This window comes from Labeo rohita, chromosome 3 (genome assembly GCF_022985175.1).
Source record: "Labeo rohita strain BAU-BD-2019 chromosome 3, IGBB_LRoh.1.0, whole genome shotgun sequence".
NCBI lineage: Eukaryota > Metazoa > Chordata > Actinopteri > Cypriniformes > Cyprinidae > Labeo > Labeo rohita.
Genome location: NC_066871.1, coordinates 30,837,233 through 30,975,856, shown reverse-complemented (window position 1 = coordinate 30,975,856; position 138,624 = coordinate 30,837,233). Strand labels below are relative to the sequence as shown.

Here is a 138,624-nt window from a genome sequence, read left to right as displayed (position 1 = left end):
ATGCTGTCCCATGGTTCCAGGGGTTTTCTACTGGAAGAATTTGTGTTTTTGTGTAATTGTTGGTTGGATTATGTTTTTCTTTATGTAAAAATCTCAAATAAAAGCACTTTGTATATCATCAGATCGGTTCTGGAAACTCACATCAGCCCACATCTAGTGTAGGCAGTCTGAATCAAAGTATCTCATTTAATGGAATACATTTGCATTCTGTGTATTATCTTTTACAACCACATTCTTTCCTTTTTGGTCACTGAGGTCATATGAATATATTTCCATACTTCTGTCTGTGGCTCAGTTTCACACTTCTGCAAGATTCTTTGTTTGAAGTGCTTGTAAATGTGCATGCTCATTAATGTGTGTACATGTGGTGTTATTTATAAAAACAGAATGCATTGTGAGCTGCAGATGTGTTATAGAGAAGTGTCAACGCTTTCGCTGTAAGCACTGAACGCTAAATGTTAAAATTACATTGGGAACCACACGCTGGTTCATTTCCTCTCAGCATTTAACCTCTGCGCAGCCAGTAATTTAGTAGACCCCGGGATTCACCAGAGATTCATCTCTGTCTTTAATGGGGCAATTTCCCAAAGCTCTCCACCCTTTCCATCCTTCTCACCCCTCTTTTGTTCTCCTCCCTTTTCTCGGCCTCTTGCGCTCTCCTCCTTTTTCTTGGCCTTGCGTCTGTTCTGTTGGTTTTGGGGGTTGGAGAGTGAGGCCTGTCATTACATGATCTCTAATGGTCTCGAGGAAACCAATCCCTGCTGCGTCCTATATATTTGAAATGACTCTGAAACATATGGGGGCCTGGATAGGGGACAGGAAGCTCTTTTGAAAATATGTTAAGAAATATCGCTTTGACGTCCGTGTCTCTTTTTATCACAGGAAACTTTTACTTACCAATAAGATTTATTCCATTACTCCAGAAAAACAATCACATGCTTTCCTGTACTTGCTTTGTTTATTTCCAAAACCACAATCTAAAGGAGATCTTGACATGGCTTTACAAGAGTGACTGTTTCTGCTGTGCTGTTGCTGTGCTCTTTTCAAAATCTGTGGAATTATTAATGTTCTACAGCTATTTTATTTCAACACGTTATGGAAAACGTATCTTCAACATTGCTGTGTTTAACCTGTTATTAAGCTCTACCAGTTTTTAGTGAACAAGAAATAACGACATGAAAGTAGTCCATGCGTCCTTCTTCTGAAGTCTCATGACAGCCTTTTTTCAAGAAACAACAATGCATTTTGCTACCTGGTCTCATGATAAAAACGTACCTGTGGGAACTTTTTCACAAGATGTAAAATGCGTACCAACAAGTACATATCACTGCAGTTTCCAACAGAAGTGAACACTAGAGAAGGTAAAACTGCGAGCACTTGTAAAAGTTTTCATACACAATTATGATTACAGCTCCATATGTTTCACTTTCCGAACTTAACTTAAGCTTTTTCGGTAGCTCTGCCAGCACAGAATTGGATTTAGGATGAGGAATCCTTTGGTACGAATCTCAAAAACATGACTTACGATGAAGGAGCTGAAAGATGAGAGGTTGAAAAGCAAGCTAAACGGCATGCTTGCGATTGCGTTTTTACATCACATTCGCTTTTGTTGATACTATCGGGTAGGTTTAGGTGTAGTGCAAATGGTACGTTATTTTAAAACATCACCGAGCTATAGTTGCTGTAGAGACAGTTGCAACAAACATCTAAAGTCAGAACTGCGGTGACGTGTACAAAACCAACATCACATAAAACACACCATATGTACGTTCATTTGTTCTAGCTAAAAAAACTGAACACTCTTTAAGCGCCACTCAGTAGATATTTCACATTGAATATGTCACTGTTTAGCAATGATTGGCCAAATACCTCAAACGTGTGACGGAAATGTTACGCCCCTTACCATGTTGTGATGCCGTGTCCCAGTTAGGGTGACCACCTGGCAATAGGGCTGTTGCGGGACATAGTTGTGATTTTGCGGGACAATGCGGGACACGTATGAGACTGATACATTTTCTACTGTTATGCTATGTAAAAACTGATTACATCCGTTGTCATATGCGCTGATCTGTGTTTCTGAGCGCGCACAGGCAAACGAGAGAAAGCGCGTCTTTTTTATGAGAGTGAAGAGAACCCACCTGCGAGAGAAGAGATTTGTGCTTGCGCATTTTGATGCATTACAATAATGAGTCAGTGGTTCTAGATCACTTGATGAGGTCCGCAAATCCTTTGTGCAGAAACTATGCCGCAAAAAGAATAAATAAAAAGCTTTCTTAAAAAGGCAAAATAACGCAAGGATCGTTTTCTTAATATGATCATTAAAAACCAACAGACTGACGAAAATGCGGGACATTTTCTCAATATTGCGACGTGCAGGACAAGGGGTGAAAATGCTGTGCGGTACAACGCAAAGCGGGACAGGTGGTCACCCTAGTCCCAGTGCTACGAGACAAAAATAATAAACCCATTATAAATGAGGCATTTGTTGCATCCAATGAGAACATAATTACAAATTATAATGACTCATGCATTGCGTCTTATTGCGTCATGCCACGTAAACTTAAAACCATTAGTAGCAAATTCTTTAAATATGAAATATACTTACAGTCTGTGAGTCAGAAGTGCCAGACTGTCCTTTCAAAATTGGAATTGACCCACTTTATAGAAACAGGCTTTGCGCACACCCGGCATTGTAGGCTTCTCTCCCAGGTTCAGGAAACAATTCTTCGTAAAATGCGCTGCACACTCGAATATTTGCATTGTACTGTTCTGGAACACTGCTGTAAATATAACTTAACCACTGATTACTATTTGTGTATTCATTTGGAAGGCCAAACAAAGTAGTTTCACTTTCGCAACAAAACACACAGCGACTCCACAATGTGACGGCAGTGACAACAATGCAACAGCGAGAATAAAAGTTACGTCTTCTTTGTTTGCGTATACATTTGGCCTTTGTTATGCAAATCTTCACACACATTGACGTAGATATTAACTTTTATAAAGAATATCTCTTTGGGTTTCAGACTTTAATATTTGAAACTTTACAGATCTTATATATTCACAAACAGCTTGTAACACAAAGGAAAACATGAAATCGCATCATATGACCCCTTTAAAATAACTGTCTATAATCTCTGCATAAGAGATACTTGATGTTGTTTCCAAACAAAAATAAATATCGGGTGTCAACGAAAAATGAGTTAAAAATATCGGCATATTGGATAACTGCAAAATCCAGACTCTGCATGTTAAGCAGGTAAATTTTATTTTTATTCACATGTTTAATTATTTTGCTTGTTCAATTAATTGTCAAATCTAGCCATATTTAAATATATGCTGCAGTGTTGCCAAGTCCACAGTTTTCTTGTGTAATTGGGCTACTTTAACGCTGTTGCTGTGGGTTGCTTTTCATGTCTGTGGGTTGAAGTGACCCCAATAACGTAATATTTAGCCCCTGGAATGCTAATCTGAACCCCGCCAAAAAAAAAGTGTATTTCACCCCCCGGAACGTGATTTTTACTGGACGACTCCCCTTAAAATGGGCAACTGGGTGTGTTTTGTTGTAAAAAAAAAAAAACCCTGGCAACCCTGTTATGCTGTAGCAAAGAGGAATATTTATGATAAAACCTTAATACATTTTGGTTTGTTCATTAATTACTACATGGCTTCAGAAGAATTACTGTCACCGTTATGTTCAGTTAGTTTGCGTTCATAGACTTTTAGTTTGTAATTCATTTGTTTCTGGTTTCCCTTGTCTAGTTTTCCCGGCACTCCTATGTTGTCATGGTGGTTAATGTTATCAGCACAGGTGTTTGTCATTTTACCCTCATTTGTCTGGTATTTAAGTCGCAGTCTTTTTTGGTTCTCATTTGTCCGGTCACGTTTACATTTATGTGTTTCTACTGCCAGTTGTGGATTATTTTTAAACTTGTGTTGGAGCTTTGCTCTTCTGTTTCCTCATCAGTCTGTTACACAGGCCTGTGAAAGTTACTGTATATAGCACAGAACACTATTTTTATAATGTTTTTTTTTAACCTTGATAGCATCCATCCCCATTCACTTCCATTGTAAGGAAAACCTTTAACGACTTTCTTCAAAGCACTGAGAATTTCATTGTAAACTTCCTCATCCTTTTGTTACTCAGAAACAAAGCTGTAAATATCGAATACTCCTGAACTACTTCAGAAAGCCCTTTCAAATGCCTTCGCCTGCTTCCACAGATCTTGAGATACTCTTATCTAAATTGTGCTTACCATCAATTGACAAAGCAGGAATCTAGAATGCTTTGTGCTTAGAAACTATGAGTTTGCAGACTGATAAAATTCTTGTTTTGGATATAAGCTGTGAGACCGTGCTGCTGCAGGATACGGGGGTCACGTGGATCATTCTTGACTTGGGTTTACTTCCTTTGATCCGAAACGGAAGGCAGCTGTCGTACCTTTGATGAGTTATTACAGGTGTTTGAATTCAATCTGGTTTTCCGTGTCGTTAGTGGGTATTTTTAATAAAAATAATGTAATAAGTAAATAATGCCAAATGTTGGACAAGTAGTGAAAAATCCTAAAGTTACCAGTATCAGATACCAAGGGAAACAGCTTAACGATATTTATCCAGGAATATTGTCTGTTGACATAATAATGTAGGCCACATTATTATGCTGCAATATTCTCAAAGATCTTGTCTGGACAGCTCTCCTGTCAGCAGTCTTGGCACGGCTATCATTAATAATCTCAGGCATGTCACAACATAAAACTATATCCATAGTTGGGTTTTCTATATCTGAACACTCAGCCAAACCCTTCGTCTTCCACCGGATCTTATCTTGTCTTATAATCAAATACACATATCCTCACATTGTCGCTGAAGGAAAGTTGAAAACAAACCAACCATAGCCCTTTTTTATGTTCCCACACTTACTGATGAGCAAAAGATAGACGTTTGTGTTGGTATAATTGTTTTTGTATATCCGTCCTGGCTCCACCCTTACAGCAAAAATAAAACATGACCTAAATTAACTCGGCTGGATACCCCCCCCCATTTCTATAAAATGTAGTAATGTAGTTGAATATATATCTATTTAATGTGATAAATATATGGAAGTTCCATTTAAATTTGTGTGGAAACATCTGTATGATGCTCCAGGGTATAAAGATGTTTTTTCACATTGTTTTCTCTAGTTTTGTACACCCTGTGCTCTGAGTAATTCAGATTGTGCAGGGGTGTGGGTAAAAAAAGAAAGGTACTATTCTGCATTTTCCACAAATATACAATCACATCCAATCTATGGGAAGCAGCTGTGATTGTAGGCGAGTGGTGTTGAGGTCGTGAGGTCAGAGGTTGCAGGGTTAAGAGGTGTTTTGGGTGGGCGAAGTGCCAGTGCAGTGGAGCGTACAGTTTTACGTGGCGGATGCTTAAGTACATGTTGAGCATCAAGATTTGACACAGCTGCTTTGCTGGAAATGAGCAGCACTCGTCACAGACTTCGTCTGCCAGTTTGACATCACAGACCTTGTGCAACTTCAACCGCAGTTTGTATGTTAAAAACAGTTTGACTGACTGTTTAGAACAGAACAAGGCAAATTTGAGCACTGCATTTCACATTCAACTTAGTGATTGTAATTTGGGCTATGATCACAAGATGTACTGTAGTTTGTGTTGCTTAATTAGCAGTGGTGAAGAAGCAGCACACGCAACCTCTGGACATTATAATTAAACACAATAGAAACGGGCGCATGACGGTAAGGAAGTGTTGGTGTGAGAATCATGCACAAGAATGTCTCTCGTGAGACCTCTGACAGTCTTTCATAATAAAGAAGGTGCTGCCACCATCAGACCACTGGTCAAAGCCTCTGTATACAGACTAGTCTGGCTGATTAGTTAAACAATTTTGGCTGTTTTGAAGTTATCGGTATTGGCTGGTATGTTAATCTGCTTGTAAAACACTTGAGTTTTGAGTAAATACTCTGAAAAGTGTACATTTGATTTGAGAAATCATCTAATTTGTTATCATTATTACAACTATATGATCAGATATTGAAATGTCATGGACTACAACTACTACTATTAAAGGAATAGTTCACCCATAAATGAAAATTCTGTCATTAATTATTCACCCTCATGTCGTTCCAAACCCATAAGATCTTCGTTCATCTTCAGAACACAAATTAAGATATTTTTGATGAAATCCGAGAGCTTTCTGACCCTGCATAGACAGCAATGCAACTGACACGTTCAAGACCCAGAAAAATAGTAAGGACAATGTTAAAATAGTCCATGTGACATCAGTCGTTCAACCATGATGTTATGAAGCTACGAGAATACTTTTTGTGCGCAAAGAAAACAAAAATAACGACTTTATTCAACAATTTCTTCTCTTCCGTATCAGTCTTTGACATGCATTCACGAGAGTACCACGATGCATGAAAACTGACACGGAATAGAAGAAATTGTTGAATAAAGTCATTATTTTTGTGTTGCTGTCTATGCAGGGTCAGAAAGCTCTCGGATTTCATGCAAAAATATCTTAATTTGTGTTCTGAGTATAAGTTAATGTTTTAGGGTTTGAAACGACATAAGCGCAATTAATGACAGAATGTTCATTTTTGGATGAATTATCTCTTAAGGCCTGGTGCTTGATAAATGGTTTACACTTTTGCCAATATTTCTGTTCTCTCTGTTTTGGATGTGCAAGTCTCTTCTGCGTACCAAAGATGCAATTATTGGTTCAAAAATACAGTAAAAACAGCAATTTTGTGAAATGTTATTGTTATTTAAGAGAACTATTTTCTAATTTTTTTCTGTGATGGCAAAGCTGAATTTTCAATACTCCAGTCTTCAGTGTCACATGATTTTTCAGAAATCATTCTAACACAGTTTAAATCTGTCTAAACCGGACATGAGCGGTGTGTCAGACTATTAAACTTTTTATAAACCATGATTACTGGATGTGGCATGATGCAAGCAACAAATCTTCCATAGTAAACCTATGCTTCGTTCTAGGGCTAAAATCTCAATTTATTTATTTATTTATGTTATGTTAAACAAATCCCTTGTTAAATATCTTTGCCGAAAAGACCCATGAACTACAACTAGACATCTTGTACGAACTTGACAAAATATGTTTAGAAATAATACGGGGAAAATGCTTTTTAAAAAAATCTCAAAAGTCAAGGTCATTCAAATTCAAAATGACTGAAGGTATAACACCAGTAAACTATTAACTATAAATGTTCTGTAAAAACAATGAACAGCAGCTTTTAGCCTGTCATCATGATGCAAACATGAAATATTAGACATACTGTAGCAGTTCCTAACAGGTTTTTAGTCCGATTATGCTGCTTTTCCATTGTTTTTTTATGTTAACATGGACGTGTTTGACTGTTGCACATGCATCTTTTGCAGCATCTCATGCATAAACGGCTTTCTAAAAACGTGGCACTCAAATTAAAAGAAGTTCACTCCCATCTACTTGCATGTTTTTCCTGTTCCACTGCCCGCGTTGCATCTTTGTCAACACAAAAAGATATAAGCACATCACAGATGGACGGTTAATCATGTTGGCCGACATGCGGTTGGAACGCTTTTTCCTCTTTACTGTTATCAGTTGCATACTGTCAAACGGTCTAATTCTAACGTTCGTTAATATTTCTATTCAAAATCATGAAAATCACAAATCTTGGCGAAACATTAAATTCTAATTAATCTATAAAATTGGAAAAATTGCCCAGCACTACAGTTTGTTTTATTTATGACTTACTGACACAGGACAATATTCCATTTGCAAAAGTCATTTTGTCTCTTTTGCAGCGTGATGTAACGCGAGCGACAGCGGTCATGTCCGGTGATGACACAGAATTGGTGCACAAGCAACATTTCTTATTATCGATGTTGAAAAAGGTTGTGCTGCTTAATATTTTTGTGGAAACTGTAATACATTTTTTCAGAATTCTTTAATGAATAGAAAATTCAAAAGTGTAATAATTTAGATTAGATTCCATATGATTAGTTGTTTAACATTTTATCATAAAAGGAAATATGATAAAACTATGACTAATGATCTAAATTTGGAAAGATTTGCTTGATGTGCATTTACAGTAAGTACTAGTAAAATTCCATGACTAGTAAAACTGAAACTGATGCTGATAGTGGACACAGATTAGAGATGAATATGGTTGATAAAGTACCTCATGCTGTTGGTTCTATTCCATATTGTCTAAATTGTGGTGGTTGCCATGATGTAGGTTCTCAGTGATTTTAGCTTATTATTTTGCGGTTACTAGTGCATTCTGTGTGATCGATAAGTACTAAGTCAAAAGTTTTTGTGACCTTGTAACCAATGCTCAGCTCAAAATTTGCAATTTTTCAAAAGATCACAAACTCTAGATAAGATCTCAGTCCGTGTTAACATAAACTGAAACTGTGAAATTACCTTTTGTCTTTTGCTTTCTCTTTAGTGAGATATGTAAAAGTTTTTGCCCACCTCTGCAGTGTCATTTTTAATGCCTTGGATTGGCCCTTTGACCCCACAAGCACCGGTTTGGTCAAACAGCCACATTTTAAAGACACTGTTGCGGTCAGCTGTTGGCTTCTGGGATTGCTGTGAGCAGAGCTGAAGGGAAGCAGCAGGATTTAACCAAGTGTGGTCAGGAGGAATGTAGTCCAGCGCCTGGGGCCCCGCTCAGGAATGCTGACCACTAAGAAGGACACTTATAGAATAACTGTGGGAAAGAGAAGTGTCTTTAAAATCTGATTGTAACACCTTTTTATGTTTGAGAGGACAGGAAAGACATTTATAAAAAATGCTGTTGTTTTGAACTTTCTAGTCATCAAAAAATATTTGAGTATTTTTTGAGCAGCAGATCAGCACATTAGAATGATTTCTGAAGAATCATGTGACACTGAAGACTGGAGTAATGATGATGAAAATTCAGCTTTGCATCAGTAATAAATTACATTTTAAAATATATTACAATAGAAATCAGTTTAAAATGTATTTACGTTTGACTTCTACTTTTTTCCACTGTTACCTTCAGTTTTTGATTAGTTAAACCACCCTTTTCATTACCGATTCCAGTTCCATTGTGTAAAATGTGTGTGACACACTATATTAACAAATAAATGTAGGGCACGGCTTAACTGTATTCACCATAATTAACTGGAACAGTGAAAACTGGGAATGTTTTTGTAGAATGGTGCCAAACCTGAATGCAGGGTTGCCAGGTCTACGGAACAGGGCTACATTTACACTGTTGCCATTGGCTAATGTTTCATTTTATTTTATATTTCTGCGGGTTAAAATTTGACATATTGCATAAATTGTATTTGACTGAAATGCTTGTACTAAAATATTTTACCCATTTTACATCAACATGAATACTATCCACCTTTTTTTCATGTAAGAGTGGGCACAGCCATTTGTAAATTTTACGGGTCTGATTTCCAGTCCATGTCCAACTATTTTAAGCTGTACAAAACTGCTCATTTTGCTGCTTTTGTCTTACCATCAGTTTTGGGCATGTTACTTTAAAAAAGTATATAGTAACTGAGTTAGTAATGGAGTAGTCCACTTCAAGAACAATAATTTACAAATAATGTACTCACCCCCTTGTCATCCAAGATGTTTGAGTCTTGAGGTTGAGAAAAAAACAGTTCAGGCAGAGCAAGGCAAGATGAGCATTTGACATTAAAAAGTATATAAATGGTATTTTTTTTTTATGAAAATAACCAATCGTTATGCTAGATAAGACCCTTCTTCCTCGGCTGGGATTGTTTACAAACACATTTAGGATCGTTTAAAGCAGCATTTAAACTGCATTTTGAAAGTTCATACTCGGGGCACCATAGAAGTCCACTAAATGGAGAAGAATCCTATAATGTTTTCTTTAAAAAACATAATTTCTTTACAACTGAAGAAAGAAAGACATGAACTTCTCTGATCAAGACATGATCTTGAATGACAAGGGGTGAGTACATTATCTGTAAATCTTAAAATCGTCTCCTTTAGTATCTGAGTTACATCATTATAAAAGTAACTAATTACCAGGGAAAGTACCTACTGTGTTACTTAAAGGGGTCATCGGATGCCCATTTTCCACAAGTTGATATGATTCTTTAGGGTCTTAATGAAAAGTCTCTAATATACTTTGGTTAAAAATTCTCAATGGTAGTGTAAAACAACACCCTTTTTACCTTGCCAAAATCAGCTCGGCAAAAATCATCTTATTCTGGTCGAGGCTGCTTTAAATGCAAATGAGCTCTGCTCACCCCGCCCCTCTCTTCTCTCTGTGGAGTGACGAGCCTGTTTACTTTAGCCACGTTTAGGTGTGTTTAGCTGATAAACTACTTTTAGTTTCTGGAAAAAGACACGCTGAGAGAAATAAGCCAGCATTTACCACAGAAGAAGAACGGAACGCGGAAATTATAGTAACACCTAATTTTATTGTCAGTAATGGTAACGGCATTACCGGTGGAGGATTTTTTTCGATTTTTTCGATTTTTTTTTTTTTGGTTATTGAAAAAGTAATGCCGTTAGTGACAGCGTTTATTTATAACACACTGGTTTGTAGTGTAGTTTATTTATGAACACACTGGTTTGAAGTGCAAACAGTTTTACTGCTTAATGCACATTTTTATTTTTCTTGTTATTTCCATATAGCGGCTAATGAACCGAAATCTCACCCACAGGCTTACTTACGCATTAAAAAGAAAGGTGGATATAGTGATTTTCAAGTTGATAGTGTGTATAATACAGTGACAGTAAAATATGTCATTTTGTTATAGGAGTGGCATATTTTAAGCTTTGATATTTGGAATAGGGTCATTTAGCTAGTTTTTATTTTTACTTAGATCTGGCAACCCTGCCTGCACGTCAGTTTGCAGAAGAGTGCAACATAGCTATTTGATTACTTATTAATATACTTTTGTGTATTTTTAATTTCCGTAAATGACAAAGAGTGACTGGCAAATCTGCTCTATTTGTGTTTCATGCATGAGAGAATGTCATAAAGAAATGAAATGAGTGTAAGCAAATGATAAAATCCTCAGTCTGAACTGTTGCTTTCAATTCTTGTTATGCAGGTTCAGTAATTTTCTCAGATTTCTGAAACCAACAAGTCCAAACATAAATAACTCAAGTTCACAGAGCTCAAATAATGTGTGTCTACTATGATTTCAGTAACTAGACCACCATCACTGCGCACTACAGCACACTTTACCACCGGCCAACCCTGGAGCAACGGCTCGGCCGTATTTAAAATATTTTTGCAGCTCCTTGAACGAAATGGCCCTGAACCTCAGATTTTCAACACAATAGAAGTGTGTGTTTGTGTTTCCGAGGCCGTTTTTCATCTGTCATTTTTCTGGAAACACGATTCCTGCTCTACTGGCAGCCAAACAGGCCCAGGCTGCTGGTTTTGCAGCGGTTGCTTTTTGCCAAGTCCCGGGAAGCCCGTGGAAGGATGTGTGGGTGGATGGAGAGAGAAGAAAGAAAGAAAGAAAAAGTAATAGAGAAAAAGAGAAAGAGAAAAAAGGAGAGCGGGGCTGCCAAGGAAAGCTTCAAAACTCACTGGTCAACATCAGTCATTATTTTCAAGACTTTGATGTAATTCCTCCCCGTTTTCAGGCTTTAGGACAGGCGCCCATATCCACATGAATCAGGCTTGGCCTCGTAAAATAATCCTCAAATCATTTGTCATCCCAATCCCAATGATTGTTTTCAAAGACGGAATGATAAGCACCAGCAGCAATAGCAAAGAGCTACTGGCTGCCATCTACAAGTTAAACTAACATCAGTTATATGTTATATCAGCTTCAAAAAAATTTTTTAGATTTTGTGTTTGCTACGGTTCAGCTAGGGTGTTCTGAGTGATTCCAAGGGTGATCAAGTAACTGATCTTGCACACTTTCAAAGTGAAATATCCAGTAAGTGGAGCTGAAAGGATGTTCGGTTTAATCCAAAACAGATGAATGTGATACCGGCGATGTCTTACTACAAAGGTTGTTAGACATATCACAGCAGTTTGGAAATAAAATGTCTGGTGAGCGTTTGAAAGTAATGCACAATCTACAGTAAACTAAACCCTACCATAAACCTAACCAATAGTGATAACAAAAGCAAACATGAGATAAACACACATTTCCTGAAGCAGTTCCTTTTATAGGGACTTGTGTTTCACTGAAAATGTACTTGAGCATTTCGCATCAGAAGTGCAATAGCAGGTGCACTGAGCAAGTTTACTTCAGAAACGCCATATATATGGAGCAGTTTATGTGGTAAACTACACTTCAAAAAGTATCAGTTTACAAGTCATGCACTGTGGTAAAACTTTTTTGAGGTTACAACGTAGCATTGTGCAAGGAAGCATGTAAAAATAGTTGTTATGAATCGATTATCTGTCCTTTTAATCATAATTTGTGTGACAAGGAATAAAAGTCTGTGTTTTACTGTTACTAAGTGTTCATTTCAGCTGGAAACTGTAGTGAATTGTTTTTGGAGTGTGGCTCAGATTCCTCCTTTATGGATACCTGTTTTCACCACTGAATAAAGAAATAAAAAAGGTTATTGTGACTTTTAATCTCACAATTGTGACTTTTTTCAGAGAACTGCGTGATACAAACTTGCAATTCTGACCTTTTTTTCTCAGTTGCGAGTTATTAAGTCAGAACTGCAAGATATAAACTCGCAATTCTGACTTTTTTCCTCAGAATTGTGTGAAATAAATTTGCAATTGCGAGTTATAAAATCAGACTTGTGAGATACAAACTCACAGTTGCGAGAAATAAACTCAGAGATAAAAACATGCAGTTCTGACAGTTTTCTCACAATTTCGAGCTTGTATCTCGCATTTCTGACTTTTGTGAGAAACTTGCAATTGTGAGTCATAAAGTCCAGTTTTGAGGGGAAAAAAAGACTAATACATTCTCAGAATTGCGAGTTTATATTTCACAATTCTGACTAAAGTCAGAATTGCGAGATATAAACTGAGAAAAAAAGACAATTGCATGTTGTAACTCGCAATTGTCAGTTATAAAGTCAGAATTGTGAGTTTAAATCACACAATTCGGAGAAAAAAAGTCACAATTATGACTTTCGTTATATCTCACAAATCTGGCTTTATATATATCAGTCTTCTATATCAGTCCCCCCCGCCAAATCTGACTTTATAACTCGCAATTGTGAGTTTATGTTTCACAATTCTGACTTTATAACACATAATTGCGAGTTTATATCACACAATTGTCTTTTTTTTTTCAGAATTGCGAGTTTATATTTTGCAATTGCGAGAAAAAAACGATTTTATATCGCAAGTTTATATCTTTCGTGTTTTAACTCATAATTCTGAGAAAAAAGTCAGTATTTTGAGTTTATATCTTGCAATTCTGACTTCATTTCTCAGAATTGCCACACAATTTTGACTTCATAACTCAAAGTTGCGAATGGTATATCACACAATTGTGAGAAAAAAGTCAGAATTGTGAGTTTCTATCCTGCAATTCTGAGAAAAGAAGTCACAAAAGTGACTTTCCTTATATCTTATATTATATCTTATATATTCCTATATCTGAATTTCATTCTGATTTTTTCATAAATTCTGCATTTTTTTCTCATTGTGAGTTATAGGGTAAGAAGGTCCTCAGAACTGTGTGATATAAACACGATTGCAAGAAATAAACTTTTTTCCTTGCAATTGCGAGTTTGTATCTCATAGTTATTATTTTTTCCACACAATTCTGACTTCTGACTCAGAATTGTGAGATATAAACTCGCAATTGTGAGTTATAAAGTCAGATTTGGGGTGGGGGAGGATTTTTCTATAGCAAAAAGTCTGAACTGCGAGTTTGTATCATGCAGTTCTGAGGAAAAAAAGTCAGAATTGTGAGATAAAAGTCACATTTTTTGTATCCAGTGACAGAAATGGGCTTCCATACTCCTTCAACAGAAGTTCATGAGAACTTTTCTTGTTTTAATCATCTACTTACCACATAAATATTGTAACTATGATCACTTAGAAAAGCAATAGTCCAAGTCTGCTCATGAAGCTGCATGATTTGAAGTATCATTTATGCCCATGGCACTAATGATGCAAGATAAGTTGCTTAAAATCACTAATAAAAATTTTTGGAAAACTGTGTCATGCATATCAAAGAGTTTCCTTTGAGTTATTAATATAATTATTTCTATTTACTTATATTCACAGTTATTCTCCTGATTCAGAGATTATTCACATTTTACTTGGAAATCACTTACTTTGGGATTCACACTTGACATCTGCCATTTTTGCTGGTAAATAAAATGTCAAACAGTAAATTATTTTTTTCTAGTTTTTAAAATGGCAGTGTAAGAAATTGGAGTGACCGGTTGAATTTCAGTACAGCATAGCTAAAATGTACATAAAAATTTGTGAAAATGCATTTTTTTCCCCTTGTGTTGAAGAACATGATGATCAAAAATATGTTTTGTTAGTGAACATTTGTGCAAAAAGAAAAAAAGTTTCAAAATCATGTAAAAAACATTTGAAAAAATAGTTGCTAGGGTGTTCTAGATGGTTGCCAAACCCTTTAATAATATTTATATACTGTATTTTGGAATTGTTTTTACAATACACAAAGTACACAATATAAATGTGTGTGTGTGTGTGTGTGTGTGTGTATAGAGATAGAGATGTAAAAACAATTTCTTCCTTTGCTTCTTCCATTCCAATTCTTTTCTTTTGTTTTTTGTTTTTTGTTTTTTTTTGGCTACAGTAATCCTGCAACTTTGTTTTCAAAGATATTTGCATTTAAAATCCACCTGACTAAAACATGTGAGGGCATATGCTGCTGCTTCATGTGATAGTTTTATTTCAAAGGTTGTCAAAGGTTATTTTTTGGCTAAATAAAACATCACATTGTACTATCAAGTTGAGCACTGTTTAAGGGTCAAATTGGGTAAAACTGGCTCCTCGAGGACACTCATTTTCAAGTATAGAAACATTTACCTGTAAGAGCCTAAGGAATGTGGGAAGAATTGGAAAATATGAACCAGTGGCCAATTTCTCCAGAAGTAAATCATGAAGAGTGGGCATATGCCAAAACATCTCACTCCCAAGTATTCCCATTTATGTCGAAATGATTGCTGAGCAGTGACTTCTGATACTGATCTGTGTGGCTTGATCTGGCACTGAGGTAGAAAAAGAAAGTTTGTTTTGAAGTTTATAGTTAGGCTTAAATTGTCCACAGCAGCTTTACACTGTTCCAAACGGCAGATTTACGAGGGCAGGATATAACGCACAGTGTCCTCATTGTGTTTTGAACATGTACTGAGGCATTCTGTCTAGTTGAGGTTAGATGGGATTTTCTTCATGTTCAGCCCAGAACAACAAATGAAACCCATAACTGTCACACACTTGAGTTAAAACATGCAAATGCAAATACAACTTTCTTAAGGTTATTGCCTTGGTTTCATGATTGGTACAAGCCCCTAACATTAAGTAGATATTAAAGCTTAGCATGTTACTCGTCTCGCACTATCTACAGTACACCATCATCATAATATCATCTCAACCCCTAAGGAGCATATTACTGTCTTAATCAACTCACTCTCAAGCCATCCTAGGTTTATGTGACTTTCTTCTTTCAGATGAATATAATTGAAGTTGTATTAAAAAATGTCCTGGCTCTTCCAAACTTCCAGGCAGTGAATGACTGCTGAAATTTTGAAGCAAAATAAAGTGCATCCATCCATCATAACACGCATCAGTTCACTTCAGAAGGCCTTTATTAAGAGCCATGTAGAGTATTTTTATGATGGATAGATGTACTTTATTGGACTTCAAAATCTTCAAAAACACCCATTTACTGCCATTATAAAACTTGGAAGAGCCAGGACGATTTTTTAATATAACTCTGATTGTATTCGTCTGAAAGGAGAAAGTAATATACCTGAGACCTAAGATGCCTGAGGGTGTGTAATCATTGGGTAATTATCATTTTTGGGTCAACTATCCCTTTAAGGTACACAAGTTTTAAGCTAAAGGTATTATTATTGCACACTTTTGGGGAAGCTGCCCACAGGGCTACTGGCGCTGATATTATTGCACACTTTTATGGCAGTGTAGAGGCCAGAATACAGAACTTGGGGACATTTTGACCTTATATAAGGGCCATTCTACAGAATTGGTTCAAAGTCAAGAGTTGGAAACATGGTTTTCCATAAATCTTGTATGTATGCAAATTGTATAATATCCAAGGTACACATTTCTAGTAATTGTGCAGTTAATTCTCATATTGTATTTTCAGAAAGTTTTGAAATATTTGTCCTCTCCTCAAATTTGTTACAACAACAACAAAAAAGGGTTATATGGACCTACTAAGGTTTTGTTTACAACTACCTTGTAAATATATATATTTTTCTGTTTTAGGTAAATCAGTAACATTTATAATTTTGACAATATTTCAAGTGTAATTTATGACATTTGTTCCATTTTAAATCCAAACTTTATTTGTAAAAGGCATAAAGTTGATCATACTGATTTCAAAGTTAAGGATTCATTAGTCTGAATATACACTGAACCAAACACTATCATAACATCTTTGTTGATTATTCAATATACTTCATTTTTGACAAAACATCCCATGTTTCGGTAGTGACAGTAATGTTTTGGTAGCTACCTCATCACACTACAGAATTTTAACCTACATACTACAACATTACTAAAATATTAAAAAAAGTACAGAAATTTTGTTTATTTCCCCTAAATAAAGGACTATGTGTTTCCTTATGTCTCTGCTGAAACAATGACATTTTCCAGTCGTGACTGTTTCGGTAGTGACAATTTTAGATACTTTTGAAGCTAGCTCAAACATGCTAATCATCGCATAGTTACTAGCACAGCTCTGAACAGTTGTACACATATAAAAACTAAATGTTATGGAATAACACCAAAAAACAAACAATGTCACTACCAAAACTTCACAAAATGTTTCGGTAGTGACCATTTTAGATACTTTTGAAGCTAGCTCAAACATACTAATCAGCACATGCTTAGCTAGCACAGTTCTGAATAGTGGTGCACATATAAAAACTATGTTTTGTGGAATAACACCCAAAAAAGTCTGCTTAAGTGTGCAGAAAAAGGTGTTTGGTAGTGATGTTCAACCTCAAAATAACAAATGTTATATTATAGATGCTTTTGTTTAGAATTTATGATATAACTTGATAAAAACAATTACGTCCCTGGCACAAAGTACATTTTTAGGTTGTCTAACAAAACGGTATACAGTAAAGTTTGAGTTGTATAACATGATTTGTTTGCTATCTTGCATTCACCCTGTTGTTATGTTGTCAAAGCTGTCATGAAATTACAGGCTGGTGAAAATGCAACTATAATACTCCACATCTGCACAATTTCTCCTCCGCTTGAAGGCACGAATCGAGAGAAATACTACAATGAGACAAGTTGCTTTTTTTGCCACTGCGATGTTTTTGAGAAGCATCATGCACTGGAAATGAATAGTAGTGGGAACTCGGTTAGTGCTACACGATTGATTCAGCTTACGTGGGCGATGCGTGTTGCCACTTTCCCACATGCAGATATCAGCTGTGTCATTTCTAACCTGTTTTTAATCAGCATAGACCATGAGCTGCTGCCAAGAGGCGGGACACACGCTGTGGTTTGTGTGAATTCCCATGAATAGCTAGAGAGTCGCTTGGCAAGTTGATTAACAAAAGAGCTTTGCTTGTTATGACCTGTCTACAGGGTTCTTGGTAAAGATTAGGTAAGTTAAATTTATCATGCGTTACCTTTTGTGGTTTAAATGGCAACGTGCATTAAAAGTCGGTTCTGCTTTCTGAGGAAACTTGCCTCTTCAAGGTGCACAGCAGGAGGTTTGAGATGTTCGGCCTTTCTTTAGAGGCAAGTGTGCTTTTCAGCATGACAGGAAAAGTTAATCCTTTCACTCTTAATAACTGTCTCATGGTGAATGATTCATTGGTGCACATTATTCCAAAGAAAAACATGTTTTCCTTTCTAATCTTTTATCAAAATGTAACAACTTGCTCCACCTTGACATGTCTTTCCAATTTTGCTGACATCATCTGGGCCGTGCAAATGGTTGGACTGTGTTAACCAACAGCCAAACAATAAAACCAAGTCCTGACCTAGATTTTCTTCACGGTAATCGCTTGGAAATACGTTGCATTATGAAAGTAACTGGTTGTGTACAATGTTTTACATTGACTTGGTGTGAAAGAGAAAATCAAGATTGTTTCTGTTTTCTTGCATGATAAATGTTCCTGGTCTTACTGTGCAATTTATTTATATTTTAATATATATTTAAATTATATTTTCATAAGAAAGCTTACATTATAGTTGCAGGTTGCACTTTTTTTATAGTGGCATTTGTGTTTTTTATCTTTCTAGAAGTACTACATATACCTATTTTTTAGCCTGGGAAATGTATCATATTTTTTATAATATTTTTTCTATTAGATTTTAGTCTTTCCTCAAGAATAATTTACTTAAAAATGAAAATTTGCTTAAAATGTACACACCCTCAGGCCATCTGAGATGTAGATTTATTTATTTATTTATTTTTAATCAGGTCAGATTTGGAGAAACTTAGCATTTTTCATCAACTGATGCTCTGCAGTGAATGGGTGCCGTCAGAATGAGAGTCCAAACAGCTGATAGAAACATCACAATCATCCACAAGTAATCCACAACATTCCAGTCCATCAATTAACATTTTGTGAAATGAAAAACTGTGCATTTAAAAATCCATCACGGCATTTTAACTTTAAACCGAAATATGAGCTCATAATCCATATTAATTAGGGCTGTCAAACGACTAATCACGATTAATCGCATACAAAATAAAAGTCTGAGTTTGCCTACTATATGTGTGTGTACTGTGTGTAATTATTATGTATATATAAATACAAACACATTCGGGTACATATTTAAGAAATATTTACAAGTATATGTATTAGAATTTTTATATAATTTATATTATATGTAAATACACATATTTTTACATAACATATTTCTCTTAAATATATACATTAATTTGTGTGTATTTATATATACGTAATAATTACACACAGTACACGCACATATATCAGGCAAACTCGAACTTTTATTTTGTATGCGATTAATCATGATTAATCGTTTGACAGCCCTAATATTAATGATTCCTTCATGGAAGAAGTCCATCAAAATCCACCAACATATTTGTTTGTTTCCTGATTGCCTCCTGTTTCAGATGAGAAACAGGTCTTGTTCACTGGAGCAAGTGTTTTTATGGATTTTTGACCCATATTTTATCTGGAAGCAACAGTTTGAAGACAAAAAACAACATCTTAAAGATGGGTTTATTACAAACACTCAGCTTTTCATTTCTCAAGATGTTAAATGATAGACTGGAGTGGTGTGGATTACTTGTGGATTATTGTGATGTTTAATCACTTTCATTCTGACGGCACCCATTCACTGTAGATCCATTAGTGTTAGCAAGTCACGCTAAATGACTTCAAATCTGTTTCAAAGAAGAAATAAACTCATCTACATCTTGGATGGCCTGAGAGTGAGTACATTTTCATTTCAATTTTAATTTTAGGGTTAACTTTAAAACTTTTTTTGTAAAATAATTTTTGTAAATAATTCTGGTTGCAACAAAGTTGCATGATTTGAGGTATGAATCATGTTTGTGGCAATTTACTTGCCAAAGTTTAGTACTTACGGTTAGAGGTTTGTTCGAACACTAACCCTGTATGAGCAATAGTAACACTTGCCTTAACCAAAAGTAAATGTAAAGGTCATTTGGTTTTTTTTCAAGCCCTTATTACTTTGTTCCCAGGCAGTGCTTGAGAACAACTTTGCTGACTCATAAAGAAAGTTGAAAAGTAAACTTCAATTAATCACACAGAAGCCAGACAAATTTACTTTCTCACACTGCACAAGTGCCCAAAGGCCTCAAGACAATTTAATGGAGTCAAATCAGCAAAGATCATTTCAAGAGTTTGTCACCTTTCTGCTTTCCTGGCATCAGAATGATTAGTCTAATAATGTGTGATTCACCAATCTGCACAGATTCAATGATGCAATCGAAAACAGAGCTCACGTGCACGACGCACAATTGGTGATTCAGAGCGACGACCTGTAGAGAACTGCTGAGTGGATCTTCTCGCACGATAGCAGTTGTGGGAACGTTACGGAAGCACAGGTGAGCGGGGGTCAGCAGCAGTTGTTTTTGCCGTATGGAAACTATGCTGAGCTAAGGAGAGAAACAACCTGACTCCGGTATCGGATACTGACCTCTGAACATCCACCCTGCCCTGGGGGTCGTGACCTTTGGCACACGCTGACAGCAGCTGACACTTGTTCATGTCTGACTGTTCCACAATGACAAGGCAATGATTGTTACACAAAAATAAAAAGCAAACTAATATTTGAAAATGCATGTTGGGCACTTTAAGTTGTTTTTAAATATTCAATGACATCAATACTTTATTATGCAGATTTGTAGAATACTCGATTCTGATTGGTCAACTGCTGGATTCCGCAGACAAATATGTTTGTTACAATGCTAAACTGACTAACTGACCTGGCAGTGATTTCCTAAATATTTATGCTAGTTTTATGTCTCTTATTGTGCAATTGTTCATTATATGTGACCCTGGTCAGTTTTTTGAAATTGAGATTTATACATCATCTCAAAGCTGAATAAATAAGCTTTCCATTTATGTATGGTTTGTTAGGACAAATTATATTAGGACAATAAAAATAACTGTTTGTGACCCTGGACCACAAAACCAGTCTTAAGTAGCATGGGTGTATTTGTAGCAATATCCAAAAAATACATTGTATGGGTCAAAATGACCCCAAAATGATTTTTCATTTATGCCAAAAATCATTAGGATATTATGTTAGGATCATTAGGATCATGTTCCATGAAGATATTTTGTAAATTTCCTACTGTAAATATATCAAAACTTAATTATTGTTTGGTAATATGCATTGCTAAGAACTTCATTTGGACATCTTTAAAGGTGATTTTCCTCAATATTTCGATTTTTTTGCACCATCAGATTCCAGATTTTTAAATAGTTGTATCTCGGCCAAATATTATCCTATCCTAACAAACCATACATCAGTGGAAAGCATATTTATGTAAATCTCAATTTCAAAAAAATGACCCTTATGACTGGTTTTGTGTTCCACTGTCACATTTGAAAATCTCAAATTTAAAAATATTCAAAATATTGAGAAAATCACCTTTAAAGTTGTCCAAATGAAGTTCTTAGCAATGCATATCACTAATCAAAAATTATTTTTGATATATTTATGATAGTAAATTTACAAAATGTCTTCATGGAACATGATCTTTAATTAATATCCTAATGATTTTTAGCATAAAAGAAAAATCGATCATTTTGACCCATACGATGTATTTTTACTACAAATATACCTGTGCTACGGGTCACTTATTATGTTTTATTATTTTACTAAACATCGCATGAACAGCCAGATGTGATAAAATAATTATCTTTAGGATCATACGGGACCCCTCCATCTGGGACCTGATAACCCTGTCTGGGTTTATTTTAATAAAATGTGGTTCGTTGCCATATCTTTGTTATTCATCGACATTTAAGAAAAATCTGAGTGCGTGTACAGTAAACCTTACCCACAAAAAAAGCAGATAACTGCTTTCATGACATTAAAATCTTATATTCCCTCACAGCCCTGATGTTTTAATTCTGCTCCACCAACAATGTTTTGAAAGTTTTAGCAGATTGCGATTTTATTTCCATGATCCCAGATTCCACATGAAAGAGACAGCAACTCGAGCCCTGCCGCCAGAGTTTGTTTACTGAAATGATAGATGTGATTCCACTGGATTTAGATTAAAGATATATGCAAAAATACACTATAAGAAAACAAAAATTCAGGTTTTGGTCATTTTTCTGCCAATGTATTTTATGGGAATTTCCTTTAAGCCTATAATGCAAGGCAATATGATGCAAAATTCAAAATACCAGTTAAAAATAAATATGGAAAAATTGTATTATGGGCCTTGTTTATTTTTTTTATTTTTATTTTTTATTTTTTGTTTTGTTTTCCTTTTTGAGGATACGGGTTTACAGTAAAATAGCTTAGCTAAACACAAGAAGTATTGTCCACACAAGTCTTATTGAAAGGTTTTTATGATTACCCCAGTAAAAAAGAAATATATTTAAAATGCTTTTTTTATACTAAGTATAGTTCAAGTCTATGATACTTACTGACATATCGCTTAAGACTTACTGATATAAAATTGTCATTAAACTTAATTTGGAGTACCACTTGTGCACAATGCACATTTCTTAATTTTAAGCTTACAATGTGTTTTAATGTCACTGTTGATGAGGATTGTGTGATCTTTAAATAGTATTGGTCTTTAAATGCAAAATATGTGTACCTAAAGTATACTTGCCATAGTTCCACTTTAGTATAATCAAACATACTTCAACACTGCATTAAGTACAAAATTAGTTGTTCCAATGTAGCAGACTTTAAATACACAAATTTAATATGCTAAAAGTACACTTGCAGGGTATTTTTATTAAGTACATAATATGTAAATTTATTTGTAGTATACGTAGCATGACATACATGTTTTTTAAATACATTTTGGTATATTTTTAAACTAATAACTATTTTTCATTAGGGTAGTAATGTTTATTTATTAGGAAAAGAAATTTGATTATTCATTTTTGATATTAAAATATTTAGGCAATAATTTCTTTCTTTAATTGAAGGGCCAATCCTTGAGTTTAGTTTCACAGAAAGCTACTCTAACCACCAACCCATCCATCCGTCTATCCATACATCCATCTGTCCATCGATGGCGGTAACACTACCCTCTAATCATCACTGCCCTGGACCTTTCTTTCTCATCCAGGATCACAATTACACTTTGTCACCAAAATCCACCACTGTGTCTCAATGCTCTCTATTCTGAACACTACTCTAGTCTTTTGCAATGACACCACACCACATTTTACTACTCTATACCCCATTTCAGAAATCGGAAATCTGTGAAATTAATAAAATAAAATGATTAAAAAAAAATGTTTTTGGTAGTGTTGGCTGCATTCCTTAAGCATTCATAACATATTTTAAGCATGCACGTATAAATGCATAAATATAAAGAAGGTAATAAAATCAGATTGGTGCTAAGCTTGATATAAAATGAAAATAACAAAAAATAAATAACAGTATAAGCTTAACTAGTGGTACTAGTAGTAAATAAGTAAATAATTACATCACTTCCACCTGAATTGATTATCAACATTTACAGTTTTTTTCAACTGTTTACATACAAAATCTTTGCTTGTCACACAATTTCTGAAACCTGACACTCGAACACCAGAACCACACACCATCTGCAAAACCATACACTAATTCTCGGCCATTGTCTCAGTTTTCAATTCCATAAAACACTTTTTTGCAAAACACAACATACTCTATGTAACACACAAAAATCTAACAGGAATTAATATTATGGCAAAGGTGTTTGAAAATGTTTGCTTTTGAGATGTGTTTGTGATATTTTGAATGCAGTGCTTTATTTTGCAATAGATGTGAGGCATTTTGCACGTGCAATTCTTGGATTTGTACGTAATGTTTTGAAAAAAAGAGGCAAAGTTTTGAAAATTTGTGTAAGCAGTTGAAAAAAAAAGGTATTACAATGTTAAGTAGACTACCACTTTTCACAGGCATTTTGTTTAAAAAAAAAAAAAAGACACTTTCTTAGTTTTCTTAGAATTAGTTCACTTCCAGAATAAAAATGTCCTGATAATATACTCACCCCCATGTCATCCAAGATGTTCATGTCTTTCTTTCTTTAGTCATAAAGAGTTTAAGGGTTTTAGGGGGAAACATTCCAGGATTTTTCTCCATATAGTGGACTTCAATGGGGATCAGCGGGTTGAAGGTCCAAATTGCAGTTTCAATGCAGCTTCAAAGGGCTCTACACGATCCCAGCCGAGGAATAAGAGTCTAATCTAGCTAAAACTATCAGCCATTTTCTATAAAAAAGAAAAGAATATATAGCTGCATTGAAACTGCAATTTGGACCTTCACCCCTATGGCTCCCATTGAAGTCCTAGGGAGAAAAATCCTGAAATGTTTTCCTCAAAAACCTTTTCAACTAAAAAAAGAAAGACGTAAACATTTTGGATGACATGGGGGAACAAACGAATCATTTACAGGTTATTTTGCAGGCCTTATTTTGTACCATTAAGTGCTTAGTGTATGTGTTAAATACAAGCATCTCCCAGGAGTGTCACAACAAATTCCCAGTGGTTTTGTGTGTGTGTGTATATTTGTGTGAAGAATGCAGGCAGGATAAGGACATACGTCATTATGACTGATGTGTGATTAAGCGTTCTTTTCTGCCCAGGAGCACTTAGTGAGCAACAATAGGAGAGTTCAGACCGCAGCCGACAGTGGATGAAAAGAGGGCAGGACTGAAAACCAGTGTGAGTGTGTGTGGGCTGTTAACAGTTGTCAGGTAAATGTGGAAAGCCTGAAGCAGCAAATCAAGAAGTGCACATAGAGAAGGAATATGTCACCTGTCACACTTTGGGTGTGAGCGCAATAAGGCACAGCTGTGGGAGTTGTGTCATCCCTTCAAGATATGAAAGTGCACAGGTCTATAACAGTGTTTTCTCAATACTGCTACTTTTGCCCCCCAGCGTTGCACATTTTTGATGTCTTCTTCATCTGACACACCTGGCTCAACTCATTATTCAGTAGCAAAAACAGTAGCAAAAACATGAAGCGCAAGAATCTCCAGGAGCAGAATTTACAAATGCTAGTCGTTTTGTCTAAAGATTGATTGCAGGGGAACTGCTGCTCTAAAACTATTTAAGACTGAGGTCAAGCTTTGGCTCACTAGTAATAGTAGAACCCAGTTTGCCTCTGCTGGTAGATGCTGAAAGTGCACCGTCTGGACCCAAAAAAATCTTTTTTCATTTGATTTTTTTTTTTTTTTTTTTTTTTTTTTTTCAGAAATAGATATATTAGCAAGTGTCCTCTCCTCACCAAGACTGCAATTATTTGATGATAAATTCAGTAAAAACAGTAATATTCTGAAATATGATTACAATTTAAAATAACAGATTTCTATTGTAATATATATTAAAATGTAATTTAATGCAACGCAGCATCATTACTCCAGTCTTCAGTGTCACATGATCCTTTGGAATTCAGTCTAATATGCTGATTTATTATCAGTGTTGGAAACAGCTGTTAATATTTTCTGGAACCTGAGACTTTTGTTTCAGGATTGCTTAATGAATTTATTCTATGACTTATATTTACAAATTTAATTGCCCATATCTTAATTGACATATATAATAGCAGCACTATGAGTTCAAATCTAATGAGTGAATGGTTTAAATGAAAAGCAGAGACGTACATCTAATTAATGGAAATACTAAATAATAATATAATTAATTTCAATAAGTATTCCGTTTATAAATAAAACAATGTCACTTGAGGCCTTCTGTGCCAATTCTGGTGGGGCATCTTACCCCAAAAGTCTAATTTGATCTTTTACTTCAAAATAACAATATATTTTTTACTCCACAAATCTAAAATTATGAATTAATCATTAACAAATAGACACAAAAAACACAATAAAATACCATAGGTCACTATTAAACTGACTAAATCTCCCAAATGTTGATATTCAAATGAAATGACAAAATTACAAATAGCATAGCCATTTATCAACAGTGTTGAGATTTTGTGCTGTCTATGGTTAAGAGAAAAACTTAAGGTGGGGGGCATCTTTACCAGTCCTACCCTTTATATGTTTATAATGCATTATGTTACCAAATAATGTAGTTGCCTTTTATGTTGCAGCTTGAACAGTGAATGAAGACGCGCAAAGCTGGTCATGTAGTGCCATCATCCGGTAGTCAAAGGTTTTAACAGTGGTGTTGTACTGACATCTACTGGTCATTGTATTGATCTACAAGAAAGTCGATACATTTTCCGCTAAAATGCCATTTTTAAAAAACAAATAATGAATTCTAATGAATAAATACGTAAAGTTAAAGTTTTTAAAATTATTAAAATAATCCAGAAAACGAGACAAAAATGGAACATGGATAGAAGAAGGCCATACAGGTGACATCAGATATCCACATCATTAGATTTGAATGCAGATTTTAATAATATGGGTTAGTGTAACAATGTAAGGTATTTATTAAAATACGGGTTAATGAAATCCAAAAAAATAACCCAGATAGCACACGTACGTCTGCAAGATGTCTGTTGAGGATTGCGTGAAAGCATCTGCTTTGTACAAACATCTAACAGATGTCCGTAAGATGTCAGTTTTACATACATTCTAAATCATAAACATCTTAAAGACATCTAATAAATGTCTATTTGACATCTAAAAGGAAACTTCCTATAGACTTATTGCAGATGAGCAAACACTTTAATAAATATGTCTTGCAGACGTCAAATAGACGTCCCCGTGATGTACGTGTGCTATCAGGGAAACAGCTTTTAATGGAGACTAACAGTTATTCTTACATTCTTACATTCATTATATACTGTACTTAAAGTTTAGTTTAAAATCAAGACAAATTTTAAGATTAAAAAGAAAATGGCTTGATGACATTTGTTATTATATGGCATTATGTGATTTCACACCCATGTCTTTTTTCTACATAAGCACTACATGAAAAAGCTGAACAGGTTTGTCTGCTGTCAGTTGAACAGAATGAGACATGACATGACATGAATGACAACAAATAGGCCTAAGCAGTGGCTACAGGCCTGCACCTGTAATGTGGCATTTCTCTCTTCTTCTTTAATAACTATAAAGAATGTTTATCTTGATAAAATAAAGACCCAAGTTATAAACGTTGATATATAGGCTAGGTTGTAATATAGCCAGCTGTTTACTGACGCCGATTATAGATACAGGCCTATATGAAATATTTAGTATTTTAAAGTCTTCTTCCACAGCAGGAAACTTTTTGTCACAAGGTGACGCTGTATATTTAGTCTGGGGAGTTTCCTTCAATGCTGCAGACCAGCGTGCTCAAAAATCGGCACTTGAAGCCTATTCAGCTTGTTTCTACAGTCGACTCATTTATTCATTCCATCTGCTTAAAACAAGCATCTCTTTGAGGGCAAGAATGAGCTGCACGGCCTCAAGATAGTAAGTTGTTTTGAACACAAGATTAAAACATTAGACCATAATTCTTGCTAATACAATGAATTCATTTGTAATTAGAAATATACCTTAAAGTTTAAATGAATCTGCCAAACACAAGTAAATAAAAAGGTAGGCCTAAGACGCCATATTTGTTTTTTTCCCCCGCAAATAAAACAGACATTGCATTCTCCATATTTTCGTCAGTTGACATACAACAAAATCTCTCTCCACATCCAGCTACTGTACATTTAATAAACTTAAAATACACAAAGTCACTCACAGCCTCGTTTTCATTCGCAATATGGCACAAACCCTGAATCCAATACTGCGGCGACAACTGAACAAATTATAGGCTAGGCTACATTTATATTTTAATGGGATCCAGTTATCACACTTTTTACTCTAATGATCATTTCTTATATTATGGTGTTTTTGAATGTCACTTTTTTTCAGATACTGTAATTAAACCGCATTGTGTAGGCTAATATAACCTATACATTTATAACATGGTGACAGCACATGGATTAAAAAATACACAAAAAATGTTCTGAGAGTGTAGCTTTATTTCGTTTACATTTTATAATACTGTAACATTTTTGTTACGCTTATTCTCATTTAAGTTGATGAGATAAGTTTATGAGAGCAGCATATTAAATCACTGCTTGAAAAAAACACATTTGTGTACGTAATGTTTGGATTTGGCTTTATATAAATTCGATATAGCCCTGTGACAACAAGCCAAGGTCTGTCCTAATAACCGCATAGTAGAAATATAAAACCAACTTTCAATCGTATAAATATTCTAATGTAGACCATGTTTTACATAGCAAGTCTTAGCATTTGTAACCTATTGTCGTCTCCATTTGTAGAGTATGTTGTCTGTAGGAACACATCATCCATGAATACCACATTAAAGCACATTATCTGTGGAACTGCTGCGTCGGGTTTGTATTATTACCCCTTTTTCGCTTCCAAACCCATCCTTCATTCATTTCTCTCGCTGGGCCTGTTTCCAATCTGAGGACATGCGTGATAGATTTGTGAAATCATGCCCACCCACGTCATCTCTACGCTCGGTGGGCTCCGGTATCAATAAGATTATATGGGCAGGAAATGTAGAAATCCTCAACAAAGAGCTGCATCATTAAAACAAACACCCCACGGCCTTCAGCAGCCAAATGCGAGCGAAAATGGTTCGCTTTCATCTGAACGACCCGACAGTTTTATACGATATACCTAATTTTTACCACGCCATTAAAGAAAACTACTTTAAGCGCAACGGGAAATGCAAGATATTAGGATAGAGGAAACATATGTGCGAAGATTAAATACTGCACCTTATGATAAATATTAGAAATCTGTTTCTTATTTTAGAGTTGCTTCAAAGCTGAACGACATTCAGGCTATTTCATATTCTGAAAAAAAAAAAATAAAAAAAAATCCGCTGTCATTTTACTTATCTATTTTAGCTTTGGTCTCTGATATTTTTACACGTTATTTTCTATATTTATTGATATATTTAATACTTTTGGGTCCCACTTTATATTAGGTGGCCTTAACTACTATGTACTTAAAAAAAATACTTAATGTTGTCATATTGTATTGCAAAACACTTTTGCTGCTATTGAGTTGGGATATGGGTAAGGTTAGGGAGAGGTTTGGTGGTATGGGTAGGTTTAAAGGTGGGTTAAGGTGTAAGGGATGAGTCAACAGTGTAATTATAAATGTGATTACAGAAATTAATTGTAGATGTAATTACATGCAGGTATTTTAAAATGTAAGTACAATATAAATACATGTATGTACACAATAAGTGCATTATTTCAAATGATTCATTTCAATGTAAGTACTTAGTAGTTAAGGCCACTTAATATGAAGTGGGACCATATAAAACAATGTGAATACAAATAATAAAAAAAATATTAAATATTTAATTGATAAAAATATTGTCAAAGAATATGCCACTATGTGCAATATACTGTCAATTGATTTGCTAATTTTGCTGCATGGCTAAAAAAAATACACGTTAAAGATCAGCTATCTCAGGAACGCACATCTCGCATGTTATGTCACGTTATGCATTTCGTACCTTGTGCCATTGTGGCAAATTCAGCAATTTTCAATAAACTTTTTTAACTTTTTCGATTTACATGTAAAATTATGTGAATAGAGAATATAGTATAGTACATACTGTACTATTATGTGAATAGAGAAACAAGAATAGGCTAATCTATAATCTTTTGGTGTTGGTGGGTTATTTGCAGTAGTTCATTTCTAGTTATTATATGCTCAGACGAGAGAAGGGCAGTGACATGCTTATGTTGATTTTTATTAGCCCACGCTAATTTATCTTTTTAATACTTTCGGTTAAACAAAGAATACGTGATATTCGATGTCAAACAGTTAAAGGAGCAGGTAGTGAAGTTTGTCTAATTAATTCCCAAAGTTGAGCGATGTAATACTCTTGTGACTTGAGTGATATGAAATCCATCATGGTTCCGTCAGAGGACTGTCTGCGGGTAGAACCTGGTCGAGTTGCCCTGTTTTCATTGGAGTGGAGCTTCTTCCTGAGAACTTCGTCATGACATCATCGTCATCCGATTCCCGAACAGCTGCAGGAATCCAGTTGCGTTGGAGTGGACGATGGACATTGCTGCATACGCAGCTCTGCAGACCTCCTGCGCTCGAATGGTGAGGATTCCTGTGTGGCCAAATTAAATCGCGTGGTTTTATCGCGTTTGTGTCTGTATAATCCATCTTCCAGGGTGTTCTGAGGAACCAGGAACAGCCCTTTTTCAAGTGAAGGAGAATTTAAGACTCTTGCGCGTTGCCATCTGCTTGTTTAGAACCCGTTTCGCATCTCCAACTTGTGGATTATGACCCTGGACACTGATTTAATGGATGACCTCGTTGTCGACGTGGTTGGAGAAGGTGGCAAGGAGTCTGGAGACGAACATCTTTCGACCTCGGCTCTTTCTGCATCCGACCAGGTACATAACAAGGGGGATAAGGAGCACGTCCCATCCTCCATATGTCCCTCAAGTTCGAGCAAAAGCACTTCGGTGAAACCGCCCTATTCCTACATCGCTTTGATCACCATGGCCATCCTCCAGAGCCCAAAGAAGCGTCTCACGCTCAGCGAGATATGCGACTTCATCAGCCACCGGTTCGCGTACTACCGAGAGAAGTTCCCAGCCTGGCAGAACTCCATTCGACACAATCTCTCCCTAAACGACTGCTTTGTGAAAATGCCACGCGAGCCCGGTAATCCCGGGAAAGGGAATTACTGGACTCTGGATCCAAATTCATCGGATATGTTCGAGAACGGAAGTTTCCTGAGGAGGAGGAAACGATTTAAACGGCAGCACTTCAAATTTGGCGTGTTCAAAGATCATGCGATGCAGCCGAGTGGCTTTCCGAACCTCGGCTACGGCGCGTACGGGCTCAGTGCATCCTGCGCTCATTTACCGGGTCTGGATATCTACCCGTTTGGCTTCCATCAACCCATCGGTGTGCCACCTGTTGGGAGCATTTTACCGGCTCTATCCACGCTTTTTTCGAGAAACTCTGTCACAGCGAAGTCTTTCCCACAGTCCCAAACAGTGGCCATCGAGCCTGTCACCCCTGGCCTCGCCTGCGCAATGGCCCCGACCTCTCCATACGCGTCCTCAGCACTGTTCAATCCGGTGGGCTTCCCTCGGGTTCTCAATTTTCAGTACGAGTACCAGAAGCTGCAAGATGTGCACAGCCACGTGGATTTGTCCACTAAACACAGACACCTGGCTAGCGTCAATGACTAGCAGCGCGTATTTGGACACGAAACTATTTTTTCTCAGGAATTATTTCATTTATCCCGAGGTATAAAAGTGTGTAGAGCATCGCGTCGAATGTTTGCGAACATTTTAACGAACTTTTGACTTTAGTTTCTGTCAGGAATTCATCCAGTGAAGTGTTTCTGTTACATGCTGAAATTGTTTATTGATGCATGTTGTTTCATTGGAATGATTAAATATCGAACGAATCGACTATTTAAATGACGAATTTCCTTTTCGCGTTTTGACGGAAATAAAATTGACATTTTTAAATGGACAAGAAATGTCGTGATTTGTTCATGATTTGGCATGGACAGTGTTTCTTACTTAATACAACCAGAAAACGATTAGATTAGATATTTGTTGTAAAACAAATTATGTTTTATTTCAAAATTTCTTTTTAAATGTGCTGTAAATACAGAGCCGTTTTGCACTTATTTTTCAGACGTGGCTCTCTCATTTCTCCACAAGGATAAAGAATTAAATAAACAACCACCCAAAAAAAGGTAAGATCAGGTAAGATATCGATTGATAACATTTTGAAGAACATTAAATTTTATTATTCATCATCAGATTTTCAACAATGTGAATTATTCTCATTATCATGAATGAAAAATTAGGAATTTTGATCATTTTGACACGAGTGCATAAATAGAAACACAACGTGTGTGTATATGCAGGTCAGAAATAAACCAGGACTTAAAAAGTTACAATATTGCCCCATTTAAAACGCGAGGGCAAAAATGTGTTTTCCTCTGTTAAGTCATTTATCTGTTATCTAACATTTGATTAAAAATCTAGATAATAATCTAGGCCTATAGTTTTGGGTTTGTATTGATTATGGAAAGGGTTTTCAATGCTATCTTGTGCATTTTATGTGATTTTATAATAGCCATAATCATGCTTATTAATATTCAGACTTTAACTGGTTCAGTTGAAGTATTAGACATAAATGATTGGCATGTGTTTCATATGGTTAAAATAATGCTCCGAAATGGCCCTAAAAATCATTTACAGGAGAACATTTATATTGTCCCTTAACGTTTTGACATTTCTGATACTGCATAGATCTAAATGGCTGTTTATTTTTGTCTCCATCATAAATAAGCTAAAAAATTAGAAGTATATCACGTGTCCACTCGTATCGGTTTATTTATTTAAGTTATAAGCGGAAATAATCAACTGGATCAGTCTCAAATGCGCTTTACAAATATACAGTATCTCGCCTGAGCATGACCAGATTTCCATCTGAGCGCACACTGTAAATAATCACCTCCAAACGCTCAGCAGAGTCTTGACAGCTGACTCCGACTCAGGTGTATATTCACACTTTTATTAGTCTGACAATCATTTAACCCGGTCATTTCCGTCGTCGATTTAAAAGCTCGACACATCATGCATACAGCCATCACCACATGACCGCAAGTCTTTCCTTTCCCTCTTTTGACTGCTTTGATATGATCTCAGGGCTCGGTTTTTGCTTAAAACAGGGTTTGTATGAGTTCAAAATTAAATAAAAATTTAATTTTCAGCAAATTCATAAAATGATTCAACAAGAATTTATAAGTATCCTGGGAAACAACAGGCCACAGATTGGGGATGAAGAATAAAGACACCTTGTTGAAGTACAGATTTTATGTGTACCGTGCAGTGTGCTATTTTTATACATTTTATGTCATAAATGCATATGATTGCTGTTTCAGAAACACACAAGCAACCAGTGGAACTTCAAATTAAAAGCAATAAAGATAATGCAGAGGGCAGAGTGTCTTTGATGAGAATTGTAAAATAAGAGTTATACTCAATGATTTTATATATTTATCTAAATATATTATCTTTTTTTTTTAAATTGTGCGCCACAGATCTACCACAGCAAGTCAGTACGTCATATATCTCGAGTATTAATTGGTTTATGTTTTATAATACGTTTAATAGTGTCACTTTAACTACTACTAGCCTATTGCTACTTTTATTTTTATTATTACCAGACCGTTTAGAAAATGGCATCTAATGAGTAAAAGAATTCTACTTTTCCACAATGGTCTATTTATGAATTGCATTTTTATGTTTAAAATATTTTTTTTAGTAAGAAAAATCGATCCTTAATATTTTATCGCTGGCAAACAGTACAGCAAACCCATGCTTTGCAATTAAAAACATTTTAAATACAACATACAGATATAATAGGCTACGGTAGCTAAGTAATAGCAAAACCACGAGAGAGTCAAACGTCGCACGCATGGCTCGTTTAGCATCCCTCTGTGTTTATAAAATGAAAGTCATGCAAGCAAAGGAGCTCTTGATCTGGAGTGCCAGCCTGACATGACCGGAGGAATTCATCTCAGCTGGATCGTGAAATCACGTGCCTTATTCCTGCTTTCTCTTTGATGACCTTCCCAGTCCCACTATAACCATAATGCCATATAACGCTTATGAATAAAACGATTACAAAGATTAGTTTCATTATAGTCCAATCAGATATAAAGCAGCATTTTTAGTTTTATGTAAATAAAACGTCATAAATATGCTTTCGTATATCAGACTGAGGGAAATGGTTAATTTGTCTGACTTCCTTGAATTTCACCGTAATGCAATTGGCTGCTTTTGAAATCTTGTTTATTTGGATTTGACCTGTGCTTTCATGTTTGACGTTTTCCAGTCTTTCTTTAATTCATATGACTGAACAATGAGCCTGGAAATTATATGCCCAAATAGACTGTACTGGATTCATGTGTGAGAAAAGAAAAATAAAACAAGCGCAGAAGAGCCAGAACCAAAGTTAAGGCCAACCTGAGATAACTAAATTCCCCGCTGCACCTGACAAAATAAAGGAAACAAAAGGAGTGTGTCTTTGTGAGTGTGCGAGCACAAGAAAACTCACTAGTGTAAATGTGAACAGCTGTCTTTTGCTCGCCCACAGACTCTTTCATGCAGTAGATGGAAAGATTCCTGTTGTTGGCTTTGAATAACTGCCTCTATTTAGCCGCGTCCCAACAGAGATATCGAGACAAATATTTATTTCTGCAGTGACCATCACAGCGTATCTCTGACCCAGCTCCCACATCTTGCTTAATGACTATCGTCTTTCCCAGCTGCCACAGTTTGTGATCCTCAAAAACAATCTGCGAGATTATTTGCTCCAGTCAAATGACCGTCTAAGACCCATAAATTAAAACAAAATAAGTCATTTCACGTACGGAGACAGAAATCATAATAAGTCCTACATTTGTGGTCTGAAATTGAATACGTCATCTGTGAAAACTCCACTTCACGCTCCATCAGTGTCACATTAAGCATGTTAATAATATTGTGATTGTGATGAATTGCTCTTTATTTGACACCCTCCAGCAGCGCTGCCAGCGCTTTATTAGCAAAGACGTATTATAATTCATATTTTACCCTACGATACGGTTTGCTTTTACAAGGGAGTGAACGAGCAGGTTCGCTTTAAAGGTCTGCTTGTACCTGACCTGAGAGGCGCTTTCTGCTGTCTCCTCATGCCAAGTTAAACAGGATGGTTAAAATCATTCCTCAAAGCCTGTACCAGCTCGTGCAGGTCTCCTGCTCTCGCCTCCAGCCACGCAAAACAAAGACGCAGAGCTGCAGAGGTGCTCTGTGGGATATCCCACTCCTTCCAAGCAGCTTCCTGAAAAGGAAAATTCGGTTCCCTCATAATATTCCTGTGCGCTTGAGGTGTATTTAGTTGGGTTTAAGCCGTGAAGGTAATAAAGTAATTCAAGAGTGAAACAAAGGCATTCAATTAACGACCATTTCTAAACCTTTTTTTTTTAATGTAAAAATTAAAAAAAAGTAATGTACTACACTACCCATAATCCCACAACGAGTTTCCATAGTTACAACGTAACAGATATATATCAAAATGCACATACAAATAAACAAAACCTGTCAAAATAAACAAAATATAAAGTACATACAGAAGTCCCATCATTCTGTCAGAAGCAGTTGGTGGGGGTGTAACAATATACCGCATCGTGCTATGCAGCAATACAAAAATGCGACACTATGTGGATGTGGACAATTAATTGCAATATAGAGAATAATTCACACAGAAAATAAAATTGTGTCATCATTTACCCACCCCCCGTGTTGTTTCAAACCTATCCACCTTTGTCTTCAACGCCGGAAGTAAGCCTATGAGTAAGAATTCCGGGAACGAACAACGTGCAGTAAAGTGTAAAACTGTTTGCACTACAAACCAGTGTGTTCATAATTAAGATAATACATTAAAATAACATGATAAGACACACCAATTTGCAATTATAAGTCACAAACGAGTTATTCTGTAAAGCTAAATGCGCATGAGACCGGAAGCCACACCCATAAAGTTTACAAATGGCCGAGCCCGCTCTTACTGGAAAAATAAGGTGGATATAACTTTTGTTTATCTTCTGAGCACAAATTAGATTTTTTTTAATTTAAATAAACCGAGGAACACACACACATAGAGCATAGCGAATTCTGATGCGTCAATCACACACATTTGAGCGTCCGTGTTTACCATATTTGATTCTCTCTATGTATGTGCATTAATCAATATTTATTTGAAATAATTACATTTGTTCACTTGGATTAAACCGCTCAGTTACTTTTGTTATGATGTTTTATATACTTTTTAAAGCATGGACTTTCAATGGAGGGACTTAAATATCTCTATCTTCATTTATCTTTAATTTTAAAAATGAATAAAATTGTGTCTATAACGAAATGAGGGTCTGTAAATGATGGCAGAACTGTCATTTTGGGTGAACTATCCTTATTAATCTTGCAGTAGAGTTAAAGGTCATTTACACAGATGCAGGCCAGTTTGATAAAAAAGAAAGAGATGTGATTTAAAAGTAACAGAGGCCAGAAAAGCAGTACAATAAATGAAACGCTGTACTTCTATCCCTCACATCCCTCATTTTCATTCCTGTCTATAGCTGCACATTTAAACTACTACACAATGGAGGAATGAATGAATAAATAAATAACCCATTCTTTATTGAAGAATTATTGGGGTAGAAAAAAACCTATACTGAAAAAAATAAATGGGAAAACATCTCTGACAGCTGATAAAGTGGATAGACATAGTCTCTTATTAGAAACAAGTTGTATTTCAGACCAGATCTGATTGAAGAATCAGTCTGAAAATGTTGTCACAATGAAAGCTTTTTTTCTAAAACTAGATCTCGAATTTTACAAAGTCACTGCTTCTGTACAGTACGCACTTCAAACTCTCTTCATTATCTGATTTGAAATTTGTGTGTAGCACAGATGCTGGTGTTTGACTAAAACAACAACAACGATTATTCTGACTGAACCATCACATTTGTAATAAACTTTTGAATTTTGGCACTTTAACAGCTCGAAGCGACACCCTGGCATTGTAAGTGACATATCCGAGACCCTGGCCATAATGAAATCTGATCACAAGTAGTCACAGAAGACACATCTGAGACGCATGTAAACACCCAGTGTAAACAGCAATCTGTCTCAGCTGTCCACTTGTGATCGGATCACTAGTGACGGTTGTTAACACCAAGTGTAAACAGTCTTTTTTTAATCCGACACTCCAACATAATTGCCCTTTAAAGGGACAATAAATATCTACTAATGTGACTGTGACAGAGTGATGCACGTCCTTAACGAAAGGGGAGATGTTGTATGATGTCAGCACTTGATGTAGCCATTGATGTCACGTAAATGATCAGTTCCGCTCACACACACTTTTGCGAGCACCACACACACATTTGCTTTTCCTGGCAAACGTGTGCCGCTCTGCCTCTCCATTTGCACTGAATTGAGTTATAAATCACCCCACACCTCCACCCTTTGCCTTTCGTCAGTGGGCTCGAGTCCTTTTTCCAGAACCAAGGGGCCTCTGCTCGCTATTTTGCCCAGCTATTTATTTGAGGGGTGACCAAGTAGTGCACATACATTTTGCGTGCACGTATGCCAGTGTTTTTCAGTATGTATGTGGGAAATGTGTGCATGCATGTGCCCCCTCCCCATTCCCAACCCAGCTGGCTTCTTTGCCAAAATCAATTTGCCAGTAGATGACAGTGAAATACTGCAGGAAAGCCACCCAGAAGGGGAATGAGCTAACACCTCAGCCATGCTCCTTCACCAGTGGGCAGAGCAGATGAATGAACGGCAATGGCAGAGATGGAGAGAGAAAAAAGGAAGTGCAAATGGCCCGTAGGGATAGAAAATGAGAAATTTAATTAGGACTGCTTAATGTGTCCGTGTTAAGAAGTGGTGCATGGTTGTCTGCTAACCTCTAAAGCACCCTGCTGCTTTCATGCACATGGAGCCCTGATGCTCTGCTTAGTGCATACTGTGTAAAGAAACCTGGTGTTTATAAACAGCACACTAACATAGTATACTTCTTTCTGCAGTATAGATTATGTATACTGTGCACAAGGCAACGTGCTTGACTTCATCCTTCATTGGCAATATTATGGCCCAGAAGTAAATGTTTTTAGTCACTTTCTAAATAGTAAAAATAAAAACTCCAAATGAGGGATTTCGCTGCAATGCCACAAAGAGCCTTTCAGTAAACAGTTTGAACCATTTTTAGTATGAAGAACGTTTTAAAATTCTAAAGAAGCTTTTTCCACCATACATTCTTAAACGTTTTTTACTGGCATTTATAGTTTTGTGAAGAACCTTTAACATCCACGGAATATTTACATTCCACAAAAGTTTCTTTTTAGTGGAAAAAATTCTTTAAGTCATTAAAATGTTCTTCACACTAAGAAAAATTCTGTAAGATTCTGAAGTCAGTAAGATTCTGTAGGAAACCCAAAGTAGTTCTGCTATGGCATCACTGTGAAAACACCCCTTAGGAACCTTTTTTTTAAAAAAGGTAAGTAAAGAGCATTTTGCAGAATGGAAAGGTTCCATAGATGTTTAAGGTTCTCCATGAAACCACAGATGTCAATAAGGTATTTTTATAATACAATAAGGTATTTTGAGTGTAGAGCAGTTTCTTTAAATAAAAAATGCAAAACCATCATGCAAGACACCACAGTGTGCAGTGGTGTTCTGAAATGAGGAGGCAAAGTCGTCAAAGTTTTTTTTTTTAATCAAATGTGACCCTCATATTCATATCATATTTGTAGCAATAGCCAACAATACATTGTATGGGTCAAAATTATGTTTTTTTTTAATGCCAAAAATCATTAAGATATTAAATAAAGATTATGTTCCATGAAGACATTTTGTAAATTTCCTACCGTAAATTTATCAAAACTTAAGTTTAATTAGTAATATGCATTGCTAAGAACTTCATTTGGTCAACTTTAAAGGGTTTTTTTTCTCAATATTTAGATTTTTTTGCACCCTCAGATTCCAGATTTTCAAATAGTTGTATCTTGGTTAAATATTGTCCTATCCTAACAAACCATACATCAATGGAAAGCTTATTCATCAGCTTTCAGATGATGTATAAATCTCAATTTCAGAAAACTGACCCTTATGACTGACTTTGTGGGCCAGGGTCACAAATGTAAATTCATGTCCCTTTCACATCAGAAAAAGAAAATTTGGTCACACTTTATTTTAAGGTTCAGTTCTCACTATTAATAAACCATTAACTATGATTTTTGCCTCAGTAAACTCCTAATTTTCTGCTTACTAATAGTAAGGTAGTTGGTAATTTTAGGTATTGGGTAGGATTAGAGATGTAGAATATGGTTGTGCAGAATAAATGCTTTATATGTAATAAACAGCCAATATGTTATTAATAGGCGTTCTAATAAGCAACTAGTTAATAGTAAGAATTGGTCCTTATACTAAAGTGTTACTGAAAATTCAAATTTGGTAGAAAATTCTGTTTTATATTTTTACTTTAACGATGTAATCAATATTCTATTTATTAAAACCACATATAAATGTAATCAATTTACTGTTTTAATTATTTTACATTTATTCCAAAACAATAACTATATATATAAATATAATGTGAACTATTCGGCAATTCTTTTTAACAGTTTTTTTGGATCATCAGTCATTAAAGCTCTGTAAATACTGGTCACAGACACAGAAATGTACTTTAAATTTCAACAAGCTGACTACTCACTAAAACTCCCACTGACCATGTTTTCGTACTATTTTAAGTCTTATTTTGACGTAACACTTTGTTATATCTAAGTGTGTGAGTTGTTTACTTAATTTTTTACATTAGTCTTCCCATTAACACCATTATATTGTTCATTCAGACTGATTTGTGAATGCGGAACACGCAAACACAAGAGGCGGGATTTATCGCATGAACCAATCACAGCCAATCATAACCAGTCATATCCAATCATATTTTGATGGAGGCATTGCCTCCTCTAATGTGACTTTCCCCCCATTCATTCTCAGTTACCCCCCACCAAACTCACGGCACACATTAGGGGGTCTGTTAAAACTCAATGGCCTCAGGGGAGGCAAGAGAGACATGGACTCCCGTTGTAACTCTACCTGCTGGTGTCATTGTTGGACAATGTTTCTTTAAAAGAACGAGTGATTTTTACACTTTTTAATGTTATATTTTGTAATATTGGTGGTGTTTTTTTCTCATCCAGTATTTGGAGGAGACACTGCCTCCCTTGCCTCTTCGGAGGAAACACCCCTGACTACTATAATGTGTTTCACTGAATGATGACGATTGTTTTCACTTCCTAATTAAAAAAAGCACTAAGCTACATTTCCATTCTGAACATTTTTGGTCACTAAACAATTCCCATAATTTCATTTTATGGGATTTATTTTATAGTTATAGGAATACAGAATGAGTAGATCTGTCCAAATTTTTAACTAACTATATATACTGCAGTAGTAGGGAGAGTAGTATTATATGCAAATGCTATATGCTATGCTATTTCGAACAAAGGCTCTCTCTTTGCATCTGTGGAGGAAGCCAATAACATTGCAGAACAAAACAAAACAGTATGATGTTTCGAGTGAAAAATGTTTTTCAACTAAAAACTGAACAAACGATATCAAATGGTGCTGCTTCCAACTGCACAATTAGCTGACTCCTTTGTGAATGAGCTAAAAGTCTGCTGTCATGTAATCAGGAAGGGAACAGGAAGTATAATTAACATATGGGTCAGAGGCTACAGAACCGGGTTAATGTGTGTTTCGGTCTCTGGTTACTGTTGGCGTGTTTTTTCAGTGGGCCCAAAGCCTGATTATGCTGACATGGTGATGGTCGGGGCTGCCTATGGTCAGGTGGTTTATTCTAGATCTCCTTCACCCTCTGTCGCTGGGTGTTGCTATGGGAACTGAATGAGGTCTGTGGACCACCAGCAGCGAGCTGCAGCAGGAGATTGGCTCTTAACCTCACCAATTCCTCAACCTTACGCTTTGGTTTGGTTTTCCGCTCTTCTACGTTAACGTCTGCAGCAGCGTAGAAGAACTTGGACCTGGACTTTTAAAAGGCATTGGAACGAGTTCTGGAAGGGAAAAATCATGAGCTGGCATACATAGTGGACACCTAGCCAAACCTCACACTTTGTATCAGATGAAAAAAGTATGCTTATTCCCTTCTGATCCTTAATCCAATAGACCAAGCTCAAAGAAAACTGGAGAGGATTTGGTGTAAAACATCTCGTCTCTTGTACAATTGCTCTCAAATCCCTCATTTTAAAAAATGCCTGTTTCCCATCAAGGCGTAGTATTAATACTCTCTCTAAGCGTGACCTCAATGAGTTGAAACATTACACCATGTTTTAGCGAATTGATTACTATGAGTATCAGCAAGTGCATGAAATGCCAAATGCAGCCCTGCCACCCAAACCGTCAGCCGGGTGAGCGTGCACTTCATTTCTGCGCTGCCTGCCTTGGTGGTCTCTGGTGTAAGCTATATTTTACCCTTGCCTTTCTTTTTCCCATTTTTTATAGCAAACAGAAAATTGTTCCTAATTCGCTGTTGCTAGAGGGGGGTAATTTGTGGCTTTTGGCAGAGTGTCACAAGCCCCAAATTTGAAAAAGCTGCTGTGGGGAAGCTGTTTTTTACAGCCGTGCAGGACACGTTTTGGCAGCGAGAGAGCCAATCACTTTTATACATCAAGGAAAAAACAGAATTAAGCAAAGGAAGCGCTGGAACTAAACAGAGGGCAACAAGACCGTATTGATCTCCGAGGAAGGAAGTAACCCTTGTCTAACATAGTTATCTCCTGTTTTGTATGCCTCTTTCGCACTGTTTGCAGCCCATGCATTTGATCTTCAGATGTTTCCATGAAGTTTCTTAGAGCCTATTAAGTGTAAATGAATGAATGTAAACTTTCGAACACGAAGCGTGCGGTAGCTCCAAACTAATTAGATTTTGAGCTCTGGGTCCTGTTGAAAACGCTGGGAAAATGCAGTGTCTCAATGAGCCTCAACCTGTTCTATAGTTCTTCATTTTAATGTGAACATACTTAAAGACCCCATGAAATCTAAATTGAAGTTTTTGGTTTTTTATTATGAATATGTTAGTCTTAAGGTTATCTGTAAGTTAGTGTGCTTCAAAACAATGACAAAATTTGCATTTAGAAGATATAAGCTTTTTTTGTCTCTAACTTTCACCAATGTGGACAGTGATTTTGATGACATCACCCTGAACTTCAGTATCTCATCAAGATTTCCATCCAATCAAATGCTCTCTAGAATCTGAAGCGTTCCGCCCCCTGCAAATAGATGCTGAAGCTATGGCTGAAATTGGTCACTTGTTCACAGAGTTAGTATTTTCTGTATGGTGAACGGCACATGGTGCACTATATAGGAGATAGGGAATGATTTAAGTGTAATTATGCGCAGATACAGTCTGCTCTGGTTCAGAGACACAATAGCATGGAGCGGATCATATGCGCGAGTCAGCGCAGATCACAAAAAGTATCGGACCAATTTGAATTTGCTTTAGTAAGAGTTTAATATTGAATCTAAAGGGGGAATCTATTACTGTACATTCTCACGGGGCGTCGGCGTCTACACTTGACAGAGGGCGTGGCTGAACTTGTATGAATTTCTTTGTTCTGTTAAACACAAAATATTTATAAAAAGGCTGGTAATCAAACAGTTGCTAGTTGCCATTTTTCCCCCATACTACATACTACATAAGAAAATGGGTACCAGAAACTGTTTGGTTACCAACATTCTTCAAAATATTTTCTTTTGCGTTCAACAGAAGAAACTCATACAGGTTTGGAACAACTTGAGGGTGAGTAAATTACAACAAAATTAAAATTTTGCAGTAAACTAGCCCTTTAAAGGCACAATATGTAAGTTTTTACCACTAGATGACACATATTCAAAACAAACAAAGAACCAAGTGGTTTGATGATTGAGTGTGGAATCATGGGAGCAGTTGTCTTCATCCCCACAGCCAATGCAATCCATCAGGACTTGGGCAGAAATCATGTTCATGGATGAGCTAATGTATTAAAGACTTACTAAGGTCACTGTAGTATGGAGCAGGGTGGGACTGAAAGTCATGGAAGCGAAACGAGGAAGCTGGAGCAATTGCTAATGAAGGACGAGCACGATCAAAAGCAGCGCAGCTTTTATTTTATGCCACAGTTGAGCACTTCTGCTCCTTCCGGTCATATTCCTGGTCAATGTGAGGTTAAACAGCGCTGTTTTATGACGCTAGATACATCTGAGAGAATTGAAAATTCTGTTATAATGCTACTCTCTGCGTTCATCACCAGTCTAATAAAATGCATATAACATATTAAGGTGTCTTTGGGGTTTCCATGTTTTCTACAAAATCAAGGGTGTATGTAGGGTGACCACCTGTCCCACTGTGCATTGTACTGCACAGCATTTTCACCCTGCATTGTCCCACAAAATCACATCTGTGTCCCGCAACAGCCCTATTGCCAGGTGGTCACCCTAGGTGTATGACGTCATTGGCAGGCAACGCAATGACACGTTCGTTACACTAGTTAAAATTGCTAATTTCTCTAGATTTAAACAGTCTTGGAAACATTTGGGATAATGTAAGTACACAAGTCAGCAAAATATATAACACTGTTCTAGTGGTTTTTGGATATTTTAATCAAAAAATCTACATGTTGTGCCTTTAAGACCCATTTACACCAAAAATGATAACTATTAGGACAACTATATTAATTCTATTGATAACTATATCCAAAGCAATGCACAAAACTGCACTACCTCTAGTTTCCAGTATGCCATTTTTAGTAAATCAAAAACCTAATCTACAGTGCAACCAGCATAATGTAATTCACGAACAAATGACTTTATTGTGCCAGTCTTTTGAATGAATCATTTAAAAAAAATGAGGACTGTAAATACACTGTAAATCACAATTAATACTTTACTGAATATTTTATTGAATGAACATCAAGTAATCATAATAATAACAGTTTTACACAATGAATGCAATTTAAAGCTTTTAAACTTTTGATATTTGGTTCTGATGATTATATCTGTTACATAAATATCAATTGCACTGCATAGTTTGGGTCCTGTTCTTCATTTTAATCATTTTTTATAAATATTTTCATTATGTACCAAGTTAAAGGATTCCTGATTTGCAGCAGTTGAAAAGAGAATTATTTCATGGGCAAAATCCATTGCACATTGTAAATGAAATCTATTCTAATTAAATTAAAATCATAATTGATGCCTAGCTCTAGTTTCCAGAGGCCCTAACTATTTCTTTATTATTCTTTCTGGTTGTTTCTAACTCAATCTCTTCTTTAAATCTCCTCTTTTCCATTTTGTCCCCCCTTGTCCGACTCTCTCCCCTATATTCACTTTCACTCTTCGGGGACTGCTGAAGCATTTCAGCGTCTCCAACTCCAGCATGGTTTTTCACTTTCACAACACTACGTCATTACCCTGGGTGTTTAAACACTTAAGGAAGGTTTAAAGAGCAGGGAGGGAAAAAAACAGAAAGTTGTACATTAACTCCGCATTACCCAAAGGAACTGTAAAACCTGCACCCTGAGCAAAATGTGAATAAATAAAACCTGCGCCTGTCAGAGATCTGGAACAGAAAAGTGGATGCGAACGAGGGGGAGAAAGCCACCATGTTGAAATTAGAAGCACTAAACTTGGAGGGTGTCTGCTGTAGACTGTAAGACCTTTAGACCAGTTGTTGTGTGCCAGTAACTAATGATGTCGGACGCATTGCCTGCCGAGCCAAAAGTAGCAAAGTGTTTGAGTCTTAATAACTCATTTTGTTGAATGACACAACACAGTTGCCGTTCGGAATGGGAACACCATCATCGAATACGACACTCCCTGTGCCTACACTTATTGGAGGTCTTACAGCTGCGAAGGGCTTATCCGAGAGTCGACGATAAGTCAAAATGAATCAAAACTCGAACGATACTTTGACGTCATCTGTAATCATGACACATTCTCTGAAATATCAGTTGATCCTTCACCACATTTAATTAAGTGGCTGAACTGCCAAAATAATAGCAACTGTTTGTTGCTCTCACACCCTCCAAACATCTGTTTCTGGTGGGAAACTCCATGGGAAAGTTATATCGCTTCAGAAACTCGTGGGCAAAAGCAGAAAGTTGGAAGAGCTGATACCTTATTTATCTTCTTTACACATAAACCAGTTTTGTTCTACATTGGGGGCCGTTTTAGGCGCACAATGAAGCTCTTTTGATGGATGGAAGCCCTGGAGGACACTGCAGGTGTTGCGTGGGATACATCTATCACACGCCAAATCAAGCCGGAGTTGTTCCTCCTGGATTGAGACGGATGGAAAACAGCATTCCACCGGTCTGCATGAAAGACAGCGAGAACGCTGGGGGCTGTACTTGACAGGCCTCCTTGTAACAAAGGTGAAAGTTTGACCTCCTTATCTGACTATTAGGTTTAACGGAGAGGTTGAGTGGAGGAGTGAAGACCAGGGCAAGGTAAACTATGCATTAAGTGTTCCATGTATCATGTATATGGGATGCCTTTACAAACTACACACTTTGCTGCATCTTCTATCAGTGAGTTGTTAGAGATAGCCTAACTGGGCAGTAGCTTAGTGTTTTACAACAATTTCAGATTTCTAGAAAACATACACCTGCTTTAATAAAGTTCCACCTATAACTACTATAGTTGCTCATATGAACTTTCAATGCGTACATAAGCTTTATGGTGAGATTTCCTGTTTATTAGCCGCTATAGGGTAACAAGAAGAATAATAACGTTCAGCAAAATTAGCTGTTTGGACGCGGATAAGACCACACCAGCTCTATCGGGAAAAATAAGGTGGCCAGGGTTTAGGTTTTAAGCAAACCAACATATGATGAAACCTTGTAATCATTCATACAAGATGGTAAAAATGTATGATATCACACAAATTGGCTTGTACAAAAAGAATGTTTTTACAATCTAAGTTCTACAGTTTCACTCATCATTATTTTCACAGTTCGCGAACTGCTTGATTGACAGGCGATCTGACCAATCACAACACTGAATCTGCCTTTCTGTCAGGCAAACAAATCAGACAGGAGAGTAGGTTAATTTTGGTGGACTTAAACTTGAAAAATTGCTTGTACACTCTTAAAAATAAAGGTGCTTTAAAAGGTTCTTTGTAGCGATGCCATGGAAAAGACATTTTTGGTTCCACAAAGAACCATTCAGTCAAAGGTTCTTTAAAGAACCATCTTTTTCTTACCTTTTTATAATCTGAAGAAACCATTCATGGTTTTTCGTGCTTTAAGTAAAGAAGAAAAGACATTCGATTCACGTGTTGATTGATCTAACAAGGCAATACAGTGATCTGTCACAACATTAAAAAAACACAAAATGGTATGTATTGTTTGAATGTCTTAAAAAAACATCAACATTTTAAAGCTGAGACCTTGTTTCATACTAGAATTAACCTGCTCTGTCTTGTCTGTCGGCGTTTTGTCAGTTCTCTCTTTGCTCTGTGATGAGATGACATTAATCTTCATTTAAAGCATGAAAAAAACATGAATGAACATCAGAACATATATCATTTCAATCACAGAGACGTCTGTACACACAGTTTTTCAAATTTAAGTCCACCAAAGTTAATACTCTCCCATGGTTGCCAGGTCTTCACAACAAAACCCACCCAACTGCTACTAAAACTAGCCCAAAACTAGCCCAATGGCGTTTTGAGGGGGTTAAATACACGTTTCTGGTAGGGTTCCTCAGGTAAAATTTGCATTCCAGGGGATAAATGTCACGTTTTGGGGTCACTTTAACCCACAGACATGAAAAACAACCCACGGCAACAGTGTTAAAGTAGCCTAATTCCGTGGGAAAACGTGCCTGCGATGCTCACTCCAGACTTGGCAACACTGTACTCTCCTGTCTGATTTGTTTGTCGGACAGAATGGTGGATTTGGTGTTATGATTGGTCAGATTGCATGTCAGTCAAGCTGTTTGTGAATGGCCAATTGTGGATTTTTTTGGTTTTAGCCCGCAAGCAACCACTCAGTTTATCTTGCAACTTTATTGCAACATCTGGAACAGCTGGAAAAAACTCATTTTGGGTACTTCGTAAAAAGTACAGTGGTTCACAAAGAGACTAAATAATTTCTAATATCTTAAAATGATGCATTTTAGGGTTAATCCAGGCAAAGAAAATAGGATGGAAGCCATCCACCTTATTTTTCCCGTAAGAGCGGGTATTTGTAAATTTTATGGGTTTGGCTTCCAGTCAGCTCATTTTGCTGCTAGGTATTGCAAATTGGTGTGTATTACCATATTATTTTAATGTATTGTCTTGATTGTGAACACTGGTTTACAGTGCAAACAGTTTTAACGTTTACTGCATGCTGTTATTCTTCTCGTTATTTCCTACAGCGGCTAATGAACCGGAAGTCTCACCCATAGGCTTACTTTCGCGTTGAAGAATAAGGCTGATACTTTCCACAAAAATATCACAGCTATTGTTTTTGTTACTATTGTGAAACAAACACTGTAAAAAAATATGCAATTTCCTTATTTTATATTTATTTATTTTATATAGTGGAAGCTAGCAGTATAATGAAGTATCTATCTATCTATCTATCAATCATTTACAATAGTAAAAAAGACACTTCCATGCTGAAACATTTTTCACATTTTTGTTTTTGAGAAAGTTTGCGTTACTGAATGTATTTCCCGGAGGCAGTTTTAATCTATCCTCACACGTGTCTGGCGTTTACAAATCACAGAAACCCTAAATCCTTCATGGCTCACCTTTTCTCTTTCTTTCAGTCCTTTCCTCCCTTTCAACCCCCCTTGGGGAGGTAAAACCCAGACCTGAACCACACTTCCCTCTTATTTAAGGGGGTCAGGGCGAGCTTATCGGTCTCCGGAGAGCTATAAAGCGGCCAGGCTCGTGTTTTCTCTGCGCGCCTCTAGATGAGTTGCGGCGCGTGAAAGGCTCGCGCTGCGGGCACGCGGAGGTCTCGCGCGGCAGTTAAGATGAAACAGTGGCTGTGGAAAGAAAATATAAAGACTTGTGCGGCCTTCGGAGCATTTGACTCCTGTGAACCTGTGAAGTTCCGGGAGGACATGCTCCGTAAATTTCCTTATTTTCGACATTTTCCCCGTTAGAGCTGCGGTTTACTCTGGTAAAGAACGTGAGCGCGCACACACGTAAATACGGGTATGACAGGTGTCGAGCCCGCGAAAATGGAGGGAAAACGTAAGATGAAGTGTGTTTCTTTCCTAGCGTCGCTTATAAACTTCGACCGAAAATGAGAAAAACCTCCTTTGGACACTTCATCAAAAGTGCAGTGGTTCGCAAAGGTAACATTAATACGTCGTAAAATAATGTATTTAGATTTAGTGATGGCAGAGGAAAATCCTAGAAAAGGTTTATTGCACAACAATACCACAGCTACTACAATGATTACAAATATTGTTTAAAAATCTATCTGTAATTTCATTATTTTTATTTATTGAATCTTTACTTTTTATATTATATACACTACCAGTCAAAAGTTTCTGAACAGAAAGATTTTTAATGTTTTTAAATATGTATCCCCAAGCCTGCATTTATTTGATCCAAAGTACAGCAAAAACACTAAAATTGTGAAATATTTTACTATTTAAAATAACTGCTTTCTATTTGAATATATTTCAAAACGTAATTTATTCCTGTGATCAAAGCTAAATTTTCAGCATCCTTCGTCACATGATCCTTCAGAAATCATTCTAATATGCTGATTGGCTGTTCAAGAAACAATTTTATTATTATTATCAATATTTAAAACAGTTGAGTAATTCAGGATTCTTTGATGAATAGAAAGATCTAAAGATCAGCATTTATCTGAAATAAAAAGCTTTTGTAACATTATACAGTATACCATTCAAAAGCTTGGAGTCAGTATAATTTTTTTAAATAGAAATTATATTATTATTATTATTATTATTATTATTATTATTATTATTTAACAAGGATGCAAAAGTAATGATAAAGACATTTATAATTTTACAAAAGACGGTTCTTCTGAACTTTCTATTCATCAATGTAGGATCATGTGACTGGAGTAATGTTGCTAAAAATACAGCTTTGAAATCACAGGAATAAATTACATTTTAAAATATATTCAAATCGAAAACAGTTATTTTAAATAGTAAAAATATTTCAGAATTTTACTGTTTTTGCTGTACTTTGGTTTAAATAAATGCAGGCGAGCAGAAGAGACTTATTTAAAAAATATAAAAAAATTTACAGTTCAGATACTTTTGACTGGTAGTGTAGATAGATAGATAGACATTAGACAAAATTATTTTCTTCAGTGGGTGCATGCAAACACAAACACATAACACATTCAACCTTATCAATGTACCACAGTAAATTGTTGTAACAATATATTATTATGCAATAGACACTTGGTGTAAAATACTGTTACCCTGGTAATTTTTTCAAAATATATTTGGATAAAGCCTATACATTCAGCAGGAGGAAAAAAGACAAAACGGCACAAGGTCCATGAGTAAGTGCCTGCAAAATCATTCCAAATAAAATAATGGTCTAGTCCATATAGCAGCAGATCTCCGGTGGTCTCGTGAGGTATAATAACGGTGGGTCTGCAAAAAACCCTTCCACGTCATTTAACGGCCATTTTAAATGGTTTTAAAATAAGGGCTGGGGTTACTTCTCAGGCAACATTTAAAATTAAATTTACCTTTTGGAAGTAGCTTAAAAACTCCTTACATTTATTCCACCTCATTATGCAATGATGCTGCCCAATAAAAAACATCTGGAAAATACCTAATTGACAAATAACAATGCCTTCGTGAGAAACAAAAAAATACACTGTGGTTTCATTATATGACTATATTTCACAAACGGACTCATTTAATGATCCATTTCAAGCAGCAGGAAAGGTGTTCAGGTAGAGGAACAAATATTTATCTAATATAGTCTTTTTCATACATTTTTGTTGTATTTATTATTTATGTATTCATCGATCCCAACGAAAGGCAATCAAGATATCGCCTGCTGAACCACAGACATGTAGTGCTCGTCGGTAGGGAGTGTAGACATTAGCTGTAAAGTGAGGAAATTTATGTGCTGAGGAATGGGAGGGTGGTCAGGGAAAAAGTGAACGAGGAGGGGGCTTGAAAGAGAGGTGTGGAAGGAGAGAAGGGGGTTTTAGATAGCACGGGTTGGGAGAAAGAGAATGTTTGGATAGAAGAGGGGAAAGTCACGCTAATTTATACTCGCCTAATTGGAACCAGGGCAGGCCCTGCACCTGAGATGCATTCCACAGAGCTGCAACACGGGAGAGCCTACATGTGTGTCTGAAAGCGCAGGATGGTGTGTATCTCCATGTGTTTGGTTAAGTCAGAGGTCAGGGGTTTTTTTTGCCAAAGGGCAAAAGGTCAGCATCAATGGTGTCTTTGTTATCTAGCATCTCACGGCGGTCGGAGCGTGTCGAGAATTGTTCCGTTGTGACGGTCGCACAAGCTACTCAGAGCCAGACCACCCTGGTTTCCGCACACACACGCACGCTCATAAAGTTTCTCCAATCAGTTTGGAAAATCTGGAGCGCACAGTCACTATTATGATCTAACGACCGGGCCTTTATAGTGGCAGATGGACATCATCATGCTAACATTCTCACTCAAACAGGGATGCTTAAGTCATAAAGCAGATTGCCAGATGTTACGCATATATCACTGTACCAGTCCAGCTGGTATGAAATGAAGTACCAACTTTGGTTTCGTCTGCCATCTCTGAAGCGTCTGATAGCAATTTTAACTATTGTACGGATAACAGTCTATACGGTGGTGATGATGTGGCTGACGTTAGACATCTGCCAAGGAGGCTTCGAGTTGTGCTTCGAGTCATTATTCAGTCTGGTCTCACACAGCAACCTATCAATAACGTGAGCTGTGAACGGATGGCCCGGCAGCGTGTACACGCTCATTGAGTACACACGTATAAATCCCCGGAGAATAAAAGCTAGATAAATAGATGTGTGGAAGAAAATCCCAAATTCCATTAAAAATAAAAACATGAGCCGGGTTGAAAGACAGCGGCTGCAGTCAGACATATGGAGAGCATATTGGTCACAATGCAACATCCCCTCCTTTTCAGCTTTTTTCACCTCTTTCTGGAAAGGGAAGAATTGTAACAGAGATTCAGATGTGGCGGAGAGTGTTTTGTTTCCCTCTCAGAAGGGCTGCATCACTCAGGAAGTTCAGGACAGGGGTTTTTTCATGCTCTTTTGAAGCTATCTTTTCCAGTTTCATTGGCCATGACAGACAGCTCGATAGTTTGCACACATTAATGACTTTGAGTCACTGGAGAGTGAAGGAGTGTCGTGCTCGGTTCATTAGTGGTTGCCGCACAGACGCAAACTCCACTGTTTTTTTTGTTTCGTGTCTATTCCGAGTGCCTGACTCAAAGTGCATCAAAGAGGCCGCAGCACGTCTGCTTTTCCCGCCTTTCATGACACGCACACACAAACATGCTGGTTTTGTCCTGTTTCAGCAAAATCACAGGGCATTGTGATAACAGATGAAATGAAAACAGACTATATCCTCAAGACTGCAAAGTCCAGATACATGAGGTGGAAAGGCCACCTCTGGATGCAAATCTAAAATATGTATGTATATATATATATATATATACATAAACAATGCAAAATAAATAAAATATTTTTTTGCAAAATAAATAATGCAGTTTTGTTTTATAAATAAATACATTTAGTAAAACCATTTTAAGAGACAACATGAAATAAGTTTAAAGTCAATAAGAAATGGTTTTTGCAACCCATTCCTAGCCTGTTAGAAACAGTAATGAGCTGATTCACTTTGTATTAATAAAATAATGCAAATTAACCAAAATGAACATTTTTTTGGCAAAAAAAAGTTGAATAATGCAATAAATAAATATATTTTTCTTAGCTCAAGTAAACAAATAATTATAACCATTTTAAGAGAACATGAAACCGGGTTAAAGTCAATAAGAATTTTTTTCAACCCATTTATAATTTTATTTTTTATTGATTTATTTATTAAAAAACATTAATATGCTGTTTTGCTTTATATTAATAAAATAATGCAATTTTTTAAGTTAAAAATAATAATTAAATAATATTTAAAAAAAATAGATATATATCTTTTAAAATCAAGTAAATAAATAATAGTAACCATTTTAAGAGACAACATGAAATTAAAGATTAAAGTCAATAAGAAATAAACATTTGTAGTCTGTTAGAAACAGCAATATGCTATTTTGCTTTGTATTAATAAAAAAAAAGAAAATAAGTCAATAGGAAACGTTTTTTTTCCAGCCCATTCAAAGTCTTAAAAACAGTAACATGTTGTTTTGCTTTGTATTAAATTTTTAAATAAATAAATGTTTTTTTTAAATCAAGTAAATAAATATATATAACCACTGTAAGAGAAGTCAATAAGAAATGGTTTTCGCAATCTATTTTTAGTCTGTTAGAAACAATAATATGCAGTTTCGCTTTGTAATAAAACAATGCGAAATAAATAAAATACGTATTTTTGCCAAAAAAAACCCATTAAATAATGCATTTTTGATAAATAAATACATTTTGTAAAATCAAGTAAATAAATAATATAACCATTTTAAGAGACAACATGAAATAGGATTAAAGTCAATAAGAAATAATTTTCACAATTCATTCATAGTCTGTTAGAAACAGTAATATGCTGTTTTGCTTTGTATTAATAAAATAATGCAAAATATATAAAATCAATTTTTTTGCAAAAAAAACCCTGTTTTTAAATTAAATAATGCATTTTTTAAATAAAAAAAAAAATACATTGTGTAAAATCAAGTAAATAAATAAATATAACCATTATAAGAGACAACATGAAATAGGATTAAAGTCAATAAGAAATCTTTTTAGCAAGCCATTTATGTTCTGTTAGAAACAGTAATATGCTGTTTCGTTTTGTATTAATAAAATAATGCAAAATAAATAACAATTAAAAATTAAATAATGCATTTTTTTATACATTTTGTAAAATCAAGTAAATAAATAAATATAACCATTTTAACAGACAACCAGAAATAGGATTAAAGTCAATACGAAATGGTTTTTGCAACCCATTCATAGTCTATTAGAAACAATAATATGCTGTTTCACTTTCTAATTTTAGAGACAAATGGAATATTCATCGAGAAAAAAAAATGTAGGCTGCAGCTTGATTTAATTTATCTGTTGTTGATTGGAATGAGGCAGATCTGAGTGAGAGTTTGCAGTCGACTGTAGGAATGAGACAGACATTGTGAAAAAAAAATGTAAATCATTCACAATAAAATGAATTTTCATCTCATTCCGATCGCTGGGTTAAAGCGTTCGTTCATAAATATGGCCCAGTATTGATGAAATTTCCCAGGGTATTATTTCCTCCCCCCATATACAAATTGCAGCCATTTCTGTTTTCTATTTTTCCCTCACTCCCAGTCTTCTGCCTAATGCATGCTTTCAAAAGGACCACAGTGAAAATCAGAGGTCTGGCCCTTAGGCCCAACACACTGCCTTTCATTTGAGATTTCAGATGAAGGACGTAATTTTCTCTCTTTCTGCCTCCCTCTCATCATTTTCTGTCCTCCTTTTATTGGGTGATGAGACACTTGGGGTTGGGGTTCTTATATGATTAGTCCGTGCAAAAATGAAAACTCATTTTTTTTCACTCACCCTCATGTCGTTCCAAACCCGTATGCTGTCGTTTCTTTCTGTGGAACACAAAAGAAGAAGGTTGAAGAATAATGTCTGTGACGCTCCAAAAACACACACAAAGAAAAAAATTTTTCAGTGAACGGTTGCTTTAAATGAGCCCAACACTGGATTCAAACTCAACTGCAGCGTTTCTCCCTGCCTTGACACCAGATGATCGCTGTTTCGCAGTCCTCTTTAGCCCAAGGTCCCACGCGTGCATGTTTTGCATTTAAAATAACACAACTTGATAGTACTTCTGAACACAAGTTCTAAAGTATCTAATAGCCAGAGCATCAAAGAAAATGTGTTTCACAGCCTTTATGTTTCTTGTCACTTCAAACCGCCTTTTTTTTAGGTTTATTCCTTTTGGTAAGTGTTGTACAACTAACATTAGCCTCTTGATCAAACATATTCATCAGAAAACAAAGTCAGCCCTGTATGATGTAATGGCTCCATTAGCATTTCATTCTCTTTGGTTGTCAGACTGACATTGGGTTATACGAATTACATGACGGTATCCCATCAGATCCGACTCTTCCATTACGCAAGTGTGCGGTCGGGCCAGGATTAAGGCCCTGATCCACTGTATTGGACAGGAGCAATCCTGGTCAGATCTGCATTGTATTAATTCATCCTTGAAGCAGTATCCAGATCTCTCGCTGTGTCTGGTAATGGGAGGAACAGTATGCTTGCTTTGGCTTGACCCTGAGCCGCGATCAGACCGCAGAGCGGTGTCCATTACAAAGAGCAACGATCTCTCTATGGTATGTTCAAACACATCCCACAGGCCTGTACTTCAAACGTCGGCCGTACCCGCTCACCAGCAGCAGCATGTCAGTTAGTGAGGCCCGCACAATTAATCAATTAAAGGCCTGCACGGAGCACGGCAAGGCCCCCGTCCCGCTGTGATTTGAGGGAATGATCATTAGTACTAACACTTTAGAATCACTTAAGGCTGCATTTAGATGAGGTATGTGTGGTAAAGCACTGATTTACAACAGTGCACACTCATTTGTTCGCAGTTTTAAATACATTTTCAGAAAGGCTCAAAAGTCTTGATCCAAGTTACTGAATCAGACTAACATAAATGCGTGCTGGCAGTGTGTGTACACATCCACCCTATAATGATAAAAATCCACGCGGTGGAATTTTTTTAATCCCTATAAATGATATTCACTTTTTCAAATCGGGACATTCTCAGTTTTTGGCTGCGTGATGTCATACCGACCAAGGCCGCTCCCATGATAGTTGACTGACATGGCTGTCTTACTTTAGACCCGCCCTGAGTGAGCTGTAAACTGTATGTTGCGAAGTCTGCGGTTTTTTTCCGTGGAGCTGCGCTACTTTAACACTGTTGCCGCTGGTTGTTTTTCATCTCTGCGGGTTGAAGTGACCCCAGTAACATGTTTAGCCTTTGGAATGCGAACTGTACCAGGGGAACCCCACCAAAAATCGTGTATTTCTTATTCCCCAGAATGCAATTTTTTACTGAAATGTGATTGGGCTAGTTTTGAGTAGCAATTGGGCGAGTTTTGTTGTGAAAACCTGGGAACCCTGGTGTAAAATGTCCATCACCAGAGCAGGGACGTAGACAAGAAAGCGACTGAGGTGTTGTGTTGTTGGATGTAATAATGAACTCAGTAGTCGTCATTTACTCCTGACAACTGAGCTGCCGAAGAAGCAGAGCATTACTTTCATTTTTGAAGAAAATGCCCCCCCGTCTACATAAATGCATCTATGTTCATGCGAATCATTCGTGATGCAGCTTCACCTACAGAAGAAGTGAGTATAAGGTTTTTTTTAATGCATCTTTGCAAATCGCCTTTCCTAATAATGTGCTAGTTAGCAAGTTTCGCGGCTTAATGCGGCTAAAATAAACAGGGTGGCTTGTCACCCCACAGAAGAGAGGGACGGGGTGAGCAGAGCTCATTAGCATTTAAAGAGGCATGCAACAAAACAGGCTGCTGTGAACAGAGCTGATTTTGAGAAGGTAAAAAGGTTGTTTTAGAGTACCATTGAGAAATTTTAACCAAAGCATGTTATAGACTTTTCATTAAGACCCTAAAGAATCATATCATCTTGTGGAAAATGGGCATCCAATTACTCCTTTAATAATTTCGAAACATTAAAATATTCTACAGAAATTATTACTGTTTTTGTTTAATGTATATGTAAAGATGGGTAGTAATTTATTACATGTAATCTAGATTATGTAATCAGATTCCAAAAATTAAGTACTTGTAATTAGATGAAATTACATTTTAAAATACTCGTAGTCATGAATAATGATTACATATTATTAATACAATAGCAATAAATAATTATTAATTTATTGATTCTTCCTAATTCCTACTGATGAAACTGATTTTTATTTGAATTATCACTCAGTAGGTTATTTAACCATGTATTTCTATGTCTTTGGAAGGCTTTTGCCTTTCAAACACATTAAAATGCACAAACTTATAAACTTTTTTGCCATCTGATCCTCTTTTACCTAATATATTTACTTGAAGTAGCCCTGAGATTTAAAAATAAATATTTTAATAATTAAGTATCACATTTGCATGTTCATTGGTTCTTTGATATTGGTTATTGACACATGACATGCGGGTAAACAAATTAAATATTTCTTTTTTTTTTTTTAAAGTAAATCTTTTATTTTGAGTAATTGTAACTTTTTTATGATTTAATTAATTATCAGCTTTTCATTAAACTCATAATCCCCTGCAGTTCCTTCACAAACACCAGTTTAACGTAATATAATGTTTAATGTACTTCATGTTGTTAATAACAATAAATGGAATAAATTTTCTTATTCTTTGTATTTTTATATTAATATGTTACAAGCTCATGCTATTTAAACCAGTGCAATAAACAAGTAATCTAAAAGTTATCTAAAAGTAGATCACATTACTAAAATGTGTAATGTAATGGATTTGGTTACTGTCTACAATTTTTTTCATGTAATTTGGAATCAGTAACGGATTACAATTTGTAAGTATATTATATTCATGTTTTTTTAAAGAAATTAATACTTGTAATTAGCAAGACATTGATAACGTTACAATAGATTTCTATCTCAGATAAGTTCTTTTGAACTTTCTAGTTATCAAGAACCCTGAAAAAAAAAAAAAAAAAAAAAAAAAAAAAAACATGAATCACATTTTCCAAAAATACTACGCAGCACAACTGTTTTACCAATAATAAATGTTTCTTGAGCAGCAAATCAGTATATTTATCTATATAAAGTTCAGCTTTGCATCACAGGAATAAACATTTTAAAACATATTTGAATACAAAACAGTTATTTTAAATTGAAATAATATTTCACAATAATAAAAATTTACTGCATTTTTGATCAAAATAAATGCATCTTCAGTAAGCATTAGACTTCTTTCAAAAAACATTAAAAAATCTTATTGATCCCAGACTTTTGAATGGTAGTTTAATTCATGTTAACAGTGCATATTCAGTGTTAATATGAGAATATCTACATACAATTGTATCGGCACAGTTCCTATAGATTGATTTTATTTCTGTTTATTGTACTTGTGTAGTAAAAAGAACATTTCAAGATTTCAAAACGACTTCAAATTACTTTTAGAGTGCAGCTGAATGTAGACACTGCAAAGAAAACCTTTAAAAGTAAAGTGCTTTTGAGAGCACATACCTCATAGGCTTCAGTTGTGTTCACAAATGTAATAAATAAACACCAGCATTTTATGCACTAAAACGTTGCCAGTGCCTCATAAACATTAACAGTTTGATTGTGTGCGTATAAAAAAATAAGCACTCGACGTGCTATTATGAAAGCAAACTTTTGTTGGTCCATTTTTATTTTGTAATTTGGCCGGGCCTATTATCAATGCTTTATAGGTTGCCTGAAAGCCACACACACTGTTACACACTCATTCTAAACAATCACAGCCACACACACACGCTCGCTCGCACTACAGGGAGGAACATGAAAATAGCACTAATAGGAAAAAGATGAGGGAACTCCATTCGGGTGGAGCGCTCCCTCTCTCCAGGGCTGGGCGCTGGACATTATGTGTTTCACGCTGTTTACGGTCAATCAGCAGTCGTGTGCTGTGGCTTATAGCAGCATGTAGTTCATCTCCAGCATCTCTTTGATTTACAGTATGCTATGTGGATCACTTTTTTAGGGCTTTAAGGCTGTTTTAATGAAAAATGTTCCAATCTAAAACCTGTTTTTCTACTGAATGTAACAAATTCTATACACATGCTAGCTTCTCCATATCCTAGTATCCTAGTTAATCCTAATTTTTAAATCTCTCAAACTAATTTTTGTTTATTAGACCTTTTGCATCATGTCTAATTTGTTAAAAGAATATGATTAAATTAATATGATTAATATTGTGTGGACAGCATATTATTGTATTATATTGTATTACGAATTTCATAAAAGTATGAACAGAATGCAGATTGTAAATTCTATAACACCCACTAGCATCACTATAAAAGATTTATGTTTTACATTCACTATAGTTTTTTTTTTTTTTTAATTTATTAGACTAATTTTGATTTTTTTTAATTTGACAACTATCATTGTCACTTCTATGTTAGGATATTATATGTGACCCTGGACCACAAAACGAATCATAAGGATCAATTTTTGTAGATTTACACATCATCTGAAAGCTGAATAAATAAGCTTTCCATTGATGCTTGATAGGTATGATAGTATCTGGCTGAGTTACAACTATTTAAAAATCTGGAATCTGAGGGTGCAAATAAAATAAAAAATAAAAAGTTGTCTAAATGAAGTTCTTAGCAATGAATAACTAATACAAAATAAAATTTAAAAAAATTTACAAAATATCTTTATGGAACATGATCTTTACTTAATATCCTAATGATTTTTGGTATAAAAGAAAAGCAAAGAGGACACTGACAATGCCTGAGAGACAAGACAGAGCAGGTTACTTTTGATATGAAATAGAGTTTCAGCTTTCAAATTTTGCTATTTTGTAAGAAATTCAAACAATAAATACCGTTTTGATGCTCTTTAATGTGTCGTGACAGATTGCAGTAGCACCTCAGTTCAAGGGGCTTGTAAACTGATCATCTCTTCCTCATTACTAATTATAGCACAAAATAAACATGAATGAACATCAGAAGGCTTTTTTGTTTCAACTGCGGAAAGACGTCAATACACACCTTTTTTCAAGTTCAAGTCCACTGAGGTTAATCTACTCTTCTGTCTTGTTTGTCTGTCAGACAAAATGGCATTATGTGAATTATATCAATTAAGTCCTTTTGTCAACAAAAATTGATATACATGATGGATATGCCATTATTTCAAATACAAATGTGCTTACCATGCAATTCAATTACAATTTTCAACCAACAGAATTCATCCACCTTATTCTTCAACGCGAAAGCAAGCCTATGGGTGAGACTTCCGGTTCATTAGCCGCTATAGAGGGTTTGCACTTACATGACGATTTGGTTAGTTACCCGGATGTGTGGCCATACTGGTGATACTCGAATGTAAACAACAGCATGGATTGCATGGTTAATGTACTACTGAATACGTTGTTCTGCTCATTTATGCTGTCTAAACCATGGACAAAACACGTAGAAGCTGCAAAATCATATAAGCAGGAAAGTGTGCAATTTTTTGACAAACTAAAGTTAATAGGTTGTAAAGATACGTACGAGCAGGATTAATTAAGACATTAGCCTAATATTTCACCTACCTCACCGGAAATAATACGAACAAAGATGAATGTTGTCAAGATTCTTGCCTGGAAATCCTGGTTCAGTTTGGCCAACCACAAATGCCAAATACACTCTTTTTTGCACTCTTTTCCTTGATTTGTTAGAACTTTTGGCAATGACAATAATCAACCATTTTCAGCAGCGATAATCAGCAGAATATGTTAGTTTCTTTCGGTTCAGTGGCATTGTTTACATTCAGTGCCACCAATATGGCTGACTGATGATGCATCGTGAAAACACTCAATGTTGAGTGACCGATTAGCAGCGCCATGATGGATTCAAACTTCCATTTAGGTACTCATGTGTTCCGGTCTTAAGTTAACATACTATGTTTTAAAATAATGTGTAGTCTTATCATTTTGTGGACAAAATCCTGCGAACTTACCCCCAATCGGGAGCTGTATGTATGTGTGCGAATCTGTTTTCAAAGCAGCAAACCTTGCGTTGCCTCATGTCATCTACTTACACATTAAACAATGACAGAAGTTACTGCAAAAAAAAAAAAAAAATGTCATTGCGAAACTGTAAAGTGATGAAACTATGTGCATGTGCTTTTTAAAACCATTTTCACAGGTTTAATGGAAAATACGATAATTTGACTAGAAACACCCTTATGAAAATTAACCATAGCTTTACTACAAATAAAACCAAAACAAAAAACAATGGTTACTATAATAAAACTATGGTAACCACAAATGAACTATGTTCTTGCTACACTAACCATAGTTTAACCATGGAATTTGTAATAAAACCATGGTTATACTAATGGTAATCAATGCGCCAAAAATCTATAGGTACTACACTTTTACTATAATAAAATCATGGTTAATTTTCGTTAGGGGACCAGAGACCAGTGTTGCCAAGTCTGTGGTTTTCCCACGGAATAGGGCTACTTTAACACTGTTGCCATGGGTTGTTTTTGATGTACGCGGGTTGAAGCAACCACAATACGGATTTACCAGGGGAACCCTAACAAAAAAAAAAACGTGTATTTTATCCCCGGGAACGCAATTTTTAATGGGGACCCCCCTCGAAATGCGATTGGGCTAATTTTGAATAGCAATTGGTGGGTTTTGTTGTGAAAACCTGGCAACCCTGCCAGATACTGGAAATGTAAAGCACCGTTCCAGTTGGGTGAGACTTCCGTGTTCAGGAAAAAAGGTGGATACGGAAATAGAAAGAAGAATAACAACGTGCAGTAAAACTGGTTGCTTTTAAACCAGTGTGTTCATAATTAAGATAATACATTTGAAATAATATGGTAAGACACGCCAATCTGCACTATCAAGCAGCAAAATTAGCTGTTTTGTACAGCTTAAAAAAACACAGCTATGTGAAAAATAAGGTGGATACTGTCCTGGTCTCAATTTAGAATTAATTTACACTTTCATGCCCTGGTGAAAAAACAGCATATGCTGGTAGGCATGTGTTGATGCTGGGATGCTGGTTTATGCTGGTCCTTTGCTGGTTTATGCTGGTCATGTTGCTGGTCAAGGACTAGCATAAACCAGCAAAGGACCAGCTTTTTAACCAGCATCCCAGCATCAAAACATGCCTAACCAGCACATGCTGTTTTTTTCACCAGTTATTGTGACAACGGCTTAAAGTAGCTTAGATTTCTACATGCAAAACAGTACTTCCTGAGTAAAACATCTTATTATATTCCGTTAATACTCTAAATAAGAAATAGTAAGAAAACCTACATTTGTAATCGATCCCGCAGCCCTTTGTATTTTAGCGGAGCATTCACGGCTTTTGAATTTTGAAATTGAAAGCGCGTGCGCGAGCTAACGGCTATAACGAACGCGCTGTGGGAAAAGTGTGTCACTCGGTTTCTTTCGCTCGGCCTTCGCTCTTTCTCAGGCCACAGGCCGCGATCATAAGAGAGCAATGTCGAGGCGTCTGCAGTTTGCTTCTGCTCCTCAGTGAGTGGACCACAAGGCCCTTATAACAACATCTCCGCTGAGGGGCGCGGTGGCATAACTCATCCTTACCGTATTAAAGATGGGCCACTTGTGACTCCGCGAGACTTTGGCCCGTGTAGCGCATACCGGCACAAATCATTACGGTGTCGGTTCTCAAGGGCATCGAGTCCTTTGAGAGCTAACCATATCATCATGAAATGAATGTTAGGTGTTTTTTTCTTTTTTATGTGAGGGAACAAACTCGGGATGTTATTTTCCCTCCATATTTCTAGAGTTTTTTTCTCATATTAATCCACAGTCCCCTCCTTTTCATTCTTTCCATTGCTTTCTTTTACACATTTCTCCCTCGTTTTCTCATCCCTCTCTCTCCCTGTCCTCTTCCAGACGCATGTCCAATAGGACAGAATAATATTTGGACAGGTGTTCCTTTTTAAACACGTTATCCACAAGTCCAAGTACGCAGGGGACCGCACTACATCATTCCTGCGTGGTTTCTTCAGGAAGATGGATCTGAGGTTAAAATATACAGTACTGGCTGAGTCATACAGAGAATCTATAGAGCACTACATCCGTAATCCCTGACAATAAAAATCTGTTTAGCACCAATTTTCCTTTATTTTTTAAACGTTCTTTTTTCCTGTTTCAAACAACTGCAGAAAGCCACATCTGGAAGACAGATGTACGTCCCACAGCAAGCTCTTTCTCTGTACTTCTCCCTCTCTCTCTCTGTGCTTAGAAACATGAGAGCAGGCTTGTGTCTCTCGCTCGCTTTCTCTCTCTCCCTGGGCGGACCACCCACATAAGGAAACGCCTTGCTGTACTGAAGGCAGAAATACAGGGATGGGTTTTTTTGATGGATGGGTTTAGCAGACTATCACTTATGTCAATGTCAAAACCATAAACCTGCTCTCGCAAAAGAGGCCGAAAGAGAGAGACGTCTTTGCATCTGTCTGTCTGATGTCTTTCTGCAGTGGCATAAAAGCGTTTTCACAATATTCTTGTCTGCTCGTGGCTCCTGAAGCTGTTAAAAGACTAAGCCAACGGGCTGATTGGGTTTCTTGTAGATCTTTGTTTTTTCAGAGACACATCCTCTCTGTTTAAACTGATAAATCCCATACAGAAATGCGATATGTGGCCGGCAATACATTTACAGTAAATGCATGGATATGTGATACGGTGGCCCCAAACAGTTTCGGGACACTGAAGCAGTACTTGTGTGTATGAAAATCTTTGTATTATAAAACAAAATATTTTTTTAAATTAAGGTAGCACAAGCACACTTTTCAAGATATATAACAAACTCTATATAATGTAGACAATATACATTATTTAGAAACTTTCTAAATTAAATACATTCACAACAAATGTGAATTACACATGTTACCTAAATCCACTAAAAATCACCACCACACTAGTTGCTTAAAGTCATTGAGCAAGAAAAATGTCTGAAATTGTACAAAAGTGTCCAAATATTTAGTGCCATTGTACATTATAAATAATTTCATGTCAAATGTTTATGCAACTTAATTTACTTAATAAATGTAATCAATATATTTAATATGCACATATATTACAATACAGGTAAAAAAAAATATATAAATATATATATTAAAATATGAATGTTTTTTTTTAATATTATGAAAATATTACTAAAATCCCAATTTAATTAACCACAAATAAATACTGTTTACTATTTACATATGTCTACATATATTTGACCCTGGACCACAAAAACAGTCTTAATTAGCGCGGGTATATTTGTAGCAATAGTCAACAACACATTATGTGGGTTAAAATTACTGATTTTTCTCTTGTGCCAAAAATCATTAGGATGTTAATTAAGAAGATGTTCCATTAGGATATTTGAAAAATTTCCTACTGTAAATATATCAAATGTTAATTTCTGATTAGTAATACGTATTGCTAAGAACTTCATTTGGACAACTTTGAAGGGGATTTTCTCAATATTTAGATTTTTTTGCACCTTCAGATTCCAGATTTTCAAATAGTTGTATCTCGGCCAAATATGGTAATATCCTAACAGACCGTACATCAATGGAAAGCTTATTTATTCAGCTTTCAGATATAAAAATTGACCCTTATGACCGGTTTTGTGGTCAAGGGTCACATATGGCCATATGTGCATGGGATTTTTCCTATGAAATTATTTTTTAACTCCAAACCAATGACTGAAACCAGCGATCGCAAATGAGTGTATAAATAAAACATGGAAATTAGTCACACCATCACTGATTGTTTTCATTATTCCGCTTTATTTTCATTCTCCAGAACAGCTGCAGAAACATTTGAACTGCAAACCAATTAAGTGGCAAAACTGCACATGAAAATTACTTACATGAGGAGCGTTATTAAATTTATGCTCATGCGATCAGTCTGAAAACATGTAGCATGCGTTTGTTCCATAGCAGCTGTTTAATGCAACAGTGATGTAATAAAAACAGTTATGCACGTAGAACCGGAGACGTTTATGGCCTGTAAACAAATCCTGAGTTTATAGTGCGCTTAATGTTCAATGCTTACTTCAAAGAAAGCGCTTCAGGCTTAGTAGTGACACTGTGATTTTCACTCGTGCATCTGTGAAATAAAGCTATTTGGTGACAGTGTTAAGACTGTGATCTTCACTCTATTGCTCTATGATGCATTTGAATAGATGCTAACTCAAAACACAATCATATAACATTTAGTGTGTAAGGCAAGAAAGCTTTAGTGCAAAACTAACGGTGCACACAGTAAGCCTGAGAAATGTATCTCAAAGACACATCTTAACACTTCCCTTCTGCTCACCATTAGAAATTGACTTTGTAATACTTGCTTTTGGTTTTAAGCTATAAAGATTCTTTAAGCACTTGAATTTTGGTAACACTTTATAATATTTTTCATGAATAACATTAAAAAACATCAATTATGCTTAACAGATCATTAGTTAATGAACATTCAAATTACTTCGTATACATATTAAACTTGGTGTGTGTGTGTGTGTGTGTGTGTGTGTGTGTGTGTGTGTGTATATATATATACAGAGCTGGGTAGTATCTGATTACATGTAATCTGGATTTCATAACCAGATTCCAAAAATGCTCATAAATGAGATTTTTATAGATGACCTGATTACATATTATTCACATAACTGCAGTGAATCATTCACACTTTACTGATTCTGGAAGAATTAATGTTTGTTCATATAATGCAGGGATTCTCAAACATTTTTGTCAGCCAAACCACTTTGACATGACAGAAGATCACTATTCAGTTCTGGAATGTAAATGGCTATATATGGAGTATATGGAATGTTTGACATGAAATTAGTACACTGTATATTTTCATAATGTCATTTTCAATTCTTTGTATTTGAAATTGAGGTTAACAGTATTGACACTTCAGTGTTTCTTAATGGCAAAACATCCAAAATGGTAAAAAGTCAAAAGTTTGTGAACAGTAATATTTTTAATGTTTTTCAAGTCTGCATTTATTTGATCCAAAGTACAGCAAAAACAGTAAAACTCTGAAATATTTTTACTATTTAAAATAACTGTTTATTATTTGAATACATCGTAAAATGTAATTTATTCCTGTGATCAAATCTAAATTTTCAGCATCATTACTCCAGTCTTCAGTGGCACTTGATCATTCTGATATGCTGATTTGCTGTTCAAGAAACATTTATTATTATAATGATCAATATTTAATATAGTTGTGTACATTTTAGATTATAGAAATTAATACTTTGCTTTAGCAAGGATGCTTTAAATTGATCAAAAGTGATGATAAAGACATTTATAATGTTACAAAAGATTTGTATTTCAGATAAATGCTTTCTATTCATCCAAATAACCTGAAACAATTCTATTTAGCTGTTTTCAACATAATAAATGTTTTCTGAGCAGCAAATCAGAATATTAGAATGATTTCCGAAGGATCATGTGACTGGAGTATTGATGCTAAAAATTCAGCTTTGAAATCACAGGAATAAATTACATTTTAAAATCTATTCAAATAGAAAAGAGTTATTTTAAATAGTAAAAATATTTCAAAATTGTACTGTTTTTCCTGTACTTTGGATCAAATAAATGCAGATTTGGTGAGCAGAAGAGAAAATCGTACTGTTCAAAAACTTTTGAATGGTAGTGTACCTGCAATGATGCTGATAAAGCCAATGGACAATAAATGAGGAAAGTAATATTTCAATAATTTACCACATTTGTATATATTTACAGTTCTCTGGTGTTGAGCAATGGTCACATCGACATGGTAAATGCGTAAACAGGAAAACAATTGATTTCTATTTTTAGTGTTTAAGTGTTTAAATATGTGATTTAATTCATTATTAAGTCACAAACCCACTGCAGTTCTTACGTTAAGATCAGTTTGGGAAACCCTGGTTTAATGTAATGTTTAATGTACTTCATGATGTTGACATCAAAAATTGGAATATATTTTTTTCTCTTTGCTTTTTTATATGAATATAGTACATTTAATGGTAAGATAGGTAAGAAGTAATCTAAAAAAAGTAGTCAGAATACATTACCTAAAATGAGTAACCTAAAATACAATAAAAAAAACATAAGGTAAAATTAATAAGAAATACTTTAGTATTCTGCACTATTTCTGGACCAGAAATGAAGCAAGCATGAACATGATCATCAGTTTTACACAAACTTAACACAAACTGTTAAGTCCTACTGTCACTAAAGCAAAAAGGGAACAAATCAAAACCTGCAACTCTAAAATTAATGTTAATTGTTCAATTCAACTCAAATTATTAAGTTAATACTATTTGTAATGGGAAAAAACTGTGTGTTCAATAGAAAACCATTTAATTTGCATTTGTAATGACGTTTGTAGCGGACTATATATTCATATTTGAATGTACAAGAACAACTGATCTGATTTTTGTTAATAATGAAAATTACAATAAACTGTTACCAAATTTTAGGTGCTCACTTGGTTTTTTGTTTCCGTCTACCCACCTCCGTCGCAACAGAGCCCACCGTTGCTCCCATGGCCCCTCCTAAGGGCCCCCCGACGAACAACCCCACAATCGACCCTAGTAAAGCACTGCCCCTCACCATATTCGGGAGCCACAGGAGCCACCCGACCACACTGTCCCACAACCAGCGTAGGATCGAGGTGTCAGGCGTGGAGACGCAGAGCTCCGCGATTCCCTCAACCACCAAATCATCCACACTTTTCTCCGCCTCGGCCCTTATTCCCTCCAAATCATCTTCTCCTTTCTCTTTTCTGCTTCTTAAGATCTCCTCCTCCTTTTCTTTCACTCTCCTCTCTGCCTCTTGCAACAAAGGGCAGGTGAAGAATTGTGTCCCGGCTTCTTTTACCATCTTCTCCACTTTTATGAACAGCTCCTCCACGTCGGATCCCGGCCGCAGTGGGTGATGTCGGTCCCTGCACTTCTGCACGAGCTCTAACAAGTCAGGGCGTTCGGTATTGAGGTACTCGTCCAGAGAAACATCCTCAGGCAGTCGATCCATGCGAGTGAAGAGCACCATTGTGTGTTTGCTAATAGATTCAGGGCCAAAAACCTTCTCAATGGTCTCCAAAATTTGGAGTTCAAGGTTGCTGGGCCGGTGGACAGGGACACAGAGCAGAAAAGCGTGGGGCCCCGGGGCCGATAAAGCCGCGCAGAGTGAAAACTGGCGGCGGACGTCCTCAGCGGGACGCTCGATGCACAGGCAGTCAGGTGTGTCAATGACAGCCACCTGCGCAGAGAAGAAGACAAAAGTTTTAGAAAAAGGCCCCTTCAATACACTATGAAACATAAGAGCACTATTGGGAAAAAAACGAAAAAGTCAAACAAAAAAGCCATGAAAGCCCTGTTAAAAAACTGGTCTTGAGCAGGAGCTAGTTGCTCAGGACCATCTTATAACCAGCTTAAACCCGCTACCATGCTTTAAAATATACAGTCAAACCAAAATGTTTTCAGACACCTTCAACATTTCTCACATTACCATAGTTTATTCGCTATAGTTTAGAAAATGGTGATAAAATATGATAAGAGCTCAGAGTTAAAATGTGTCAGAACAAATTAATCTTGACAATGTCAGATAACTTTGCTAGAAAGGTATGTAATGGATTACAATCAACCAAAAATTCAGTCAACTGTTAGTATGACAATATTTACACAACTATCAAAACTTTGTTGAAGGTCAAAGTGTCTGAATAATTTCTGGTCCCATATTTTCCTGGTAGTCCACTGTATGAAGATTTTTTGAGAGTTTACTTTATTTTGCTATCCTCACTTACATAAATGAACTATAGTGTCCTGCACCCATTAGTTTAAAAAAAAAAAAAAAAAAAAAAAAAAAAAAAAAAACTGGTGTCTGAATAATTTTCAGTTTGACTGTACCAAACCAGCAAATTCTGTTCTTTTTTTTTAACAGGGAGATCACATGTTATAGTGATTTTACCATGGTAAACGGGTGTTCAAGTACAAGATGTAATATGGTTTAGTTTAACTAAGTAACACAAGGCTACTTTCAACTGCACAAACATGTTTAATATTAATTTTTATATTTTTTAACAATAATTTAGTATTTTTAATATATTAAATATTTTATTTATAATATATTTATAATACATAGTAATTTATTTATACTATATAGTAAGACTTTGCCCCATTAGTTAACAATAATGCATTAGCTAACATTAACCAGCAATGGGCCATACATTTGTTACATTATGAATTCATCTTTATTAATGTAAGTTAATAAAATACAACTGTTTATTGTTAGTTTATGTCAGGAGAGGAATATCTAATAATATTAACAGATACAACTTTTGTTTTTAATAATGTAAATGTTGAAATTAACATTAACTGAGATTAATACATACATTAGAAGTATTTTTTTGTTAGTTCATGTTAACTAATGTAAATAATAACTATAATGAAAATGAACAACTATAATTTACACTAATTATAATATAATAATAATTTTACAATTATTACAATTTCATCTAATGTTATAAAATGTAACCATATTGTAAATATTATGCTCAAGTGCATATTTTTTTATTTTATTTTTTAAATGATGTTTCTCTTTTTGAATCGAAGGTTTAAGCTAGTTTTGTAGACAAATTAAATTAGGCTAACATATGAATTACTTAAAAAACTATAATTTTAATTACATTTAATTAAACCTCCCAGGTGGCTTCTGAGTTTTATGAACTACTGGTTTCATAATTGCACTTTCCTAAACTAACTAAACAAAAGGCAGATACGGTTTGTAAATTTGTACAGTAACAGTTAAGGTTTATGGCATAAATGCATAAATGTGAATACAACATGAACAATAAATGTGACACTTAGACATTGTTTTATGAAATGCTTTTGACATGCCTAGTCACATACTAGGAAATCACTTACAAGTTGCAATGCAACTTTATCAAAAACTATACAAAATACGTGCAGAACTGAATTATCAAGTAGTTGAGAGTGAGTTTTAAGTGAGACATGGACCCACCTGTCGTCCTGCCAGCGACACACGTCTCTTCTGACAGTCGGTGGCTGGTGTCTCAGTGCCTGCACAGTCGGACTCAGATGTCGGGCCGCCCAGGATGGCATTGACCGCACTGCTTTTCCCAGCACCCGCTGAGCCGAGCAGCACCAGTCTCAACTCTAGAACCACAGACAGGAACAGAGAAACAAAAACATTATTAAAGACAGACATGACTCACAAAGAAACTAGTTTTATTTGGCCTTTTTCCCCCAAACAATATTATAAAATATTTCAGTTGATTTATTTACTCTTGAACAAATAATGAAAAAAAAAAAAAAAAAAAAAAAAATGAAATGACAAAAAGTTGTGTTTTTGGTTTCAGGGTTAATTCAATCTCATCTTAAAATTAATATATTTCATTTCTTAAACTTTCATTATAATACTGGCATTTTATACAAATTTATATATATTCACATTTGAATTGGATTTAAAACACTTTAAAATCTAAGTATTTCATATTTGAGTAGTGTGCTTTAGTACATAGTGTACAAAATGCATAGTATAAATGTACTATTATCCAGTAATACCAGCCGATTCATTGTAACACATAAAATGTAGGAAACAATAGCTGTATCATTATAGAGAGTTCAAAATGTTTAACTTAACGCCTTTTAATGTTTAAAGACAAACTAGTTTTTGATCAATGTCAGTTAATAGTGTGACAAATCGATACAAATCTTGGTTTAGCAAAGCAAATAAAAAGCAAGAAATGTTTCATATTTTTCCTATTTAAGTAGAAAATCATGTTTCACAAGTACAACAGTTCACTATCTGAATGAAAACAATCTTTTTCTTTCCAGACAAATATTGGAGCTTGTAATTCCACATATGGGTTGGACTTCTTAAAAACCAGGATAAATAAACTGGTCCTGTAGCACGAGACCTGACTGGACAAAACGAAACATGCAATGAAAAGAATAAAATGTGCATAGCGATGCAAAAACATGTTTTTGAAAGTATATTTTTAGATCAAATATTAATTTGATAGACAACAGGTTACGAGGAATACTGAACATAAACAAGAAATGTCTGGAGTAGCCACTAAAATAAAAACAGATGAAAAGTGAATTGTGCAGGTACTTCATACATAAAGTTGAAATTGCATTTAATACTTAAAGGAGCAGGGTCTTTATGATGTATTACACTATGGATTATCAGGATATAATCATGTGAAAGCCAATTTGACTAGTTCTGCATCATATCATTTTAAAGCAATAGCGCCACCTAAAGCCTGAGCCCACATATAACGCCTTTCATGGTATGAAACATCAGAAATGAAACTTTAAACTACAATATTTCAATAAAACAGTTTAAGGTCAGATTGTGAAATGTTGCAGTCAGCAGGATGTGTGTTACGGTTACACATCCATTTCAACACAAATAAAGCTCAGTTACTACATTATATGTGGGTCGGCATACAAAAATGTGCTTTTTATTTTTAGCAACACTGTTTATACTCTAAAGTACCTTTCAACTTATAATGGGTGGGTTGACATGACATTTTAATGCCGATGCTTACAAAATGGTTTTGTTTTTTACTTAGGTGGGAGGACAGGAACATACTGTAAGATGCTACAGTTGAGGTCAAAAGTTTACACCCCCTTTCAGAATCATTAAAAACCTCATTATTTTACCAAAATAAGAGGGATCATACATTATGCATGTTATTGTTTATTTAGCACTGACCTGAATAAGATATTTCACATAATAAATGTTTACATATGAAGAGTTCAGATGCAAAACCAGCTAAAAGCCATCTCAGTCAAAAATGAGATAATGATACTGAGTGAATGCAACTGACACATATTATACGTCCATCAAATACTTTTACTTCAAACTCGCTAAATTCCAGCCTCAGCCCAATCAGATCTGCCAGTACTTACATAGAAACCTATACAAAGTAGCCAGAAAGAAATGCTCATTTTAAAGAAAAACGTCAGATGGATTTAGCTGGTTTTGCATCTGAACTCTTCATATGTAAACATCTATTATTTATTATAAAAAATAAATCCAGGGGGGGGAACCTGAAGGATTTTTCTGAATAACAGTGGGCAGTTTAACTGTTCAGGACAAACAAGGAACACATGAACTATCACTAAACAAAACAAAACAAAACAAAAAAACAAAACAAAACAAAAAACACAAAAAAAGCAGCTGTGGATCATTCAGGTAACAACATAGTATTAAAAATCAAGTGTATGTAAACTTTTGAACGGGTTCATTTTTATAAATTCAACTATTATTTTCTCTTGTGGACTACAAACGTCTTTTATGTGAAATATCTTATTGAGGTGAGTACTAAATAAACAATAACATGAAGTTTGCATGATCCCTCTTATTTTGGTAAAATAAATTTTTAATGATTCTGAAAAGGGGGTGAAAACTTTTGACCTTAACTGTATTAGCAACAGAAAACACTAAAAAAAATTGAAATGTTTGTCTCAGTTTCAAGCGTCTCAGAAGGAGATTCTTTAGTTTATTAGGAAAAATGTTGAGCCATTTAAAAAAGAAAGAAAAACAAGGACAAGCCTATGACTTACACCAACAATGTACCATTGTTTTGATGGTACATATAAGAAAAAAGCACAAAAGCTGTCACGAGTGCAATACGTTTTTTAAGGTACTTTTTTCCCTTAAAGGATGCGTATTAATACCACAGATATTGTATTAGAGGGTCTACTTAAAGACTTCATGTAATTCATGTACTATGGTATTTATATGCACTGGATAAAAATGTTTTGCAACCTAAAACATGTGCTTCATGTGGAAATTAATCTGCATTAATCTAAATATCTTATTACTTTTCTTACATTGTGGTACTCCAGGGTACTAGATGCCAAGATTCAAGATATATTACAATGGTACATTTGCAGAAACAAGCTATTACTATAGTAGATGTCCAAAAAGCGAGGTATTACCATGGTACCATGTCTACAAAAACTTGCTGGGTTGTTTTGGCTAAGTCAAATCAGATACAAACATTATTTCTGAAACTAAAGTAAACTTCCTTAAGTGCAAGTGACTTCAAACCTCTTTCCTTCAGATCTGTTTGCCCTCCTTCACTGCTTCCAGATATGTCTTTCTCTTCCTGGTGAATTTCATCTTGTGTCGTACTTCCCTCCATAGTCTGCAGCTTGAAAGGGAACAGAACATAATGTATTGGTCCCAATGTCTTAAAATAAGCACACTAATGAGCATCTAATGAGAAAATAATGGTGGGAATGGAGGACATCATTCCATTCACATGACTCAGCACAGAGGAACAGCCACACAAACACACATTTCACACACCTCAGCTGCAGTGAAGCACTTTCACTACCACATTTCAACTGACAGCTTAAAATCAATACTGTAGTGTTGATAGCTTCCTCTAGCAGTGCATTATACCAAAATAACTTAAGTCTGCTTTTGATTATGTGAAAGCTGATAAATAACACATGCTTGAGAGGCTTACCTTCAAGTGAGAGACTGATCTTTTGTGTACCGTGTGCTTATGAGCTGGCCAAGTCTGTGTTCCTCTGTACTTCCTGTTTCTCCTCCTGCTGTTCGGTCAAAACACTGCCGGCAGTGTGGCTCTGCCCGACCATGTGATGCTGTTGAGTTCCTCTCCTCCTCCTCCTTTTGTCTGTTTCTGAGTCACACCTCTTTTACAGAGACCTCTTAAAGGTGTGTCTGTTTTTATGAACTGGTGGATAAAGGCTAGTGTTACAGCATTTTTTTTTTTTTATCAGCTGTAACCACAAACAGGAAGTTTAGCACTCTTACTAGTTACCCAGTACTTTACATTTGCATGCTAAATGCAGTAGTTATCTTTCTAATTTTTTAGTCTCTGTTGTGACATCCTACTGGGTTTTTTAATCCTGTGGTGACACAAAATTCTTGGAAAAGCTGCAATACAGGAATTTCTGGCTTGGAAAGGCTTTAAATATGCACATATTAACCCCTAACACTACCCCTGTTTGTATCATAGTAATTTTCATTGTAACAAAATGCCATAGAAGTAAAAAAAAAATGCAAATCAATTAAAGAAAAAAAAAGTTTGAACTGATTGTTAAACTTAGACCATACTGTATTAATTTAAAAAAAAAATGATTTGGACTCCTTGGATGTCAAACATTAAAGGGATGGTTCACCCAAAAATTTAAAATCTGTCATTATTTACTTACCTGTTTGACTTTCTTTTTTCTGTGAAACATGAAAGAAGATATTTGGAGAAATGTTGGTAACCAAGCAGTTTTGGTTCCCACTGATTTCCATTGTATTTTTTATCCATTGATTGGAAGTCAATGGGAACCGAAACTGCTTGGCTACCAACAATTCTCAAAATATCTTCTTTCACGTTCCACATAAGGAAAAACATCATACAGGTCATTTAAAGTTTAATTTTTAGCATCATTACTCCAGTTTTCAGTGTCAGATGAACCTTCAGAAATCATTATAATATTCTGCTTTTGCTCAAAAAACATTTATTATTATGTTGAAATTTTTTTCAAGTTTCTTTGATGAATAGAAAGTTCAGAAGAACAGCATTCATCGAAAATAGAAATCTTTTGAAACATTATAAATGCCTTTATCATCATTTGATCAGTGTAAAGCATCCTTGCTAAATAAAAGTATTAATTTCTAAAATTTCTTTCCCAAAAAATAAAAAAATAAAAAATAAATATTGACTCCAAGTTTTTAAATGGTATAGTGTATAATGTTACAAAAGTTTTTTATTTCAGAAAAATGTTGATTTTTGGATCTTTTTATTTCAACTGTGTTAAATGTTGATGATAATAATAATAAATGTTTCTTGAACAGCAAATCAGCATATTATAATGATTTCTGAAGGATCATGTGACACTAAAGACTGGAGTAATGATGCTGAAAATTCAACTTTGATCACAGGAATAAACTATATTTTAAAATATATTAAATTGAAAACAGTTATTTTAAATAGTACAAATATTTAAAAAATGTTATGTTTTTTTTGTACTTTGAATTAAATAAATGCAGGCTTGGTGAGCAGAAGAGATTTCTTTAAAAACATTAAAAATCTTACTGTTCAAAAACTTTTGACTGGTAGTGTACATAAATATAGTTACTTTTGAAATTTAATATCTAATATGTTAAAATTCAGACGTGCATGTTCAAACATTTTTTGATGGGCCATGTGCACAAGGATAAAATTCATTATAACGACAAACCCACTTGGGATCTTTGAGATTTAATGAAAATAAGTCAATGCAAAATGCACATATCCAATGCAAATATATTTTTCTTTTTTCCTCCATCTTCTAAAACTACTAACAATCACTTGTTTTAAAATGATCACTTAAAAAGGTAAACTAACTTGTTGGTGCAGTAAGTAATTTTCTATGCATACTGATCCCTATCTGACTGGATACTCCAAGCAAAAGTTTTCAATTTTATGATTCCACTGAAAAAATATTGATAGGCATATTTGACAAATTTATTCGGCAATCAAAAGTACTATAAATGAGGGTTATGTGAGGGAGGGTCTTGTTGGGGTCTTCACGTCTGTGCACATCATTATAAAAATATTTGTGAAATTAACTATGAATTTCAGATATAAAAAGAAAAAAATACTTACTGCACCTTTAAAACGATTTTATACATGCTTGCCCTGTAAACGTGCTAAAACTTGAAAACTATAATATTATTACAACATTTGCATTACAAAAATACAATATGTAAGACATGATGACAGTGCAGTTAAACTGCTGTTGTTATAAATTAACTCAGTATTAAATAAAAAAAAAAAAAACATTTGGCCCTAAAATGACAATGCACATATTTGTATAAAACATAAATGTTTTGGACATTATGAAAGCATGTGAATTAGATCACTCTCACGTACACTCACAAACACAACTTACAACAGACATCGCAACTAAACACTGAAACTTTAAAAGTGTCCTCTAAAAAAGAATATCTTTTTTTACAACATTAAAAAAATGACTAACATTTTAAATACTGTTTTTAAAAACATGTCAGAGGCTAAGAATGTTCACCGATCAGAAAAAGTTAAAAAACAAACTCTGGTCCTTCGTTTGGTGCTTCTGGGAATGCGTCCAAATGTAACCCAGTCTCTTATAAGTGCCTTTTAAAAGATTCATAGTCCAGGCATTATATAAGCGATGTTGTCCAAAGTATTTGACTGCAAAAAAAGTAGGTGAGGAGTTGAAATCATACACTTTGTATTTGAAAAGCAAATAAGTTACTTTTGTAAATGTTTTGGATAAAAACAGTGAATGCGTGTCTCACCAGGATGTTGCGTGGACAGCCATTGAGCTGAGGAACCTGTGCCGTCAAGCAGGTTAATGGACCAAGAGCACATAAAATAGAGTCTAAAAGCACCGAAAGACTGCCAGACACCGCCACCATCCCCTACAGAATGAACAGAGACGTTCATGGAGATGATGTATATGCGGAAAAGCCTCTAAAAGGGACAGGTCTGCAACACAAACCTCCGTCTCCTGAAGTCGGTGTCCAATCAGAGACAGCGATTCACCTAGCAGCTGTAGATGAGCGGCCGCATCTATGGGATCCACATCAGGTACCCGTGCCGGAGACAACGACATACCCAAAGACGAGCGGCCCTGAGGGGCCAATCCTGCCCCTAAACTGACAGCTTTACTTGAGCCTGAGATACACAGATAAGCAGGGATATTGAAATTTGTAAGATTTTCTGTCATGGCAATGTTAATGCGTTTGGTCTTGGCAGAATAGATCTGCTACGCTACTTGCTACTGCCAATAAATCCACAAACATGCTGCTGTGAGTATATAGTAAAAACTGCTCCTGCACACAAAATATATGAAGTAACCCCCATATGTAACATACATTAAATCACCCTGTAGCAGATCTATACAGGTGGAGCTGGGGAAGTGGAGGGTTTCTGAAATGCTGAAAGTGCTACAGCAAGTATTGGCCAAATATTTTAATGTTGAGCAGTAAGCTCATTGGCTGCTGATGTGAAAAGAAACTAATCAGCTGCACCATATGAATGATATCAGATTGTGTTAGACCTTATCGGTCTGCACCATCTGGAGTTTCATGACAGAACTTTGTATAAACTGATCAGCTTTGGTCTGACCTTTACTTTTACTCTCTGAGGTTGTTAAAGTTTTCCGCTTGACCGTCATCGCTTCAGCTTTATTCTGCTTGTGCTGGAGATATTGAGCTTTCTGTCTCCAAACCTTCGATGTGAGAAAGAGGACAAAAAGAGGATATACATTACTGTCGTACAACTTGACTGAAATTATAAAACAATGCTCAAGCACTATTCCTTCAGTTAAAGTCTTCATTTTTCAAATCATTTGCTATGATTGTCTCTTTCAGTTTTGTTATCGTTCACTTAAACTCAACCTGAAACTTAAAAAAAAAACCTTTTTTTAAATAAAATAAATATTAGATGAATATTTTAAACTTGAAGAACTTGAAAATTTGAAAGGTTTAGTAAATAAGTTGGCGTGCTAGAATTACTAAAATTGAAATAAAAATAAATTAAAGCTGAACATAAATGACAAAATGGCAAAAGCACATAAAAATATGAAAAAACTTAAAACTTAAAAAAAAAAAAAAGAATCAAATAAATACTGAAAATATAAATTTTAAATATAAAAAGGTAATTCAGTTTATTAATAAATACTTTAGTAATAAGACCAGTAAAATAACACCAGCTACTTTATTAGCATGGTAACACTATAATAAGGTTCATTAGTTAACATTAGTTAACTACGTAAGTTAAGATGATCTAAGAATGAGCAATACTTCTACAGCATTTATTAAAGGAGAAGTTCACTTCCAGATTAAAAATTTACAAATAATTACTCACCCCACTGTCATCCAAGATGTGTCTTTTTTTCTTCAGTCATATGCTTTTTGAGTAAAATATTTCAGGATTTCTCTCAATATAATGGACTTCTATGGTGCCCCTGAATTTGAACTTCCAAAATGCAGTTTAAATGCAGCTTCAAAGGGCTCTAAACAATCCCAGCCAAGGAATAAGGGTCTTATCTAGCGAAACGATTGGTTATTTTCTAAAAAAAAAAAAAAAAAAAAAACGCTTGTCTAACTCTGCATGAACTCTGTGTATTCCGGTTCAATACAGTTAGGGTATGTCGAAAAACTCCCATCTCATTTTCTTCTCCAACTTGAAAATCATCCTACATCGCTGCAGAAGTACCGACCCAGTGTTTACAAAGTGAACATGCAAGAAGATCAAACATACTTCACGAAAAAAAGGTAAAACAGTGATGTAGGATGATTTTGAAGTTGGAGAACAAAATGAGATGGGAGTTTTCGACATACCCTAACTGTCACGAACCCACAGAGTTCATGATGAACATTTGAGGTTGAAAAGTATGTAAACTGTAATTGTTTTTAGAAAATAACCGATCGTTTCACTAGATAAGACCCTTATTCCTCATCTGGGATCATTTAGAGCCATTTGAAGCTGCATTTATACTACATTTTGGAAGTTCAAACTCGGGAGCACCATAGAAGTCCATTATATTGAGAGAAATCCTGAAATGTTTTACTCAAAAAACATAATTTCTCTATGACTGAAGAGAGAAAGACATGAACTTGGATGACAAGGAGTAAATTATCTGTAAATTTTTGTTCTGAAAGTACTAATGGATTATTAACATCAGGATTATTAACATCAGTTAATGCACTGTGAACTAACATAAACAGTGAACGACTGTATTTTCATTAACTAACATTAACAAAGGTTAATAAAAACTATAATAAATGTACTGGTCATTGTTTGCTCATGTTAGTTAATACATTAACAAATGACACCTTATTGTAAAGTGTTATCATTAGCATTAACTAACTTTAAATTACTATTATTAAAGAAATAGCTCACCCAAAAATGTAAATTCTGTTTTCATGTACTCAATAAATAATTATAAAACGGATAGTTCCAATCCTTGATTCTGATGATTCCAATCGCATTCTAAGCTGTTGTAAATAACTCTACAAACATACACATTTGTTTACGTTTGTGTGTTGCTCGGCAACCTCTTTGTTGCAACCACAACTGTTTCTGAGGAACTACATTATTTGGCGGAAGAATAATGTTTTTATTAATATCATTACACTTAATTTGCTCTGTTTTATTTTGTGAAACCTTACTACGTATATGGAATAACCACTTTATAAAAGCACTAAGCCCCGTAAAGCCATGGTTTACAGTAAATTTATAACAGCTACGGGGGTTGTGCCTAACCACGCCCCTTAGCTGTTATAAATTCACTGTAAATCACGGCTTCTTGGGGCTTATTGCTTTAATAAATAAATAATATGGAAGTCAATGTCTACCAGCAACTGTCTGGTTACCAACATTGCTCAAAATACCTTCTTTGAGTTCAACAGAAGAAAGAAGCTCATCCAGAATTGGAACAACATGAGGGTGAGTAAATGATACCAAAATTTTCATATCACTTTCAATGCATTTTTTAATTTGAAATCTATGAAGAATAGGTAAAAAGTGCTGACCAGTTTGTCTTTTTCAGGCAGCTGTTTCCACACCTCTGCGAGTTTCTTACTCAGCTCCCCGAAGACTGTGGAAAAAGAACAAAACTTCAACCAACCGTGAAACAGCACCGATCATTAACTGATGTGCACAGAACAACAGCACTCACCTAATCCAGGCTGTTCTGCATTGATATTGACCCTGTACTCTTTACAGAACACCTGATAGGCCGTCGTGTTCTTCTTCTTCGGCTGACGGGATGTACAGAACCATGAATTAATGATAAAATCAAACCTCATGGTGTTTTCACTGGTGCAGGGAAGTGATTTGATTTACCTTGTCCTTGTCATGTTTGTCTCTGTCCTTTTCCTCCTTCTTTTTCTTCTTCTCGCCCACCAGTTCAATGCTTTGATGGTGATGGGATGAGGTGGGTGGAGCCATAGCGTACATGCCACCAGAAGTGCTGTGATTGGATGAGCTGTGAGAGTGGGAGTGGCTTCTAGACTGATCACCTGATTAGCAGATAATGAACTTCATGTAACCTCATGTAACAACGACAAAATGACACTACTAACCAATCAGTATTAGGTTTAAATAGAGCAAAATATGTGTCACCTGTAACACTTTTCTTCCCTCCGCTTCCTCCTTTGCTGTGTTTCTTCTCCCTGGATCCTTTCTCTCGATCTCGATCTCGCTCTTTATCTTTTTTCTTTTTGCTCTTCTTGCTTTTTTTCTTCTTTTTAGAGAGATGTGTGTAGGAGTCGTCAATCACCAGCTCGCCGGCCTCTAGTTCTCCTCCTGAAGATGAGCTCTCTCCTCCCATGCCGCCGTAAGACCCACCGTAATGACCTGATGAACACAAACACACACATTTGTGACCCCGGACCACAAAACCAGTCATAAGGGTCAATTTTTTGAAATTGAGATTTACACACATTTGAAAGCTGAATAAATAAGCTTTAATGTATGGTTTGTTAGAACAATATTTGGCCAAGATGCTATTTGAAAATCTATTTGAGTGTAAGGAATCTGAAGGTGCGAAGAAATCAAAATCTGAGAAAATCGCCTTTAAGTTGTCCAAATCATGCTCTTAGCAATGCATATTGCTCATCAAAAAATTAAGTTTTGACATATTTACAGTAAGAAATGTACAAAAATATCTTCATGGAACATGATCTTTACTTAATATTCTCATGATTTTTTGGAATAAAAGAAAAATTGATCATTTTGACCCATACAATGTATTTTTGGCTACTGCTACAAAAATACATGTGCTAATTATAACTGGTTTTGTTGTCCAGGGTCACACTGAATGTTGCAATAACTTAATGTTAGACTTAGATGATGATTTCAGTATACAGTACACTTATGCAGAAAATCAACACAACTTTAGTGCAAGCAAAACCAGGACATTTGGGTTTTATTAGTTTCTTTTTCAGCGTTTAAACAAATGTATTAAATGTTTGTCATTATACAGACACTATAAGTAAAGATCGGTCAATATTGACTTTTTATGACTGAGATACAGATAATGTTTGAGTTAAATAAAAACAGATTTAAATAAGCATAGATTTTCTTTAAAAAAAACAAATAATTTTTTTATTTAGGTTTTTATGCAGACACAATTTTTAATATTATTTTATTTCTTGCTTTGTGGCACAAAAATAACTAGAAAATCATTACACTGCAAAAATAAGTTTTAGTCATAATTTATTACTTTATAAAAAGCATTACTTTTGTTGATATTGATGGCCTTATTTTCTGCTAATTTGTTGTTTTTCTAAATTGTTCTAAATTTTGCATAAAAATAATTTTTTATGTCTTTGAAAGAAGACTTATATGCTCGCCAAGGCTGCAATTATTTAATTAAAAATGCAATAAAAACAGTAATATTGTGAAATATTATTACAACTTCAAATAACTGTTTTCTATTTCAATATATTTTAAAATGTAATTTATTCCTGTGATGCAAAGCTGAATTTTCAGCATCATTACTCCAGTACTCAATGTTACATGATCCTTCTGAAACCATTTTAATGTACTGAATTGCTGCTAAAAATATATTTCTTATTATCATCAATGTTGAAAACAATTTTTTGTGGAAACGGATAATTTTTACATTTTTCAGGATTCTTTTATAAATGTAAGTTCAAAAGAACTTTCAAAAGAACAAAATGTATTGTCCTGTAAAATGTTACATCTTTTTGTATCAGCTGATCAATTTAATGTATCCTTGCTAAAAAAAATTAATTCTTAGAAAAATAGACTTTTGATTGGTACTGTAAAAATCTTTGTTTTGATTTGTTTCTCAATTTAAATATAAATTGCAATTATTTAATTATTATTATTAAATATAATTTGATTACACATGAATACAGTTTTTGAGTGCTTTCTTAAAAGATTCAGTTTTTTCAGTAGACCCAATATTAACAGATAGATTAAAGCAAAAAGCAAAATACAGGTCTATCTTTACTTTTTTTTATTAATCATAAAGAGCCTGATATATGTGACACTGGACCACGAAAGCAGTAACAAGGATCTTTTGTTTTTAATGAGATTTATATAGCTGAATAAATAAGCTTTCCATTGATGTCTGGTTTGTTACGATAGGACAATATTTGGCCGAAATACAAATATTTGAGAATCTGGAATCTGAGGGTGCAAAAAAATTTAAATATTGAGAAAATCGCCTTTAAAGTTGTCCAAATGAAGTTCTTAGCAATGCATATTACTAATCAAAAATTAAGTTTTGATATATTTACGGTAGGAAATTTACAAAATATCTTCATGGAACATTATCTTTACTTAATATCCTAATGATTTTTGGCATAAAAGAAAAACAAATCATTTTGATCCATACAATGTATTTTTGGCTATTGCTACAAATATACGTGTGCTACTTATGACTGGTTTTGTGGTTCAGGGTCACATACAGTTCTTACTCACCCACAACCTCCACCTCTTTCCCCACTACAGGCAGTGGCTCTCGGCTGTGCTGCTTTTTCTTTGGTGGCTTTGACATCATTTTATCTTTGTCTTTTTCCTTCTTTATCCCTCCTTTCTTCGAGCTGGAGGACGAATGGTGACCAACAACACCTGAAGATGAAGAAGAATGTACCGGGAAGGAGAATCCCTCATTCATCCCTACACTTTCATTCTTCTCTTTTGAAGAAAGGATGAGCTTCATCTTGAGGCCTTCAGCTTCACAGAGCGTCAACGGCTCTCCTTTTCCAGCTCCTCCGTGAAACAGCAGAGACTTCGAGGAAGAAGAATGCTTTTTAGATGAAGATGAGCTGGGGGGACGAGAGTGCGGGTAGGAGTGGGTGCTCTTGGAGCTGCTGTCACGTTTTCGGTCTTTGGAGGAGTGCGAGGAGGTGTGGGGAGGGTAGGAGGGTTTTTTGTGGAAGTGAGGGGCGGGGTCGGAGCCCGTGGCCAGCGGGGAGGTGATGGCCTCCAGGAGGCCCATGGCCGTGTCTGTGGAGTGGGACGGGTGAGAGGACGAGGAAGAGGACAGAGAGGGCGAGCGATCTGAAGACTTGCGCTTCTTCTTGTGGGGCGGCTGACTAGAGCTGTGATGGTCTGTGGGGAGAGTAGAAATTCAAATACATATATGATTCAGTGAAGGTGCTTTTTTTTTTTTAAAGGTATAGGTAGACAAACCTCCTCACCTCTGTGATAGTAGTCATCACTCAAGTGCTTCTTTTTTTTCTTGTGTGAATCTCCTCCTAATAGGAAAAGGTCAGAATCCTAAAAAGACAATAGTGTAGGTTAAAACAAAGCATGATATGCACCAGAAATATCATGTTAGTAAGGAAACAATCCACATATGGTTACTGATCTATTACTACAACTACTACAAAGAGTAGGGATGCTCTGATCAGGTTTTTTAAAGACTATACATGTACTAATAATTGTCATCTAAATCAGCATAATGAGTTCTGATTTAATCATATAAACAAGAACAAATGTACAGATGTACGTAAAAAAAAATCTGCAAAATGTTAATTATTTTACCAAAATAAGAGGGATCATATAAAATGCATGTTATTTTTATTTAGTACTGACCTGAATTAAGATATTTCACATAGAAGATGTTTACATATTGTCCACAAGAGAAAATAGTTGGATTAATACAAATGTCTCAGTTCAAAAATTTACATACACTTGATTCTTAATACTGTGTTGTTACCTGAATGATCCACAGCTGTTTTTTTTGTTTTGTTTTGTTTAGTGATAGTTGTTCATGAGTCCCTTGTTTGTCCTGAACAGTTAAACTGCCCACTGTCCTTCAGGTCCCACAAATTCTTTGGTTTCTCTGCATTTTTGTGTATTTGAACCCTTTCCAACAATGACTGTATGATTTTGAGGTCCATCTTTTCACACTGAGGACAACTGAGGGACTCATATGCAACTATTACAGAAGGTTCAAACACTCACTGATGCTCCAGAAGGAAAAACAATGCATTAAGAGCCGGGGGTGTAAACTTTTGAACAGAATGAAGATGTACATTTTTCTTATTTTCTTATGTTCTTATTTATCTTCAGAAGATACTTGCATGTTTACCAGTAGACAAAATAAGTTAAAGAGAGACTGAGAAGCACCATAAATTTTTCATCTTTCCTCAATACTTATTACAGTAGTGAAGACATGAAAGTAATGCTAAAGTCTTAAAGTAGGCTTTTTGTCTATTTATGTGACTCGCAAAAAAACGACTGACCGCAGCATCCCTAAATAAGAGTCAATGACAAGTGGCCTGAGAAAGGAAGACACAGATACAAATCCTTCTCAGACCAGAAGCCATATCTACCTAGGTAACATAACATCAAGTTGCGTGTTTTTAATGTCTTCAGAGTCTACAAACAGACTATGTTGTCATCACTCAGTATGTTATTTCTCACACAGTAGTTGAACATATATGTAAAAGCAATGGATGACAATACTTTTTGATATGATGCAACTTGATGTTAGATGTTACCGTAACTCCCTGCTGTTACCTTGTGGTGTTTCTTGGAGGTTTTGCGCACCTGCGCTGCGATTTCTTCTTCCTCTCTCAACAGATCTTTATACGAGCGCCTCTTCTCTCTTTGGCTGCGACCCGCAACAAGACCGACCTCTCCTTCCATCCCTGAGATGTCTGGAGGGGAAACCATGTTTCACAGTAGGTTTTGACTGGATATGTTTGAGTGTGAGATATTGCTTCTGTCTGACAATCATTACCCATCATTCCTTTCTTCTTTATCTCCTCAAAAGCCATGGTCCGTCCCGGTCCTTCAGGTGGGAATGGTCAGTCTTGTGATTCTAGTGCACAAGAACAAATTCAATTCACTATGTTCAGTCTAAAAACACTTAACACTTAAAACAAACCATCTACAATGACTTTCCCTGCTTAGATAACCGATTATTCGGTTTCCATTTAACTTCATCTTAATCTGCACTACTTGCAGAATAAATGTCAGACTGTAGAATTGTGCTGCATGAAATTTAATCGTTTAACATAATATATTGGGTGTGTTCTTCAGGTTTAGTGTAATACTTGCATTATTCTCTATCTCTGTTAGAAAAATCTGCAGTTTTTTAAGCAATGATAGGTGTACATATCACACAATATTTCACCCAAAAATAAAAATGTTTTCACTCTCAGGCCATGCAAGATTGTTTGCAAGAGCTTGTTTCTTCATCAGAACAGATTTGGAGAAATTTAGCATTACATCACTTGCTCGCCAATGCATTTTCTGCAGTGAATGGGTGCTGTCAGAATGAGAGTCCAAACAGCTGATAAAAACATCACAATCCACAAATAATCCACACCACTCCAATCCACCAGTTAATGTCTTATGAAGTGATAAGTGTTTCTAAGCAACAAATCCATCATAAAGGCGTTTTAACATTTAGATAATGACCATGTCCATGACCCATAATAAACCTTCTACTAGTGGAAAAAGTCCATCCCCTGTTGTCCTCTCACAAAATCCATAAACATATTTGCTCAGTTTTTGACAGTTTTTTTTGCTTGTAAACTGTGCTTGATCTCTGCATATTTCTCTCCTGATGCAGACAGTGAAAGACTTTTTCACTGAAAAACAGCAGTACTATTGATAGAGGATTTATACTTTAGTCAGAAACTGGTTTAAAATCAAAAACCTCCTAATGATGGATTTGTTTCTTTAAAACAATCAGCTTTTTGCTTCACATGCTGTTAACTGATGGATTGAAATGATTTTTATAAGCTGTTTGGACTTTCATTCTGACGGCACCCATTTACTGCAGAGGATCCGTTGCTAAACAAGTGATGTAATGCTAAATTTCTGCAAATCTGCTTCTATATATATATAAAATTAAAATTTCTAAAACATCTTCTTCCCCTAGAAAAGAATGAAATATGCAAAATGTGACCCTGGACCACACAAAACCAGTCTTAAGTAGCATATATTTATAGCAATAGCCAACAATACATGGGTCGAAATTATCGACTTTTCTTTTATGCCAAAAATCATTATTAAGTAAAGATTATGTTCCATGAAGATATTTAGTAAATTTTCTACCTTAAATATATCAAAACCTAATTTTTTAATTAGTAATATGCATTGCTACATACTTCATTTGGACAACTTTTTTTTTCAATATTTAGATTTTTTTGCACCCTCAGATTCCAGATTTTCAAATAGTTGTATCTCGACCAAATATTGCCCTATCCTAAAAAAGCATATTCATTCAGCTTTCAGATGATGTATAAATCTCAATTCCAGAAAATTGTCCCTTATGATTGGTTTTGCCGTCCAGGGTCACAAATATGTTGTAAGATATTTTGACCATGGACTAAAAGTAACAAGTTTTCTTCTGAATGCCATACAATCAGATGCGTAAAATTAAAGATATAAAAACAAATACATAAGCAGTAATACTGGAAAAACTATGGCGAAGACAAAACTCATTAGAAAAACACAATTAATTCGCGCCATCTTCCAGTTCTAATAAAAGCGTTCTACTAATTGCAGTGACGTTGCGTGCAGCAGTATTAAGTAACTCTGAAGATGTGTTACAGAATGCACACACTCATTAGTGACAGATCGGGATCTGCAGCACACATCAGCTTTCCTCCAGCCACAACTTTAGTCAAGCTGCCAATGACATACGCAGGAATCCCAACAACAAGTACGAGAAGATCAGCCTCAACACTCATTATTGCACATTTCCCGCCTACTTTCGAAGAAATGCACACTCACACACCCCCTTCCCCTGTCTTCATCAGGATCCAGCGCTTCCCCGTTTCAACTCGAGTGGATTCGAGCAGCTGCGGACGTGTCGCGCGTCTCTGCCGGATCGTCCAGCCCGCGCAGTCCCGCGGCTGCGGTGCACATAGGCCGGTATCGGGTTACAACTCGATCAACGGTGCGTTCCCACCATGCAATATTATGGGTTTCTACAGTACTGCAAAAATGGCACGGAATGCATGCGATTTATGTGGAGATATTAGAAGTGTTGTGCAATAATGAGTGAAATATTACCTCGGGTTGGATGTGGGTTTAGTTGGCGCTCGACGCCATCTTTGATGGGAGTCAACAACAAAAGCAGCCAGAGATGAGGAGGAGGGACTTTGAGACCAGAGAGTGTATCACAACAAAGAAAGCCCCCATTTTTACAACCAAAAAACTAGCATTACTCATATTTACTACATAAAAGCGATTTGAAAACGCACAGCTTACTTTAGTGTTACTTTAGTTGCTACATCGTTGCTTCAAAGACAGAGTCCACATGCTGTTACACTCTTGGCATTATGTAATTTATTTGGCAGTCTTTCAGTCACTTACAAAAATGAATATACAGTAATCAGTGACATAACAGGCTACAATAAAGGCATAACAGAAAGGAACGAGAACCATTTTAGGAACAAAAATGAAGGCAATTTATAATTTTCTCAGTTAAAGTTGGATTTAAATAACTGTAATTACACAGTTGTGTTGTAGGCATGTCACATATAAATAGTTTCTCCTGTTTTCCCAACAAAACCCACAGTTGTCTCATCCTGTCGTGTGTTGTCTTCCATCTCTACCTGTCTCCCATATTCTGCATCTGAATACTGAGCGACGTGAAGCTTGCCAGTAAATCCGTCACCTCGTCCACCTGCGGATCGAATTAAAACAATTACAATGTCCCAAAGCTACAGTGATATCAAACACACAACACTGTAGAATTAACCCTATGAAGGCTAATTTCTAAGAGCTTTAAATCATCCACATGAACTCTGCTGAAAAACCTACTGTACAAAATCTATACATGCCTTCTGTCGTTTGAGTTTATAAGCCTATGGGTGAGATTTCCAGTTATTTATCCGTAATAGGGAAATAACGAGAAGAATAACAGTGTGCAAAATAACTGTTTTCTCTATGAACCAGTGTGCTCATATTTGAAGTAATACATTAAAATAATATGGTAAGACACCAATTTGCAATATCAAGCAGTAAAACTAGCTGTTTTGTACAGGTAAAAATAGCTGGGCGCAGATGAGACCAGAAGCCTGACCCATAAAATTAACATATGCCACATTAAAATGTGACTATCAAATATAATACATCAGGCTTGAGGAGGTTGTACATTTCTAATCATATTTTGCCCCTACAATAAAACCTACACTGCTTTAAACATAACTACACATTTAATCAATCTTCTTAAGGCATATTATTAGGAGATATCCACCTTTTCACCAAATGGGCGCAGTCATTTGTACATTTTATGGGTCTGGCTACTGTTCTTCTCTACGTACAGCTATATTTAGCTGTATAAAATAGTTTGTTTTGCTGCTTGATATTGCAAATTGGTGTGTCTTACCATATTGTTTTAATGTATTATCTTATTTAAGGACACATTGGTTTGTAGTAAAATTCCATTATTTTTCTTTTGTCTAAAGTTTCAGTAAATGATTCCCTTAAAGGAGAAGTCCACTTCCAAAACAAAGATTTGCATATAATGCACTCACCCCCTTGTCATCCAAGATGTTCATGTCTTTCTTTCTTCAGTCGTAAAGAAATTATGTTTTTTGAGGAAAACGTTTCAGCATTTTTCTCCATATAATGGACTGATATGGTGTCCCGATTTTGTACTTCCAAAATGTAGTTTAAATGTAGCATCCCTAATAATCCCAAATGCAGTTGTAAACAATCCCAGCTGAGAAAGAAGGGTCTTATCTAGCGAAACGATTGGTTATTTTCATAAAAATAATACAATTTATATACTTTTTAATGTCAAATACTCATCTTGTCTTACTCTGCTGGACTGTTTTTGTTCCGGTTCATGACAGTTATGGCATGTTGAAAAACTATATCGCTGTTTTACCTTTTTTGTTGTTTTGGGTCGGTACTTCTGCAGTGATGTAGGATGATTTTGAAATGATTTTTGAAGTTGATGGAGAAAATACAATTTAAGTTTTTCCACATACCCTAACTGTCTTAGAATACACAGTTCAGGGAGAGAATGGCAAGACGAACGTTTGAGATTAAAAAGTATTTCAATTGTATTTTTAATGAAAATAACCAAACGTTTCGCTAGATAAGAACCTTCTTCCTCAGCTGGGATCATTTACAACTGCATTTAGGATTGTTTAAAGCCACATTTAAACTGCATTTTGGAAGTTCAAAATCGGGGCACCATATCAGTCCATTATATGAAGAAAAATGCTGAAATGTTTTCCTCAAAAAACAATTTCTTTATGACTGAAGAAAGAAACACATAAACATCTTGCATGACCAGGGGATGAGTAGATATGTGCATCTTTGTTTTGTAAGTGGACTTCTCCTTTAAAAAAAAAAAAAAAAAAAGAAAGAGAAAGAAATTTTCTTTTTATTTTATACAGCAGGCTTAAAACAAAACATGCAAAACATATCAACACCTTACTGGTTTTTAGCCCTCTCTTGTAGCATACAAGCTATGACATATTTAGTTTTTAAAATTTTTAAAAACAATCAAAATATGTTAATTTTATAATTAGTAGAACAGAATAGGTTTATTAATGTATAGCAACAACATAATAATTACTGGCTTATCAAAAAGGCCAAAATGTTAAAATCAATGCATCTCTACAGAGATTATATACTATATATTAAAGTGATAGTTGACCCAAAAATTAATATTCTGTCATTAATTACTCACCCTCATGCCGTTCCAAACCTGTGAGACCTTCGTTCATCTTCAGAACACAAATTAAGATAAGTTTGATGAAATCCCAGAGCTGTCTGATACTCCGTAGACAGCAACACAACTGAGATGTTTAAGGTCCAGAAATGTATTAAGGACATTGATAAAACAGTCCATGTGACATCAGTGGTTCAACTGTCATGTTATGGAGCTACGAGAATACTTTTTGTGTGCACAAAAAAAAAAAAAAACTGAACAAAGACTGACAAAGAAGAGATGAAACTGTTGAATTAAGTAAATATTTTCGTTTTCTTCATGCACAAAAAGTATTTTCGTAGCTTCATAACATTACAGTTGAACCACTGATGTCACATGGACTATTTTAGCAATGTCCTTACTACCTTTCTGGTCCTTGAACATGTCAGTTGCATTGCTGTCTATGCAGTGTCAGAAAGCTCTTGGATTTTATCAAAAATATCTTCATTTGTGTTCTCAAGATGAACGAATGTCTTACGGGTTTGGAACGACATGAGTGTGAATTAATGAAAGTATTTTCGTCTTTGGATGAACTACCCTGTTTAATATTTCATTAGTTTCCCTGAAATATAGCCCTTAGAACTGTATAGTCCTCTTGAAAATAGCAATGAGTACATGAACTCAGCAGCTGTTACCTGTTCTCTGGTGCGGGTGTTCTGCAGCTGGTTTGAGATGTGCTCTAGTTTCTCTCTCTCCTCACTCTGTCCCATTATATTCAGATATGCCCGCAGCATTTGAATAATCTACAGACACATTCAGAGACCACTGGTTCGTTTTTGCATTACAGCACATATAAACATGAACGACAGCAGAACAGGAAAAGTGTGGGTGGGGCACATTATACAAACTTAATCATCCTGACTCATAGATACAAAATTAGGAATCATTATGTTTAAACATTAGTCTTTACATTATGCATTTGGCACATGCTTTTACCCCAAGTAACCTTCATTGTAGAAATATCCACAAGAAACATGAACATCACAGTCTCTACAAACTCAGGCATCTGTTAATCACCTGTGTGACCTCTCCTCTGAGGGTTTCTAAGCTACGTGAGTCTCCCTCTTGTAAGATGTTGAGCTTTGAACGGGCAAGATGAAGAGGAGTCCTTCCAGCACGGTCCAGAGCATCAACACGTGCACCTGAGGGGACGTTAATATTATGTGAACTAGTACAAGATTTTTTTTTAATGCTGTTATGTTAAGAATCTCTCATGAATAGGATTAGATGAATAATCAATTGTACCTCCCCGCAGTAAGGTTGTGATGACAGGCACATGGTTGGTGCAGGCAGCTGTAGAAGGCAATTTAACTCACCATAAGCTTAGATTTAATTATACATAATTATAATAGTAGTTATGTGACTAAACTAATTTGCTTCTGCAAATCCTTACCCAGATGCAGTGGTGTATTTCCAAGGCTGTCTCTCTGGTTCGGGTCAGCACCATGACTCAGCAACAACTGAACTACATCATTAAAAGTGGAGATGTAAAGGGAAAGTGATACGAGTTTAAACAGAAACAGACTTAAAGAAACATTTCAAATGAAAAAAATGATTGAAAAAGGCCCCAAAATGTAATTTGATGAAAATGTACTCAGAGATGTACAGTTGAGGTCAAAAGTTTACATACACCTTGCAGAATCTACAAAATGTTAATTATTTCACCAAAATAAATCATACAAAATACATGTTATTTTTTATTTAGTACTGACCTGAATAAGATATTTCACATAACAGATGTTTACATATAGTCCACAAGAAATAAAAAATAGGTGAATATATAAAAATGACCCTATTCAAAAATGTATATACACTCGATTCTTAATACCGTGTTGTTACCTGAATGATCCACTGCTGTGGTTTTTGTTTCGTGATAGTAGTTGCTTGTTTGTCCTGAACAGCAAAACTGCCTGCTGTTCTTCAGAAAAATCTTCAGGTCCCACAAGTTTTTTGGTTTTTCTGCATTTTTGTGTATTTGAACCCTTTTCAGCAATGTCTGTATGATTTTGAGATTCATCTTTTCACACTGAGGACAACTGAGAGACTCATATGCAACTATTACAGAAGGTTCAAACACTCACTAATGCTCCAAAAGGAAAAACGATGCATTAAGAGCTGGGGGTGAAAACTTTTGAACAGAATGAAGATGTGTAAATTTTTCTTATTTGGCCTAAATATATTTAATTTCATTTAGTACTGTTCTTCAGAAGCTACAGAAGATACTTAAATGTTTCCCAGAAGACAAAATAAGTTAAATTTGATCTTCAAATTCAAAAGTTTTTATCCCATCCTCCTTTCTGGAGCATCAGTGAGCATTTGAACCTTCTGTAATAGCTGCATATGAGTTGAAAAAAACAAAAAAACAAAACTATTATTTTCTCTTGTGGACTACAAGTAAATGTCTTTTATGTGAAATAGCTTATTCAGATCAGTACTAAGTATAAAACAACATGCATTTTGTATGATCCCTAAAATAATGAACATGTTGCAGATTCTGCAAGGAGGTGTATGTGAACTTTTGACTTCAACTGTAATTGAGTTTGTTCATTGGAACAAACATTACATCATGTGGCATTACATCACTTACTCACCAATGGATCATCTGCAGTGAATGGGTGTCGACAGAAAGAGAGTCTAAACAGCTGATAAAAACATCACAATAATCCACACATCTTTAGTCCTTCTGGTTGACAATCTATAATAACGCTTCCTCCAATGAAAAAGTCACATCAAAATATTTATTCACAACTGTTTTTGTCTTGTAAATGGTGCTTGATTTGTGCATATTTCTCTCCTGATTAAGACGAGATGACTTCCACTGGATAAAGCAAAATTATGGAGTGGTTTTCAGTTCTAAGCAGTGGTTTGAAGTTAAAAACATCATAGTAATAGATTTGTTTCAAAGCTTTCTGGACCTTGAATGTGTCAGTTGTGTTTCTGTCTTTGCAGGGTCAGAAAGCTCTTGGATTTAATCAAAAATATCTTAATTTGTGTTCTGAAGATGAACGAAGGTCTTACAGGTTTGAAACAACATGAGGATGAGTAATTAATGACAGAATTTTCATCTTTGGGTCAACTATCCCTTTAACTGATGGACTGGATTTGTGTGGCTTACTAGTGGATTATTGTGATGTTTTTATCAGCTGTTCGGACTTTCATTCTGACGACACCCATTCACTGCAGAGGATCCATTCTCCAAAACTGTTCTGATGAAACAACAAACTCATGTTTACTCAGGTTTGGTTTGATATTTTATGCAACGCAATTACTTTTATATATTTTTGGTGTCTTAGGTGACTAAATATGTTTTGGCACTAGTGTAAATAAGACAATAAAATAAACTTTTGATGCACTGAATGCTACTATTAAAAGTTAATGTTAATCACTGTGTCTGAGCTTACCGATACACTCGTTGCCATTGCAGGAAGAGAAGTGTAAGGCTGTCCTGCCCTTGTCATCAGCAGCACAAGGATCAGTATCCTCATCCAGCAATCTACGAACTAGAAAGGAAAAAAAGTGGAACTGACTAAAATTTTAAACCTTAACATCAAGTGTGACTACTATGTCATGCTGATGATTCTCACCCGTGTCAATATCATTAGAGTTGGCAGCTTCTCTGAGCCTCTTCACAGCTTGGAGGAGAAAATAATATGGAATTGAATATTATATTACATGTATGCAAACAATAATATTGTTTGTGTGTGTTATCAAAACATACAGCTCATATAATATTTAGTCATGAACATATTTTAAAAGTTATGCATTTCTTAAGTGTCTAAAAAAGCTGATTTTATGCATTTATCTATATATACATAATAAAAACAATAAATGTGTTATTGTACATTAATGTATGACAGGTCTGTTCATGCACACACCATACAGGTCTTTTCCAATGGGCCTCATGTTCCTCCGGGCTCTTCCCAGGCGCCTCACCCTGGTCGAAGTGATCTTTCCCGGCGAGCTCCGTCCCGCATTCAGCAGCTCACCGGGCTTCCATAACAAGTGTAGGTACCGGAGCTCCGTCTCCGGCGGCGGTCGTGTTCGGGTGAGTCTCAGCGCGCTCAGCGTGTCCAGACGGGAGATACTGAACCCGACCGCACCTGCAGCCTCCATCGGCGTCTCTTCCTCCCGTTTCTCGCCGTCTCTCACAGCAGGTCCGTTCGTCACCGTGTACTCTCCCTCCGAACTGGACCGGTCGCCATCCGAAGCGGCTGCAACAAGTGAGCTCGACCCGTCCATATTAAAAAGGCGTTACTGCACTAATGTCAGCATGCAAATGTCAGTACCACCAGAGTCTAAATACTGTATCTGTTGCAAAAACCTAACAAATCATCTTTGCACAAGCGGTATTCTTCAAGACTGCATGTCGTGCCAGGGTTTTAAATAAAGAAACGTTGCTTCTGCGTTTATTGCAATTTGTTATGTTGAAAACAAACCGTTCCGTGTTCTAACAAGCACTGAACTCTGAGCCCGAATGAGCCAAAATGGCGCTGTTTCAATGTTTTGCGCTTGTTTTTAGTAAAACACGTCCACATTGCTTAGGCTGATTTCATCGTGACCTAGGCAGCCAATCGACGTCGAGGATGTAAAAGCGCTCGTCCAATCAGAGAACGTATGCTAATAACGTAGTGAATATATTTACGTAATTTCTAGAAAATGATTTCTGACTTACATTTGTTTATTTGATGAAAACTAAGGGTCTTGAATGTGTTTATTTCTTCATTTATGTTATATTTCCACGTGTAATCCTCACACTATTGTGGGCCTTTAGTAAACTTACACAAGGACATCAAAATGTAAAAGTAAAAATATATTCAAATAAATTAATTCACATGCTAAATCTGATTTAAATATATGTATGTAATATTTCCTACTTTGGAGTCCCTCAGTTGTCCTCAGTGTGAAAAGATGGATCTCAAATTCATACAGTTATTGTCGGAAAGGATTCAAATACACAAACAATTCTTAAAAACCAAAGAATTTCTGGGATCTGAAGGATTTTTTTTTCTGAAGAACAGCAGGCGGTTTAACTGTTCAGGACAAACAAAGGACTCATGAACAACTATCACTAAAAAAACAGAACTGTGGATCATTCAAGTAACAACACAGTATTAAGAATCAACTTTTTTGAAAAGGATCATTTTTATAAATTCAACTAATTTTCTTATGTGGACTATATGTAAACATCATAAATATCTTATTCAGGTCAGTACTAAATTAAAAAATAACATTCATTTTGTATGGTCCCTCCTATTTTGGTAAAATAATTAACATTTTGCAGAATAAATAGGTAAAATAATAATAATTATTGAGATGGGATGTCTTTATTATAGTTATAAATAAAAGTACATGCATGTCAACCCAAGAAAAAACTTTTCTGATATACTTTTTACAACAGTATAAAAAATAAGTTAAATATTGCAACACCAAACCCAACACCATAAAATAGTATATAAAGCTATACTTTGGCTTATAAAAACTACAGCAAAGTAATACTCATTTTTTAACTTAAACATACGTTTGATTGTAGTCTCAAGATGCTGAATGTGGGATGTTTTTTACGGAAATTTAAGCAGATTGAGATTCCATGAGAAATGGGAGGTAGACAAACAGGATTTTAGCAGAACAGATTCGATCTTTGGTACCGTTAGTGTTAATGCCCCTCAAAGGTCAAAGTTCACAGTTGAAACGACTGCAGCGCCAGCATGTTTTAGGTATTCAGATACTGATGCATCATCGCCGGGCGTAACATCTCCCTGATGATCTGCCATGAGTCCTGCCTCACGAGCATGTTGCCATAGGTGGCTGTTTCCCACAATGCCTTGCTTTCTTAAATAACCTTGGCGGCAGAAGAGGGGTGGGGTACGACTGGTGAGGGACAGAAGGAAACAGGATTCTGAGGAAAAAGGACACAGAGGCACAAAATAAATGATTAAGTCCTGCAAGAACAGTTGTGAAAGTCTCTTTTGCTCACCAAGGCTGCATTTATTTGATCACAAATACAGTAAAAAACTGTGATATTGTGAAATATTATTACAATTGAAAACAACTGTAATAACTATGTAGCAAATCTGAATTTTCAAGATCATTACTCCAGTCTTCAGTGTCACATGATCCTTCAGAAATCAGTCTAATTTGTTGATCATAAAAACATTACTTATTATCAGTGTTGAAAACAGTTGTGCTGTTTCATATTTTTGTAGAACCTGACACATTTTGGAACCTTGGAGGATTTTAATTTTAGAATTTTAGAATTATTGGCATGCAAAAAGTTCCACAAATGTCTCAGAAGAGTATTTCTGTACTGACCAGCGTAAAAGGCCCTGAGGTCTGTCTGGAGGCAGTGCTCGAGGAAGCGTCTGAGAGGTTGGCTGTGTGATATGGGCTGGTCCCATTCAGTCAAAAAGTCCTCAACCATGTGATGAACGGCCTCAGGTCGTGGTAGTGGCCAGCCAACAGGACGCTGTCTCATATCTTTCTCTATAGAAACAGAGCACACTTATTTTAATATTCCAGTATGTGATTGTGATAGAATATTGACAAAGTCGACAAAGTCAAAATCCCCATCTCATACACGTCCATTCATTCCAAAAATTTTAATTCTGTCATTTATTACTCACCCTCATATCGTTCCAAACCTGTAAGACCTTCGTTCATCTTCGGAACACAAATTAATTGCTGTCTATGCAGGGTCAGAAAGCTCTCAGATTTCATCAGAAATATCTTAATTTGTGTTCTGAAGATGAACAAAGGTTTTATGAGTTTGGAATGACATGAGGGTGAGTAATTAATGACAGAATATTCATTTTTGGGTCAACTATCCCTTTAAGAATGACTTCACTCTCTATGCACTATTTAGAAATCAACCAAACATATTAGAGCATCTCTTCACCTGTAGGTAGTGTGTTGTAGTAGTACAGGACCGGATGGAGGAAGTTGGACCGCCAGGCTTTGGTCCATTCTGACTCAGCTCGACCTGGTCCTAGCGTATCAGTTCGGTTCAGACCATACTGCATGACCAAGACCAGAAGACCATGATCTGAAACGGGCCGTCCAGAGAGGGCAGACAGCTGGGGCAGGGCCTGCAGAGGAAACTCCTCCAGATATTCACAGTAAGACCTGTGGAAGGAAGGAAGACAGAGAGATTTGTGTAGGTAAAACAGATATTCATCACTGTTGCCATGTCCAATTTGATGTAAATGAAAACAAGGCCGTGAGGAAAAGAATTTGAATCTGTTCAATGTGTTGTCAAGGTTGGAGGTAAGATACAATTTTGACAACCTGTGAGTTTAGTGTTCATTGGACATTAGAAAAACTTACACTACTGTTCAGTAATTTTTCTTTTTAAAAAAGAAATTAAAAGATTAGTTCAATTCAGAATTTTGTAACATTTCTAATAATTTACTCATCCCCATGTCATCCAAGATGTTAATGTCTATCTTTCTTCAGTTGAAAAGAAATTGTTTTTTGAGGAAAATATTATATATAGTGGACTTCAATGGGGATCAATAAAGGCCCAAATGAAGGCTGAAGGCCCAAAACGCAGTTTCAATACATCTGAGGATAAGAGTCTTATCTAGCCAAACGATCGGTCATTATCTTAAAAAAAAAAAAAAAAAAAAATTATATATATAAATATATACTTGCCACAAATGCTCATCTTGCACTAGCTCTGCAATGCGTCTTCATGCATTACGTAATCACGTTGGAAAGGTCACTGGTTAGTTCTTTGTTTATTTACTCTGGTTAAAAAGGTAGGGTAGAGTGAAAAACTCAATCTCATTTTCTCCTCCAACTTCAAAATCATCCAACATCATTGTTTTACCTTTTTTTGTAAAGGCTGTTTGACTTTCTTTGCACATTTGCTTTGTAAATACTGGGTTGGTACTTCTACCCACATCATGCGTGACCTTTCCAATGAGACTATGTAATGCGTGAAGTCGAGCTAGTGCGTAATGAGCATTTGTGGTTAAAAGGTATATACATTTTTTTTTGTTTGTTTGTTTTTTAGAAAACAACCAATTATTTCGCTTGATGAGACCCTTCTTCCTCGGCAAGGATTGTGTAGAGCCCTTTGAAGCTGCATTTAAACTGCAATTTGGGCTTTCATCACGATCCCCATTGAAGTCCACTAAATGGAGAGAAATCCTGGAATGTTTTCCTCAAAAACCTTCATTTCTTTTCAACTAAAGGAAAATATGTGAACATCTTGGATGACATGGGGGTGTGCAAATTGTCAGGAAATTTTAATTCTAGAGTGAACTAATCCTTTAATAATTTTATTCAGCTAGGATGCATTAAATTGATCAGAAGTGACAGTAAAGAAATCTCTTGTTACAAAAGAATCTATTTCAAATAAATACCGATCTTTTGAACTTCAAACAATCCAGGAAACAATGTATGATGGTTTCCACAAAAATACTAAGTAGCACAGCTGTTTTCAACATTGATAATAATAAGAAATGTTTCTTGAACAGCAAATCGGTATATTAGATAGATTTCTGAATCATCATGTGACACTGAAGACTGGAGTAATGATGCTGAAAATTCAACTTTGCATCACAGGAATAAATTACATTTTAAAATATAATAAAATAGATGATAAACAGTGATTTAAAATTGTCATAATAATTCACAATATTACTATTTTTACTGTATTTTTGATTAAATTGCATCCTTGGTAAGAGTAAAAGAGAGTCTTCTTGCAAAAATGTTAAAAAAAAATCATACCAACCCCAAACTTTTGAACAGTGCGGTATATTGAACATTTCATCAGCTAAGTGATTGACATCCAGGTCTTACCCTCGCAGTAGAATAATGTCCCCAAGAACCCCAAACATTTGGTACGTTCCAGAGGCTTCATTCACCCTCCTAAGAATCCAGGACTGCAGCTGACTGATGGGTAATTTTGTAGCAGGCCAGGCAATGTTATGGTAACGCTGCTCCAGGATTTTATGAACAGCACGCACTGTAGTAGCAAAACAGAGGACCTTTATTATGACCTCCTACGTTCTCACAACATACCTAAAATTATATGCTTAAAGAGATAGTTCACCCAAAAATAAAAATTCTGTCATTAATTACTCACACTCATCTTGTTACAAACCCGTTCATCTTCAGAACACAAAATAGAATATTTTTGATTAAATCTGAGAGTGTCACCCTAGCACCATTATGGAGAGTATCACAACACATGTGTGGTGCTGCTGACATAGAACAAGCATGCCTGTGCCTGTGCCTTTTTAACATGCAGAGGAACACACACTCATGCATCGTGGTACTCTCGATAATGGCGCTAGGGTGATGTGGAGGAAAAGAATTGTTGAATAAAGTCGCTATTTTTGTTTTCTTTATGCACAAAAAGTCTTCTTGTAGCTTTGTAAAATTGCAGTTGAACCACTGATGTCAGATGGACTATTTTAACAATGTCCTTACTATGTTTCTGGCCTTGACCGTGGTACTTCCCTTGCTGTCTATGCAGGGTCAAAAAGCTCTTGGAATTCATTAGAAATATCTTAATTTGTGTTTTGAAAATGAACACAGGTCTTGGGTTTGGAACAACATGAGGGTTAGTAATTCAAGGAGACGTCCACTTCCAAAACAAAGATTCACATTTAATGTACTCACCCCCTTGTCATTCAAGATGTTCATGTCTTTCTTCAGTCGTAAAGAAATTATATTTTTTAAGGAAAACATTTCAGCATTTTTCTCCATATAGTGGACTTCTATGGTGCCCTGAGTTTGAACTTCCAAAATGTAGTTTAAATGCACGACCCCAAATGCAGTTCTAAACGATCCCAGCTGACGAAGAAGGGTCTTATCTAGTGAAACGATCAGTTATTTTTATAATTAAAATAATACAATTTATATACTCTTAATGTCAAACTCTCATCTTGTCTTACTGTGCCTGGATTCTGTTTTTTTTCAGGTCATGACAGTTAAAAAACTCCCATCTCATATTCTCCCTCAACTTCAAAATCATCCTATATCACTGTTTTACCTTTTTTTGTTAAGGGTGTTTGATCTTCTTTACATGTTCACTTTGCAAAGACTGGGTCGGTACTTCTGCAGCGATGTAGGATGATTTTAAAAATGATTTTTGAAGTTGAGGGAGAAAATACGATTTTTCGACATACCCTAACTGTCTTGAACCAGAATACACAGAGTTCAACAAGAGCAAGACAAGACGAGGGTTTGAGATAAAGTATTTAAATTGTCATTTATGTTTTTTTTTTGAAAATAACCAATCGTTTCACTAGATAAGACCATTCTTCCTCGCAGACATTATTTACAACCGCATTTGGGATCATTTGAAGCCGCATTTAAACTGCATTTTGGAAGTTCAAAATCAGGGCACCATATCAGTCCATTGTATGGAGAAAAATCCTGAAATGTTTTCCTCAGAAAACATTATTTCTTTACGACTGAAGAAAGAAAGACATGAACATCTTGGATGACAGGGGGGGAGTACATTATCTGTAAATTATTGTTCTGGAAGTGGAGTTCTCTTTTAATGACAGAATTTTTTTTTTTTTTTCATTTTTGGGTGAACTATCCCTTTAAGTGCAGTGAAATGCTTACCAGTGTAGCGGAATCCATGAATAAACCCACCAGCAGACATTCGATAATCTATGGAGTGGGCTGCTGTACCCAGGACAAACATGTTGGGCGTCCCTCTACCTTCATACCAGGCTGTTATTCCTGGCAAACGGCCTCGGGCACCACTGCTTTGGGGCGGCCGTGCAGATCTGGATAGATAATTAATAAAAATTTAATTATATAAATTATAAATTATACTCTTCTAAATAATATTTTGAAATATTATTACAATGTAAAATAATTATTTTATATGTTGATATTTTGAAGTGTCTCATGATCCTTCAGAAATCATTCTAATATGCTGACCTGCTGCTCATTTGTTATCAGTTATTATTGGTGCTCAATTATTAATAATGGTTCTTCTTATTATTATTATTATTATTATTATCTATCTTGAAACGGTGCTGTTTGTTTGGAAACCATGACATTTTTTTTTGTATTTTTTGATGAACAGAAGAGATGAAGTTTGAAAAGAACAGCATTTGTTTGAAATAGAAATTTTTGTAATGTTACAAATATCTTTGCTGTCACTTTTTATCAATTTAATGCCTCCATGCTGAATAAAAATATTATTACCACAGCTATCACAAAAATATTAATTAGCACAACTATTTTTAACATTGATAATGATAAGAAATGTTTCTTGAGCAGCAAATCAGTATATTACAATGATTTCTGAATGATCATGTGACACTGAAGACTGGAGTGATGATGCTGAAAATTCAGCTTTGCATCACAGGAATAAATTACATGTAAAAATATATTCAAACAGAAAACAGTTATTTTAAATTGTAACAATATTTCACTATATTACTGTTTTGACTGTATTCTTAATCAAATAAATGCACCCTTGGTGAGCATAAGTGGCTTCTTTCAAAAATATCTTAATTATTCAAAATTTTGACCAGGTGTATATAATATGCTGTTCATTATTTTAATTGCTGATCTTACCCATCAAAAATGGAGAAGTTAAAGCGGAAGCCCAGGCATCGGATCACCCGGTCATACGGCTGTCTGAGTGAGAAGTTATCAGTGTGGTAACCTGGCAGATTTTGCCCAGTAACCTTTGAAATGTTATTGCCATTCTGGTTATCAAGAAGTTCAGTAAGAGTTAAATACAGCTGCTCCTTTCCCCCCGTTGACATTTGACTTCTTTTCTTTGCTGTTCTTCTCTTTCCTCCATCTTTTTCTCTCCGGACAATGGCAATATCCTCCAGTCTTCCCTCCACTAGACCGTCTAGAGATTTCAGCTGGTACGTGTCTAATAGCTCATTGTTTACTGCCCTATAAAACAGAAATGTTCATTTTAAGGTGCAATCACATTAGCAAAATATTGTAGGCACAACTGTCTATTGTCAATAGTGTAGCAATGTATGTAGCGCAGCTGACACAAAAGTCACTTTAAAACCAAGAGGCTTTCTGTTGGTCAACATGGCGAATTTGAGTGACCAACTTGACCCTGTTGTGAAATCTGTGTGGGTAAATATTTCACCCTCACATAAAACCTGGATCGCTTGTGCATTTCGATTACAGCTATAAAGCAGACTTGAAAACAATCATTTTATACATTATGCAATAATTCGGACAGGGTGGAATAAATACCTGAGGTCCCCAACGTAGTGTGTCTGCCATGCGAGTCGTACTGAGCTGGGACTGTACAAGTGAATCCGACTCGCTCTACCCAAGATGCTCTGTGCCGTCTCAAAGGCGGAGTTTCCTTTGCCGAGGATTAACACGGCCTGGTCTTTAAACTCCTCAGGATCAGTGGGAATAGACTCGTAACCCTCCACCAGGTCAGAGCCAAGAAAATCCACCTGCTGAGGAATCCAAAGGCCAGTGGACACCAACAGGACACTACAGAGACAAAAAAGATGAAATGGGATTTCAAAGAGACATGAGAAGCACTTGTAATTATTATGAAATATCATTAATTAAATATTAAATTAAATTACGAAATGTTATATTAACTGAAGGTTAGCTTTAATAAATCATTTTAAAATTAAATAATGAAATAATGAAATTTGAAATGGAATGAGTCGAACCTGCACTGATAAGTGACGCCATTCTGATCAGTCAGAATGTAAACTTGGTTTCCATTAAAATCAGATGCTTTAATTCTCCCTATATCAGCTCCATATTTAACCTTCAGTCGCAGCTCCTTTGCAAACATCGAGAGGTAACGTGGGTAGTCATCGGCATTGGGGTAAAGCTCCCGGCTTATTCGCTGAAACAGCAGGTCGGGCCTGTCACTCAACAGGGAGTTCCAATCATGACGCAAGTTGAATTCCTTGTTCCGCCTCCCTGTGTAGATTTTATTAATGCTGATCAGCTTTCTGTGGCGAGGATATCTGAAAAGAACACAGTAAATAAGACATGATTAAGCTTCAAGAAACAAAGAAAGGTGACTTTAACAGCTTACTTAAATTTTTCTTTCAGCCAAAAGCATTTGCAACCAATTTTATCTTAAAAAGGGTCATTTTTTTCATTAATATGCAATAATAAAACTGATTTCTTGCTGACTTGAAATATTTATAAAAACAGGAAATATTTCATTAAAACAGGAAATGAATTAGTACAACGTGGTCATGATTTACTAAAATTGGGGAACAGATTTTTCATTTATGACCATGATTTAACTCAAATGAAGGTACTTGGGAGTTCTTGGGAACAAATTCTTAATTGTTGCTACAGTATATGTTATTTTTTGTTTGCAGGCCTTTATAATTTTGCCTTTTTTTTACTGTGGTAGTTTGCAATCATTTAGTTTAAAATCTTAGTTTAAAACCAGCTCAGTTTGAGGAAAAAGTCCTTTTTCATTCAGATGTTGCATACATGTTGAAGAAGCTGCCCGGTCCTGTGTTTCGCTCAAGAATGATGTAATCTCTCTGGCTCCTGGACAGAAAGTAGCCCATCTGGAGCCCTGCAGGTCCAGCTCCCAGCACACAGTACTCATGGCTCACGCTCTTATTACGGCCATGAAGACCAGAACCAGAACTGGCCAGGACCAGGGACAGGACACACAGGAGCCTGAAGAGAGGCTGGATCAGACTCATGAGGCCTGGGGGTAGAAATAAAAACAACAGATTAAAGCCAGAAGCTTTATTTGTAACAGAAGCTTTACCTTAAGATCATTAAAGATAATTAATCACGCACTCTCTTCTATTTTATAGAAACTAAAACGAATTGTAGATGGTTATATAAACTATATTAAACTATAACTACTTTATGTAATAAAGTATATTAAACACACAACTCAGCATAAAGGCAAACCCAGCAATTAGGAATATAAATACAAACTACAAAATGATCAACAATATATAATATTTATTTACTGATACAGTCAATTATGGCTCCTCGCTCCAAGTACTGAGGATGCGACAACATCCAGCACATGTAAGACAGCGAAAAAACACTGTATACTGTAAATATATTGGCATTAAATAAACATACCGTCAACTACAGCTGCTCCTGTGAACCTTCAGTAACAGAAAAAAGGGATATAAACAGCAGGCATTTTATAAACTACATCTTCGCGGTCGCACGGTTTTCATAACATCTTCCACAGACAGAAGACAGAGCGTACTTTTGACGTCATGAAAGGATGGACGTCGAAAGCGAACCAATGAGAGATGAGGTGGGCGTGGCTAAATCAATCATAGTTCACGCCCACTCAAATGCTTTTCCTGTTGGTACTTATTTTTTCCAGTTTTATTTTGCATTTTAACCTTAACAGAACAATATAGGCTAACATAAGTACAACTGTAAGCTCTCACAGACTGAGATATTCATATTAATCATAACAAACCACCATACAAGAAATTAATCTAAAGTTCTGTTGATACACATGACTTTATTCTTATGGCATCAGTACATTTTCATGAACATTTCTGTGTTTTAAGAGATCGATTTTTTTTTATTATTATTATTTTATTTGAAAAAAAAAATTAAGGTACATTGAAAATATTTTATCTTGCCCTTATGATTTATTTTTGCTACTTTTCAATATATATATTATATATATATATATATATATATATATATATATAAAAAGTGTTGTTAATGTATGTATGTATTTATTTATTTAATAGGCTACTGTTGATATTTATGCAAAGACTTTGTTCTTATAGCATCAGCAAATTTTAAAAATGTTTATAAACACTTGTTTTAAGAGATAGATTTTTATTCAAAATAATAATAAAACATCTTTAGCTACTGTCCTTTTTTAAAGTTACATTAAAAATATTTTATCTTGCCCCTATGAATTATTTCAGCTACTTCTCAAACACTTTTCAGATGTTTTTTTTTTTTTTTTTTTTTTTTTTTGTAATTATTATTTGTATTACTTTTAAAAATGATTTTATTACGTGTGAATTTATTTATATATTTATTTATAGAAAAAAAAAATATATAAAAATACAGAATTCCTCTGTGATGCATGTATATTCCCTGCTGGACATTGTTTGTAGACAAATTCATTTGTGTTCAGAAGATGAACAAAGGTCTTACGGGTTTGAAGACAACATTTAGAGAAATTCTGATCTAACACTTAGCTTCCAGTAATTCACATTTCTTAATATTAGATAAGAGTGACTATAAGACAGAAATAATATATGTATATATATATACATACATATATATATATATATATATATATATATATATGTATGTATGTATGTATTATAATTAATATGTAAATATGTAAATATGTAATTAATGTGTGTATTTATTTATTTATTTATTTGTTTGTTTGTTTGTTTGTTTGTTTTTGCAACAAAATATGTATTTTTAATTGCATAAAAAAGAGAAATTAATTTGTAGTCATTGTAGTCTTTTCTCATGCAGTAAATAATGTGCATTGTCATGGTTTTGAGGTTTTAGGGCAGTAATGCTTCTCTGTCTGCTGTGTCATGTTTAGAAACGCCAATAGCGAAACAGCACAGTCATGAAATCATAGTTCGTACTCAGACACCCACAACACAGGAACCTTTTTAACTTTTTAAGACTTAATATGTATTTTAAACACAGTTTTAACTTTATAACCCTATAAACAAACGGATATTGTTGTGCTGGTCACATTGTGGATTTGTTTAACCTCATGTGACTCACACTGCTCTATCATGAGAAACTGCTGAGATTTCTCATTCGAAAAAACGTCCAGTCATGGTTAGTGTAACCATGTAGAACTACCTCAACATTTTCACTTCCCCTTCGCTAAATCTAGTGACTCAAATGGGAAGGAGAACGTATAAAAACGAAGTGAGGCCGTCGGACAAATCATAGCTACAGACAGTACAGGACGGTACATCTACAGCGAGAAGCACAACAGGACATCTACAGCACAAGTAAGACCATGTCAAAGCTTTATTTTTAATCTGTTACAGGGCACATAGTAACATTTGATAACAAATATCTGTTGTTTTAGGGATGGAATCCACGAAAAGCAATCCAAGAGATGCCACTGGCAGGTAAATGCTTTTTAATTTCATATAGGCTCAATGCTTTTTAAAAGTACTAAGAAGCTTATCTGTTTAGTTAACTGCTAATGAGGGATTGTGGCATGTTTTCTCCACAGTGATCTGTCTGATCAAATAAAAGCAGTCACCAGAGACAGTCATGTCAGAGCTGAGAACACACAACTGATGCTCAACTACCAGAAAGGACAGATCACACAAACACAGTATAAGGTAAAACTACAGAAAATCAGTAAATGCTACTGCAACTTGTGCAAGATTAGATGAACTATTGTGTATGAAGCAATAGCGGCTCTTAAATTGATGTTTTTACGAAACAAAAAGTACATAGAAGTACATGTAATGGCAGTGCTGTGGTTTTAAATAAATGTACCATGAAAAACATGGCATATAAGTATCTTAGTCCTACATACACTACCAGTCAAAAGTTTTTGAACGGTAAGATTTTTAATGTTTTTTTAAAGAAGTCTGCGTTTATTTGATCCAAAATACAGCAAAAACAGTAACATTTTGAAATATTTTTACTATTTAAAATAACTGTTTTTTTTTTTATTTAAATATATTTTAAAATGTAATTAATTCCTGTGATTTCAAAGCTGAATTTTTAGCATCATTACTCCTTCAGAAATCATTTTAATATTCTGATTTGCTGCTCAAAAAAAACATTTATTATTATTGTGTTGAAAACAGCTGAGTAGAAATCTTTTGTAACATTATAAATGTCTTTATCATCATTTTTGATTAATTTAAAACATTCCTGCTAAATAAAAGTATTAATCACTCGACTGTTTTAAATTTTTATAATGACAATAATAAAAAAAAAAGTTTCTTGAACAACAAAAACGGCATATTATAATGATTTCTGCAGGATCATGTGACACTGAAGACTGGAGTAATGATGCTGAAAATGTAGCTTTGATCAGGGGAATAAATTACGTTTTAAAATATATTAAAATAGAAAGCAGTAATTTTAAATAGTAAAAATATTTCACAATTTTACTGCTTTTGCTGTATTTTGGATCAAATAAATGCAGGCTTGGTGAGCAGAAGAGACTTCTTTAAAAACATTAAAAATCTTACTGTTCAAAAACTTTTGACTGGTAGTGTAAGGACCATGGTATTATAGTAACAAATATAGTATCACTCAGTGCTGTGGCATATATCAAATTACTAATATCATCTAAGGGCTGATAACTGATTAACTTTGATTATTTCTTCGATTATTAATCAATTTACTGGATAAAAATAACTGCATTTTTATTCCCTATAACTTAAAAATCTAAAAAAACATATTTTGCACTTTTGCACTATTATTTTTTTGAGTTTCTTCTGTTGAACACAAAAGAAGATATTTTGAATAATGTTGGTAACTGAACAGTTTCTTGTAGCTGTTGACTTCCATGGTATTTTTTTTCTCCAGTATCTACCAGCAACTGTTTTATTACCAACATTATTCAAAACATTTTCTTTTGTGTTCAACAAAAGAAAGAAACTCTTGAAAAACTTGAGGCTGAGTAAATTATATCAAATTTTTCTTTTTTTTGGGTGAACTATGCCTTAAGATGTCTGAAGTACAGCCACAGTACTTACATTTTTTGCTAACTTTAATTATGTAAGTAAATGTGTGTAAATGTACGTGTTTCCAGCTCCTGCTGTGTTCTCTGTATGAGATCTACCAAGCGCTTGAAGAAGAGCTGGACAGGAACGCCAACCATCTCGCGGTTCAGCCCATCTACTTTCCTCAGGAGCTGGCCAGACTGGAGTCTCTGGAGCTGGACCTGGAGCACTTCTTCGGACCCCACTGGAGGAAGAGAATAACAGTGCCTGCCGCCACACACAGATACACCCAGAGACTGAGAGAGGCAAGCCTGGGAATGATCTTTAAGGAAATGAAATTGCATTTACATTCCAGTGATTCTCATTCTAACTCATAGCTCTCGGTTCCCTTTTAGATTGGCAAGAACAGCCCGCTTCTTCTAGTGGCACATGCATATACACGCTATCTTGGTGATTTGTCAGGAGGACAAGTGCTGGGCAAAATTACCCAGAAGTCCTTGGGACTGAGCGGCAACAAGGGAGTTTTATTCTTCTCATTTCCTGGAGTGTCGAGCCCCAACAAATTCAAGCAGCTGTATAGGAGCAGAATGAACAGCATTGAGTTAACAGAGAAGCAGAGACGGGAAGTGCTGGATGAGGCCACCAGAGCTTTTGAGTTCAATATTGAGGTAAGCACTGATCTTACATGTACAGTTAAAGTCAAAAGTTTACATACACTTTGCAGAATCTGCAAAATGTTAATTATTTTACCAAAATAACTCACTGATGCTTCAGAAGGAAACGATGCATTAAGAGCCAGGGGGTGAAAACTTTTGAAAACAAAGAAGTACTGCCCTTTAGAAGCTACAGAAGATACTTAAATGTTTCCCAGAAGACAAAATATGTTAATTTTACCCTGATCTTCAAATTCAAAAAGTTACCCCCCTGCTATTAATGCATCATGTTTCCTTCTGAAGCATCAGTGAGCGTTTGAACCTTCTATAATAGTTGCATATGAGTCCCTCAGTTGTCCTCGGTGTAAAATATGGATCTCAAAATCATACAGTCATTGCTGGAAAAAGTTCAAATACATTAAAAAACCAAAGAATTTGTGCAACCTGAAGGATTTTTCTGAAGAACAGCAGGCAGTTTAACTGTTCAGGACAAATAAGGGACTCATGAACAACTATCACTAAACAAAAAAACACAGCTGTGGATCATTTAGGCAACAACACAGTATTAAGAATCAAGTACATGTAAACTTTTAAACTTTTTCATTTTTATAAATTCAACTATTATTTTCTCTTGTGGGCTATACAGTTTTTTGTTAAATATCTTATTCAGGTCAGTACTAAATAAAAAATAACATGCATTTTATAAGATCCCTCTTTAGTAAAAGGTGTATGTAAACTTTTGACTTCAACTGTACATGTATAAAATGAATCCTTTTATTTAGCAAGGGTGCTTTAGTTTGATCAAATGTGACAGTAAAGACATTTGTGTTCCAAAAGATTTTTATTTCAAATAAATGCGGTTCTTTTGAACATTCCATTGATCAAAAATTCCGAAAAAGTAGCAATTTCCACAAAAATATTAAGCAGAACAACATTTATACTAATATTAAATGTTTCTTAAGCAGCAAATCAGCATATTAGAATGATTTCTGAAGGATCATGTGACACTGAAGACTGAAGTAATGATGCTGAAAATTCAGATTTGATCACAGAAATAAATTACATTTATATATTCATATAGAAAAGTTATTTTAAATATAGCAATAATATTCAAAATATTACTGTTTTTACTGTATTTTTGCTCAAACGAAGGCAGCCTTGGTGAACTTGACTTGACCTTTTTTAAAAATATTACCAAGAAAAAACTTTTTTAGATACACAGTATAGAGAAACGGAGGAAGTGAGACATTTAAAGGTTGATGTAATGTCTATGTTTGTCATTTCAAATAGGTTTTTGATGATCTTCAGAAAATGCTGAGCATCACACAGGAAGCTTCAAGTGAGTTTCAAGAAATACAAGTCACTTAATGCTTTGAAATAGTAAATATATAAGGCAATGATACTATTTTGCTTGTTTTAGGTGAAAAAGGAAATGCCACAGAATCCAAAACCGCTTCAAATGCCTTCTCCAGCTCTCCAGTGCTTCAGTTTGCATTAGGTGTGGGAATCACTTTGGCAACTGTTGGAATGGGAGTTTATGCTTTCTGATTTGTTTAATTTTTTTTTTTTTTTTTTTAAATGTTGCAACTTCTTAATACTATGATAAGGTAAAATCTACAGGTTGATCTTTAACAATCACTAATCACAGATATTATAAAACACCCAGCAGTAAATCTTTAGTTTAAAAAATCTATTTTTGGATTTTCCTTTAAAACGTTCACATTTAAAAAAACGCTCATGTACATTTGTAATTGCTTTCTGTGTATTTATGTGAAATGGAATAAAGCTATTTTTAATTCAACACTGATTTGTCTTGTTTGCTAAGAGAAACACACAAAAATATTAATTTCTTAAATGCTTTATTATGTTTCCATACAAAACATGACCATATCTTAAGTTTGACAAAGAACTGACAATCAAATTAGATTTTATGAAATTTTTCCACCGAGAAACCACATTAAGACAGTAAAGCATACCATCATGGTGGCAACATACTCAAATCATACCAAGCTTTGACAGAGCAAGACGAGAATCATTTCTCAGCAAACAGTAAGAATGATAAACAGGGCATTTCTCAATCAATAAAGTGTCCAAACAACTATGTACAATAAATCTGAATTGTATATCATTTTTGCAGTGGCTTAATTCTGCACATCTGCCTTTAGATGCCCATCAGATCTCAGGTTCTGCTGACAGAATAATCACACAACATCTGTCTACTTGACCCTGTAAAGAACCTTCCTCTGCATGCGGTGCTGCAGTTCACCCCTCCTCATCATCAGATGAAGCACTTTGTGAATGGCGTGTTCTGGATATTTCTGTTTAGACAAGAGAAGAAAAACATTTTACTGACAATATAATCACACATATATACAACGCATCAACTAAAATAGTGATTTGAGAAGCTCAACAGGTTGTGACCAGCTCCTGGAGCTAGAACTGACCTGTTTGGTGAAATCCTGTATGATGCTGTGTTCTGACACCTGGGAGCCGATGGCAAAGCGTCTCTTCAGCTGCTTTTCTATGCGAGAGATCATCTCCTGATCCTCCTGAGTGGTAAATCCTTCAACACCTACAAACATACAGCATTGCTACATCAGATTACATTTATAGAGGCTAGAAAGCGCGGGCCTAATTTTCTATGATGCACTGAACATCGTTGCTACAAATTCCACTCCTTTAAATACATCAGTCAGTTTTCTGACTTACATAGTTCAGGTAGTACTAAATGAAAAAATATGATATTTAAGCAAAATAAGGAAAAAAAAAAAAAAAAAAAAAAAAAAAAAAAAAGTGTACTCATTCTATTCAAAAGTTTTCACCCCCCCAGCTCTTAATGCATCATGTTTCCTTCTGGAGCATCAGTGAGCGTTTAAACCTTCGGTAATAGTTGCATATGAGTCCCTCAGTTGTGCTCAGTGTGAAAAGATGGATCTCAAAATTATACAGTCATTGGAAGGAGTTCAAATACACAAAAATGCTGAAAACCCAAAGAATTAGTGGGAGCTGAACGATTTTCTAAAGAACAGTGGGCAGTTTAACTGTTTAGGACAAATGAGGGACTATTTTTTTTCTTCCAAATTGATGATTTTTATATTGTTTTTGAATTAACAAATTGATTCAGTAATCAATTAATGTACTGAATTTATTTTAATTTGAAGTGGCACTCTGAGTCCTCCAGAAGGAATCTACTATTATAAGTAATATTGCAGCTTGAAAGCCCAACACACTTACCAGAGAGACTGCCAGAGAGAGCTGCGTCCAGTGTGGACACCTGGAAAAGCCTCAGAGCCTCGTCCACCTCTTCCTCTCCAGCGATCGGCTGCAGCTTCATCTTAGCCAGAGACTCCGCAATGCGCACCACAGCCTCAAGCTGCCTGCAAGACGACAGATGACCAACTATTTAATATCAACAAGTATATACTATAAATAATTACATACAGGATATATAAATATACATCTAGGAACAACATGAGTAAAGACAAGTGTCATAATACTGATTTGAGTGCTTACCGGACAGTGATGGGGATCGACACACGTCTGTCGGTCTCTCTCTCGTGTTCCTTCGCTCCGCTTCTCATCAGCACGTATCTGTTCTTCAGTTTCTCTGCGGCAGCCGCAGACAGACGGGGTCCACATTTCCTGTTCGTGAGTTAATGCATTTTTATTTTGATGGACAAACACGGATGAATAAGTTTCACACTGTGTTTGTTTATAGACTATGACCTAGACTTACGTTCTGCAGTAGGCGATGTATTTCTTCAGCGTAGCCAGAGGAATCTCTCCCTCGACACCCTCCGTCTGCGTCTGAGCACTCAGGTGAACGTTCATCACGTGCCGGGCCAAAGTCTGAAGAAAAACACACAGGCTTGTGCATTAGTTCATATAGAATCAAATTATTCAACAGAATCTGTTAGCAGTGGTTGTTTTGTTCACACACACCATGTCTCGCTGATGGTCATGCTGGTCTTTGATGATGAAGATCATGTCAAATCGAGACAGAATAGTAGGCATGAAGTCAATGTTGTCCTCTCCTTTTGTATCATCCCAGCGGCCAAATACAGAGTTGGCAGCGGCCAATACAGAGCAACGGGAGTTCAGAGTGGTGGTGATGCCAGCCTTGAGGTGAAACACAAGCGTTAAACAAAGAAACTGATGTGTCTATCTGTCTGACAAGACTGTAAGCTGAAGAAACAGTGAAAATGCCTTGTACCTTTGCAATAGAAATGGTCTGCTGCTCCATGGCCTCATGGATGGCGACTCTGTCATCCTCTCTCATCTATCAAGAAGAATGCAATAGTTTAACATAGAGCTAAAAACATTTTATAAGGCTGCAAGGACACAACACTCATGTTCTGGAAATCCAGATTGCTTAGAAGTCCTACCTTGTCAAACTCATCAATGCAGACCACTCCTCCATCAGCCAGCACCATGGCACCACCCTCCATGACGAAACCACGAGTGTTGGGGTCTCGCAGCACTGAGGCTGTCAAACCAGCTGCACTGCTGCCCTTACCAGATGTGTAGACCTAACACAGACAAACAACTTTCACTTTAATGCAGATTCTCCATTTTATATATATATATATATATATATATATATATATATATATATATGTGTGTGTGTGTGTGTGTGTGTGTGTGGGTGTGTGGGTGTGTGTGAGTTAGTATATCATGTTAATTTCAACATTTACTGATATTTTAAATGTTTAAGTTGCTTCTGTCAACATTAACAAACTATGAACAAACTTTAATGCTCAATATTAAATTAAAATTAATACTTGTATTCTTTTACAAAGTATGGTTCAGTCCCTTTTTTTTTTTTAAATCGTAGACCACTATTTTAGTTTCTATTTAGCCACTATTTCACTATCCATTTTAAAAACTATTGGTTGATTAATCAATTAATATTAATTTATAATAATAATAATAATAATAATAATAATAATCTCATATTTTTGTTTTATAATTTCAGAGCTGCCTTCTTAAAGGTAGCTAGCAGACTTTTTTTTTCCTGTAAATTGCATAAAACTGATAAAAATGTTTTTAAAATACCATTTAAGCAAGCAATGCTGTAGCAATGATTCATAATTCAACCACAGAAATTGACCATTTTTATTTTAATAGTTATTCTATTATTAGTCACACCACATGATGAGTGGTTGCTCCAAATGATGCAGAGGCCTTATTAAAAATGTATTTAAAGAGATGTAAAAAGTGCAGTACATGGCATTAACTGCAGGCATTTCTTTAACCCCAGTTATTTCTGAACTTTGCCCAATCTTGGCTGCTCAATTGACCCTTCGCTGGGAGCTTGATTAACAGGTGATCTGACCAATCATAATGCCAAATATGCTGTTTTGTCCGACAAACAAACTAAGGCACTACAGCGATCTGTCAGGACATATTAAAGTCCTCTTTGCTCAGTGATGTATTTTTCACTGCATGAGAACATGACGTGTGGCATAAAAGTGCCATGGTTTGTCAGACATAGCAACAGTAACTAACAGTGACGGGTCTTTACGAAGGGTCAATTTAGAGTAGCGTGAGGTTGCTGAATCGGGTTCTGAGAGCATGAACATCTTTCTTACAGTAGAAAATGACATCTGGAGATTGTGCTTGACTGAAGGGTCAGAATTAACATGCTGCTTATGGCGAACATTTATTTTGCTTAACAGTGGAATCAGGTAAAAGAGATTCAAATAGATAATAAATAAATAATAAATCACTAATAAATGCATACATACCAAACTAAAATTATATGCGCAATTTTGTGGGGGTTTTGCATTTTTTCCTCTTGTTGTACAAAAATTAAACAAACTGTGCAATGACCCAAACTGCATAAAAATCTATTCCAAACGACACTAAAATAAAGTATTTTGTGTATATAAAGCATTAACTGAATATAAAAGCACAAAAACTGCCAATCTGGCACAAATATCTATAGTGGAAAACACCCTGTTGTGGTTGCACCAAATTATATTTTCACAAGCACAAATTTACAAGTATAGAATTGGCCACCTAAACAAAACAAGCTAGCTTCCCACAAAAGGTCACTATGAAATTCATAATAAAAATATATACTTGCAAAAATAACTTAATATTCATTGTTTTTTTGTTTTTTTTTGAGGTCATACCACATGATATCCAAATGTGGTATCTACATACCAGCTTTTAAAAAGGTTATTTTTTTCCAAATTTGAAAGAGTTATGGGTCATTGGCAAATTGGTATATGCAAAGTCCTATCTTTGAATGGATTTAAACATAAAAGTTCCAAAATGGTAGTTTCTTGACGGTCGCACCACATGATTTTTCATTAAATGGAAATCGGACAAAGTTTGTTTGTATATTATGATGGAAATATAAATACAAATGCTTTGGAAACCATGCCAATTAGTGCAGAAAATTAATCTGAATAAATTTAGGGTAATTTCAAAGATGTTTCCAAAACAACTCTTATGGCCGGACAGTCGCACCACATGCTATTTTGACACTTTGAATAACAGAAACAAGCCATATAACTAATCTTTTTTGCTCAGTCTAAGTTAAAGTGGGTCCATATACTTCATATATATGGCTTCTTTATGCATTTAAACCCATTTTTAACCGAATTAAAAAAAAAAAAAAAAAAAAAAAAAAAAAAAAAAAATTCAGACAGAATATTTAGATGTCAAGTAATTTACCCATATACCACATTAACACACATACATATATAACACACTATATTATATTAATATATAAAATTATAATAATTGAAATATACTGCATGCCCTATATTGAATGTTTAGTAACACAATTTGACATTTAACATGACATGCATTACTGGCACACATTTTGTTTATATTTATCTAATGCATATGGCAAAGAGCAGCAAGAAGATTTTTCAAAACATTTTTGCATGTATGAGAAATTCATACAAATGGCATAAAGGTGAATATATGATGGTGCATCTTTGTCATAGTCTTACCCCAATCGGAGAACATCTCTCCACAAACTTCAGCAATTGAGACTTGGCTGTGCCTGGATCTCCCAGCATCAACAAGTTAATATCACCTCTGCGTGTCAAACCATCAGGCAACCTAACAAAAACAGTTTCACTCACATTAGAAAAATGGCAAAAATCCACAAGCTGGTAAAAGGACGATTTCTACTGTATGTTTTCTCACCTCTTCCTGGAGCCCCCAAACAGTAGGCACGCAATGGCCTTCTTCAGGTCATCACTACCATAGATGGACGGGGCCAGAGAGCGAGCAAGGGAGTCATAGACCGAGGCAGAGGCAGCTAGAGCCCTCAACTCCTCTTCCTCCTGAGGGGAAACTGAACCAGATGCTCCACGGCCTGAAAGACGGTAAGATGGACATTAGAAAAGGCTCAAGAGAGATGCTGTTTTCAACTGGAACGAAAAAAATAAAAAATAAATAAAAATATTCCACACGCTCACCTGCTCCTTCAGTATCCACTTCAATGCCGACAACACGCAGGTAAGCTGATCGGATACCCACACCTGCTCCCTTATCACGACCTTTGGCCTTGGTCTGTGCCACCTTCTTGATGGAGTAGATGCCCATGACGGTTACTCTGTTTCCTGGTACTACACGATCACATAAGTACCTGGGAATGGAAAAGTTGTAAAAAATTAGGGGATTGAAATCTCATAATTGATTATTGGGGTCACAATTTGATTTACAACCAATTCTTGATTTAAAAATTAAATTTAGATTCAATACTAAAACTACTACAAAAAAAATAAATAACAGTTTTTGTTCTTTTTCCATTTCTGGATTATGGTGTTCAATATGCATTGTGTCAAATTCTACTTTAATTTAGTGATTACATGAGATCAATAAAACATTATAGGCTGTTACTAGCCAGATCAGTATCAACAAAAGTCATCTTTGCACTACAGAAGTGGCACAGTTTATTTTATTTATCATCTTTCACATGACATAAATCTCAGTTTCAAAGCATTGACCCCTTATGACTGATTTTGTGCTCCAGTGTCAAATATGATACCAAAAATCTCCACTAGATGGCAGGAAAAATCCCTGCCTTAATGAGTGAGATCATTGAGGTTCACAGAGGTAAAATATGAGGCAAAGTTCACTAAATTCTTAAAGAAAAATTTCACCTAAAAATGAAACGTCATCATTTACTCGCTTACTCTCATGTCTTTTCAAACCTGTATTTTTTTTTCCCCTTTCTTTCTGCAGAACGTAACAGTTTTGGTTCCCATTGACTTCCACTGGATTGGCAGACCATAGAATGGACATCAGTAAGAACTGAAACGGTCTGGTTACTAACATTCTTTAAAACCACTTGCTTTGCGGTCCACAGAAGACATACTAGCTTGGAAATCCATGACGCAAGTAAAACGACAATTTTGCATTTTTGGGTGAACCACCCCTAATTCAATAATAATTTTATGAAAACCATTCATTTAAAAGAGCTGAGTCATTCTGAAACTAACCAAGTAACTGGCTGAATTCAGAACCTCATACTAACATGCTACTATTACTATTTCTGCCGTAAAAAGACAGTTAAAAAAACAAACAAACAAAAAAAAAAAAACAGTAAGAGTAGTATGCAGTTTCAAATTCAGCAAGTGTCTTTAAGAATGTGTCATTGAATCATTCACTCAAATAATTAGTTCAGACACTATAAGATGCGCTATGGTTCTGCTCTAGCTTTGCTTAGAACTATTTTGAGTTGACATTCTGTTTTCTAATAAATTCTATTCATAATGTAGCAAAAACATGTAACGTACATTCACAAAATAGTTCACAGATGAAAAACATTTCTGCATCATGTGGCAACTCGTACCTGTCGCAGTAGAGCTGCATGTGTCGTGGCATCTCTCCGTGTGGAACGGCATCAGGAGCTTCCTGTAGACGCAGAGTTTGGAAATCCACACACATGCATCTGTCCGGAATAATGAAATACGGATCCACGGGACACTTGACACGGCCCGCCTGCTCACTGTGAGAGACAAAAAATATATGTTATTGGTATAAAAACATACTCTGTTCATTGTCATATCGGCATATACATAGTATTTCTAAACAGAAGGAAGTCAGTTCAAACTAAAAAATACTAACGTGTTGCATTTGCGGGGCAGAGCGTAACCCTGCAGTCCCGGGGGCAGAGGAATGTTGCTGATAACCGCTCTGCATCCACGGCACTGAAGGCACACTTTGGTGGCTTTGGCCCTCACAGCTGTAGAGGAAATGATTATACCGGGAATCTTCACGAGACGCGACACCTGCTCCGACTGCGAAAGATGATGGAGACGGACAGAAAAAAACACTTTAAAAAAAGAACAAGTACGAACGTGGTGCTCTAAGGCACAAATAAACACTTAAAGTTAGCGATTGAGTAAATAAATGTCGCAAAATAAACTCTTTCGTTAACAGTTTATTTTCTTACTTTCAAGCTGCGGATGGAGGACGGGTGGGCGTCGCTCTTCAGCATGACCTGTATGTCCTGTACAGTCTCTTCTCCTAGTGGCCGCGGACGTGTGACCTCATCAGCCACTTCCTGTGCCGCCTCCTCCAACTGTACATCAATAAATATAAAATATAATAAATAACTGATGTACAAATGGCACTTAGCATTTCATAAATATAATACAGCATCCTGGAAAATCATAAACACTTGATAATAAATTAGTCTGTAATAATCAAAACAATAAGTGTGTAAAAAAAAAAAAAAAAAAAAAAAAAAAAAAAAAAATTATACTTTAGTTTTAAATAAACATAAAAGATAATTTAGTGTAATAAACCATATAATAAAGTATAATAACCCATAATTGCTTTAAATTGTACGCTGTAAACGAAAAACAGCAAGATTTCCAATATTTACATGCAACGTTATTTTTATATTTTTGTGCTTACCAAAGGTAAGTTCTCAGTAGGCAGTTTGTACAGACAGTCTGACAGATCTTCATCAAAACTTGCCAAATCCTCCATTTCCACCTCAATCCAGTACTCTCCCAAAGTATAGTGCCTCTTGAGTTCATCTCTGAAAACCAAAAACACAATTAACAGTGTCCTAAAGTATTAAAACATAAAAAAATAATAAAAAAGTCGAACTTTGTTTGAATAAAAGTACACTGCTCATTACATTAGGAAAAATGGAGGCGTGAAATCATTCGTTTAAAAATGAATCGGTTCTTTCGAACAAATCTTTTCATTGAACCGACTCAAAAACGATTCCCCGCTTCGCAAGTGCCATCACTTATTTGCTCTCAGAATTTATTTTTTTGTAATTTAATACTTGCAGATAATACTACGGGTTATATTGCACACCAGCAGTTACGTGAAATAAACGTGCTGCGGAAAAAAAGCCTTAACATGATATGAATCGATTCAAATGAATCACTCAAAAGAACAATGCGTTCGCGAGTCGGACATAAATTAAAGACGAAATCTGCAACAAATTTAACACGGAAAAACACACTTCGGATATAATAATGACATAAATAAATAATACGCAACAATTAACTCAGACACATTATAGGTACCAGTTGTGCAAAACTTTTCTGTCCCTGTAGGGAGGAAAACAATGAGTCCAAAATGCAAACACCTCTGATATCATAATACCTGTATTTGTAGGTGAATCCAGTGCGATCGGTGCCGACTCTGAATTGTCTCAAAAACTCACGAAACTTCTTTTTGATTTGGCTGCGTTTCACGACCCCTTCATCCCCGATGCCTTCACCTCCTCCAAAACTGTCACTATAATAAACTCCTGGATCATCAAATCCCGACATTTTGCTTATTATTCAGACTCCTTGTAATAAACGATGAATAAGATATTACTTAAATAAGTGCTGTCAATGCTAAGTTTAAATATTCTGTAGGACAGAAACAACAGTCTGTTTCCCCGTAACACGCGCACTGGATTTCGCGGCAAAACCTCTAGTCCTGCCTCGCGCTTAACTCAGATTCCACCCTCGCTGACTTTTCCGACCCGCTTATTGGTCCACAAGCCGTTATGACGAGGTACGTCACGAAAAAGGTGGTGCCAAAGTGGTGTACTGGCGGGAAACACACAAAGCAAAGTGCAGGGACAGGAAGTAGGTGTTCTGTTTGGCGCGGAATTTTAGCTTTGTTGAAAAGAGACTTCCCCACATGTTCTTGTTCTAATGTTTGTGTGTATCCTTCTGATATTTTTTAATAACAAAAAAAAATACACAAATGTCTATTGGTGGAAAACCTAAATTGGAAAATTGTTAAATATATTCTCTACAATAAAACTCTGTTATTATATAGCAGTTGGTAAATAAGTGAACTCAAAACCAGGCTGATATACAGAACACAAAACTCAGATATTAAATAAAAGTAGATTTTAGCTTAAAACTTTAACTGTGTTACCAGGACGAGAGTTTTACATATAAACCTCGATTTTTAAATGTTACACCTAATTACAGTATTTATGGGAAAAAAAACAATGGTAACATTTTATATTGCCTTTTACATTTTAGTGGTTACATACAACAAATTGTTTAGCGTTTCTTAGTTGCTTTACTATTACACTTGCGTCTTGGTTTGGTCAGTGACCCGGATGTGTGGTAATATTGGAGATACTCGGATGTAAACAACAGCGTTGTTTGCATGGTTAATCTACTACTGAATACATTGTTCTGCTAATTTATTCTGTCTAAACCACAGAAAAATGTGTTGAAGCTACTAAATCATATATAGAAAGGACTTTGTAAGCAGGAAAGGAACAAATATTGTGACAAACTAAGGTTAATGGGTGGTTAAGATATGTACGAGCAGTATTAATTAAAATATTGGCCTAATATTTCACCTACCTGACTGGAAATTATGAATGTTGACATGAATGTTTCTTGCCCTGGAAATCCTGGTTCAGTTTGGCCAACCACAAATAAGACAGTTTTATGCACTCTTCTACTTAATTTGTTATAACTTTTGTCAGTCTATAGTACTCCAATGTTTTTCCCATTACGACCGATTAGCACAGCCCAAAACATGACAATAATTGACATTTTTAGCAGCAATAATCAGTGCCTTTTGTTCAGTGCCGCCAATATGGCTGATTGTCGTGAAAACACTCTGTAGGCTGTTGTGACATGATGACAGGTTACCATTGTGACAACATGCCCCACTATTGGCATATTGTTTGTATGGACATTGCACAGTACAAATGGGCTTTTTGTTTATTCAACATCAAGATTTAGGTCTGATTTTGTACAGGCGTATAAGGGACAGAGTCTATCTCAGGTCTTGTATTTGTTTTGAAGTACTGAATTACTCAACTACCCTCATGTAAATAATCAGAGAAGATGTTAAATGGCATAACTTTTTTATTTTTACCCAGTAAGCATGATCTGTACAAACTTCCAAATAATGCTAATGTGACATGTCTTAACTGAAAAAGTCAAGACACATTTGGTATATAGCTGTTGTAGGAGACTGCCCTAAAAGAAGCAACTATTAATCATAAAGAAAGTCATTTTATTCTGTCAGTTCCGAAAATATACAAATATCCTTTGACCTTTGTTGATCTCAGTAGCATTTTTGCTATGATATGTAACTTAAAGCTCACTCTAACAGTCAACAACTTTGTCAGTTGTGTTTCTGACATTAGGAAATGACACCATGCTTCCTGCCGGTCTGTATGAAGGCATCTACGGCACGATCAATGTCCTGGTCAGTGTGAGCTGCAGAGATTTGGACTCGAATGCGGGCTTTTCCTTTGGGAACGACTGGGTAGGAGAAACCGATCACATACACTCCTGATGAAAGAGAGAAAAACATTGTTTAAGCAGGCTGCTGGGCTTGCATAATTTATTTTGTAGAATTTTTTTTTTTTTTTTTAGAACTATATGTGACCCAGGATAAATGATGAATAAATAAGCTTTCCATTAATGTATGGTTTGTCAGGATAAGACCATATTTGGGCAAGATACAACAAAAAAATCTGAAATCTGTGGGTGTGGAGAACACACACACAACAAAAAATAAAAAAAAAATAAAAATAAAAAAAAAAGTTTTGATATATTTACGGTAGGAAATTTACATAATATCTTCATGGAACATGATCTTTACTTAATATCTTAATGATTTTTAGCATAAACGAAAAATCAATAATTTTGACCTATACAGTGTATTGTTGGCTATTGCAACAAATATACCTGTGCTACTGAAGACTTTTTTTTTTTTGTGGTTCAAGGTCACAGACATGCCTGAATTCTTACCTAGTTTTAGCATGTCGTCAGCCATAAGTGAAGCCAGACGAGCGTCTCCCAGCATCACAGGACAGATGGGATGAGCTGTGCCAGAAATGGTGAACCCTGCTTGGGTCATGTTGTTTCTGAACCTTTGGGAAAAAAGAAAAGGCGCACAATAGACCATTGTTATCATTAGCTCAGTGAACTCCAAAAATCCTTAAAAGCATTCATACTTTCATACTGAACCAGCAAAAGTCAGCTCTTTTTGTTTTGACTGCAATGTCATCCTAGACAGACCACTGCTTTGAAAAGCAAACTCCACAAAAAGAGAGCAGTAACACAAGCTAAAGGGTGTAACCGAATCTACAAATATCACAGAGTGCCCACTCCCCCCTCTTTTCCTACCTCATGGTTTTAGCTGCCATGGACTGAGCAATTTCATTGGATGCCATTAGCAGTTCCACAGCACGGGTGGCACAGCCCACCACAGGGGGAGGGAGGGAGTTTGAGAAGAGGTACGGACGAGACCTCTGTCTCAGAAGCTCAATCAAAGCCTTTGGTCCGACAGTGTAACCACCTGACAAAGAATTAGGAACATATACATGTGAAACAGCTGAAATTGCTTCAGCCTTTTTAGCAAAGGAACTCTGCAATTTTATTTGCTATTTTTCATTGTTATAAAGGCAAACAGTGCTTCAGATGATTTTTGATAACTATACGCACCAGCAGCGCCTCCCAGTGCTTTTCCCAGAGTGGAATTCACAATGTGCACCCTGTTCATCACTCCCAACAGCTCATCGGTTCCTCTGTGTGAAAAGAAATGAACAAATGTCCACTTATAATGTAATATAATATGGTATAATACTTTCGTACACAGTTTAAATAAGTTTTTATACAAGAAAATGTAAAACTATTGGAGGTCCCTCTAAAGCGATTTTCAGATCAGGAGGGCCTTGGCACAGAGTGCTACGGTGCCTGCTTACTTTTTCAGCAGCTTTGGTTGTAAAAGTAACTTTTCCCATAAGGAATTTCCCATGGTAATTTTTCCCATCGGGATTTTTAAAAAGTATTCATTAAAGAAATTATAAAGGCATAACCCAAACCCACCATCTACAAGGTGAATCACAACATCAAAAAGTTTGATTTGAATTAAAAAATAATATGAAATTGTAACTAAAAAAACAAGCAATTGAAATAAAAGCGATTTATAAACATTGATTCAAAGCTGTTAATTAAACATATAAAAACAATGCGTTTTATATTTATTGCAAAATAATAATATTTTTGACAAATATTTACATAGTTTAAGAGTGTAGGGAGTGTATTCACTATCATGTCATTTCCAATGCTTCATTATAGAGGGTTTGCACTTATGTCACGATTTGGTCAGTTACCCGGAAGCGCGGCCATATTGGCAATACTTGAATGTAAACAACAGCATGGATTACATGTTATTGTACTACTGAATACGTTGTTCTGCTAATTTATGCTGTCTAAACCATGGAAAAACCATGTGGAAACTGCTAAATCATATAGAGAAGGACTTAATAAGCAGGAAAGGGTGCAATATTTTGACAAACTAAAGTAAATGGGTGGTAAAGATACATACCAGCATGAATTAATGAATTAATTAGCCTAATATTTCACCCACCTGACCAGAAAATGATAAGAACACACATGAATGTCAAGATTATTATATTGCGCTGGAAATCCTGGTTCAGTTTGGCCAAACACGAACGCCTTTTGTTCCTCAGAGAGTTTTTTGCACTCTTCTCCTTGATTTGTTATAACTTTTGGCAGTCTACAGTACTCCTAATGTTTTCCCGGTCCGACTGATTAGTACAGCCCAAAACATGACAACTACTTACAATTTTCAGCAGCAATAATCAGCAAAATATGCAAGTTTCGTTCGGTTCACTTATTGTTTATGTTCAGTGCTGTCAATATGGCCAACTGATGATGCGTTTTCAAAACAATCCATTGCTACAGAGCTTTTTTTTTGCACAATTTGCTTGTTTTGATTTCTCTGCAGAATCATGAGTAATGTTGATTTTCACAATTATTTTAAATGATAAGTTGAACTAATGTGGGTTGACAGCTTCATAGAAAAAAAAACAACATACAAATGATAAACAACTTTGTAGCTCACACTGGACCTGTCTGGAACAGTTTATCCACATTATTTTTGCCATATGAGTTTGTAAATTTCATGGGTCTGGCTTCCACGTAGGGCTGGGCGATTGGCTGAAAACTGTATCACGATATCAGCATTTCATATCGGTCGATATCGATAATTATTGATATTTTTTATGACCCATTTAAAATAAGGAACAGGAGAAAAATATATTACATTTCAACATTTTTATTTTAAACTTAACCTTCCTCTGATCATAACCCCCCCAGTTATTAAGACAGAAATGTCAACAACCATGGAAAACTCAAATAATTAAAATGTAAACATAATTCTAAAGTCACAATGAACACTTAACAATTATCTCTTAACATTTAAGGTGCAAAATGAAAGAAAATGTAAGAAATGCTTAATAAAGTGTAATAAAATAGTGCAGTGTTAAATATAAACAGAGAAATATGCCACTGCCTCCCTTATATCTTTGTACCATTTAGATTCTTTGTCATAAGGCACTGATGCAGAGTACCTCTCCATGGTGGTCTGCTGCTTGTGTTCAGGGCTCGAAATTAACTTTTTTTACTTGGTAGCACTGGTGTTCCCAACTTCAAATAGTTAGGAGCACTAAATGAATATTAAGGTTGCATTAAATACAACTACACAACCTAGAGCCTACAGCCTAGATATGTTATGTAGTCTAATTTGCGCACATTGGGGAGTCGCTCTCTGAACGTGGGGTATTAAAACTGCTTTTGAATGCGCGCGCGCGTTTTACTTTCGGTTTCGTTTTAACGATGGCGCGAAACTCTCGGCGGTGCTGAGCGTCCATTCTACAATACAAGATATTAATTTAATAATTTTGTCACTCCCACGTTGCTAGGTTATAGAGCGAGTGCCTTTGTTAATGCAACCAAACTTGCTTCGCAACCTGTTTTCTTCCGACGAAGAATAAAAAATATCGACCGTTTTTTTAGAACACATTTTTTATTGATTTTATTGATCGATCACGTGTCTATCGCGATACATATCGTTATCGTTTTATCGCCCAGCCCTACTTCCACGTCTAGCTATTTTTAGCTGTATGAAACAGCTCGTTTTGCTGCTTGATACTGCTAATTAATTATGAACACACTGGTTTGTAGTACGAACAGTTTTCACGTTAACTGCACATTGTTAATCCTTTTTTTTTGGTGTTTTTCCCTTTTGTTATGATAGGATAGTGAAGAGCAGACAGAAAGTGAGGTGGAACAGAGAGAGGGGGCGGGATCAGGACAGGTCCTCCAGCGAGGATTCAAACTCGGGACGCCCGTAGTGCAACGGCACTGTATGTTGGCGCACTTGCCCACTAGGCTATCAGCACCGAAGCACATTTTTTTCTTCTTGTTATTTCACTATAGTGGCTAATGAACAGGAAGAATAAGGTGGATACGTTATTATTAAAATCAAACCTCCACTTGAGAAAATAAATGGGATTTTTACTGACGGAATCAGACTTTTGCACATTTCTGTCTACTCACCGGCCACGGGGACCCATGAATCCTGTGGCATGACATTCATCAATGAAGACCAAGGCGCCGTACTGCTCAGCCAGATCACAAATTCCCTGCAGAGGAGCCACATCACCATCCATGGAGAACACGCCGTCTGTGACCACCAACCTCAGACGAGAGGACTGTAAATAACAGACATTTGTAACAGCTAACTTAAACTGTTGTAATACATTTTCATCAAGCAAATCTTTAGTCAGTCAGTTTAGTACAGACATTATTTAAATAATGCACATAAACCACTGATTTGCATGAAATCCTGTTACACAAGATTTATACAAAATCTACCTGTGATTCTTTTAGCTTTTCTTCCAGGTCATTCAGGTCCATGTGTTTGTAGCGGAACCTCTTGGCACGGCACAATCGAATGCCATCAATAATAGAGGCGTGGTTAAGTTCATCAGACAACACTGCATCATCTGGACCCAACAGGACCTAAAGCAAAGAGCGCCAATGTATTGTTAGTGTATTTGCGGTAGTGCTATTTACTTCAGTATAATATAACAATTAGTTAAAACAGACCTCAAACAGACCAGCATTGGCATCAAAGCAGCTCGCATATAGAATGCAGTCTTCTCTTTCATGAAACTGGGCTAGTTTCTCTTCCAAGGTCTTGTGGATGCTCTAGAGAACAGACAGTTAACAGATATATTTTAAGGCATCATTAAGCATTGCCATCAGTGACAGTGTGTGCAAACACAGTATTTTTCCTTACCTGTGTGCCACAGATGAAGCGAACTGAACTAAGGCCAGCGCCATACTTCTGCAGGGCGTCGACTCCTGCCTTCACCACCTCCGGATGACTGGACAAACCCAGGTAGTTATTTGCACAAAAATTCAATATGTCTGAAACAAAAAGAGAGAATTATGGGATCAAAAGGAGAAGAGACAAAAAAATATATATATATTTTTTATTTGAGCTATTTAGATCTGTTCGTTGTACATTACACATTTACAAAAAATGATTGAATAAATAATATAAAATATTAATAATAGAGAACTACTCATAGAACTTAGTAAATATAGAAATACTGCACTACTCATTTCAAGCATCTATGCATAAACCTTTGGAAGAGTTTTAAGATAATAATAAACATAAATCCAACCAAAATATATAATAAAATCTATTAATAATAATAAATATCAATAATCATGTATATATAACTATTTAAAAAATAATGTTTCAAATAAATAAATATATATACACACACACACACACACACACACACACACATATATATATATATACACATAAATATACAGTTGAAGTCAAAAGTTTACATGCACCTTGCAGAATCTGCAAAATAGTAATTACTTTACCAAATAAGAGGGATCATAAAAAATGCATGTTATGTTTTATTTAGTACTGACCTGAATAAGATATTTCACAAAAAAAATGTTTACACAAGAGAGTGTAAAATGTTTAGTCCACAAGAGAAAATAATAGTTGAATTTATAAAAATACAGTTCGTACACTTAATTCTTAATACTGTGTTGCTACATGAATGATCCACAATTGTGTTTTTTTGCATTTTTGTGTATTTGAACCCTTTCCAACAATGACTGTATGATTATGAGATCCATCTTTTCACACTGAGCACAACTGAGGGACTCATATGCAACTATTACAGAAGGTTCAAACACTGATGCTCTAGACAGAAACACAACGCAATAAGAGCTGGGGGGTGTAAACTTTTTGAATTTGACGATCAGGGTAAAATTATTTTGTCTTGTGGGAAACATGTAAGTATCTTCTGTAGCTTCTAATGGGCAGAATAAAATGAAAAAAATATGATATTTAGGTAAAATAAGAAAAATGTACATCTTCATTCTGCTCAAAGGTTTTCACCCCCAGCTCCTACAAATTGTTTTTCCTTCTGGAGCATCAGTGAGTGTTTCAACCTTTTGTAATAGTTGTATATGAGTCCCTCAGTTGTCCTGAGTGTGAAAAGATGGATCTCAAAATCATACAGTCATTGTTGGAAAGGATTCAAATACACAAAAATGTTGAAAAACCAAAACATTTGTGGGACTTGAAATATTTTTCTGCAGTTTAACAGCTACAAATAAAGTTTAATTTTATGGGAGAAAACAAGAGTTGTCACAATTCCAGTTTCTTATGCAGCAAAGTTGCTGAAAAACTGAAATAGCAGTATGCAATTAACTTTCTTTCCCTTTGGAAGGTACCTCCAAGAATCTACAGCCTAATCATACCATTTTGTTGTATATTTGTTGTGTTTTAATTGACTCTTTGGCTAGGCTGTCCACACACTGTGCTGCTCACCCCCTCTGCTGCCGTCCACGTAGATATGAGGACCTTGCTTGGACGTGATCACTCGCTCACCCTTCCATGTGCCCGCTGCCCGGATAGTGTCCAGCTCGTTCTCCAGCACCGACAGCGCTTGAGCCACAGCCGCGTACTTTCTTTTTGCATTGGCAGCGCAGGGCTGTACAACACTCCTCAAGGGAGCACTGAAAAGACGAACAGCTGTGCGAAGTGACATTTCTCCCGCACTATCACAGTTACTAGTACAGTCAATGTATGTGGAGTGGAAGAATGACGTTGGGGCGGATATATGTCATGTACATGGGCGTCGAAAAATCAGCCAATCAAACGTGTTGACGTAAGCGGGTGGTGCACTCGTTATCCAATGGTAGCGCAGCTGAGGTTTCTGCGCTTTAAAGAAACAGGCTGCTGATGTAAGACTGACAACTTGTGTAACTTCAGCAGCAAAATATATTGCTAAAGTAGCAACGTACACAAGCTGTAACGTTAGCTTTCGAGATTTTGCGATAGATAGATAGATAGATAGATAGATAGATAGATAGATAGATAGATAGATAGATAGATAGATATTCTCAGCTTGCAAAAATAAAATACTATTGTCAGCAACTACAACTGCAAACTCTATTATGCATTTGATATGGTTGAGAAAGGTCATAACAACGAATGGGCAAAATGTAGAACAGTTGGACTGTCCGACAGGACTAATTCGCGGGAAAGAGGCGGACTTCCGTTTTGACCAATATGTGTAACAAAAGCTGGCGGATCTACGATTCAAAGAGAAAGTGCAAGAGCACGTCATTTTCGCGGTAGTATTTCCCGGCAGTCGGCAATGTAACAACGGCATTCTGCCAAAGAAATGAAAATGTTGGTAAAAACATGGCAATGTACGTTTTTAGCACTATATTGGACCTCCTTTTTGGACCAAACTTTTTGGTTTGCAGATGAGTGAGAGGAATTTTTTTTTTTAAAAAAAGGTAAGCAGCTTTTATGAAACTAGTGTTTCCCTCCAATTGTATCTTTATAATAAAAAATGAATTTACTTATAGCCATTATGAACACACTTTAGTTCAGCAGTTCTGGCTATTTATGCTAGTATTTTGTTGGTTATGATATAGTTTTCACTATTAGACTGAATACAAAAATTTCATTTGTTATGTGCATCTCGTATGTTTCTTAACATGTCACATTTAAAAAAAAAAAAATCGGCGTTGGATAAATAATAGATAGCCTATAAAGTGCAGTGATATTTTGTTTAATATCTCGGAAATTCAGGCAGCACAAATGTTCGTTTTGTAGTGTACATCCGTTCAAGCTACTCACAAATTCATTTTCTTTCATGATTTCATTATATGTGGCGCTATTCACACCAGCAGAGGGCTATTAGGGTTGCCAGGTCTGCGTAACAATCCTAGCCGACAAACAAAAACGTGACCCTGGACCACAAAACCATAAGCGGTAATTTTTGGAAATTGAGATTTATACATCAACTGAAAGTTAAAAAAGACATAAGCTTTCCATTGATGTATGGTCTGTTAGGCATTATTTAGCCGAAAAAGAAGTATTTGAAAATCTGAGTGCAAAAAAATCTAAATATTGAGAAAAGCACTTTAAAAGTTGTCCAGATGAAGTTCTTAGCAATGCATATTACTAATCAAAAATTATATATTTTTTAATTATAGTTTTTTATATACCATATGAAATTTACAAAATATCTTCATGGAACATGATCTTTACTTAATATCTTAATGATTTTTGGCATAAAAGAAAAATGTATAATTTTGACACAATTTACTGTATACAAATATACCCACTACTTAAGGTTTTGTGGTCCAGGGTCACATATATTAACCATTACCATAGCTCAGGATTCTCAGTGGCCCTTCTTTACAAGTGCAGTTGTATCACTGGTAGAATAAAAAAAATACAGTCAAATATAATTTATGTAAATTCAACATTCAACCCGCGTTGGGGGGAATAAAAGCGTAGCAACAGCTTAAAAACAGCCCAATTCCGCGGGAAAACCGCGGACTTGGCAACCCTGAGTACAGACTCATCTTGAAGTGCCGCGGATAGGGGGCGTTCTGTATCCGCGGGAAATCCAAACACCTTCGTGTTGCGTTCATAGACGAAAACGAAACACCGAACTTTAAACAACAAATACGAATGGAATTCCATATGGAAATCGTCAACTCAGGTCAGAATTCTTATGTTTTAGCCGTATATGCATTGTCAAACTATGTATTGCTCACACGGACTGTATATTATCTTCTTCCTGTACTGTTTTTAACAAAATGGACGACATTATTAATCATAACTTATAATAATCGCCACTTCAAGCATACATATGCTGTTTTAAAGGATAAAGAATGGCATTAAAGCATCATTAGACACTGACTAAGAACCTTTTAATCACTCGATAAGACAGTAAAAGACGTTTTGAGCTGAAGCGAGTATTACCATATAAAATGACAAACCAAGATCAGATTTATATTTGATTACACAAATGTTTCGCTTTCTAACAATGATCCTAATGTAAGTATTTTTCACCACAGCTATAATAATTGGATTTTTATGCTGGCTTCTAAGAATAGTCTGGAGATTTCTGTGCTGCCGTGGACACAACTCTGGTGTGTACCAATATTTTTATTTAAGAAATTAAAAATGAAAGTTTAAATACATTAAAACCATTCTGACCAAAGGTAATGTGGTTATGTAATGCGTTAACAGACGTTCAGCTCTCAGTTGAAGAAACAGCGCCATCTCTTGGTGCAAGCACTGTACGGCCATGGAATTATGGTGAAGGTGGAGGTATTTTCTGGACAGTTTAGGTAGGTGAGACACGGGTAAGTGACAGTCTTTCATTCACTAACTGGACAGGGTTTAACCAAAATTAAGTTATTTACATCTTTATTTATTAATTTTGAGTGATTGATGACAATGCATAAAAGTGCTAATGGCCTTTCCATTCTTTTTCCATACAGAACACTTGGATCAAGATTAAGAAGTAACTTTAAGTTTAGCACTTATAAGATGGAGGATTGGCCCCCTTGAAATCATTGTTGCCCCAGCTACACCTGTTGCAAATTCCCCAGAGGAGCCGATGTCGAGGTGGGGCAGAGTTACTGGCGCTCTCGCCCCACGTTTGAGGGAGTTCTGGACCTACGTTGGGATTGGTTTGGTCCATGCAAAGCAGCATTAGAGCACTATCTTGTCTATTTAATGGTGATAGGGAGCCCTGCCACATGTTCTCGCTAAGATTTAATTTGACTATCAGTGTTGAGATTTCTGATCTCAAATGAATTCAATCACTTATTTATTCCTTCTTCATCTTAAGCAAGAATATCAGGGATGATTTGCGAGTGTAATATTCCTTTTATACCAAAGTTCAACAAAAGAATATTTAAGGCTGTTTAGTAAGTATATTTCCTTTATTTCAAAGAAAATATTTCCAAAAGAAGCCAAAGCATCAAGCCATCAAATTATGTACAGAATGAATGTACATGCTTTATTGGAGCATTTTCTTACTTCATTAGTATCTTACTTTTTGCGCCACTGCATTTCATTAATATTGTTCCTCACTCCACATTCATTTGAAGACATGATAGTCACGCCCACGGGCCGTTGGGTGAACGCACTGATCTATATATAATGACTGATCTGTTCTCTATTATAGATCAGTGGGTGAACGTCTGATGCATATCGCACATTCTTTAATTTTCTGTTTGGAAACAAAGATGCCGGTATGCCAAGCCCCCTCATGAAAGAGAAAAGCTGTCATGTTTACAACTTTGACGATGAGCGCTTATCAGGATCAACTAAATGCTGGATTTTAAAAGTATATAAAATATTTTAAGTTCGCAGCATAGAATCTTTAAAATATGTCCCAGAGTTTTACACACTAGTCTGTTATTGTGTGGACAGTTCCATGCCCCAAACATGATGCGGCACAAAGCAAAATGTGATTGGTTCCCTGACTTCTATTTGACGTCATTTACATCTGCAAAATGTAGTTTCTAGGGTACGACCTGTCAGTCATATGGTCTCTTGGGCGGGTCTTGGCCATTCAAAGCCAAGGTTCCCAGATCTTCTGGCATCAGTCTAAAGGTCTGTCTACATGAGACTAGGTGCCCCCAACATTGAGTTTGTGGAGAATTTGACTGAAGACGTGAAAAGTAACTAATGGAAAATGTTGTTATTGTTTTTTAAAGGGGTCATGAACTGCCTTTTTTATTATTATTTGTACCATTCTCTGATGTCCCTTTTTAATGTTATCAAGATTTTTACATCAAAAAACATAATTTAGAAGTAAAAGGCTTTTTTCTGTCCTGGTTTTGACCCCCCTCATCAGAACGCTCTGTTTGAATAGGCGTGGTGGATTGTAGACTCAGAAGTAAACCCCCACTGCTATGTTCGGCTAACAGTTGTGTATGTTTAACAGTGTACATCCTTCATAGGTGAACGCTGCTGTGATTGAGGTTAAAACACACATAAATATTAAGCACATATCAAACGATCTGTAGTAACAGACAAAGCAAAAGTGAGCACGTAAAAACTTTACTCACACTTGTCAGATCCAATATAATTGGCACAGCATCGTCTTTTAGTTTTAATCTTTCTGAAAATTCCACATCGAACTGTACCTTGTTTGTAAACGAATCTACGGTAAATTGTTGGAAGATCAAAGGACTTTTAATTTCTTATTTCATGACCCCTTTGAATAAAAATCATATTTATGTTACATGTATGTAAGTTGTTTTTTTAACTAAATCTATTGTAAAAGAGTGATCTGTTTAGACTGCTATGAAATGCTTAAATGTATATAAATCTGTAATCATTGAAAATAATGTTTTGTTAAAATAATATAAATCCATGCCTAATGTGTCTTCCCTACTGCCCTAGCAGTTTGAAATGATGTAATAAATATGTCATTTAAAAATACAATGTTTGCTTTGAGTTCTTAAAACAGTAAGTATTTAGGTGATTCTTTCTATTCTGTGCCATTTCAGCTTGGTAACTTTCTATCAAAAATGTGTACATTTCCATGATGTAGTCATTGTATCTGAAGAAGGGCTTGTTACACTATGCAAGGGCCAAACCCTGTTGTGGCACAAATATGCATTTTGCATGCACAGTTATTGTGCTATTTACATTTTCTAAGAGCTAAAAAGTCTCTCTCTTTACCATGAAAATGTATTTTAACGAAGTTTGGCATTATAATTAGAATTATCTTGAAAAAAGTTGTATTTTAAGACAGTGTAATTTCAACACATTTTATTTAGAATTAAGAGAAGTTTAAATGGAATTTTGGCCCCATTATAAATTATTTAATGTTATCATTTCGTTCCCTACAAATAACGACACAGATATGCATAACATTTGTTGAACTTATTTTATTAATATTAAAAAAAAAAAAAAAAAAAAAAAAAACACTGAGGTAACCCTGTGGACAGAAGGAAAACAAGGTGTGTTATGTTAACACCAAATTAGTCTTGTGGCACAATTCTTCTTGTATTAGGCAATATGTTAAAATATGCTAACATATTGCCTAATGCAAGAAGAATATTGTCACAATTTACAGTCACTACAAGAGATAAATGGTTCTGTATATAACAATTTATAGGATGAAAGGCCAATTTGCACAATAAAGTAAGTTGTTATACCTATTATTACAAGATCTCATTTGTTATATAATCCTTCATTAGGCTATACAAAATATGCTTTTCATTATATTTTTCAATTTAATGTTTATAGTTTTAAAGAACAAATATTATTTTGCTCTCTCTCTCAAACACACTCACACTTATACTGGAATTGCTATTGTTACGGATTCATTACCTTAATGGTTTTTCTACTGTCCAAACTGTATTTAGCCTAGCCTTAGCCTAACTCGACACCTAAACCTACCCCTCACACAAAACTACACACAACAAAATCTGCAGTGTTAAAATCCTGGTGTTAAGGACTTTTAGAGTAAAGAGTTAAACTTGTGGTGTTGAATTTGAGAGGATTAACACTAGCTAGTGTAAACAGCGCCCTCTGGCCGGTGTAAATACGCAGAGTTACCCTTATTAACACTGTTGAGTGTTATCAGTCACATCCGGGACATTTGCTCGTGTGCGCGCCTCACCCATCTGAAATATTTTTTACAGACGCCATTTTCTTTGCTCGCGATGCGGAGCATAATGAGGACGGTAAACAGCGAAATACAGCGTTTAATCTTAATTACAAAATGTAATGTAATGTCATATCGTTTAATAACGATATTTATGTGCTGTATGTGGCTAAAATTTTCTCTGAGACATGTTTATCCACTCGCGATGCGGAACAGACCAGAGTCCTGTGTACTCCTAAACTTTTTCTCAGAGAGATATTTTCTTTCACTCACGATACAGAGGAGACCAGTTTTATCAAGGAAAACACCGAAAGTAAGTGTTTTATCTAAGTTGCGATATGTATTTTGTAAGATAATATTACGTTATGACGATATTTATAACGTTATGCTGTTCGCGCCTAAACGAGCCTAAACGTTTCTCACAGATTTGAATTGCAATGCGGAGCTGATGCAGATGAGCTGCTTTTAATAGGGAAACTTAAGGGGTAAGTGTTTTACCCTATTTAATATATGTATTTTATAACATAACATTGATTAATAGTGACATTTCTGTGTTGTGCACTCCTAAACTTTTGTTTTTCAGAGATATTTTCTTTCACTCACGATGCGGAGCAGACGGGGAAGTTGGTTTTATCAAGGAAACACCTAAAGTAAGTGTTTTACCTCATTTACATTATGTATTATATAGGATAATATTACTTTATGAAGATATTTGTAAGCTGTATGTGCCTAAACGAGCCTAAACGTTTCTCACAGATTTGAATTGTTATGCAGGGCAGACGCAGAGGTCACTTTAACAGGAAAACGTAAGAAGTACGTGTTTTACCTAATTTAAAATATGTTTTATAACATCATACGGATTTATAGCTATTTTTATCTGTTGTGCACTTCTAAACGTTTTCCCAGAGAGATATTCTTTCACTCTGGAGATGATGTGCTTGAAGAGTATGAAGTCACCATTACATTAAGTGGGATGAGAAGAGCTCTGTTAGGACACATACCAGAAACAAGGGTAAGCCACAATTGCATATTTTAAAATTGTTGATTGTCATGCTTAATATTTTGATTATTAAACAATAATGATAAAAAGCCTGATCTCCTTCTAAAAAATGTATCAAATGTAAGTTTTTGGTATGCTTGCACTGCCATTTGATTTATGTGCTGTCCCATTTATGTACATTCATTTTGGCAGGAGGAGTCCAACCTCAATGCAGAGAGAGATCAGTACGCACTTGGAATTATGACTTTGTTTCTGTTGTTAAAAGACTAATTTTCCAGTAAGACTGACTTTCTTTTTACAATATATATACATACATTTACAGTGAATTAAATGATTTTCCTTAAAAGAGTAAGTCACCCAAAAATGAAAATCGAGTCAACATTTACTTAGCCTTGGCCTTGTGTTGCTCTAATGCCATATGCCTTTCTTTCTTTTTTGGACCACAAAAGGAGATTAAAAAAATGCCCTGAACAAAGTTATCCATATAATGTCAGTATAGGTCACTGTAGCCACCCAGATCCAGAATGAATCCAGATCAGATGGTCACTGCAGTTCCCTGGATCCAGTCCGTATCCAGTCCAGATGGTGGATCAGTACCTAGAGATGACCTCTACAGCCCTGAACGTCAGCGGAGACCATGACAACTACATGAGCCCCAGAGACAGATCCCCTGCGAACACCTCGTCAACACACCCATTGGCACAAGACCTCTGCTCAATCTGACTTTGTTGCAGCCTAGATTTCGACACACTATTTCCCTGTTTAATACTGTAAAGCTGCATTGATACAATCTGCATTGTAAAAAATGGATGTAAAATTATCCTGTTTGTTATTTAGTTTTACAGTTTTACAGGAGCACTTTTGAAATGCTCCAAGTGGGAGTGAATATCTTGCTTGGCTGAAAACAGCAGAGAAACACATCTTGTCATGCTGAAAACAAAGCAAAGACTGTTGTTAAAGCTGATAAATGTAAGCATTATAAACCTTAAAACATTAAGAGCACGTATGGACCAAATAAGAATTTGTATTTTGTGCCTTTGCATTGATTTGCCTTGACATTATGATGTTTTAGATGTTGTGAGAACATGTAAAAAACATGTATTGAAAACACTAAATGTGTTTCAATTAAAAAAAATAAATTAATGTAAACGTATTGTTTTGTGGGTTTATTTTTTAATATTTTCACCTGAACACTGGTATTGTGTTGACCAGTTACTCCATGAGTGCTAAATTTGAACACCAACTTTGGTGTTTTCATCATCCGTTCTGGTGTTAATATTTTACATTTTAGGAGTTTATTAGTAACACTGTCTCAGTGTTAAAAATGTCAACACTTTCAAAAGTGTTAGTTTAACACTTTACTGGTGGTATCCATATATACACTGGATAAGTGTTAATTTTAACTCTGAGAGAGTTAAATTCACCCGTTAAAATTTGTAGTGCAGGCATATGTAGATTTTCAAAACACTTAATACTGTATGACCTATAACATTTTTTTTTGCCCATGGGGTCCTAATAAATGTCCCCACAAGGTCAAAATTTAATGGTATTACAATATTATTTACTGGCATTACAACTTGTGCTACTACTGTATATACTTGGTATTACTATTCATTTGGACCCCATAATGTATTCCCTATACCAGTACACACATACACACACACTGTAATGGCAAAATCAAGATAATTTAATTACAGTTTCTACCTAATGAACAAAGCGGAGTTCTAACACTTTCTTTTTTTCTTTCTTCTTTTATGTCCTTTCTCCACCTCTCCTTTTTATTGAGGTATATCTGCCTTCTTTCAGGGCCTGCATCATGAGCCCTGTAGCGTCGCTGCTTTTCTGCAGTAGACAACAGCACCATTTCCTTGCAAATACATGCATACTATTTAAACAACTCTTTCTTTTAAATCACAATTATAAGTACCAATACATGCTGTAAACACTTTTTAATCTATTTTTTACATCAACCGTTACAAAACTAATTAACATTCACTGTGCAAAACAGTAACAGAGTGGACAGTAACAGCAGAGACATTTTATGCTAAAGTCAGCCATTGGTACTTAGGTGAAAAACAACAAGGTAGTGTGTATAGTGATCACTGAGAAAGATTTGTAAAGTGTTTATAAACCATATTTTGAAAATGACAAAAAATGATCAGTTTCCACTATAAAAAAACATAACAGAATGAACATGTCATGTTTTACTGCATCAGTAAATCATTCTAAACACTGAAAAAAGAGTGGATAGGAAAGGAGTGTCGCTCTGCTTCTTTAAGATAGTTTGCCAACAAAAAGTATTTTACTTCCTGAGAGTCATATAGAGAAACATTCAAGGGACGTGTTCAGAGGGACTTTCAATCAAATTAACCATTAAAAATGTATAAATGACAAAAAATGTATTTTGTTGTTGAGGAATATTACAAATAAGAATATACAGTAATAATAAACATTTGGCAATGTTTGATTTTTACTTTTGTGAAGTTATGCAAGTTTGCAGTACTTGGGGACATGGCAGTTGCACTAAAACGAGTAATACGTTTTTAATTAATTTTGGGTACATATTTATTGTGTTCTATGGTAAAGGGGCAGTAACTTTGTAATATGAGCATTTAGAAACAAGTATTAGCCCATTTTTACACAAAATATACCACATTATGTAATAGGGACTTAAATGGCACCAAATACCAGGAATATTTGCCCTATGTGTGATCATTCTGCTTAAGAATCAGCATGAGATGGTTTGCTGGTCTTGGCTGGTTTAAGATTGCCTTTTCTCCAGCTGATCTCTCATTTGATAAGTGTGCTCAAAACCCCCTTTTATACAGACCAGCCTAAACAGGTTGGGAAAGCCTTTTTTTGTATTGCATGTTTGTTGTGTAAAAGCAAGAACTAAGAGCAATGGAGGACCTTGCGCTGGGGGGGTCGTGGCCGTGCGTCGGTGTGTGGCGAGTTGGGAGTGAGAATGTGTTGTATTGACACGCTATTGTCCTGTTTAATACTGTAAAGTTGCTTTGCTTTAAACCTGTTTTGTTAAAAAGCGCTGTATAAATAAACGTGACTGATTGATTGCTTGTGTTGTGTTGTACTTTCACGTTGCCGATTTTGTCACCATGCATTATTAATACTGTTGTACTGTTATGTATTTTGTTTTTTGCACACATTTTAATTGACTTCATGTTAAAAGTTTGAACAGTTATCTAGTAAATCTCAAATCAGTATGTCAGACTGCGCTTTGATTCATTTCGCAAGCCTGACCCAAACACATTCAGTCAACCACCTCTCCGTGGCATTTCACCCAAGAATAGCTGAACTATTCGCACGGCGACTTCCTTCGTCCAGATCTTTCAATGACTTTAAAACTCCTCCTTTTAGACGCTACCAATAATCGGGCTCTTATTTCACGCACTGTGGCTCATGACACTTGCCCGGGAAATTTGCAGCAGCTTGTCGCTTATTTAAACTTCGTAAGGAATTACTAAAGTCAAAAACCAGTGACTGACATGGAAGTCAATCACGAGGGTAAGAACAGTGTACTTTTATTGCAGTATCTTTTTAACCGCTTGCCACATAGGCATGATAGCACTTGGCATTTCTGTTCTACTTTCTATCGGCTATAACGTATATATATATATATATATATACAGTACTGTGCAAAAGTCTTAGGCCACTAGTATTTTCATCAGCTAAAAAATGGTTTAAAGTCAGTTAAAGTCGGTCTTTTGCTGTAGTGTGTCAGTAGGAAATATCAGATTACATTTCCAAACATTCATTTTGCCATTAATCGTAATAATCCAGTGTTTTTTTTGTTTGCACAAGGAGTCTGACAACAGCGAGTGCTCTGCACAGAGATCGGATCTCACCATCATCCAGTCTGTCTGGAATGACATGAAGAAACAGAACAAACTCAGACAGACTAAATCCAGAAGAACTGTGACAAAGTCTCCAGGATGCTTCAAGAAACCTACCTGCAAAGCTGCAGCACTGTTAAAAGTTTTAGGCACTTGTGTAAAAATGCTGTAAAATGAGTATGCTGTCATAAATAGATTTTCTTTATCAATTACCTTCTATTAACTAAATGAAATCAACATTTGGTGCGAGCATTCTTCGCGTTTACAGCAGCTTTTGCCCTAGGTGCACTTGCGCAAAATTTTTCAGGTAGTTTTGCAGGTAGGTCTCTTGAAGCATCTTGGAGACGTTGCCACAGTTCTTCTAGATTTACTCTGTTTCAGTTTGTGTGTCTTCATGTCATTGCAGAGACAGACTGGATGATGATGAGATTAGATCAGTGTGGAGCACTGGCTGTTGTCAGACTCCTTGTGCAAACAAAAATCTTTTGTGTTTACTGACACACTACAGCAAAAGATAGAAATAACTGACTTCAAACCATTTTTAGCTGGTCAAAATACTATTCGCCTAAAACTTTTGCACAGTACTGTATAAATATAGACCATTTCGCTAGATGTAAACAACACTGGTCCAGAAGCGCTTTCTGTTTTTTTTTTTATTTTATTTTATTATTTTTTTATTTCACATATACAAAATACATCTTAAAGGTGCTAATGTAACATTTTCATCCGTCAAATGTTATGTTGGTTGTAATTTTTTTACGGTCACCGGAATGTGTTAATAACTTTTTTAGATGGTTTTGATGAGATCTTAAGTTTACTTTAAAGTGCTTAAGTGTATCCCTCGGGTGTTTTGCCGTGTATTTTGCATGCCCAGAAAAAAGCCACTGATTTTACATAACCTTTTGATTTCCGGTTCGAGGTTAGTGTGTGGTTTTATTTCTGTGTGCAAGCAAATATGTCAGGGCTGTCTAGGGGTGTGACGAGATACATCCCACGAGACGAGAGATGCACTTGCATTTTCAGACCTGCTCTCAGACGTCTGCATTTCCGTCTGACATCACTTGCAGTCTTATTTATTTTTATTTATTTATTATTTTTTAATATTAAACCTCTCTCAACATTTTTCAACAGTAGCCAGGTGGCGAAGACTAGAAAAAAGAAACTAAATTACAATGTCACTGGCAATCGTCACCTGCACTCTGCTACCTGCGACATCACTTGCAATCCACACAAATGGTGCGTGTTGCCAGTGGAGACAAGACGCTGTGGCGGTTAAACGATTAAAACTAATTCAATAGGATAACGTACAGGGTCCTGCAAGTCATCTGTAGAAGATTAAAACAAGACCCGCAAATCCGTGGCCACAGAACAGCAGGATATGAACGCAATGCGCAAAGTCTCCCGTTAAGCTTTTTCCTCTCGTAGAAAACCATTAACACTTGACATGGCTTAATGTATTTAGACAGAAGTACCATTAAAAAAAAATCAATTTTGATATATAGTTTATTAATTTAATGTACTTCAAACTAAGCATATGGCCATGACGCGTTAACTTTCACTTTTATACTTGCCCAACAAAATGTGGCAAAACGGACTAAGATGATAAAGACCAAATTCAGTATAAAACTTATTGTTGACAAACTATATACCAGCAGATGTGAACGCGCAATAAGAAATGCATTAAGTGATATTAAAAGGACCAACTCCGTATAGGCAAGCAGACATGCCCAGAACGCAATGCGTTAAACAGACGTTTCCTCCCGAAGAAAATCAATATAAATAAAACACATTATGTAGCGTAATGAACAAAGACAATTATATAATATAGCTGCAAGCAGCAATAAAGCACAAAAGAGGCAGAATGATTAAGCAGTTGAAATGCCATTTTAGGATAATATCTGAAAAAAAATCATAAATACAACCAATCGTAATAAAATTTAATGGCTTATCACTTTTGACCAACAGGTGGTGCTGTTTTCAAATTGATGTGACGTGTTCTGTGTGAAATGACAATGACACACACAAAGTTTGCCGTCATTATGTCAAAGCTTTGCAGAGATACAGCCTCAGATGTAGTTTGGCATCTTTCCAGCAAATTTGTTGATGCGCTAAACGAAAACGGTTTCGTATATCGACACGAAATTCATAACTTTTTGCCAGCATAGTCTGAAGATGATCTGAGTCAAATTTGGTGAAGATTGGACTAACAGTCTG

General features: G+C 35.6%; 8 protein-coding genes and 2 long non-coding RNA genes across 16 annotated transcripts; 4 read left to right on the top strand and 6 right to left on the bottom strand.

The window, feature by feature from the left end:
- The first annotated feature begins 29,719 nt into the window (after nucleotides 1–29,719).
- Nucleotides 29,720–31,266, top strand: foxd7 (forkhead box D7). The gene has a single exon (XM_051106045.1). The coding sequence runs from the start codon at nucleotides 30,084–30,086 to the stop codon at nucleotides 31,005–31,007; it is 924 nt and encodes a 307-aa protein (XP_050962002.1). The 5' UTR covers nucleotides 29,720–30,083; the 3' UTR covers nucleotides 31,008–31,266.
- A 31,806-nt stretch (nucleotides 31,267–63,072) lies between these two features.
- Nucleotides 63,073–72,031, bottom strand: si:dkeyp-69e1.8 (uncharacterized protein LOC100001340 homolog). Its single transcript, XM_051106517.1, has 4 exons — nucleotides 71,809–72,031; nucleotides 71,385–71,487; nucleotides 68,319–68,473; nucleotides 63,073–66,557 (listed from the first exon to the last, which is right to left on the bottom strand). Exons 2-4 carry the CDS (start codon nucleotides 71,476–71,478, stop codon nucleotides 65,781–65,783), a joined length of 1,026 nt encoding a protein of 341 aa, XP_050962474.1. The 5' UTR covers nucleotides 71,479–71,487; nucleotides 71,809–72,031; the 3' UTR covers nucleotides 63,073–65,780.
- Nucleotides 72,032–73,444: 1,413 nt separating this feature from the next.
- On the bottom strand, nucleotides 73,445–85,509 carry hmgxb4a (HMG box domain containing 4a). 4 transcript variants are annotated; one of them, XM_051105988.1, is made up of 14 exons: nucleotides 85,351–85,373; nucleotides 85,069–85,190; nucleotides 83,063–83,143; nucleotides 82,840–82,979; nucleotides 81,513–81,591; nucleotides 80,791–81,423; nucleotides 78,460–78,693; nucleotides 78,181–78,356; nucleotides 78,014–78,095; nucleotides 77,868–77,932; nucleotides 75,457–75,559; nucleotides 74,828–75,003; nucleotides 74,625–74,747; nucleotides 73,445–74,517 (listed from the first exon to the last, which is right to left on the bottom strand). In XM_051105988.1, exons 3-14 carry the CDS (start codon nucleotides 83,097–83,099, stop codon nucleotides 74,473–74,475), a joined length of 1,893 nt encoding a protein of 630 aa, XP_050961945.1. In that variant the 5' UTR covers nucleotides 83,100–83,143; nucleotides 85,069–85,190; nucleotides 85,351–85,373; the 3' UTR covers nucleotides 73,445–74,472. The 4 variants fall into 4 exon arrangements, with proteins under 4 accessions (XP_050961945.1, XP_050961943.1, XP_050961946.1 ...); XM_051105986.1 differs by lacking the exon at nucleotides 85,069–85,190 and having other exon boundaries at nucleotides 85,351–85,509; XM_051105989.1 differs by lacking the exon at nucleotides 85,069–85,190 and having other exon boundaries at nucleotides 82,870–82,979; nucleotides 85,351–85,509.
- A 116-nt stretch (nucleotides 85,510–85,625) lies between these two features.
- ankrd54 (ankyrin repeat domain 54) lies at nucleotides 85,626–92,509 on the bottom strand. The gene is made up of 8 exons (XM_051105990.1): nucleotides 91,885–92,509; nucleotides 91,594–91,641; nucleotides 91,411–91,509; nucleotides 89,403–89,474; nucleotides 89,255–89,302; nucleotides 89,027–89,151; nucleotides 88,645–88,752; nucleotides 85,626–85,966 (listed from the first exon to the last, which is right to left on the bottom strand). Exons 1-8 carry the CDS (start codon nucleotides 92,246–92,248, stop codon nucleotides 85,892–85,894), a joined length of 939 nt encoding a protein of 312 aa, XP_050961947.1. The 5' UTR covers nucleotides 92,249–92,509; the 3' UTR covers nucleotides 85,626–85,891.
- An 805-nt stretch (nucleotides 92,510–93,314) lies between these two features.
- On the bottom strand, nucleotides 93,315–102,188 carry foxred2 (FAD-dependent oxidoreductase domain containing 2). The gene is made up of 10 exons (XM_051106838.1): nucleotides 102,059–102,188; nucleotides 101,441–101,666; nucleotides 100,651–100,956; nucleotides 100,211–100,462; nucleotides 99,560–99,892; nucleotides 98,591–98,757; nucleotides 96,812–96,977; nucleotides 94,902–95,128; nucleotides 94,319–94,489; nucleotides 93,315–93,905 (listed from the first exon to the last, which is right to left on the bottom strand). Exons 2-10 carry the CDS (start codon nucleotides 101,659–101,661, stop codon nucleotides 93,673–93,675), a joined length of 2,076 nt encoding a protein of 691 aa, XP_050962795.1. The 5' UTR covers nucleotides 101,662–101,666; nucleotides 102,059–102,188; the 3' UTR covers nucleotides 93,315–93,672.
- Nucleotides 102,189–103,790: 1,602 nt separating this feature from the next.
- On the top strand, nucleotides 103,791–108,090 carry hmox1a (heme oxygenase 1a). Its single transcript, XM_051106449.1, has 7 exons — nucleotides 103,791–103,950; nucleotides 104,031–104,073; nucleotides 104,181–104,292; nucleotides 105,726–105,941; nucleotides 106,032–106,304; nucleotides 107,580–107,628; nucleotides 107,710–108,090. The coding sequence occupies exons 2-7, from the start codon at nucleotides 104,033–104,035 to the stop codon at nucleotides 107,835–107,837; spliced, it is 819 nt and encodes a 272-aa protein (XP_050962406.1). The 5' UTR covers nucleotides 103,791–103,950; nucleotides 104,031–104,032; the 3' UTR covers nucleotides 107,838–108,090.
- Nucleotides 108,091–108,139: 49 nt separating this feature from the next.
- mcm5 (minichromosome maintenance complex component 5) lies at nucleotides 108,140–117,233 on the bottom strand. Its single transcript, XM_051106448.1, has 16 exons — nucleotides 116,889–117,233; nucleotides 116,181–116,307; nucleotides 115,714–115,842; nucleotides 115,386–115,558; nucleotides 115,111–115,266; nucleotides 113,732–113,901; nucleotides 113,457–113,628; nucleotides 113,258–113,369; nucleotides 110,675–110,818; nucleotides 110,503–110,568; nucleotides 110,232–110,408; nucleotides 110,026–110,138; nucleotides 109,803–109,931; nucleotides 109,524–109,666; nucleotides 108,734–108,861; nucleotides 108,140–108,607 (listed from the first exon to the last, which is right to left on the bottom strand). The coding sequence occupies exons 1-16, from the start codon at nucleotides 117,056–117,058 to the stop codon at nucleotides 108,506–108,508; spliced, it is 2,211 nt and encodes a 736-aa protein (XP_050962405.1). The 5' UTR covers nucleotides 117,059–117,233; the 3' UTR covers nucleotides 108,140–108,505.
- Nucleotides 117,234–118,752: 1,519 nt separating this feature from the next.
- gcat (glycine C-acetyltransferase) lies at nucleotides 118,753–125,735 on the bottom strand. The gene is made up of 9 exons (XM_051106450.1): nucleotides 125,445–125,735; nucleotides 123,876–124,006; nucleotides 123,683–123,784; nucleotides 123,449–123,595; nucleotides 123,131–123,285; nucleotides 120,209–120,291; nucleotides 119,891–120,062; nucleotides 119,513–119,634; nucleotides 118,753–119,050 (listed from the first exon to the last, which is right to left on the bottom strand). The coding sequence occupies exons 1-9, from the start codon at nucleotides 125,662–125,664 to the stop codon at nucleotides 118,899–118,901; spliced, it is 1,284 nt and encodes a 427-aa protein (XP_050962407.1). The 5' UTR covers nucleotides 125,665–125,735; the 3' UTR covers nucleotides 118,753–118,898.
- A 123-nt stretch (nucleotides 125,736–125,858) lies between these two features.
- Nucleotides 125,859–130,355, top strand: LOC127163291 (uncharacterized). 3 transcript variants are annotated; one of them, XR_007827470.1, is made up of 4 exons: nucleotides 125,859–126,421; nucleotides 128,000–128,074; nucleotides 128,175–128,290; nucleotides 128,429–130,355. It is a non-coding gene; the product is annotated as an uncharacterized LOC127163291 (long non-coding RNA). The 3 variants fall into 3 exon arrangements; XR_007827469.1 differs by lacking the exon at nucleotides 125,859–126,421 and adding an exon at nucleotides 126,948–127,641; XR_007827468.1 differs by lacking the exon at nucleotides 125,859–126,421 and having other exon boundaries at nucleotides 127,650–128,074.
- A 1,017-nt stretch (nucleotides 130,356–131,372) lies between these two features.
- On the top strand, nucleotides 131,373–133,048 carry LOC127158370 (uncharacterized). Of its 2 annotated transcripts, XR_007826147.1 has the most exons (6): nucleotides 131,373–131,872; nucleotides 131,985–132,044; nucleotides 132,143–132,209; nucleotides 132,316–132,372; nucleotides 132,466–132,571; nucleotides 132,752–133,048. It is a non-coding gene; the product is annotated as an uncharacterized LOC127158370 (long non-coding RNA). The 2 variants fall into 2 exon arrangements; XR_007826146.1 differs by having other exon boundaries at nucleotides 131,373–132,044.
- The last annotated feature ends 5,576 nt before the right edge of the window (nucleotides 133,049–138,624 follow it).

Bases quoted from the DNA above. Each gene is read 5' to 3' on its own strand.
- foxd7 (XM_051106045.1), top strand. From the start codon at position 30,084: ATGACCCTGGACACTGATTTAATGGATGACCTCGTTGTCGACGTGGTT.
- si:dkeyp-69e1.8 (XM_051106517.1), bottom strand. From the start codon at position 71,478: ATGGAGGGAAGTACGACACAAGATGAAATTCACCAGGAAGAGAAAGAC. The intron at 68,474-71,384 runs GTTTGAAGTCAC...CTGTGGTTCTAG, and splicing joins AACAGATCTGAAGGAAAGAG to AGTTGAGACTGGTGCTGCTC. The intron at 66,558-68,318 runs GTGGGTCCATGT...TTCTCTGCGCAG, and splicing joins TGTCGCTGGCAGGACGACAG to GTGGCTGTCATTGACACACC.
- hmgxb4a (XM_051105986.1), bottom strand. From the start codon at position 83,099: ATGGCTTTTGAGGAGATAAAGAAGAAAGGAATGATGG. The intron at 78,694-80,790 runs GTGAGTAAGAAC...TGTGTTCATCAG, and splicing joins GAAAGAGGTGGAGGTTGTGG to GTCATTACGGTGGGTCTTAC. The intron at 75,560-77,867 runs GTCAGCACTTTT...CTCACATCGAAG, and splicing joins TGCCTGAAAAAGACAAACTG to GTTTGGAGACAGAAAGCTCA.
- ankrd54 (XM_051105990.1), bottom strand. From the start codon at position 92,248: ATGGACGGGTCGAGCTCACTTGTTGCAGCCGCTTCGGATGGCGACCGG. The intron at 91,642-91,884 runs GTGTGTGCATGA...TTCTCCTCCAAG, and splicing joins CATTGGAAAAGACCTGTATG to CTGTGAAGAGGCTCAGAGAA. The intron at 85,967-88,644 runs GTAACAGCTGCT...TTCGATCCGCAG, and splicing joins ACACCCGCACCAGAGAACAG to GTGGACGAGGTGACGGATTT.
- foxred2 (XM_051106838.1), bottom strand. From the start codon at position 101,661: ATGAGTCTGATCCAGCCTCTCTTCAGGCTCCTGTGTGTCCTGTCCCTG. The intron at 95,129-96,811 runs GTAAGACCTGGA...TTCCTTCCACAG, and splicing joins GACATTATTCTACTGCGAGG to GTCTTACTGTGAATATCTGG. The intron at 94,490-94,901 runs GTGAAGAGATGC...CTGTTTCTATAG, and splicing joins CTACAACACACTACCTACAG to AGAAAGATATGAGACAGCGT.
- hmox1a (XM_051106449.1), top strand. From the start codon at position 104,033: ATGGAATCCACGAAAAGCAATCCAAGAGATGCCACTGGCAG. The intron at 104,074-104,180 runs GTAAATGCTTTT...TTTTCTCCACAG, and splicing joins CCAAGAGATGCCACTGGCAG to TGATCTGTCTGATCAAATAA. The intron at 105,942-106,031 runs GCAAGCCTGGGA...GTTCCCTTTTAG, and splicing joins ACACCCAGAGACTGAGAGAG to ATTGGCAAGAACAGCCCGCT.
- mcm5 (XM_051106448.1), bottom strand. From the start codon at position 117,058: ATGTCGGGATTTGATGATCCAGGAGTTTATTATAGTGACAGTTTTGGA. The intron at 115,843-116,180 runs GTAAGCACAAAA...ATTGATGTACAG, and splicing joins CTACTGAGAACTTACCTTTG to TTGGAGGAGGCGGCACAGGA. The intron at 115,267-115,385 runs GTTAGTATTTTT...TGTCTCTCACAG, and splicing joins CTGCCCCGCAAATGCAACAC to TGAGCAGGCGGGCCGTGTCA.
- gcat (XM_051106450.1), bottom strand. From the start codon at position 125,664: ATGTCACTTCGCACAGCTGTTCGTCTTTTCAGTGCTCCCTTGAGGAGT. The intron at 123,286-123,448 runs GTAGATTTTGTA...TGTTATTTACAG, and splicing joins AAAAGCTAAAAGAATCACAG to TCCTCTCGTCTGAGGTTGGT. The intron at 119,051-119,512 runs GTAAGAATTCAG...CTCTTTCATCAG, and splicing joins TGACGACATGCTAAAACTAG to GAGTGTATGTGATCGGTTTC.